We start from the raw sequence: 132838 nt of genomic DNA on the forward strand, positions 1-132838 counted from the left end.
ATGTTTTAGCTTTAGCCTAATGTTAAGAATTAGCCCCTGGGCTGTAAAAACTGACCAGAGACCTCCTTGGATAACCCTGGGCCTAACCTAGACAAGGGCCCTTCTCATTCTAGTTGCCTACTGCTCCAAACTGTGACACATGTGCTTAAAGAAAAAAAATATATATATATATTTTAAATTTTTTTATTTTTATATTTTAATTTTATTGGACTACAGTTGATTTACAATATTGTGTTATTTCAGGTATACAGCAAAGTGATTCAATTATACATACACACATATTCATTTCTTTTTTAGATTCTTTTGTCATGTAGGTTATCACAGAATATTGAGTAGAGTTCCCTGTGCTATATAGTAGGTCCTTGTTGGTTATCTATAAAAATTTTTTTTTCAATTAGATCCTCAGAATTCTCCCTTATAAAATGAAGATAACTTCTTTTCCATTTAGAAAAGACCCTTTACCATTTCTTTTAGGGTAGGTTTAGTATCGATGAACTCTTTATTTCTGCTTCTCTAAGATGTTCTTTCTCTCTCCTTGGGTTCTATTGACAAATGACAGTCTTGCTGGGTAGAGTATCCTAGGTGTTAGTGGTCTCAAGCAGCAGGGAAGGAGGCAAGGGACAGCATGAGAAGGAAATGTCAGCTGGTTGTCACAGAGGGGAAAGAGAATTCAGGCTCCAGGGTTGCTGTTTCTGGAGTGGGCATTCATCTTTAACGCGTATAATGTGCAGACTGTCTGCATTATGATTTTTGAGGGTTTTTTTCTATAATATTGGGGGGAGAGGAAATTTCTTACAAATTAATCTTTAATTCTGTTTTGGTATATTTTTTCTCTCTCTCCTAAAAAGTACAAACAGCATTTTCTTATTCCCATATGAAAAAATCACTCCAAATGTAAGTTGGTGCAGCCACTGTGGAAAACATTGTGGAGGTTCCTCAGAAAACAAAAAAATAGAATTACCATATGATCCAGCAATCCCACTCCTGGACATATATCAAGACAAAACCATAATTCAAAAAGATACACGCACCCCTATGTTCATAGCAGCACTATTCACAATAGCCAAGACATGGAAACAACCTAAATGTCCATTGACAGAAGAATGGATAAAGAAGGTGTGGTACATATATACAATGGAATACTACTCAGCCACAAAAAGAACGAAATAATGCCATTTGCAGCAATATGGATGCAACTAGAGATTATCATACTAAGTTAAGTGAGTCAGAAAGAGAAAGACAAATACCACATGATATCACATGTGGAATCTAAAATATGACACGAATGAACATATCTATGAAACAGAATCACAGACATAGAGAACAGACTGGTAGTTGCCAAGGGGGAGAGTGTTGGAGGAAGGATGGAGTGGGAGGTTGGGTTAGCAGATGTAAGCTTTTATATATAGAATAAATAAACAACAAGGTCCTACTGCATAACACAGGGAACTATATTCAATAGCCTATGATGAACCATAATGGAAAAGGATATAATAAAAAAAATGTATTTTATGTATAACCGAATCACTTTGCCATACAGCAGAAATTAATACAACATTGTAAATCAACTATACTTCAATTTTAAAAAAATGAAAAAAAAGAAAAGAAAAATCACTCCCAGAATTTGATTTCATTTTGTGACCTCCAGTAGCTATTTATGAATGATGTGTGAATCATCTTAAATATTTTTTCTAGAAATGTCATTGGATGTTTCATTTCCAGTTGACAAACAGCTGAAGGATTCTGTGCATACAGCATACTTATTATATGTATTACAGAATTTTATGTCAACCTTTGCATATCAAAAAGAAGTGGACATCTTCGTACTGATACACAACACACTACATGCAAAAAGAATAACCTTATCCGTGAGGAAACAGTAAAACAAAAGGAAGTGTGTGTATGTGTAATTTCATTGTCGTGTTGTTGTTTTCATCATATTTGTCGCTGATCGAGAGACAGAAGGCAGTGTTGGTGGAATTTCCATGTATCTCTCAGTCATCCTTTTTGTGGTCAGACTCTGTAAAGGCCCACAAGTAACAGACACAAAATTTTGCATTCAGTTTCTGGGGCTTATGGATCTACTGAAGTCTATCTATGTCCTAAAGGCCCAAGGTTAAGAACTTCTGCTCTAAGAAATTTCAGAATCTGCCCACAGTGGGGTCATGGTCTCTACTACAATGGATCCAGATTCACTTAATTTATTTGTGTTTGTTGGATTCAATTTGTAGATAAAACTACGTTAATCTCTACCTTGTAAAAGAGGAAAGGCTAGACACCCAGTACCTGAGCTGTTTCCTCCTAAGAAAGACAGTTGAGAGCACACACCTTATGATGTCCATGAATCTGGAAAATAATGTAAGCGAGCAGAAGCCATATTGACGATGTACTCACAAAACAATGTGAACAGTAGCTCTCATGTGTATTTTATTATGTTTGATCATTTTAATCTTCCAAATTGAAAGGAAGCCCCATAATATAAAAATATGCATCTACATAGGCAATTATTGAAAATTTATTTCTATATGACTTGAACATGGGGAGCCTGAAATACACTGCCTTTTCTCTTTAATCCATTGCCATGGGAACAGGGTGATGCTTTCTGCACTGGCCCCTACTTGTGGCCTCTTATAAGTATTTAGGTCTGAAGAGATACAGTTAGAACTAAATAGAATATTTCTGAGAGTATGGATTTTTACTTCCTGCCAAGCATTCTATTCTCATATACCCTTGTGACCCTATGGAAATGGGAATGATGAAAATATTTTCTGGCTTGGAGGTTAATCTATAGTTCACTTTCTCCAATGTACTCCACCAAAGACCAGATGGGATACTAAAATGAACTAGATTCTAACTACAAAGCACCCTTGTAGCCTGAGGCAGGGGAAGGCATTACAAATATGTGTGCTATGTGGAAGTCCCAGCGGGATTTCCACAAAGAGCCTGTCTGAAGGCACATGTCCACTCTGGGAAGCAAACCACTCTGAAATTCCCAATTCACTCTCAGCACTGATCCTGCAGCCTGGGTACGAAGGCCAATTGGAACCATGTGTATGGACTACAGCTCTAGGCAGATTGCTGTGCCCTGGCCACACCGCCTTGTGGTTCTGGTCCCAGAGCCTTCCCAGTTCCATGCTTGCAGGACAAACTCTCTAAAGCCATGGACTTTGCCTTCCAGAAAAAGTGTACCTCTTGTGATGGGGAAACACAAGCTTTGGCATCATTCAGGCCCAGGTTGAATTCTGGGTCTCCTGTGTTTTAGCTATATGATTTGGAGCAAGTGACAATCTCTGGGGTTTATAACCTCATATGTAAAAGGGATAATTACACCTGTCTTGCAGAATATTACAAAGATTAAGAAAATAGAGTAGCAAAGTGGTTAAGCGTTTTAAAGCTCTACATTGTCAGCTTCAGTTTCCTCATCAGCAAAGTGGAAATAAAAAAACACCTACCTAATAGGGTTCCTGGTAAGGATTCAGTGACTTAATATATTAAAAGGGCTTCAGCCAGAGTTTGACATGTATTAAACGCTCAATAAATGTTCATTATTATTGAATGATGCCCCTACAATATTTAGCAGAATGCTGTGGTAAAGTAGGAGCTCAAAAAATGGCAATATTATTATCATTTTATTTCTTCCTAAACATAGTATGAAAGGAAACTGTAATGTTTATTTCCGTGATCCTACAAATTCAATGTTTAGTGTCCTCAAAAGCATCTCGTTTAAAATGTCCTAAAACGTCATATACCATATCCACATCGTCTGTATCAAACTCAAATTTTCTAAGGATATAAAGCATAGGCTGAATTAAACAGATTCAGTGAAAGCTAAAGAAAAGTGCACAAGGGGAGAATGTTGGTCCAAGATAATAGGTATGTGACAGAAGAATTTAGTAATCTCTACCCAAAATACTCTGGTCCTTCTTGAAAATCTCAACAAGAAAAAGAAAATATTTTCAAAAAAGAATCTTTTCTTAGTGGCCAAATGAAAGATTTGTATAGTATTTTACTCAAAACAGCAATTTTTATTCTGCATCGAGGATACTTTAAAGAAGAGAAAGCACAGTTGTGTGCACGGTCATGAAAATGATTCCAGGTGCAACGAGCCCTCAAGATTTATATAACTCAGCTCTTAATTTATTTCCTTTAATCCACACGATATTTCCCGGCTTCTCAATTGTCAGCCACATGTTTCTCAATAAAGACCATGGTGGCACCAAACTTCCAAGTTAGATGCTCTGAGTGCGTTTCTTGAGTGACCAAAATGAAAAGTAGTTACTCTTTTTAATAATTATTTCTCTTGTGATATTTCCAGAGGAAAAAGTCAAAGGTTTAATGCCAAAACTTGTAATTCTGCATAGAACCCGTCAATGGACACAGGGTTACCAGAAAGCCGGATTGGCAAATTCTGATGGTAATGCCAGCACAGAGCAGCCCTGGAATTGATAAGAAACTATCTCACTGGTGTAATGCATGGAGCATGTAATGCATGGGGAGAAGGCAGCTAATTAAAATCGAAGTCCATTGCAATTTCATAATAGAAGCATTCTTTGAAAAGAACTATAATACAGGAATATTAACCAATGGGCAACATGCTCTTATTATCCAAGTAACAAGGGAAAATATAAATCTGTGTAGACAACTGCAAGAACTATAAAACTATAATACAAGTTTTAATGAATGAAAGTTCAAACTCAGTTATTAAAAATCAATCTTTTGAGAGAGAGAAAAAAGCTTTTATCTAGAAGAAGTTCACTTTTACACCTGCCTGCTTGTACTTTACCTGCAAGAACAATTTCTTGCAGCCAATTAAGTAAGCAAAGGTCATTATGCAAACAGAAAAATTTTATTACATTTGTTTAAAAATCATATCCATAAAAAAAAACTATGTAAAATTAAAAGTTCAACCAGAGTGACACTATTAACACTTTCCTCTAAGAGGTCTGAGTAAGAATTCATTAGACTAGAAAGGTAATTTGTGAAAGTTTTATATGAAAAATGCTATAAATCCCCCCTTTTAATATTAAACATTAATTTATTACATCCCCACTTAAAATTAGTGAAATCTATTCTACACCAACAGCTACCATTCAAAATTCCAGGAGAAGCCCTTTTGTTACCTTCCTCGTGGTATTCCAAAGCCTTTGTTAATATAAGGAGCAGTCATTTCTAGTTGTGCAACTTGTGATGAGAATTTATTTTTTAGGATAAACGTCCAAATGAGCAATTTTCACATGCTCTGAGTGTGGTGTTCATGTCGACATCACGGCTTATGAGCAGAGGTTAAATGATAGATAAATCATTTCATGAGCAACATACTTAAAACTCTTTCTACTCTCCATGGCTATCAGTGCCTTGGTGCTGTCTTTATCTTTGCTACAGCCTGTGTTCTTTTTTTTTTTCTTTTTAATATGATTCCCAGCGTTTTGATGTCATATGTTTTGCCTTATTCAGCCATTTGGAGTACAGGTGTGCCACTGTGTTTCTGATGGAGTGTTGCTAGTCCAGAAAGCTCCATTCCAAAACACAACCCCACACATGTAACCCAAACCCGAAGATGAGTCAGCCACGGTGCCTTTGCTCCAGTTCTTAAGAGAACGCCTCACATAGCTCCACAGAATATAGAATTAGTAACACACGCGATAGTTAAGGAATGATCCTGAACTTGAAAAGATCTCCATCTTCCTCTATGAATTTTCTAGGAAGAAATTTGGTTATCAATTCTGTGTGCATTCTACTAGAATTAGAGTCAGCGCTTTCAGATTACAAGAGTCTTTCCTTGGCGAATAAACCCCCATATACGTGCCTTATACCAGCTCCGAAACGGGGACATTCCACAATACTGGTTCAATTATTTTTTCAATAAGAACAAGAAGCTTAAGAGAATTTCTCACCATGGAAATATTCCCTCAAGTGCCGGTCAAGACTCTATGGATCCTGACAAACACGTCACCCAATTCTTATGTCTTTGAAAATGTTTCAGTTTCTTATCACATTAAGGAAACGACCACTTTCCCAAAGCAGGCAGCAACAAAGAGCACAGCCTGGGTTTTAGGTTAATCTGGGTATCATTTTCAAGGCACGCTTTGGAGAGAGCCTTTGAGTGCTCTGTTGGAGGCTTGTCTCTGCCAGTGTTTATTTCTTGTACTGATGCAGTTCAGAGGTGATTAGTGAAAAGGATGCTGAAAGAAAGGGAATAAACGAGTGGACGGGCGTCATAGTCTTTTTGCTCTTGTTCAGAGCCTGCACGGCCGATTCCATGGGGGCAGATTTGGCACTAGGTGGGTGGCTGCCTGACTTCAGATGCTCAGCTGCTCACGCTGCCTGGACACTGACAGACTGTCTCCTCCCTTTGGGACCCCCAGGTGATGAGTCTCTGACCCTTTAAACACGAAGGCTGAGTACCACATGGTGACTCGAAAAAGTGCTATCTCAAGATGCAGGACTTTATGAAGAACATTCGCATGCCGCTTCGCTGCCTGGGGTCGGTTTGTTACATTGTTTTTGTTGGTAGAAACTACCTTCCAGTCTGCATCCTATAATAAAATATAGCCATGGACGAATAGAAGTTTCAAGCTGGGAGAAACTGATAAACCATCTAGCCCACACTTCTTCAAGGATTCAAAAGATAACATGTGGGAAAACATTTTGTAAACTGAAAAACTCTCCCTAAGAAGAATGTATTTTATTTTGAAGATGGGGGCAACCAATGACAAGAGAATTATGTCTTGTCTACTATACTTTAGGCTGATTGATAATGGCATAAGTAATTTTAGCATTTTCATACAAAGTTTTAATGACAAAGTTCATTTAAAGTTTAAAATTAGACCATCGGTTCTGTGACTTCTGTTTTGAATGTATATTTTTGGATGAGGAATTCAGGTCGTTTTCGTGCAAAAAGTCTGTCTTACAAAAATACGTGAAAGGCCAAACAAAGAAGTTGTCAACACAGCCAGAACACTTCTGTAGGGGTGACCATACAATCTGACCTAATGGAAAAAAGTACACGTGAGGAGTGAATTATTTCACAGGACAGACAGAAACACTTTGCCAAGGCATGTTCTTTGGGTCAAAATAAAAGAGTGATATAAACTCTCGTGTAATATTTTAATACCAGGAGTCTTCCCATGCCTTTGTCTAGGGGTATCTGCAATCCAAAAAGCAGAAAGGTGTAGGTGGCTGCCCAGAGATGGGTCATCAGATTTCCATTTTTGACTAGGATCCCTAAACTAACAGAGCCACAGTGGTATGGAGAAGCAAGTTCCAGGCCCTGTTCCCACACAGCATCACACAGGGAGGCACAGGAAAGAGACAGAACTGCCAGACAGGCTCACACCTGGTTGATCTCAGCCGAGGTGCTGGATGCCATGGTGGCCAGGAAGCCAGGTGTTTTTTCACCGCTACACTTTGGGCCCATCAGTGGTGCTCTCAGGTTTGAAGGAGTGAGGGTGAAATAATTGTTCATTGACTTCTGTGGATGTCCCCCAGCACCCACAGCTGTCATGGAACCTGCACGTCCACAGCGAGCAGCTCGAAGAGGCCTGGCTAACAGGTGGAATATGGTGGAGTCACGTCCCTGCTGAGATGTCGGCTGAGCCCACCATCCTGTTTCCTCATCCTCTTTGTCTTTTGTTTTTTTTTTTTGGCCGCGCCTTGAGACTTGTGGGATCTTAGCTCCCCAACCAGGGATGGAACCTGGGCCCTTGGCAGTGAGATCACAGAGTCCTAACCACTGGATCACCAGAGAATTCCCTCCTCATTCTTTTCTATGAATGCCTTCCGGCCCTCTGCACGGACCTCAGGATTCCCTGGCCCAAGCTTTCTCCAGTTCCTCCACTAAAACCCTCTCCCACCTCCGGCACGGTGCCTCTTAGCTGCTCATAATGTGTTGAAGAAGAATCAGGGTATTGATCCACGAAGTGAGAAGTTGAGACTTCAGAGAGAAAAAAGGAAGGAAGTGTAGCAGTGCTGACTTTACTCAAAGCTAAGACATTAAATGCCTTATTAGAATTTGACTCATTTTAGCTTCTTCTTAACCGTGGGCATCAGCAAATTGGGAGGAAATGGGTTAAGAATTTGGAGTGATTTTCATGTTATTAACTAAAAGTGACACGTAAGACGATCTTGAACAGCGAGATTAAAATCCAGGGCACTTCAGTGACATCCCAAGCCCAGAAGGTGCCAGATGTCCATCCACCCTCTTGTGTTTCAGTACCAGGCCCCCTTTTATTTGTTTTCTTTTACAAAGTGGTGATACTGGGAACGGGGATGTATAGTGTCGTTTATCCAAGTAGCCCTGTCAAAGCTCTTGATGACGACTGTCAACACATCAACCACCCCCGCCTCCCTGGTTAGAGGCTGTCTCCTATTCACCAGGCCCAAATCTGGCAAACCCAGGAATCCAGTGGCAGAACTGAAACAGACTTCATTTCTCAACTCCGCCTGGGGGGAGAATTTCCACCCACCCTGACTCCCGTGATCCTCTTCCATTCCCATAATGGAGGGAAAAGACTGCATTCAATTCCTCCAATATCATAATGGGAAATTTAAAACAAATATCCACTTTGATAGCTTAAATTTGGTCCTGATTTATCTTCTAAGCTAATAAGAGGGATGAAAACTGGTTATAACGTTGAGCGTGAATCTCTCATGTCTAGAGAGGGAATCTCTCTCTCTCAGTGTGGTGCTTAGGATAAACATACATTCACATACTGTTTGTTATACTTCAAAAATTAAGAAAAAAAAGTTCAGTGCAGGGAAAATTTTTCTAGCTGTATTTAGAGAGTGACCTGAGATGTGGGAAAGTTGTCTATTGCTTATGTTATTTTTTTCACCCACTTTTGAATTCTTTGAGGCTACATTTCCCCTGAGTTAAGCAGAGATTGCCACCCACCTTGGCTCTTCCTGCCTCTGCCCCAACAGAACCTCTTTGTTGTTTTATCTAATCAGATTCAGAGGCCCTGCTATGGTTGGCTCGCTTGGATTTTTCAAGGAGGTTATATTTCTTATTTCCCAGGCTTCAGAAGAACTAAAAATAACTGGGTGAAAAATCTGAAAGGCAAAGCTGCTCTATCTGCCAGCATTATAAGGAGATAGGATCCGGCTCAACCAGAAGAGAGCATATCTCTGTCCGTCTGGGATGATTAAAGCAAACTGGTATCTGATACCAGTTTGGTAGCTACAGACTCTGGTTGTTTGAATGCTCATATTCAATAGGCTTATATTTTTCTTATTTGTCAGTTAACATTATTCATGTGAACACTCTGCTTCTGTGTAAAACTGAAATTGCCGTTGAGTCATGCTTGGCCTTCACCTTTCTGTATCTAATATTGAAAAAAAAATTAAAAAAAAAAACAGCTAGTGGAGCAAATTTAAAATAGCACTGATGGAAAGTGTTCCGAGTGGCCACTGTCACCATTAGTCCACTTCCAGCCACCTTCTACATTGTAGTCTCATGCTGCTTCTTTTACCACTCCCTGTCGAATCTCATCCAGAAACCTGAATAGTGTGTAGCCCTAAGGCTCATTATGAAGGATTTGCTAATCAAGACAAGCAGTCCTCTTTTCAGGAGGCTGTGCTGGCAGAAACATCCACCTCTGTGTTTTTGAAAGACGGATTATGCCCATGAAACACGGGTGAGAGAACATCTGTCACACGTGAAAGATAAAATATATCTGGCTTTGCCTTTTCATGTGTTATTTTTCAGAGCCATAAAACATTAAGAGACTAAGTCAGGGGAAAAAGTTCAAAAAAGGAGTTTGTACCATTAACTCTGCTAGGGCGTAAGAGGAGATATAGGATTTCAGTTTTGAACTTACAAATATGTGAAACTAGAGATTATGAAAATAAATATTTAGCCATATTCCTAGTTGTCTTTTTGTAAAGGTTAACGGTTTCATACTGAACTAAAAGCAAACGAACAGTGGTGAATTAAGAACTTTGTTCAAACTGCTTTCTTTGCCATGTTCACAGTGATAATCTCGCCTGACAAAGCTAGGCAATAAAAAAAGTTAGACTCTCCAAGATAACACTGAAAAGTGACATTGTTATCAGAAAGCATTTACGTACGACATGGAAATTTTAATAAATAATCCATCTTAAGTGTATATAATAGCATATAAATGAGTTCAATCATCAGATTTGCCAAATTGTTTCCTATAGCTGAGCTAAGTCCCAATTGATAAGTCAGAATAATAAAACTGACTTAAATGGGTTGTAGGGGAGTGATGAGTAGGACCCGAAGCATATGGGAACAGGATTATTCCCAATGTCTTTTGCGTTTTCCATACTGGATCACAAAAATGGTCGGCGGAGAATCTGGGTTCTCTGTGTGGTTTTTGCAAACCTTTTTCTACTTCTGACTCTATTTAAGCTCTATTCAGGGCAAGAACATCACTACCCTATTCACAGCTCTTCTCCAGAGCTTATCAGTCACTGGTGCTCACAAAATATTTGTTGAATAAATAAATGAAGGAATGAATGTTTGAACAGCCTGGGTAGAATTGGTCTCTTTTGGGATGATAGATTTTAAATGGGAAATACAGTGTAAGAAACACAAAACTTTTTGTTAGTGTTGATGATAACATTTTCTTTTCCCTCTCACTCTAAAATTATTTTCCAATCTGAAACTTTGCAAATAAAGAAGTAGAAAATTTAAGCCATTATCTGCAAAACGGAAGGCTTCTTTTACTAGCTATTCCATGCAAAGTTTTGTTTAAGAGGAAGGAAGGATGAGTGGATGCGCAAGGAGCAGGAAATCTCTGAGGAATTTTGTGTCTGTTATAAAGGGACGAAGAGAAGAGAATATGGTACAAAAAGGCTACAAGCAGCTGACAAAACGCTATTTAAAAAAAATGAAAACCGTCAATATCTGCATTATTTTGCCTTGTCCAGTAGCCCTAGTGCTTATTTTCATCCCCAAAGCTTGTTTTGCTGGAAAATGCTTTTAAATCATCACATTTTGTTTCAACCCTGCTAGGCATTTGGAGGCAAAAGGCACCAACACTTTTGCACAATATTTCCATAGGTCTACCCTTGCTCACAGATTATAAGCTGGGAATATCATGACAATATCTACGCAGTTCAAGCCATTTTGAAATGGGATGTTGTACATACAAAGTTTTAAAAAATACATATCTCCATAGTAAAGAAAAGACATAGTTCCCCATATACGTTAAATGACTTCACATACTCAATGTCTCTCTCATCTGTGTATAAGCACACATCTCTTCTGTAATACATATGTGCACGCATATAGGAGAAGTCGGTTTTGAATGAAAAAGTCAAAGAGAACAAAGTGGAATCCCACTTCAAAGGGCGTATGATAAGTACGCCCCTGTTAAATGTCTAGAAAAAGAGATCAGACCCATTTCTCTTAATTATTTGCCAAGCGCCTAGCAGAGCCAAATATATTACCAACACTATCTTGTATTTTAACAGCCCTGAGAAATAAGTATTACTGTTATTCCCATCTTACTGATAGAAAAAAGAATTCTCAAGGAGGTGAAGTAACTTAAAGCCCAGGCCACGCAGCTCTAAATAGCTTAAATGAGGAGGCCTCGTTCTACTGACAAAGCCATTGCTCTTTCCAAAACAGTCTAGTTGTTTGTTAGCTGTGTTCCATGGGTAGCCGGGCATTTTTGACTGGATACTGATGGTTTCGATACCATCCCACTCTCCCCACACACATTCACACCTATGCATACACACACAAGCGCACACCTTGACAAACATATGTTTGACTTCATTTATTTGCTTTTTTTTTTTTTTTTTTTTAATGAGGGTGAGAGACAGTAAAAGAAGTTTTAGATGGATGGGATGGGATGGTTATCTGTTCTCATCTGGATCAGTAGACTGGATTTTTTAAAAAGGCAGTAGCTCTAAGCAGATGGAAATGTTCAGATGTGCTTTGGGTTGTGGAGAAAGGTATGTCAGAGCATGAGAGAGAAGACCCTTATGCCCCTCTGTTGGACACCCCACACTGTTCTGGGGCCCAGCTTAGGGAGCTTGGGGAATGCCCTGAGACAGTGCCCCTGGGGTGGACATTCGTGATTTCCTGGTAGCAGTGGCAGGTACAACTCCCCACCTGGCACTGCCAGCAGCTACCAGAGGTAACAGGAGCCGGGGAGGCAAAAGAGAAACAAGGCAAACCCACTGGGGAGTACAAGTAAGGAACTGGGGGACACTTTGGAGAGAGGCTGTGGATCTATGGTTACAGACCCGCATATGTCTACATACAGATGTCCATTATACCTGGAGCCTTGGGATTCTCAGGAGGGGCCTCAAGGCCCATCTTGGGAATTGAGGAGGAGACCCAACAGGTGGGACTTCTGGCCTCTATGCCTATTTCAGCCAGAGCCTCTCTATTTTCTAATGTTTTATAAACTGGTATTCCACACAATATGTCATTTGAAAAAATACTCTGCTGTTTTAAACATGTAAATTACAAATCTAAACCATAGTACCTCTCTTTTTTCCAATTAAAATTGAGTTTGATTTCCCTTCCGCAAGTTATCCAACAAAATGACAGGAAATGGATGCAAGAGAGAGTGGTTGCTGTTGATATTCCAAGCATATTTTCTTGAGGCAGCTCTTTACTTACCTATAACTCTCAAAGGTACTTCATCTACTCTGAACACCTAAAAGTCATCCATATCATTCCATCCCTCACTTCTCTGCTCAGATTCAGTTTCTACATATGCGACTGCCTACTGGATATCTCCAACTGCACCTTACATTCCATAATTCAACATATATCCAGCCCTCTTTAGCTTACCTAGTCAATGGCCCCAGCACCTATGTACCCATCCATTCATCCAAGTTAGAAGCCTCAAAGCCATCATCAACTTCTCCCTCCACCTGACTCCGCAAGTCGGGAAACCAATACATTTAGCTTCTGGAAAATCTCTCAAATTCTCTTTCCCTCTGTCTTCTTCACTGCCCCTTTCTTTTAAAGCCCTTATTATCTCTCACCTGACCATCACAATAGTCTTCTACCTGGACTCCTTGTCTCCATCCTTCCTACCAATCTCGAGACAGACAACAGAACTATCTTTTTAAAATACAAATATGGTCATAACATTCCCTGTTTTAAAGGCTTCGATGTGAAAAAAAATATTTGGCATGACATATGAGACCCTTCACACTCTACCCTAACTTCTTAACTCAAACACGAGCGCTATTGACCTAAACAGGGTCATTTAGTTGCAAGAATTATGGCCAATAAAACAGGAAAGGAATTTATTACAGGATACATTGAGGAGCTCACAGAAATTTTGGAAGGGTTGAAGAACCAAATTCAGAAAAGGCAGAAAGAAAGGGAGGCAAAGCAGGAAAACCACAGCCCAAAGCAAACTACACAACCAAGAGAGGAGAGACCACCACTACTGCCAGCACAGAACAGGGGTCCTGGGCTTTGAACCTCCACTGCAGCTCTCTCTAGACGCTGGGCGTGGCACTGCCCCACAGCCACTGCCTCTGGAACCTGGAACCCCAGTGATGCTGTTAAGACCAGAATGATTCTCCATGCAATGTGTTTTTCTGCTTCGGTTGCTCCATCCGACTGGCAGCGCCTAAGTTAGCTATCCGTTCCTTGCCAAGAAAGGCGGAAGTGGGAAAGGCTGCAAAAGCAAGAGGCAGATTTTTCAGTGTCATAGGGAGAGGCTGGCCACAAAGAGTGGAATCAGATGCTAGACAACAAAAAAATCGACAGAAGTACAATCCATGCTTCAGCTAGTTGCACTGTGCAACCTTCTCCAAAGGAGACCTGCTCCTTCTGCCTCTTTAAAAATGCTGTTCTCAATGTTTGAAAAGATGATTTCCTGTTTTCTAATAAGGGAGCACCTATCTACCCCTGGTCTAATGTCACCTCCTCTGAGAAGCACTGGCTGGTGTCTTCAGGCAGAGCTGGAGTTTCTTTTGTTTGTGGTCATCACACTTAATTGGAGCACTTCTCACAGGGTGTTGTCATTATTATGTCATTTCACAATTCACATTATTATGTCATTTCACAATTCAATGTCCCATCTCAACAGTGAGTTCCTCATGGCAGGGACTGTGTCTTGATGTCTGTGCCTTCAGAGCCAGGCATTGTGCCTGGGACGAAATATGTTCTCAGTAAAGTTTGTTGAATAATTGTTGTGGCTCCCCTAAGGAGAATGTTTTGGAGTCTATGCGTGATCCCTAGGAGACACTGGCCTTGACTGCCAATAGTAGAGGCACCATCTTCCCCTTGCCGAGAAACCGACAGTTCCCAGAACTTTACAAGACAATTGCAAGCTGGAAGGCACTCCTGGCATGAACATTGCCTGTCAGCCTCATAATCAGCACTTCTCAACTCAGTTCTCAGCTCTAACATTCATTACGGTGTGGTTTTTGGCCTAATACTAAGGTTACAGCTGTACCAAAACTTATATGCAGTTGTTTTATTGCCTAAACGAGTTATAATCTGGGTAGTATAGAAACTGTGAAAAGTTTTCTGTTATTTCATAGGTGAAGGGTAAAGTAATTTCAAAAGTAATCAAATCCTGTTGGGTAGGACTCATACACACTAAAATTTATATTGTCTTCCCTCTGTTATAAAGACTGTAAAGAAACCATTTTCTCTGCCTAGATTTCAGATTTCAAATGAGATAAAATTCTTTTAATTTTTTTTTTTTTAAAGAAGGCATTGGGTCTTTTTTTCTAGTTGCGGTGAGCGGGGGCTACTCTTCCTTGTGGTGCACGGGCTTCTCATTGTGGTGGCTTCTCTTGCTGCAGAGCACGGGCTCTAGGCGCGAGGGCTCAGTAGTTGTGACTCACGGGCTCTAGAGCGCAGGCTCAGTAGTTGTGGTGCACGGGCTTAGTTGCTCCATGGCAAGTGGGATCTTCCTGGACCAGGGCTTGAACCCGTGTCCCCAACATTGGCAGGAGGATTCTAAACCACTGTGCCACCAGGGAAGCCCTCTTTTAACTCTTTAATGTTGCACAGTATGTCAGTATAACGATATAAGATTTGATAAATTTCAGCATATAGTATAACTATTAAATTTCTAAAGGCAATAAACTTCATACTAAGTATTAAATTTTTTGATCAATAATATAACTAGAAGATAACATATTCTTCATACTATTAATATTATCTGAAAGGTAACAGAAAGCATTTGTGAATAACGTACATTTTTTTTAGGAATGAGATATTCTACTTGGTATCCACTTAGATGATGGCCTGAAAGTAACATGTTTCTTCAACAAGCTGAATGTCATTTATCAGCTGAATGTCTCTTGGAGGAACAGAGAACTATTGTTCTTCAGGCATTTGAGAGATAGTGGTCAAAAACCATGGTAATTATTCCACCAACATGCACCATTTTCCTTTGCCAAAAGGAAATTAACCTAAATAGCTAACTGGAAAAAGAAATGATACCATAGTTGAAATGGGAAAATTGTGTGAGGAATAAGTATACATAAATTCGGAGGGAATGTAATTATTCTCTTGTCGTGAGACTGGGTGAGATACTGTTTTCACACATCTGTAAACTTATTTTTTTCATTTCACAGCTTATGGCTTTCATCAGTGTGCTTGGGAAGATTTGACACTCCAGCAGTCCTCTGAAATTTATTTTGATAGAATTTCTTGACCTTGGTTTTTGAGAACCTTTTTATTCCCAATGATCTTGCTTGGGTTCTGTCATAATATGTTGGGCCAATGTAGGTGTGAGCAGTATTCTTATGAAACTGTTAACATGTATTGTTTGTCCTTTCCCTACCTCTGTCTATAAACTGCATTTGCTTCTTTACCCTGGGGTCCCGTCTTTGGTCCAGGACGCCAAGAAATCAAATAATACGCGAGTCTCCAGCTTTAAGAGCAAATGCTTAGATTCACCGTGACCTAGATAAACAACAATGGTAGGAGGAAATCTGTTACAAGTCTCAACCCTCATACCCACCAGTCCTAGTTTAATATTTATTTATTTTGCTATTAGAGCATTATTAATTTGGACCCCTTGCACAACATGAAATCTTTATTACAAACATACAATAACTTACTTTATTTTCATTTAAACTATAAATACCCTTAAAAGTTTACTGATTGTTCAGTCTCCTGTGGATTTTTTAAAATATAAAACTCTCACATTAGGAACTGCTCATGGAAGAGGCATAAACATGGGAAATGCAACCATGTTTACAGTAACTTCTCAGAAAATTAAAGCTTTGATTGTTTTTTTAATGAAAAATGTATTTTTAAATATAAATTAAACAGGAACTTTAATTTTATCTGATCATTTTTCTTACCAAAAAATCTCAATCAAAACATTCACAAAATATAAACAAGAGTAATGCATACTTGCATGTTTCTTATTTTACTTTGTACTTCCCCTCTTTTTGCAAACTTGAAAAAAAAAAGACTACACTTCCAATACAGATAATTAGAAAAATATAATAAAATACCTAGAAAATTAATCAAATATGTCCCCCAGCCCAGACAACTTTCATGAATGGCCTATGCATATTTTCTGTGAGGTTATATGTGTATGTATTTAACAAAATTCAAATTATAAGTTCTAAATTTGATATTTGAAATACTATCCTATCCTCCGATTTCAGTCTTTAAAGATTAGAGAACTTTTCAAAATGTAAAAAGAAATGGAAAAGAAAATAGTCTTTTGTTCTTGAAGAGTTGCCAGAACTGAAAATGTAAAACAAATTCAGCTTAGTAGTATATTCTAGCTGTGTTACCCAGACTTTAAATGACTGTTGATCTGAGCCAAAAATATATACTTCTCTTCTAATGTCAGATGCTACCTTCTCAGTAGCCTACCCGTAATTGGTTTTCACTCCATTTCCTGCTCACCCTGCCAGCCCTGCCTCTCTACCCCTGTGATTCACCAGCCTTTGGCTGTGCTGCATAGGGCTGGGAGTCCTCGACCGTCCAGTTTCATCCTCCTTGATGGTAGATGTCTTGTCCATTTGTCTGCCATGTTGCCGGATGTTTGGGTTCAAACAAAGTGTATTTGTGATGGTGACATTTCCAAGGTCTATACAGGGTCTACCTCCACAGTTAAAATCATATCTGGGCGGGCTTCCCTGGTGGCGCAGTGGTTGAGAGTCCACCTGCCGATGCAGGGGACACGGGTTCATGTCCCGGTCGGGGAAGATCCCACATGCCGCGGAGCGGCTGGGCCTGTGAGCCATGGCCACTGAGCCTGTGCGTCCAGAGCCTGTGCTCCGCAACAGGAGAGGCCACAACAGTGAGAGGCCCATATACTTCAAAAAAAAAAAAAAAATCATATCTGGGACTCTCATGAGAGGCCTTCCCCCCTAGTCAGCCTAGGGCCTCTTCTTAGATTTACACACAAAGTATGTTTTTGTGAATATGTGACTTTATTTCTTCTTTATTTCTTGCAGTGTCCGTGTTACATATTTTGAAATAAAAAAACTCAATTTCAACTAAAATGAACTCAAATGTGTCTCCTTTTGAAATAGTATCAAGAAATCAGAAACAACCTTGAAATGGTCATCATCTCATGAGTTTTACTCTTTTTTGTTTTCAAGAAAAATAAAGCATTAGCACCCCTCTTCCCAGTGGAGAAAAAGGAAGGGGAGCATATATGCTGCATCTTTACCGATGTATTAGAAAATAGCTTCTCAGAGTAGGTGAACAGCCTAAATGCATTTACAGTAAGTCCCCTACCTATGAACCTTCAAGTCGTGAACTTTCAAAGATGTGAACATGCCCCTATATGCCAGCTCTCGTACTGTACTGCTGTACTTTTCAAGGTACTGTACTGTAAGATTAAAAATGTTTTCTGTATTTTGTGTTTGTTTGTTTTTTATGTATTATTTGTGTGAAAAGTATTATAAACCTATTACAGTACAGTACTCTATAGCTGATTGTGTTAGTTGGGTACCTAGGCTAACGTTGTAGGACTTAACGAACAAATTGGACTTATGAATGTGCTCTCGGAACAGAACTTGTTCGTATGTAGGTGACTTACTGTATTTTTATAAGAGGAAGGAAATAAAACTGCTGAAGTTACTTTAACTTTTTATGTTAACTAATGAGAAAAATGTGGCAGAAAATAGCAAAGCTTATTCAGACTTTTCAAAGACATTGGGACCGGGTACCTTATTCCAAAGGTCATCACCAATGGTCATCCTCACTCTAAGGACTCTGAGGGACCCTCTTATGGAGCAGTAAGCAATTAGTCCAGGTTTTTCATTTATTCCAAGTCTCTCAGAATTAAGACACAAAACGAAAGAATTTTTCCACTGATGCAATATTTATCCAGATTAAGAGAAGCAACTTATTCATCCACTTACTAGACCCTGGGAGGGTACAGAACATGTGGGATGACTCTTAGCAACTGCTGAGCTGATAGAAGAGATTTTGCAGTTCCCACATCTCTCATTGTGCCTGGACATTTGGTTTTCATTGCTCTCTCTGAAATTAGAGAAAGTAATAATGGATCACGACATTTACAGTGTAATTGTAATTACTCCTACCTAGAAATAATGTGCTTACCCATGCTCAGGCCAAAGGACAGTCTCTCTGTCTAATACACAAAAGTGGGCTAGAAGGGTGGGGGGGGCAGCATTACCTCCATACATATGACAGTCATTTTAGAAAAGTTTTAAGTTACAACTTAAACCATTAGACAATAGAATGGAACCAGGAGACAATAAATCCAATAGTTTCAACAACTAGCTATTCTACACCTACTTGTGCAAAACATTGGTATGATACAAAAATTCGTAACACAACAGCCACCCTCAATGAATTTATGATCTGGTAGGAGAAAGAGAAAGAGCAAGTATTCAATAAGTAAGTAAATAAATATTTTAAAACACAAATAACTTTTCTACTAGAAATATAAGCAAAGCGGAACTATTATTTCCAACTTGAAGTATCAGAAGGTCACTGAAGGCTTGAGTGTGAGCATGAAATAAAGCTAAATTGGATGTTCTTTTCCTCCATATGCAGTTTTCCCAAAGTTAAATGGATTCCTTTAATAAGGTAGTGGTGTTATAGAACTAATGCTATTCTCAATATAGTTGATTATGGAATATGGAACAATGCAGATGGTGGGTTATTCAGGATTTGTCTTCCTTTGGCTTTCACCATGAGAACCAGTTCATTGCTCATAAAACTCCTGCAGAAAGCAAACAAGGGAGGGGATGGAGATGAAATTCATTTTGGAACTTGTTAGAAGCATTGGTGAAAGGTTTGGTGGAATTGTAGAAACAGACTCTTTATATATATTCTTTCTTTCACAGAAACCTTGTGAGATTTATATGGTGACCAGAAAGTGGTACGTGTGCTTTGGCTTTCTGGACAAAGGAGTTCTTCAAAGAAGGACTTCGAGAAAAAAATCAAAAATTTCCCCCATTTCATATCAAATATTGTTATATTTTTCCTCTTAAGATTGATTATATAACCCAAACAAACAAGAAACATAGTAAAATATTTTTCAACTAACAGAACACATCAGTATTCACACAAGTAGCAGAATCTATTTTCATGTTAAAATTGATGGATGCTAAATTTAATAATGAAGCAGGTGTGAGCATCAAAAAAAACCTAAAAACAAAAAAATTTTTTAAACCCAAAGAATGACTTTAAAATAATTATTATTACCAAGAAAGGAGTGTGAGTTAAAATAATAAAATCTGCGGTGAATATTTCTGAAGCTCCAGGTTCTAATCGGCCTCCCCCGGCCACCACACACAGATGGTCATCGTATATAAAGATGATTTCAGATATAAGCAGCATGGAGGCTTCCAGAATTTGAGAGCCACTGGAAGATCAGAGATGAAACCCAGTAAGATAGAACTGACTCAAAAAAGAGGACAAAAATGAGGGGAGGAACAATTGTATGGACACTAGTTAAGACTAAAGTTTGGTTGTTTAAACAAATAATTCACAAAAATGAATTCCTCTGTTAGTCACAGACTTGTAGTTTTATTACTTTTAAGGCTTTTTGATGGTTCTGATGCCTCTGGGGCTCCAAGAGACAAATGAAAAATGTCTTTTTATACACTAGGTTGGAAAAACGGAACAAATAATAATGGTGATAATCATAGGTATCAAATCATCGTTGACCGCATACACCGTACGATGTGCTTCATGCAAAACAACATGACAGTTAACGTGCATTGAGCATTATGACGTACAATCACTGATGAAAATTTTTATATGTTTTAACTCATTTATTCCCCACAATGCTATGGTGTAGATTCTATTGTTGTATTTGTTGGATGAATGAGGAATTTGGGATGGATGGTGTCATGCTTTAATCTAAATTTCTTGTGTAAGTCAAATACAATTTCTCTCAACCAGGATTTTGATTGTCCAATGTCAACTCATGTGCCACAGTAGTTTTTAGTCCCCATTTTTTAATAGTGGTAAAATACACATGAAATTTACCATCTTAACCATTTGAAGTGTACAGTTCAGTAGTAAGTACATGAATATTGTTGTACAACCTTCAGAACCCTTCAAATCTTGCAAAACTGAAATCCCATACCCATGAAATAATCCACGGACCCACCATTTTACATTCTGTCTGTATGAACTTGTCTACTCTAGATATTTCATAGAAATGGATTCACACAGTATTTGTCTTTTTGTGATTCACTTATTTCATGTGCCACAGAATTTTTGAAAACATATAAAACTATGCCAATGCAAAAATATTAACAATCATTTTACAAGAAGGTTTTTCATTATTATTACTCCCCAAAAAGGGCAATGACAACTGATGACTTGTGTGTTTTATAATGCCAATGAAACTTATTTTAACTTATTGGTTTTTTGCATTTCTAATAGAGCAAGAAAGGTTATAGGGACTTCCCTGGTGGTCCAGTGGTTAAGACTCCACGCTTCCAATGCAAGGGGCACAGGTTCAATCCCTGGTCGGGGAACTAAGATACCACAGGCTGTTCAGCGCCACCAAAAAAAAAAAAAAAGATCCATCCACCTCACTACAAATAACTCAATTTCGTTTCTTTTTATGGCTGGGTAATATTCCATTGTATATATGTGCCACATCTTTTTTATCCATTCATCTGTCCATCACACTTAGGTTGCTTCCATGTCCTGGCTATTGTAAATAGAGCTGCAATGAACATTGTGGTACATGATTCTTTTTGAATTATGGTTTTCTCAGGGTATAGAGTCTGTCATACAGAGTGAAGTAAGTCAGAAAGAGAAGAACAAATACCGTATGCTAACACATATATATGGAATCTAAAAAACAAACAAAAAAATGATCATGAAGAACCTAGGGGCAAGATGGGAATAAAGACGCAGACCTACTAGAGAATGGACTTGAGGACATGGGGAGGGGGAAGGGTAAGACGGGACAAAGTGAGAGAGTGGCATGGACATGTATACACTACCAAATGTAAAATAGATAGCTAGTGGGAAGCAGCCGCATAGCACAGGGAGATCAGCTCGGTGCTTTGTGACCACCTAGAGGGGTGGGATAGGGAGGGTGGGAGGGAGGGAGACACAAGAAGGAAGAGATATGGGGATATATGTATATGTATAACTGATTCACTTTGTTATAAAGCAGAAACTAACACACCATTGTAAAGCAGTTATACTCCAATAAAGATGCTAAAAAAAAAACAGACAAACAAACAAAAAGAAACATTTTAAATCAACGTGTGCTACCTATGACAGACAAAACACATATCGATAGTAGATATTTAAAATAAAATTTATTAGCACTAAGATATTTGATACATTTTGCATTGTCAGTTTCTCAGGTGAAAAGTTTGTGAGACACACTTTACTATGCTTTATGAAGTAGATGCTATGTGCACTAAGAAATGTATTCCTTAACACTTCTAAGTTTTAATTTTATTTCCTTTCTTTTTTTAATAAGTGGAATACTTTTTGTCAAGTATAGACCCCACAAACCAGATGAGATTAAAAATTATATATTCCCAAGACAAGTAGTCACCAACATTTTGCATTTAAAATTTTATTCTTAAACTAAAAATTGAGACCACCGAAGGCAAATAGAGCCTCCTGTTTTTGTAACCTAGTGGATAATTTTATTGTTAAAAAATATTTTTCTTCCTTCAGAAACGACATTAAGTAGATTGTGGTTTTTTCTTTGTAAAAAGCCTCCTAAGAATGTTACAGGTCAGATTTCAAACTTAAGTTTTTTTCAACAAAGCTCAAATTTTCTGTTCAACATTGTTCTTTCATGACCTCTGATGGTGAAAATGTAAACTGACATTACAAATACTAACAGAAATAATACCACAAATTCCATTTACCTTTTAGTGAAGATCCTTTCCCTTCTTTTCATATTTATTTACTTTGAGAATGTAATGGTATCAATTATTCAACAATACAGAAAGAGTGTTAGACAATTTCCTACCACTTCAAAGCATAAGAAAACCCTCTTATTCAGTCTATAAATCTCTGAATGCATGTGTGCATAGAAAGAACATTTTAATGATATAAAAACTTACTACTGTGACTACTAGCTCTCAAATGGAAATGGAATAAAGTTTCGATAAAATTGAAACAATTATTTTAATTTACAAAATCATCACTCTTCCTAAATCTCTGTATATATGAATAAGGCAGCATAATTGCATATTAAGACCTGAATTATTTGGACTTATTTATTACTTCAAGTTCATTAATAAGATTACTGTCTAGACCTGAGCTCCTCCCTAAAAAGCTTCTACACAGGTAATTTATCTGGCAATATGACCCCAGAGAGCAGGAATAATGAACAGGGGAATAAAAAGAGGAAAGAAGGAAGAGCTGAAATAAGGATGCATTATCAAAATGATTATGGCCAACCTATGCCGGATTCCACAGGCCTTTTAAGAGGCCGCAATGAAATCCATGAAATAAATAGGAGAAGGGAGAATTCCCTGGAGGTCTAGTGGTTAAGACTCTGCACTTCCACTGTAGGGGGCCCAGGTTCGATCCCTGATTGGGGAACTAATCCTGTAAGTTGAGTGGCACAGCCAAAAAAAGAAAGAAAGAAAAAAAAAGGACAAGGATTTTTCAATGGGCTTCCATCCCCCATGGATTTAGTGGCCCTTGGACTTTGACTACCACATACCCACTTGTAGGTTGCACATGTGTGGCACGTCAGTGGGCATTCCACACCTGCACTTGTTGCCAGAAAATGTCCAGGGAAGGAAGCGGAGGCTCACACCTTGGTCAGAGGTGAGGCACTCCCCAGTTGCACCTGCAGAAAGTCTACGAGAACTGATTGTAGAAACTGACTTCAGTTGAATGCAGGGCCAAGAGAATTTTAAGTGATGAACAAAGTGGTCACTGATGCACTAGAACCTTTGCACTACTCAGATTCATGTTTTCTCTCCATTAACTCCTATCTGTCACTGCAAGGTGCTAGCCAGCCACAACTTGTGCAAGAGGGTTTGTGAACTAGCTACCATCCCTGCTGCCACAGCTGGTCCCAAAGCCTTGTTGATAGTCATCAGCTCTCTTCTCCACCAGCGATTCTAAATTTTTCTCACCCGTGGCCAGCATCTCAGCTGATCTAAGGTTGTTTGCCTGGCAGAGGGATCCAGACCTTCTTCCTCTGGGTTGATTTGCTTTGCCTTCATCAGGGAATAGTTGCTGTAAATGCTGATTCACCATTATCACCTGGCACAAAACACCAGGAGATGCTTCAATCAAGCCGATGGCTATTCCTCCCTGCTTCCATCATAGGGCAGTGACCCAGGCTCTTCGCGTCAATAAGGGTAGGTTAGTCTTGCAAATATGCTAACACATGAATTATCTTTTGCTTAATGATCCAGGAACGAGGAGCCCAAAGAGGTGGTAGTTAAGCTCTGTGGAACTCTTTTACTTTGTCCTCTGGTGGCCCTGGTGAACGGCCATAAGGCCCTTTGTGGAAAGATAGGGAGAATGTTTGTAACTATTCTTATGACATTACAGAGTCCTTCCTCAAGGGCACTCACCCTCCCTTTGAACACTTGGTATCTGGGTCTGTTGAAATTAAATAAATCCAGAAATTGGATGAAGGATCTGGATTTTCCATTGTGATAGCTAATGTCAGTATTCCACTCACTAGATCACTTTGTTATACACACACACACACAATCAAGTAATCACTCAATCAGCTGTCCATTGATCTCATCCCTCAAAACACCAGGATTTATTAGCAATTGGCACAAATCCCTGCAGGTCAAGGCACCTGATTGCTACTAAAGACTTCTGCCCATTTCAGTAATCACAACCATCTTGCCTTTGATAGTTTTGTATTGCTACATGGGCTCTGCCATTGAGAAATCTCATAACTGCACTGATACTGGGGAGACTAGTTCCACAACAACATCTCCTGTTAATAACTCTGACCTGTGGAGGACAGACATCACCAAGTTTTTTCACAGATGCTGGCCTCTTCCTCACCAGTGAATTCCTTCTTGCCTTACTGAAGGGAATGTCCTATGAATCCTCCTGGGGAGCAAAGTCAGATGCTAGGTTCTAGATATCACAGATATCTACTCTAACATTCCCATCTCTGTGAGCCTTCTGACATCTTCCTTAGTACTCTGCCAAAGCAATTTTAGCATCTCTACCTCATTTTCCTATTGGCCATTATCACATTCAGGCTTCAAGGAAACATCCCAGCAGTGGACGAGGACCAACGCCAGGTGTTCTCACTAGCATGTTGAACCTCAAGACATGAGTGAGTGTTCCCATGTCAATAACTCCTTATGCAGCCTTATTTTATTCTCCCTACCAGTTCAACACTCTCAAGATTCACTCCTACATGTGTTCCCCTGGTTTCTTTTCGTATATATAACATGGGACCTGCACTTTCTGTAAACTATTTCCTCCCAGAGCAAGGATTATAGTTCTGCGCTCAGAAGATGTCTGAGACCTGACCTGATCACTGGCATGGAGATGGTGAATGGTGGCAGGGCTGGATCCTGAGGAGGACAAGTGTCATCTTGTGAGTTGCCTTCCTCATATGAGGGTCTCTAAGTCTTTGCAGGCTCTTCAGGCAATAGGAGGATGCTCTCTTTTAGCAAAGGGAATGGGACTGCTTCTGCCAGTGAGGAGAGTTCAGGGAAATTGAGAATTCAAGATTCCCAGAATCATTTACCCAAATGTCTCTATTGCTGGTTTCAGGATTTAACTGTTTTCAACCAGGGCCCTAACTCAGGACATCCAAAGAGGCTGTGTCTTCATTCTCCTTTGCACCTATGCTGCAGAAAATGATGATCTCCTCAAATGCTGATAGAGGCCCTTGGCATTTACCATGTGCCTTGAATCGATTTTGGCTGACCTGAGCCAGTCATTTTCCTTATTTCAAAGAATTCAATAAAAATCCAACCATCCTTATAATTACCACTGCCACCATACCATTCAAGTATAACAGTAAGTATATGAGTCAACCCTTCACTTTCCACCTGTACCTACGGCCAACGAACCTCATATAAGAATCGTAGAGCTGTGCTCCATTGGTTATCACCACCCCATTTCCCATTAGCAGTGGGATCTTCATTGCCATCTGACTGTTGAGTTACTCAGTTCCTAAATCCCATCCTAATGGTCCATTTTCCAGGGCTAATCCTGATCTATCTATCTTTCCTAGTGTTTGCCTGAAAGCAGAACATGAGACAGAGCTCTGCATGAGAGTAATTTACTCAGGAGTGGGTTGCCAAGTAGCAGTAGCCATGAACAAGGAGAATGACGTAGAGAAGGATGGAAAGCCAATACCAGAATGTGCTATCAAGTTGGTCTCTGTTGTGAACAACTGGCTCTGGATCACAGAGGACATCGTGATTAGTCTTATGAAACGAGTATCAACACTGTCCAGGGCCAGTAAGGGGAATCGTTTGTTCATCAGCTCCAGCCCCCACTGATCAAGCTTGGGCCTGCAGAGATTAAATCCCCCACTTCTAAGTTGCAAATGTTGAGTGCTGAATGGTTACCCTCAAGGATCAGAGAAGCCCCACGGATCAGAAAGCAAGCAGTTCACACTGCAAGCTCCAGGCAGGCACACGGACGAGCTACACCTGTGTGTAGCTAGTGACAGCCTGAATGGCAGTGGTCCCAGTAGCTGTGGCGAGAGTAAAAAACGAGGCCAAGAAGATCTGAGGCTACTACATATGTGTGAATTAGTGGGAAGGAGGCTGAATTTGCAAAAGGCTTCCTAGTAGGGATGGGTGGAGAAAGCTTCCTAGAGGAAATGAGGGCTAAATTGAAACCTAAACCACCTAAAGGATGAGTAGAAGTCAGCAAGGGTTGATAAAGAGGAGACAGGCCATTTTCAGTGAGAAAGAAGCTTCCTCCATCTTCTCAGAGGTTGAGGTGGCTTCTGATGTTTTCCAACCACACCCTACTTCTTCTACAATAGCAGTGGTCATACAGAATTGCAATTGTCCGATCACTTATCTGCCCCACTAGACCAAAGACTCTGTTAGGGCAGGGATTATGACTGTCTTCGCCCATGGAGCACATATTAGAAACAAAAGTATAAACTTAATTGAATTGTCTTGTAGATTGTAAAGATTAAGTGAAGTAATGCATGCACAGCTCCTAACAACTAAAGTGCTCAGTAAATAGTAGCTTTTAAAAATCTCTATTATTATTCAAATCTTTATCATAGGGCACAGTTCTGGCATGTACACATTTGTATCGCAATAAACACCTGCTGAAAGAAAAGTTCAGGCCGGACATGATGAGGTCCTTAACTATGTCTGCCAGCAGCAACGCTTTCAACTGCTGTCGCTTTTACATTTTGTAACCTAAATGCTGTCCTCTGAAACTCCAACGTGCGTTGTGTTCTTATTTTTTTAGAGGAAGGAATAGCAAAAATAAAATAAAAATCCAAGAAAGTAATTGTAAGATGCCGCTGTAGAATGGGGGGAAAGGAGGGGTAATGGGAAACCATAGCGATGTTCTGATATGGGTAGGACTTGGGGTGTGTCTGTGTATTTTCAATTTCTTGTCCACTAGATGGTGGAACAGAGTCCCTATCCTGGCAACAGAGTTCTTCATAAAAGGTTACAGGTTCTCTCAAAACGCCCACGCAGGGCTTTGCACGTGAAGGAAATCACCCAATAAGTTAATTTTTTTCAAGGCTTCCGCTTGTAAAGCAGAAAGCCGAAACGACACAGGAGGCAACTGTTAGGGAGAGGAGAGAAGGGATGAGAAATGCGGAAAGACAAGGAGCAGGGGAGCTAAACTACATTTCCCAGGAAGCCACGGGCGCACCTGCCACACCCACCACGCCTGTTACGGCGCTCGCGACCCTGTCGTCCATCCACCACCCCAAGGAGCACAGAGAAGGGCACGGAGTCTTCACTGGTGCAGCAGCGGCGGCGGCTCCAACCCGCCAGATCGTCCTGCTGAGCCACGACCACTCCACCCCGCGCTTGTAGAGCCGAAGAGACACTCACCGCTGCCCCTCTGTTCCCGCGAGCCACGTGACCAGCTCGGGTCATGTGACTCCAGAGCCTGGCGGCTGACGTCAGTTACCCTGGCAACTGCTGGGCCCCCCCTCAGACCGTCCGGGAAAGCGGGGAATTCAGAAGCAAAGGTAGGTGAGGCGTGGATACTTGCTTTCCACTCGGTTCAGCGGGGCCCAGACTGTGCTCAGACCCGCTGCTCAGGGCTTTAGTTTCGGGTCACTCCCTTCCTCCACCCTGGCTCCGCTGCGGGCGCGTCTTTGTCTTCCCGCCGACTCCGGAGCCCGCGCTTCCTGGGGCCTGGGACCCTCTGAGTGGGACTCGCATTTGACCCACAATTTGGGGCGAAGACCTTAACCGCCCACACACTGAACTGAACAGAAATGAAAATGAGGGGGAGGAGGTGTTACCGCGCAGGCTGAGCAAAGTATTGACCAGATCTCCACACCTCCCGCCTCCACGAAAGGAAGCTGAGGTCGGAGCTGCCTCATGGAGTTACGGTCCAGAAGCTGACGCAGATCCGAAGTTGGGTTCTTTAGGGAGACTGGGGAGAGTTGAGCATTGCAAGTCACCGTTGCGTAGTTTTTGTTGACCTTCCTTCCGTCCAAGAGAAACATAATTTGTTCTAATTTGCTCCATTAACTTTGTTTTAGGTAGATTCTGAGTCTTAAGGTATTAATCCAGAAATTTGTATCTGGAAACGCCCCCATATCAGGAAACAGTCTATTTTTCAAAACTTTTTAATATGGATTGATAAATAACTAGTTGAATGATAAGATGGCACAAACTCTGTCGTGCGCTTTGCAAAAGGGAAACAGTCTTTTGGATTTGCTAGTTTTTACTTTTTAAAAGTTTCCTTGAGAAGCCCTGGTTTATTTAAGGGATGTTAAATAACACACACACACACACACACACACACACACACACACACACACACGCTAATATGCATAGATTTAGGAAATATTCTCGAGGCCACTTTTTAAAAACTGTATGTTAAGAATGAAAATGTAATTCTCAACTCTAAGTCAAACTGTGAAAGTTGCTTTTTCAAATCAGTTTTATTAATGAATTAAAAATCTCACGTCCAATTTACTGGTCAGTAATTGTGTGTATATGCTAAATCATAAGAGAAATGTCTGAAGTTCAAGGCTGACGGTTTTTATGATGTGATTTGGATTTCCTTAAAGGATGTTTATTATCTCTTGCCATTTAGTGTTTCCAGTGTTGTAAATACTTTGGAATGTTTACTTTGGGAAGGGAAAATTATTGATAATGGCCCACTATTCCAAAGAAGAGCTGGATGAAGAGTTTGAACAGTTCATGAAAGAGGTAAGTTTATATTTTTAAAAGCTATATTGTAAATAGTCCTACAAGAAACTCATTCTTCTAGGATGCAATCAGCCTATCATCAAGCTCTGTCACCTGTTTCCAAAATATATCTATCATCCCTCTAGTTCTCTCCCTTTTCACTGCAGTTTACCTAATCCAGGACACCATCATCTCACTAGGCTACTGCAACAGTTCCCACGTACTGTCCAAGCGTTCCTTCACCACACGGCTGCCAGCGTGGTTTGTGACATAAATCAGACTCTGTTACTCCCAATGGAAAACACTATTGGCCTCCCATCACATACAGAGTAAAATCCAGACTCCTTTCTGTGGCTTACAAAACCCTGGATGATTTTGCTCATGCCCACCTCACTGACTATACACTGCTCTTCCCCCTTTTCCATTCATGCCTTTTTTCTCCTCCAGACACGCCAAGCTCATTTCACATTAGGAGCTTTTACTGTTCCCTCTGCCAATAATGCTGTCTATTCCTCTATCCTTTACCTGGATGGTGAAGATCTCTTTTTAAAATTACCTAAGAGAGGTTTTTTCCTGTTGATCCAGTAAAAAAGTAACTACCAAGTTCCTTCTTATACCATGTACTTAATTTTCCATGTAGCTCATTCTCCATGTAGCTCTTAGAACCATTCATTATTTCACTTGTTTAGCTCTCTTTTCTGCCTCCCTTAAGAATGAATGGTCTTTGACATGACAGCTGTATTTTTTTTATTTAAGTATAGTTCATGTACAATATTATATTAGTTCAAACAGTGATTCAATTTTTATAGATTATACTCCATTTAAAGTTATTATAAAATACTGACTGTACTCCCTGTGCTGCATGATATATACTTGTAGCTTATTTATTTTATTCATAGTAGTTTGTGCATTTTAATCCCTACTCCTACCCCTATTTCGCCCCGCCTCCTTTCTCTCTTCCCACTGGTACCCACTAGTTTGTTGTCTATATCTGGGTCTGTTTTCTGCTTTGTTATATTCATTTGTTTTATTTTTTTAGATTCCACATATAAGTGATAACATACAGTATTTGTTCTTCTCTGACTTATTTCACTAAGCATAGTACCCTCCAGGTCCATCCATGCTGTTTCAAATGACAAAATTTTATTCTTTCTATGGTTAAGTAACATTCCATCATATATCTGTATACCACACCTTCTTTATCCATTCATCTATTGATGAACACTTCCATATCTTTGATAGTGTAAATAATGCTGCTATGAACATTGGGATGCATTTGTCTTTTCCAATTAGTGTTTTTGTGTTCTTAGGATATATACGCAGGAGTGGAATCACTGGATCATATAGTAGTTCTGTTTTTAGTTTTTTGAGGAACCTCCATACTGTTTCCATAGTGGCTGTACCAATTTACATTCCCACCAACGGTGTACAAGGGTTCCATTTTCTCTACATCCTCACCAGCATTTGCTATTTGTAGCCATTCTGACAGGTGTGAGGTGATACCTATTTGGGGTTTTGATTTACATTTCCCTGATGATTAACAATGTTGAGCATCTTTTCATGTGCCTGTTGGCCATGTGTATATCTTGTGCCCATTTTTTAATCAGGTTGGGTTTTTTTGTTTGTTTGTTTTTTGATATTAACCCCTTATTGGTCATATGATATGCAATTGTTTTCTCCCGTACTATAGGTTCTTTTCATTTTATCGATGGTTTCCTTTACTGTGCAAAAGCTTTTAAGTTTGATTAGGTCCCATATGTTTAGTTTTGCTTTTGTTTCCTTTGCCTTAGGAGACAGATCCAAAAAAATATTGCTACAATTTATGTCAGAGTGTTCTGCCTATGTTTTCTTCTAGGAGTTTTATGGTTTCAGGTTTTTGTTTTTTTTTTTGCGGTACGCAGGCCTCTCACTGTTGTGGCCTCTCCCATTGCGGAGCGCAGGCTCAGCGGCCATGACTCACGGGCCCAGCCACTCTGCGGCACGTGGGATCTTCCCAGACCGGGGCACGAACCCGTGTCCCCTGCATCAGCAGGTGGACTCTCAACCACTGCGCCACCAGGGAAGCCCAGGTTCAGGTTTTATACTTAGGTCTTTACTCCATTTTGAGTTTATTTTTGTATTGATATATGGTGTGCGAAAATGTTCTAATTTCATTCTTTTACATGTAGCTATCCAGTTTTCCCAGCACCACTTACTTCAATAAGAGACTGTCTTTTTTCCAATGTAAATTCTTGCCTTCTTTGTTGTAGATTAATTGACCATAAGTGCACGGGTTTATTTCTGGGCTCTCTATTCTGTTCTGTTGATGGATGTGTTGGTTTTTGTGTTGTGATTACTGGAGCTTCCTAGTATAGTCTGAAGTGAGGGAGCTGAAGTCAGGGAGCTTAATAGCTTTAGCTTTGTTCTTTTTTCTCAACATTGCTTTGGCTTTTCAGGGTCTTTAGTTGTTCCGTATAAATTTTAGGATTATTTGTTCTAGTTCTGTGAAAAATGTCGTACATGTTTTGACAGGTATTGCATTAAATCCGTAGCTTGCTTTGGGTAGCATGGACATTTTAACAATATCAATTCTTCCAATCCATGGACACGAGCTATCTTGCCATTTCATTGTATCACCCTCAGTTTCCTTCATCAATGTTTTATAGTTTTCAGACTGAGTTTTTCACCTCCTTGATTAAGTTTATTCCTATGTATTTTATTCTTTTGGATGTGATTTTAAAAAGGATGGTTTTCTTACTCTTTCTGATAGTTCATTATGAGTGTATAGAAAAGCAACAGATTTCTGTATATTAATCTTGTATCCTACAAAGCTGCTGAATCCATTTATTAATTCTGAGAGTTTTTTGGTGAAGACTTTAGGGTTTTCTATAGGTAGTATCATGCCATCTGCAAATACTGACAGCTTTACATCTTCCCTTTCAATTTGGAAGCCTTTTATTTCTTTTCATGTCTGATTGCTCTGACTAGGACTTCCAATACTTTATTAAATAGAAGTGGTGAGAGTGGGCATCCTTATCTTGTTCCCTGATTTTAGAGGAAGCGCTTTCAGTTTTTCACCAATGAATATGATGTTAGCTGTGGGTTTGTCATAAATGACCTTTTTTACGTTGCGATATGTGTTTAGATACCAACTTTGATGAGAGTTTTTGTCATGAATGGATATTGAATTTTGTCAAATGCTTTCTCTGTATTTATTGAGATGATCATGTGACTTGTTAATGTGGTGTATCACATTGATTGACTTGCAAATATTGAACCATCTTTGCATCCCTAGAGTAAGTCCTACTTGATCATGGTGTATGATTCTTTTTATATATTGTTGAATTAAGTTTGTTGAGGATTTCTGCATCTATATTCATCAGAGATATCAGCCTGCAGTTTTCTTTTTTTGTAGTGTCTTTGTCTGTTTCTAATATCAGGATAATGTGACCTTGTAGAATGAATTTGGGAGTGTCCTCTCTTCTGTTTTTTGGAATAGATTGAGAAGGATATTAGCTTTTTATATGTTTGGTGGAATTCTCCTGTGAAGCTATCCTGGACTTCCGTTTGCTGGAAGTTTCTGATTACTAATTTAATTATACTACTAGTGATTGGTCTGTTCACATTGTCTGTGTCTTCCTGATTCAGTTTTGGAAGATTGTATGTTTTTAGAAATTAATCCATTTCTTAGGTTGTCCAATTTGTTGACATGTAACTGTTTGTAGTATTGTCTTATGATTTTATTACCTGTGATATTGGTTGTTAGTTCTCCTCTTTCTTTTTTATTTTGTTTGTTTGGGTCCTCTTTTTTCTTGATGAACCCCTGGCTAAAGGCTTATCAATTTTCTTAATTTTGTGGGGGACTTCCCTGCCTGGTGGAGCAGTGGATAAGACTCCACACTCCCAATGTGGAGGGCTCGGGTTTGATCCCTGTTCAGGGAACTAGATACCACATGCATCCTGCAACTAGGGATTCACATGCCATAACTAGGGAGCCTGCATGCCGTGACTAAGGAGCCTGTGAGCCACAACTAAGGAGCCCATGAGCTGCACCTAAGGAGCTGGCAAGCTGAAACTAAGGAGCCCTGGAGCCACAGCTGAGGAGCCCACGTGCTTCAACTAAGGAGCCTGTGACTACAACTGGGGAGCCTGCCTGCTACAACTAAGATGCCATGCAACCAAAAAAAAAAAAAAAAAAATTCTTTATTATTTCAAAAAACCAGCTCTTGGTTTCATTGATTTTTAAAATTTATTTTATTTTTTTGGTCTCTATTTATTTCCTCTCTGGTAGTTATTATTTCCTTTCTTCTGCTGACTTTGAACTTTGTTCTTCTTTTTCTAATTCCTTTGGATGGTAGGTTATGTTGTTTGTTTGAGATTTTTCTTGTTTCTTAAAGTAGGCCTGTATCACTGTAAACATTCCTCTTAGAACTGCTTTTGCTACATCCCATAATTTCAGAAAGTTGTGTTTTTATTTTCATTTGTCTTAAGGTATTTTCTGATTTCCTCTTTGATTTCTTCATTGACCCATTGTGTTTTTAGTAGCATGTCATTTAGTCTCCACATGTTTGTGTTTTTCCCATTTTTCTTCCTATAATTGATATCTAGTTTATACCATGGTGATCGGAAAAAATGCTTGATATAATTTCTGTCCTCTTAAATTCGTTGAGACTTTTTTGTGGCCTAGAATGTGGTCTGCCCTAGAGAATGTTCTATGTTCACTTGAAAATAATGTGTATTCTGCTGGTTTTGGATGGAATATCCTGTAGATATCTATTAGTCCATCTGGTCTAATTTGTCATTTAAGGCCAGTGTTACCTTACTGATTTTCTGTCTGGATGATCTGTCCATCTGTCCAATTGGGTATTAACATTCCCTACTACTTTTGTATTATTGCCAGTTTCTCCATTTATAGCTGTTAACATTTGCTTTATATATTTAGATGCTCCTATATTAGTTGCATATATTTTAATGAATGTTATATCCTCTTTTGTATTGATCCCTGTATCATTATACAATGCCCTACTTGCCTTTTGTTATAGACTTTGTTTTAAAGTCTGTTTCGTCTGATATGAGTATTGCTACCCCAGCTGTCTTGTTTCCATTTGCATGAAATAACTTCTTCTAGCCCCTCACTTTCAGTCTGTGTGTGTCTTTATCTCTGGAGCGAGCCTCTTATAAGCAGCATATAGATGGGTCTTGTTTTTTTGTCCAATCAGCCACCCTATGTCTTTTGAGTGGAGCATTTAGTCCATTCACATTTAAAGCAATTATTGATAGGTATGTTCGTACTGCCATTTTGTTACTCTTTTCTGGTTTTTGTACTTATTCTCTGTTCTTTTCTCCTTCTTTTTGTTTCTTCCCCTGTGATTTGATGATTTTCTTTAGTGGTATGCTTGTGCTCCTTTCTCTCCAGTTTTTGTGTGTCCATTATTGGGTTTGTATTTCTGGTTACCATGGGGTTCATATATGTTGATCTATGGTTATATCCACTTGTTTTAAACTTGTTTCATTTAAGTTCAAACACATTCTAAAAGTTCTACATTTTTTTCTCCCTTCCCCAACATTTTGTGTTTTTGTGTCATATTTTACATCTTCATGTTTATCCCTTACCTTTTTATTATAGTTACAGCTGATTATACAGTTTTTGTCTTTGAATCTTTGTACTAGCTTATTTAAGTGGTTGATCCACAGCCTTTACTATATATTTGTCATTATTAGTGGGGTTTTTCTTTTCCTATACATGTCTACTTCTTGTTGTAGCATTTTCTTTTCCACTGAGAGAAGACCCTTTAACATTTCCTTTAGGGTCAATTTAGTATTGATGAACTCTTCTAGTCTTTGCTTGTTTGAGAAGTTTTTCATCTGTCCTTTAATTCCAAATTATAATTTTGGTGGTAGAGTATCCTAGGTTTTAGGTTTTTCCCTTTTGCACCTTAAATATATCATGCCGTTCCCTTCTGGCCTGCAAAGTTTCTGCAGAAAAATCAGCTGATAGCTTTTGGGGGGTGGGGTTCACTTGTATGCGACTCTTTGTTTTTCTCTTGCTGCCTTTAGAATAATCTCTTTAACTTTTAACATTTTAATAACACTTTAATCGTGATATGTCTTGGTGTGGGTCTATTTGGATTCATTTTATTTGGGACTCTCTGTGCCTCCTGTACCTGGATATCTGATTACTTACTCAGGTTCAAGAAGTTTTCAGCCATAATTTCATCAAATAAATTTTCAACTCCTTTCTCTCTGAGTTCTCCATCTGGGACACCTATAATATGAATGTTGGTACACTTGATGGTATCTCAGAGTTCCCTTAAATTGTTTTCATTTTTTAAATGTGTTTTTTTTTCATGTCTGATTGGGTGATTTCCATTATTCTGTCTTCCAGATCACTTATGCATTCTTCTGTATCACCTAGTCTGCTGTTAATTCGTTCTAGTGTGTTTTTCATTACAGTTGTATTCTTCACTTCTGGCTGGTTCTTTTATATTTTCTAATTTCTTGTTAAAATACTCACTGTGTTCATCTATTCCTTTTTCAGCATTCTTATTAGTAATGCTTTGAACTTCTTATCTGGTAAATTATTTATCTCTGTTTCATTAGTTGTTTTTCTTGTTCTTTTGTTTGAAACAAGTTCTTCTGTCCTCTCATTTTGTTTAACTTTCTCTGTCTCTATGAAATTAAGTGAAACAGTTACCTATCCCCATCTTGAAGGGGTGCCCCTTTGTGGGAGTGTCCCTGTGCAGTCTGCACGTGCCTGGTGGCTTTGATGGGAGAGCTGGATCTGACGTAAGCAGGAGCTGTGTCTTTCTCCAGGGTGTGCTGGCAGCTATCACTTTGGTAAGAGGTGGGACTGGAGACAAAGGGGCTCAAGGCAGAGCCAGGTGTGAGCCAGGGCTTCTCCTCACTCAGTGGCCAACACCACCCTATAAGGGGTGGGAGTGAGTCCCAAGGTGCTGGAGCAGAAGCCCTGAGGGTTGGGTCCCAGCTGGTTCTGTTCCCTATAAGCATGTACTCTTTCCTCTCCTAGCATTGTCACATTGTCATCTTTGCCCCAGAGAGGAGTAGTGCTGGAGCAAGAGGGGCTGGAGTAGGGGTTTGGCTTGGGCCAGGCCTTGTGCCAGGGTGGTCATAGGAAACCAGCCAGAGTCCCGTGCAGTTTCATTCTGCTGCTTCCACCTTGTTTCGGGAGTAAGGAAATATGTGCACACTCTTCACGAGCAGAGTCTCGGTTTCTTACAGCCCCACTGTCGGTCCCACTGGTTTTATAACCAGCTATGGGGACTCATCTTCCCAGTGGCAGACCCCAGGGCTGTGGCCCCCAATATGTGGTTCTAGCCACCTACTCCCCAGAGTGGGTTTCCAAGCCTTTTAATCCCCTTCCTTTTCTGTGTCCCTTCCCTGGGGAACAGGTCCTGACCTGATCACTTTTCTTCCCTTCCTACCCGATTCCATATGTCTTTCTTACAGCTTGTTCTACTTAACGTAACAATTTCAAGGTTCATTTATGTTGTCATATCTATCAGTACCTCATTCCTTTTTTTAATAGCTGAATAATATTCCATCGTATGGATTTACCACATTTTGTTTACCTACTTATCAGCTGATGGACATTTGAGTTCTTTCCACTTTCTAGCAATTATGAATAGTGCCGCTATGACAATTGTATATAAGTTTTTGTGTGGTTGTATGTTTTCACTTCTCTTGTGTGTATACCTAGGAGTGGGAATGCTGGGTCATATGGTAGCTCTATGTTTAACCTTTGGAGGAACTGTCAGGCTGTTTCCTAAACGGCTGTGCCATTTTACTCTCACCAGAAGTGTATTAGTAATATTAGGGTTCCAGTTTCTCCATATCCTCACGAGCACTGTTGTTAACTGAGCGGCCAGCTGTTTTGTTTTGTTTCGTGTTTAATGATAGTAGCCTAGAAAGCAGTGTGGAAGATTGTCAGAAGTGAGAATACCTACTATGTATTAGACAGTAGGATGGGCATTCTCTGTTTCTTTGCTGATCTTTGCCACAGCCCTGCAAGGTCAGTGTCGCCATGCTTGTTTTATATATGTATAAACTGAAAAGAGGCGTAATTTTCCCTAAGCAACAGAACTAGCTTAATTTGAAGTTAAAAGTTTGAACTCAGATCTGTCTGCCTCCAAAAACTTATAGTCCTTCTTTCACACTTTTATGTAGCCATGGGTTTAGGAGGAAAAAACTGAATCTGAGGCAGATTGTCAGAGTTTGGTAAACAGCGAGAGATAGAAAGAGAGAAATGGAACATTTCAGCGTGACAGTGAAGTATAAGACTGTGTGGAAGGTGATGCAACTAAAATTCAGATGGAGTAAAGAATACTCTTTCTTTTCTCCTCCCCTCATCCTGCCTGGTGGTCAAGGAAGACAGTGAGTTCTTTTCGAAGATTTAAAAATGGCATTCTTACAAGTCACTGGGGTAGAGTTGTTTGGTTGGCAGGTGGAAATGTGTGTGTAGTCATCTCAGAAGTTTAAGAAGTGCCCCAGGTACCAATGTCCTAGTTGGGGGACCATATAGAGTATTTGAAAGTGGACAGGCCTTAGTTAGAGAAACCCAAGTTTGAATCCCAGCTCTGTATCACTTACTGATAGTCGCAACCTGGACAAGTTGCTTAACTTCTCTGAGCTTACTTCCCCGTCAGTAAATCTCTGCTGGATTATTTAAAGACTAAAATAACCTGAGTATAGATCCTGACATAGAGCAGGCAAGTAATTAATAAATGTTGATTTCTTCTCCAGAAAAAGTGTGTAGAATAAGGATAAAAAGGACCAAGAGCAGAGTCCTGGGGAAGTCTTGTGTTAAAGAAGCAGAAGGGCCAAGAGCTATTAGAGTTGGTTAGGAAAGGTCACAGAGGTGAAGTATAACCTGGAGGAGGTGGTGCTATGAGGTCAAAGGGCGAGATTTGCCCGAAGTGAGAGTTGGTCACCATGTCAAACTCCATGGTATGATCAGGGAGGTGACTGGCAGTCATCCTTTATTTGTGGCATGTAGGAGGCCTGTGGTGACTGAGGAGAGCTGTTTTGGATGGGGACCAGATTTTAAGGGGTTTAACAGTGACCTGGAGAAGTTAGAATGTACATAAAGGAAAGATGATAGATAGAATGAAAGGGAGGTAGGAGTAAGGAACTTTGCCTGTTTGCTTTGTTTTGTTTGTTTGTTTTGGTTTTTTTAAGTAGGGTAGACTTAAGTGTTCATTCTTTTTTTTTTTTTTTTTTGCGGTACATGGGCCTCTCACTGTTGTGGCCTCTTCCGTTGCGGAGCACAGGCTCCGGACGCGCAGGCTCAGCGGCCATGGCTCACGGGCCCAGCCGCTCCGCGGCATGCGGGATCTTCCCGGACTGGGGCACGAACCCGTGTCCCCTGCATTGGCAGGCGGACTCTCAACCACTGCGCCACCAGGGAAGCCCAAGTGTTCATTCTTATACTATACAATTATGCCAGGTGCTGTGCTAGGCCCTGGGGATGCAGTGATGAGCAAGTTTATAACCTGAGGGAAGGAGGGCAAGGAGATTGCAGAGGGAGTGAGGTGCAGAGATGCATTAGGATAACCCAGCAAGCGAGAACTTGGTGAGGCGGGAGGTGGCCCCTCTGCAGGTTCTCCTGGGAGTGGAGGAAAGAATTGCTCTTCTGAGAGAGGAAAGCAGTGTCTTAACGGGTGAGTTTAGTGGTGGAGTGAGGGGAAGGAGAAGGAAGGTGGATTTTGACCTAAGGTCTTTTTTTTCTCTGTGAAGAGAGAGCCCGAGTTATTGGCTGAGAGTAAGGGTGGTAGATCGGGGTTAGAGTAGGGGTTTAGGATTGTAGTAAGATTTGAACCTGAAGAGTAGAAAAGGACAAATAAAAGTTTATTAAAGTTTATTAATCATTGTGACAAATGCAAATTTCTCTGGTAAACACCTCACGCTCAGTTCTTCCTGGTCTTAGAATTTTGTGTTCTTCTAGAGTGATGCTAGGTGATTTTGCACAATCATTATTTATTCTTAGACCCGAGATAGTGTCTAAAAAAGGATTATATCCTTTTATTCCTTCCTGATTAGGTTTCTTGATCAAGTTTTTTATTTCTTTGTTTTTATTGTTGATGTTTTTCTCCTTGTTTCGTCTGCTTGTTTAGTTCTGGGTATGAAATCAGTGTTCAGAGATGTATTCTTGATGTTTAAGTTATTTTGACCCCATAAGTCTAGAAATATATGAATTTATACATAATTGCTGAGAATGTTTAGGTGATAACTGAAATATCAGAGAACAAAGAAACATTTTCAGTAATAAATCTGGGATTCTTGAATTTAAAATTCACTAGCTTGTATATGATTTAGCTTTCAGATGATTCTTTTGAAAATTCAAATAAAACACCTAGACAACCTAAAGAAGTGAAGAAGAATGATACAGTGCCATGGTGGATAACTGAAGATGAATTTGAAGATGGTGGTAAATATTGCTGATTTTTAATTTTAAGTTATTTGACCACAGGGGGGCAGTCAAGACTTTTTTTTTTTTTTTTTTAAACCCCACATTTGTTCGTTTATTTTTGGCTGTGTTGGGTCTTCGTTTCTGTGCGAGGGCTTTCTCTAGTTGTGGCAAGCGGGGACCACTCTTCATCGCGGTGCACGGGCCTCTCACTATTGTGGCCTCTCTTGTTGCAGAGCACAGGCTCCATACGTGCAGGCTCAGTAGTTGTGGCTCACGGGCCTAGTTGCTCCGCGGCATGTGGGATCTTCCCAGACCAGGGCTCGAACCCATGTCCCCTGCATTAGCAGGCAGATTCTCAACCACTGCGCCACCAGGGAAGCCCAGACAAGACTTTTAATTCTGGATTTTCTTACCATGCTTTTAATAAATATATAAGGAAAATAATACTAATAGTGTGAATTTTTGAAGTTTGACTTGATTTTCATATTACTTTATGATACATTTTTTATATAATAGGGAATCTGTGTTTCTGCATTATCAGATTATTTTACATTGAAATAATTTATCGTTCCTCAATTTAAGCTGGTGAATAATGTTAGGTATATTTATATATTATCATGTTTAATGGTAAATTGATTTAAAGTGATTTAATAAAATATTCTGACAATGTATTAATGTCACTGCATTGGGAAGATTTTAACAAATCTATAGATTTTGGTATTGCTCTCTGTTAATGACAGTAGAAAAAAATAATTTTATTACCTTAATAGTAAATAACTCATTATTGATCCTGTCTAGCACATGCGTATATCTTTTTTGGAACTATTCCTACTCACATCTTTACAAATAGAAAATTACTCTCTGGGTGTTTTCTTCAGTATAGCTACTATATATGATACTGCTGTATTCGCAAGGATCCTCAGACTACCTCTGTTAAGTACCTATGTTCACAATATTTGTTTATCACTAAGCACCATTTTATGAACTGATAGGATTTCTATATCTCTTCTTTTTCCTTGTGCTCCTTGACCCTCAACAGTAAATAATAAATGTGTTTAATAAATGTTACTGTGAATTTGATAGTCACTTCTCTGTTCTTCTTAATACTTTACAGTAAGGAATTGCCTTATTGAAAAGTACAGTGTGTTTTCATAAATCCATAAACGACGCACAGTGCTAAAGTTTGCATGTGAAGAATTATGTTTTAGAATCTTTCCCCCTATTGATGCTTGAAAAGGATATTATATGATTAAGTACTATTGAAATAATTGACAATGATTTGTGACTTTTTTAGCATTAAAATCTTTATCTAGAAAGTAATGAATCAGAGATGGAGTATGCAAACTCACCCTAAAGGGAAAGAATAGGTCCTAGACCAACACTTAAATGTAACCTGACTAAAGATACTAAATTGTTTTTAAAAAGAATGTATCGGGGGCTTCCCTGGTGGCGCAGTGGTTGAGAGTCCGCCTGCCGATGCAGGGGATGCGGGTTTGTGCCCCGGTCCGGGAGGATCCCGCATGCCGCGGAGCGGCTGGGCCCGTGGGCCATGGCCGCTGGGCCTGCGCGTCCGGAGCCTGTGCTCTGCGGCGGGAGAGACCACAGCAGTGAGAGGCCTGCGTGCCGCAAAAAAAAAAAAAAAAAAGAAGAAGAAAAGAATGTATCAATCAGAGTGGATTTGATTAGTAAAGGATGCAAAGGATACTTAGGAAGGAGACTTTGACAGTGTCCATTTAAACACAGCGGAAGAAGGTTCCTCTGCTTAGGGGTATAACCTGGTCCCTGGTTCAGTCACAAATGTTTATTGAGTTCATGTTATGTTCTGAGTACTTGGCACTAGTATGCAAAAACTAAATATGATTCCTGCCATCAAGAGTATAGAAGCTTCTAAGGGAGAATTGAACACCCCTTTTGAGAGGAATGCATTCCCAATCTTACATAGATGCCATTAAACATCAACATTGAGCTTCTTCAACCTTATAATTTTGCTTTCTCTTTCAGTTGCCATAAGGACAATATGTTCTGTCTAGTTAGTGAAACCGTCTAATTCTCCTACTGGTTATACTCTTCATTATAAATTACTGAATTGGATCTTGGTTTCAGTTATATTAGTCTCAAATGAGGTTGGTTAGTGTGGGTCACATCCCTGAGTCCATCTTCAGAGCCGGGCTGAGACCCTGGACAGATGCCCCGACGGCACCCTGACCTTGGCGTGTATGTTTTCATTTGAAGTGCCTATAGATATATCTCCTGATTTTCTCCAGCTGTTACTGGATCAGTTAAAACCATTATTCACACAGAGCCATAAAATAATTTGTTTCTAAAGCCTCTCCAATAGGATGCTAAGTAGGAAATTGAAATCACAATTTGTAACTTCTCAATAAGGCTTCCTTCTAAGCAAAAGTGGTATTTTTCTAATCTTATTATTTGTATCATATAATATAGTTATTTTTTCCCATATATCAGTTTTTTACAACAAATATATACTGCTAGGATAAAGAAATTTTGATATTGTATAATTTTTCCAGTGTTTTCTAGTGCTTTTAGAATGAAGAGCAAAACCCTACCCCCGGCCTATGTAGATGAGAGTGGTCTGACCGTTGACTCCTGCCCTGGGATTACTTCCCCAAGTGGCATGGTATACTGTATTAAGTACTTGTGCTTCAAAATCATTTTTAAAAAATCTCGTCTCATTATGCAAGTTGTTGAAATATTCCACTTAATAAGATGCACTGCAGTCAAATAGAATTATAATTTTTGTTTTGTGAATTTTGGGTCTGGTGGATTTTTATTTCATAGACCAGATTTATTTCATAGCTACGGTCTACTAGTATAACTAATATAACAGTACAACTAGTCTAAGCTAGTATAACAGTGCTACTGTGTTGGCATAGTAGTCAAAACAATTCTCTTAACATAAATATCCAACTATATTAAATCCCATCCCAGGACTACTTGGAACAAATGTAAGCTATTTGAAAACAAAGAAGACTCCTCAGCCTATTATGGAAGTAGAAGAGGAATCTGCTGAAAGGATTCAGTTTCTTAAGAGCAGTGGAACCTCTATCTTAAGTATTGACAGCTTAGAGGCCAATGGTAAGAATTGTGAGGGATGTGAGTTGACAGGTTAATTACTATGCTTATAATCAGGACTTTTAGGAAAGTTAACTCATAACTATCTTGGAGCTTCCTTTACTGAAGCGTGTAGACAGATTTAATATCTTCCTAGAAGGTTTAGAATTATACCCCTGGAGAAGCTTCATAGCCTTACGTATTATAATGAATTTAAAGCTATATTTGAGTAAGAGATTAAGTGAAATATGTTTCAAATTTTTTGAAGTCTGACTATGTAATGTCAATAAATGCATCATTAAAATTAATTTTTTCAAAATTCTATGTGTTAATGAAATATATTTGTGCTTTCCATTTAGAGATAGTAGTTCCTGAGCTCAATCAGAGCATTCTTGGATTGGGATTGGACACATTAGCAGAGCAAGAGGAAAAAGAGCAATTTTTTGCCAGGCTTGAGAAAGGCTTCACATCTTCCATTGATTACTCCAGATTAAATAAAGAATTGGATTCTAATGACTCCACACATTTTAAAGCTTTACATAGGTAATGTAAATACAATATAAACTAATCACTGAGTGATTTTTGTGTCTTTATATTTTTGAAAGGCTGGTAGATGTATGGAATTGAAGGGGTAAACATATATAACAGGCAAAATTTAAATCTTAGTTTTAATTCTATTTTCTCTTCATTATTTTGGTCAGGGGTAGCTTACGTGTGTGTGTGTAGAATATGATTTATATATACATATATATATATAGGCTGGAAAATGTTGATGTGTATTTGAGAACCTCTAGAGATCTGAAATTTCATGCATGAGGTACTTTTGAAATGAATAGCACATTGCCAAATATACCTAACTAGGAAGGTAATTTATTAAGTGATTTTCCAGAGGTAAGATCAGTAAGAGAGTCCAGCCTGGTAGCTATTATAAACTCAGGGGAAACAGGAACAAAAAGGGAAGGAGGAACCAGGGAGCAAAGACCGATTTGGTTTGTGTCCTCCCTTTGTGTATGGTTGACCCTAATGATTATTAGGGGACCTCATTTATCCTGGAAATTCTACTAATTGACTAAGCTGGTGCCTTGTAAGTGCCGCAGACCTTTGGCATTCTCAAGACTTCTTTGAAACCTTATATCTTTAATTTCCTCAGTTTCAGTTTTCCATTTAATTTTTTAAGTTATAAATGGAAGCCAGATTACAATTTTAAGATTTTAAGAACATCAAACTATATTTAAATTAAGGGTCAGGAGACTCATAGCCTCTGGTCATTAGAGTGCCTGGTCTCCTCAAGATGCTTATTTTCTTGGACAGCGGACAAAGCAGTGACCCTTATGAACTGTGTCTGAGATTTTTACCCTACTTGCAAGCTGACAAGTCAGCCTGCCAGTTTTATGAATGCTGACAATAGACACAAGATTCCTGGGTCAGAAACAAATGGACTTTATTTCTCATCACAAAAGCAGGACCTGAGGGTCACGTTTATTTGCCTTAGTTTCCCATGCCCCACAAGGTTCACGGGGTCCATGATGGCTGTTTGCCAGTGCAATGGGTTGCTTTACAGGAGAGGGTCACTGAGCTTGGGGAATCTTTGCTTTAGAGTAAGCGGAAACAAGCCTGCTTTGGGGGCAGAAACATTGCCTCATCTCTCAAAGTTACTCAGTGCACACAACCCTGAGAAATGACCTAGGAAGGGGAGGGTCTGTGCCTTGCGTTCTTGGCATACCCAGCAAGAACACCTAGGGACCATCAGGGCCCATGGTGGTTGCCTGTCCTAACAGTGACACAGATTAAACATACACAGGTTTGCTGGCCACAAGTTTTTGCCCCTTTGCAATATTTCTTAACATTTCTTTGTTGTTAACGATATTCTTAACTACTGGTATTTCTACGCAAGAACAGCCTAGTCAGAGTGCAGTAGTGTATTGAGTATGCAATGGTATTTTCTGCTAATTAGAGTTTATAGTTTCTTGATCTGCTAATGATCTCACTAAAGCCATGGTTGGGGGACTGAAAAAGGTAGAACTGATTCTTTGGTTTGAAGGAAGGCAGTATATGAACTAATATATCCAATATAATTAAAAGTAGCTCTCGTCACCTTGCTGAGTATTTACTGGCTCAAGGCTCTCTCTTTCAGCTTCCATTTCAGGATGAAATTGCTTCTTAGCATGTAAATGCTGATTCTGGCGGTTTTTTTCTGGTCTCCACATAGACTTCACTGATTCTTACAGCTTGTGGTCAGTTCCTAATCTTTAGCGTAGAAAGGCTGGCTGGGCCCTGAGAAATGTAAATGCACATATTTATGTATAAAATTGTGTATATTTGTGTATAAAATTAAGAAAATGGCATTTTCCCCCCTTTGTATTACTTTGGCAACTACAATTAGTCTTAGATCCTTTATTTTCAAAACATTTCCCTCATAGCTTCCAGATTTTTAGCTTTTGCTAGAACAAAAGTACTTGAGAAGAAATATGTAATGTTAGAGGTTTTTAAAAATATACACAAAATATTGCATGGTAATGTATTATTAACATGTAATACTAAATTAAGTAAATATTTTTCCAGTAATCAAGCTAATGTGGAACTGACTGAAGATAAACATGAGGATGAATCAAAACATGAAGAACTGGCAGGTAATTTCAATGGTTCTAAAATTTACAGTATTTGAAAAGATAATATAGCTTTTAATAAAGATATTGATAAGAGAAAAATAAAAGGAAAATCATATTATCTTGGAAAGAGCTTGAACAGGTAGAGTGAGTTGCCTACAGCACAATTAGAGCTACTAAGAAATTGTTGTAAGTGCAGGACTGCTTCATTTGTTGGGAGTGGGTAGTGGACCCATTTGGAAGACAGAAAAAGGACTTTTGTGCTAGGACCAGAAGAATGTGTGCAGTCAGGACAAATACCTCCAAAGCATGGTGAGGGAGGTGTGTCTTTTTCCATCGTTTGACTTTTAATGTGTCTGTGTTTCTATATTTTAAATGGTTTTCTTTTGGTAGCGTATAGCTGAGTTCTGCTTTTATAGCCAATCTGACAGTCTCAGACTTTTAATTGAAATGTTTCTACCCTTTGCAAAAATATATTCATTGGTATGGTTATTTACTGTTTTGCCATTCATTTTTTTTATCTTCCCATCTTTTTTTGGTTATTGCTTTTGTGCTACATTTTATTGGATTGAGTATTTATACCATTCCGTCTTAACCCTTCTTTTGGGTTGTTAGTTGTACTTCTTTGCTGTATTTTTTTCTTAGTTGCCCTGTGATTCACAATATGCATCTTTATCTTACTAGAGTCTACTTTCAAATAACATTATACCACATTACATGAATCTTAACAGTAAACTTCCCCCAACCTTTTTGCTATTTTTGGCATACATTTTTCTTCTACATGTCTTAAAAACCCCACAATACAGCAGTATTATTACTATTATCATTATTATTATTGCTTTTAACAATCTGTTAATCATTTTAAAAAAATTTTAAGGAAGGTAAAAAAATGTATACGTATGTAAAAATTTATATTTATCCATGTATTTACCGTTCCCAATGACTTGTATTTCTTTGCATAGATTTGAGTTTCTTTTTTTTTAACTTTTTATTTTGAAATGAATTTTAAAAGTTTATTTTAAAATTAAGATATAATCGACATATATAACATACTAATTTCAGGTGTACAACATAATGATTTAATATCTATACATTGTGAAATGAGCACCATAATAAGTCTAGTTAACATCTGTCACTTTACATAATTACAAAAAAATTATTTTTTCTTGTGATGAGAACTTTTAAGACTTCTTCTCTTACCAACTTCCAAATAGTTGCTATCTAGTATTATTTTGAGTTTCTATCTAGTATTATTTTTGTTCAGCATGAAAAACCTCCTGAACTTTTCTTGCAGTGCAGGTCTACTAGGGATAATTTCTCTGAGGTTTTGTTTATCTGAAAGTATATTTTGCCTTTGTTTTTGAAGAACACTTTTGCTTGATATAAAATTGTAGGTAGTTTTTATTTCTTTAAGCACTTTAATGATTTCATTCTATTGTCCTCTGACATTATTTCTCATGAGCAGTCAGTGGTAATTCCTGTTATTGTGATTTTGTATATATATTGTCTTCTTTTCCCTCTGTTTTCAAATTTTTCTCTTTAGGCCAGTTTTGTGGCAATTTGATGAGGATGATCTTGGTGTACTTTTCTTGTATTTATCCTGTTTGTTTCTTGTATTTATCCTGTTTGGAGCTGGTTCAGCATCAATTGATTTGTGAATTCATAGTTTCCATCAAAATCAAAAAATGTTTTTGCCACTAATTATTCAAATATCATTTCTGCCACCCCTTGCTTTCTGATCCTAATTACAAGTATGTTAGAAAGTTAAATTTTGTCCCACAGGTCACTAAGACTATTTCATTTTTTAAACCTTTTCTCCTCTCTGCTTCAGTTTTTATTGCAGTGTCTTAAGTTCACTGATTTTTTTTCTTCTTTTCTTTAATGTTTTGTTAATTCATTGAATGATCCTTTTTTCCTTTGACTCTAGAAGTTTCTTTTGGATTTGTTTTTTCATCTCTTTAGTATGTTTCCAAGTCCCCAACATTGAGTATATTCTGCTGATCCCAGTATTTGTTCATTTCTGGGTCTCGTTCTGTTGGCTGCTGCTTCTCCTAGTTGTGGTCACTTTTTCCTCCTTGTAATTCTAGTAATTTTTTAACTGAGTGTTGAATATATTATAGATTTTTTACATTGTTGAGTGTCTGGATCTTGTTTTCTTCTTTTAAGGAGTATTGAGCTTTGTTCTGGCAGATAGCTTGATCCTTTCAAGCCTTTTCTTCTGCTTTGTTAGGAGACGTCAAGAGGATCCTTACTTAGTCTAGCAGAGTTTGACCCTGCTACTCACGCACAGCCCTCCTGAGATTTCCACTGAATGCCCCTACTGGACAATGAGGATTTTTTCCACTTAAGCTGGTTAGAGCTTCAGAATCTCCTTACCCTGTGCGAACTCTGGGAACTGTCTGTCTAGCCTGCAGCTTCCCAGTTATTCTCTGCTCCAGCTGCACATACATGACTCAGTATTCAGGAAAGACTCCAGGAAAGATTCAGAAATCTACTCCATGTAGATTTCTAGTGCTCTATTTCTGCATCAGTACCTTCTCTCTTTATCACTCCCCTGCAGCTTCTAATCACCTTGTCTTTTCTGTACTCTTATCTCTGTATCCTTAACACAGTGAGACCTTCCTGATCTCCTCCTCCCTGCTCAGCGCTCTAGGATGTACATACCTTCTAGTGAACGTAGGGCTCAGCTCACTTGTTATCTTTCTTGGGAATCATATTTTTGTGCTATCGATTGTCCAGTGTCTGAAAACAATTGTTTCATATATTTTGTCCATTTTATTCATTATTTACAAAGTCCTTGATATCCAAGATGGTAGAGGAGAAAGTCCTCTAGATTGCATCATACTTAAATTAAAATTCACAGCCAAATTTTCCAACAGAGAATGAAAAATGTCTAAAATGTATCTTTTAGATCTTTTACATTGAGAATTGTTTACCTATTTTCTGTTTACGCAAATAATCTTTTCAAAGTTACAAGGGTATGGAATATAATAGTAGAAACATATAACATGTGTAACATCTTCCTGTCAAAAGGTCAGAACGATAAAAATTAATATTCTCATTGTTTCCCAAACAGTGTGAAAGAGCTGGATATTATTGTCTCTGATATTTTTCATATGAGAACCACCTTTTCAATTGGGTTTTATTCTTTCATTTTTATATAAACTTAATTTCCCTTGGTGTTTCTTTCAGAAGTCTCTGATATGCTGTTTTCCTTTCTGTTATTTCTTGTCCTGTCTCATTTCTCTCTGTGACTACCAGTGGCATTTCCTTCTTGCTTCAAACCTAGTTTAATCATGACAAATTCATGAGGAGGAGGTTGGTCTTTTATATGTTGGACAATAGTATTTGCCTACAGACTATTCAGTTAGTAAGTGCAACTAACAAAATGTAGTTTTGAAAAATGCACATTAGATTAGGACTTTTCTTAATCAGAAATAATATTTGGCTTTATTAACTTTCAATTCAGATTAAGTGCAACACAAGCTATAATAATACTAACAAAGATAATTACTACTGCTAAACATAATGGCTAACACTGATATATACTACATATTATATAACACTTTAACTGTTAATCTCCTCAGCAACCCTCTGAAATAAGTACTATTATCATCCCTACTTTACAGATGGGAAAAATGAGGCAAAGAGAGTTTGTGACCTGCTTTTGGTTCTATAGCTGAAAACAGTAGAACCAGGAATTGAATCCAAGTCTTCTGGCTCCTGGTCATGCTCTAAGCACTATGCCACACTACCCAAACTGTTTCTTATACTGCTTCTTTGCAGTGACACAAACGCTGCATCCCCCTCCATTGATTTCACATAGTTCCCAAATCCCAAGTAGTTGTCTGAGTTCATTGTCATACCCTCCCTTGTCTCCTCTCTCCTTGTTTATCATCTTTACTTAAGAAAGACTAATCACTGAGGTACTTAAAATTCAGTGATTCCCACTAGAATATTAGGATCTTAATCATCTGATATTGGTCCTAGCATCTAGAATTTGTCTAACACAAGGTAATTTCTCAGTAACTGTTTTGTGAATTGAATTATGTCTACTGATATTTAGAAAATCCCAGGCAGTGTTCTTTCTTATATAGAAGAGAAGGAAAGGTGTGCTTCTTGTCCTCAGAATGTAGATATTGATGTAGTTAACCAACTCACCTAGCTTATCTACCTAAGTCACAATACCCATGCTGTTCCACCATTGTATTCCTTATGAACTAACATGGAGATGTTTCTGTAACTAGATCTCACAGAAAGCACCTCTATTTAACTTAATTATTTTCAGACTTCCATTTTTAATCACATTCAAGTTGTCCCCTCTCTTCTAAGAGAAGACTGAAGGATGGCCATTCCAGAAGCAGACACTCTTGTACCTCGTGCAGTCTTTCTCCCATCAGGCCATCCTGTCTCTGAATGTGATCTGACTTTTGAAATACAAATAAGATTATGAATGATCAGTTCCACTCTGAAAAGGCTATTCCTGTTCTATAGCCCACAAATCTCAGTCAGTCCTTTGATTTAATGGCTGTAAACAACGAATTAAAAATTGATGAAGAGATCCTGGCCAGATAGTGCCTGCCCACCTTTGGCATAAGTAGCTTGATGGCATCATATTAACATGGACACACCTTTCCCTTCTGCTACAAAGCCATTGAGATATAATGTGGGACTTTAGCTGAGAAGTGCCCAGGATTAGGAAACAGTGGAGGGCTTCCCTGGTGGCGCAGTGGTTGAGAGTCCGCCTGCCGATGCAGGGGACACGGGTTCGTGCCCCGGTCCGGGAAGATCCCACATGCCGCGGAGAGACTGGGCCCGTGAGCCATGGCCGCTGAGCCTGCGCGTCCGGAGCCTGTGCTCCGCAATGGGAGAGGCCACAACTGTGAGAGGCCCGCGTACCGCAAAAAAAAAAAAAAAAAAAAAAAAAGAAACAGTGGAGGTCATATAAGGCTAGTATTTACCTGAGGGAGGGGTCAGAGATAGAGCTTTCATAAGAACTGCTTAAGGGTTACAGAAGAGATACCTATAAAGACAAAAAAAATCAACTTAAATAAATAAGCAAAATCCAACCTTTTGTTTAAGAGTGTCAGAATTTCACAAAAGTGCTCCCTTTTATAAGTAAGCAATTTTGAGATTTTTGTCTTTAAAAAATCAAGTAATTGAAGTTTTTTTTATAGATATAAAATTTCTTGAACAGCTCTAGAAATTTTCAGTTGGTTAATTATACAAAATATTAAAAATGTAAAACTGATAACTGTTTGAAAGTACAAAAATAAAATTCAAGTCTTACGAATTGAATTCTCTTTAAATCTTTGCCCAAAAAAGTATGTTCTTCAAGGTATCTTTATGTTAACGTTTAAATAAATTACTCTTATGCAGACTTCTTTTGGAAATCAGTAATATTTTCATGGAATTTGACTTTTTTGACAGTATGATCCTTGTATTTTTAAAACTATTTTCTTTAGAAAATTATAGTGATGATTTTGAAGATGAGGATATTGATGTACCTTTGACTCCTAAAGAAGAGACTAATTCCAAAGAAAATTCCAAATCAGAAAAAATAAATGTACCTAAACAGGTATGTATCAATTATATGTTTGACAGTTTGGAAACTTCTTTCATCACCTTAGCTGACTGTTGCTGTATAAAGAGCTCAAAATACAGAGTTCTTTATAGTCTAGCTCGTTGTAAAGTTATAGGTCTCTTAATACTCAGACGTTTTCTTAACTCAGGTGTAAATTTAAATCTTAATGAAATACACGGCAGTTGATGATTTTCTGAAAGATTTCTTTTGGCAAGTTTCCTTAAGCTTTAGAAATTGAAAACTTCATTAAAATCTCAAATCTAATTTTTAAACAGGTATATTAAACTATACTTTCCTTTGGTAGGTCTTGTCCTTGTGAAGTGCAATACATAGCTGCCTCAGTATTTATGCTAATAGTGACATTACTGCCTGAAACTTACTGGGCTAAGATTGTAAACTAAACTATTCCATTCACATTAAGTGTTGTTGTACTCTAATTCTCTTGTTTCTCAGTTCTTACCAAGAATTGGCTACCAAGACTGGCTAAGGGTACTACTCCATATTGCCTGCCAGACAGAACTTATCCTTGAAGCTACCTAATAGTAACCAGTAGGATAATTACTATATGTTATATTGGTTTTGATCTGGATACAGTCTCTTTTGCAACTGTATGTTAGGACTAGATGTTTTGAACATATTTGAAACCATAGACTCTAAATAAAATCAGGGATCACTTTCTGGGTATTAAGAAATACTCTTATTTTTTAATTTACCTAGTACTTTTCCTTGGTATCATTATGTCACTCAGTTTGTGGGAGAAAAGAATATGACCTTAGAAATACATGAAGGTTAAAGCGATCTGATAATTATGCTTAGAAAGTTAATGGGATTCATACTTGGAATATGGCAATTACAATACTTTGTATTACAGTAATTTCTACTAGAAAAATAAATAGATCAGTAGAGGGCACAATAGTTTGGTATATTAAGAAAGTATAGTCTGTATAAAAAAGTGTCCACCTAAATGTGGAAGCCTATTAGAGAGCCATCTGAGTAAGGGTCAAAACAGGAAGGAATGAAAGCTCTGCTCTTATGGGTGGATCCTATACACTGCCTATCCAAGTGGAGAATACAGGTGACACAACTAGAAAACTTACTCTAAGGGAACCTATAATTTTGACAAATTTCAACTATCTTGCCATTTGATGGCCTGCCTTTTTTGAAGATTTTGTCTCAAAATGTAGATGAAATGATGAGTGCAACTTATATTTGATCATTAATTTTGATCAATAGGGAAAATGGTGATATTATAATAGCAGGAATCTTACGTGAACTAGCCATGTTATCTTGGAGTTCGAAAAGTAGGAGAATTTCTGAGCAAGGTGGATGAACAAGTGGCATTGAGATACTTTAAACAAGGCTTATAAAGGCCTGAATTAATTGCTGGTAATCACCAAGGTTCTGAAGAGACTTCTAGACATTCTCTCACAGCTACATTCTCTAGTCTTATAGAATTGTCGGTGAATGAGTGTGATGAAAGAAATCTAGAAAGCACGTTTCTTGATCTTTTCATCATGGAGTAAAGCACTGGCTTTCAAATTTTGTTATTCTTCTGCATTGCAGTCATTTCGTGTAACTTCAGTTTCAAATCATGTAACTATTTTTTTTTAATTTAGGAAGAAGAGAAAACTGGCATGCTGGCTAATGGTAAATATATATATTCATAAATTTTCATTGGCGAAAAATTGGTCTGTTCAGAATTACATCTAAATAATTCTGAATAAATTACTATTTTTGTTTTTAAATATTTTCTGATGAATTAAACTTTACACATTTTCTCAATAATACGTTCCTTATGCCTACCTTAAATTTTTCCCGTTGTATTTAAGAGTACTTATTTTTTAAAAGCCCAGCATGCCTTTATGGATAAATTGTACCAGACATTCAAAGATGTATTGATATCAGTCCTTGTTAAACTCTTCCAAAAAATACAGGAAGAGGAAATTTTTGCAGACTCATTCTGTAAGGCCAGCATCACCTTGATACCAAAACCAGACAAATATTCCTTAGGAAAACTACAGAAAAGCAATTCTATTTACAGTGACATCAAAAAGAATATAATGCTTAGGAATAAATTTTATCAACAAGGTAAATTATGCTTAAAACTATAAAACATTGAGGAAAGAAGTTGAAAACACACAGATAAGTGGAAAGATATTCTGTGCTCATGGATTGGAAGAATTAATACTGTTAAAACATTCATACTACCCAAAGTGGCCTACAGATTGAGTGAAATCCCTATCAAATTCCAATGATATTTTTCACAGAAATAGAAAAAACAATCCTAAAATTTGTATGGAACCACAAAAGACCTCACATAGCCAAAGCAAACTTGAGAAAGAGCAAAGCATGGAGGCATCACACTCCTTGATTTCAAAATGTATTACAAAGCTATAGTGACCAAAGCAGTATGGTACTGGCATAAAAACAGACATATAAAACCAATGAAGCAAAAACAAAAGCAATGAAACAGAATAGCCCAGAAATAAATCCATACATCTGTGTCACCTGATCTTCAACAAGGGTGCCAAGAATATACAATGAGGAAAGATAGTCTCTTCAATACATTGTGTTCAGAAAACTAGACATCCACGTGCAGAAGAATGAAATTGGATCCTTATCTCACACCACATACAAAAATCAACTCAAAATGGATCAAAGACTTAAATATAAGACCAGAAACTGCAAAACTATGAGAAGAAAATATAGGGAAAAGGCTTCTTGATGTTGCACTAGGCAATAATTTTTTGGATATGACCCCAAAAGCACAGACAACAAAAGCAAAAATAGATAAATGGTATTACATTAAACTAAAAAAAGTTTCTGCATAGCAATGGAAACAACAGAGTGAAAAGGCAACCTATAAAGTGGGACAGAATATTTGTAAACCATGTATCTGGTAAAGGGTTAATATCCAAAATATGCAAAAAACTCATGCAACTCAGTAACAACAACAACAAAAAATTAAAAGTGAGCAGAGGACCCAGATAGACATTTCTCAAAAGAAGATATATAAATGGGCAAACAGGTATATGGAAAGATACTGAAGTTCACTAATCATCGGGGAAATGCAGATCAAAACCACAATGAGATATCACCTCACACCTGTTAGAATGACTGTTACCAGAAAGAGGAAAAAATAAGTTTTGGCGAGGATGTGGAGAAAAGGGAACTCTAGTGCACTGTTGGTAGGGATGTAAATTGGCACAGCCCTTATGGAAAACAGTATAGAAGTTGCTGAAAAAAATTAAAAGTGGAACTACCTTATTATTCAGAATCCCACTTCTAGATATATATCTGGAAGAGATATCTGTACTCCCATGTTTATTGCAGCATTATTCACAGTAGCCAAGGTATGGATACAACCTAAATATCCATCAACAGACAAATGAATAAAGAAGATGTAGTATATATAATATTACACATGTATATGTAATATGTATTTACATGCGTAATATTTCGCTTTAAAAATAGAAAGAAATCCTGCCATTTGCAACAACATGGATGAATGTGGAGGACATTTACATGAAGTGAAATAAGCCACATGAAGAAAGACATACTGCATATTCTCACATATGTGGAATCTAAAAATGTCAGTCTCCTAGAAACAGAGTAGAATGTTGGTTACCAGAGGCTGGGGTTGGGGGATATAGGAAGATGTTGGTTAAGGGGTACAAAGTTTCAGTTATGCGAGATAAATAATGCACAACAATGTGACTATAGTTAATGTTGTATACTACTTGAAACTTGCTGAGAGGGGAGATACTAGGTGTTCTCACCACATACACAAAAAAGGGTAAATGGATATGTTAATTATCTTGATTTTGGTGATTATTTCACAATGTATGTTTATCAAATCAACAAGTCATAGATCTCAAATATATACAATTTTTAATTGGCGATTATACGTCAATAAAATTGGAGGAAGAAAAAATTTTTTGTTATTTTTTGCAGACCTTTTGCCTTTTACATATAAACATAAATTAGACTTGTATATAAGCGTAGATATGTGTTGACGTAAGCCTACTCTGTTGTATATAAGAATAAAATGCTTCTTTTAGATCTATGATTATGTATTCTTTATATGTAAACATTTATCTTTGTTTTTATACAGATTGCATACAATTTAAATATTTTGTTTATGGAACCATACAAGCTTCTCTATATTCCTAATATTTTTTTCTTTTATGTTATTGCAGTAGTGCTGCTTGATTCATTAGACTCTGTTGCAGAGGTCAACCTTGATGACCAGGAGAGAGCAACAACTAATCCAGAAGCACTGCCAGATATGACTGATAATGAAATGACAGGAACAGGTAAGAGGGACAAAGTAGCTGTTCTCTAAATATGTAATATTCTATGACTAATTGACTTCATTTCTAGGAAAATGTATGTGATATAATATATGTCATAGTTATATCAATAAAATGTTACATTTTTTATTGAAGTATAGTTGATTTACAGTGTTATATTGTGTCACTGCTATATTCACTGAATACAGCAGTGATTAAATTGTGTGTGTGTGTGTGTGTATACACATACACACGTATGTGTGTATATAACTTTTTCAGATTCATTTCCATTATAGGTTATTACAAGATCTGAATATAGTTCTCTGTGCTATACAGAAGGTCCTTGTTATTTGTCTATTTTACATACAGTAGTGTGTATCTGTTAATCCCAAACTCCTAATTTATCCCTCTCCCCCCTTTCCCATTTGGTAACCAAAAGTTTGTTTTCTATGTCTGTAAGTCTGTTTCTGGTTTGCTAATAAGTTCATTTGTATCAGTTTTTTAGATTCTCCATATAAGTGGTATCATATGGTATTTGTCTTCTCTTTGTGACTTAATTCACTTAGTATAATAATCTCTAATTTCATCTGTACTGCTGCAAATGATGTTATTTTATTCTTTTTTTGGCTGAGTAGTATTCCATTGTGTGTGTGTGTGTGTGTGTGTGTGTGTGTGTGTATGTGTATACCTCTTCTTTATCCATTCATCTGTTGGTGGACACTTAGGTTGCTTCCATGTTTTGACTATTGTAAGTAGTGCTGCTATGAACATTGGGGTGCATGTGTCTTTTTGAGTTAGAGTTTTCATCTTTTCCAGATATATGCCCAGGAATGGGATTGCTGGATCATATGGTAACTCTATTTTTAGTTTTTTAGCAACCTCTCTGCTGTTCTCCATAGTGGCTGGACCAGCTTACATTCCCACCAACAGTGTAGGAGGGTTCCCTTTTCTCCACACCCTCTCCAGCACTTATTATTTGTAGGCTTTTTGATGATGGCCTCATTTTAGTTTTGACTTGCCTTTCTCTAATTAGCAATATTGTGCATCTTTTCATGTGCCTTTTGGCCATCTGTATGGCTTCTTTGGAGAAATGTCTGTTTAGGTCTTCTGCCCATTTTTGATTGTGTTGTTTGTTTTTTTGATATTCAGCTGTATGAACTGTTTGTATATTTTGGAAATTAAGCCCTTGTCAGTTGCATCATTTGCAGATATTTTCTCCCATTCTGTGGGTTGCTTTTAGTTTTGTTTATGGTTTCCTTTGTGTACAAAAGCTTATAAGTTTGATTTGGTCCCATTTGCTTATTTTTGCTTTTATTTCTTTTGCCTTGAGAGCCTGACCTAAGAAAACATTGCTGTGATTTATATCAGAGAATGTTTTGCCTATGTTCTCTTCTAGGAGTTTTAAGGTGTCATGTCTTATAAGTCTTTAAGCCATTTTGAGTTTATTTTTGTTTATGGTGTGAGGGTGTGTTCTAACTTCATTGATTTACATGAGGCTGTCCAGCTTTCCCAATACCACTTGCTGAAGAGACTGTTGTTTTCTCCATTGTATATTCTTGCCTCCTTTATTGAAGATTAATTGAACATAGGTGTGCGGATTTATTTCTGGGCTCTCTGTTCTGTTCCACTGATCCATATGTCTGTTTTTATGCCAATACCATGTTGTTTTGGTTACTGTAGTTTTGTAGTATTGTCTGAAGTCTGGAAGGTATGCCTTCAGTTTTGTTTTTTTCCATCAGATTTGCTTTGGCAACTCTGAGCCTGTTGTGTTTCCATATAAATTTTAGGATTATTTGTTCTAGTTCTGTGAAAATGTCATGGGTAATTTGATAGGGATCACATTAAATGTATAAATTGCTTTCAGTTACTAGTATGGCCATTTTAACAATATTATTTCTTCCAGTCCAAGAACATGAGAGAGCTTTCCATTTCTTTGAATCATCTTTAATTTCCTTCATCAATGTTTTATAGTTCTCAGCATATAAGTCTTTCACTTCCTTGGTAAGATTTATTCCTAGGTATTTTTTTAATACATTTTTAAAACAGATTGTTTTTTCATTTTCTCTTTCTGATATTTCATTGTTAGTGTAAAGAAATGCAACAGATTTCTGTATACTAATCTTGTATCCTGCTACCTTGCTGAATTCATTTATTAATTCTAATAGTTTTGGTGTGGAGTCTTTAGGGTTTTCTATATAGAGTATCATGTTATCTGCCTGTAATGACAGTTTTATCTCTTTCCTTCCAATTTGGATCCCTTTTCTTTCTTTTTCTTGTCTGATTGATGTGGCTAGGACTTCCAAAACTATGTTGAATAGAAGAGGTGAGAGTGAGCATCCTTATCGTGTTCAGATTTCAGTGGGAAGGCTTTCAGCTTTTCACTGTTGAGTATTATGTTGGCTGTGGGTTTGTCATAAATAGCTTTTATTATGTTGAGATATGTTGCCTCTGTACCCACTTTGGTGAGAGTTTTTATCCTGAATGGATGTGGAGTTTTATCAAATGTTTTTTCTGCAGCAGTTGAGATGATCATATCATTTGTCTTTTCTTTTGTTGATGTGGTATATCACATTGCTTGATTTGCATATGTTGAACCATCCTTGTGACCCTGGGGTGAATCCAACTTGATCATGGTGTCTGATTCTTTTTATGTATTGTTGGATTCGGTTTGCTAATATTTTGTTGAGGATTTTCGCATCTATATTCATCAAAGATACTGGCCTCTAATTTTCCTTTTTGGTAGTGTCTTTGTCTGGTTTTGGAATCAGTGATGGTGGCATCATAGAATGACTATGGGAGTGTTTCCTCCTCTTCAGTCTTTTAGAAGATCTTGAGAAGGATCAGTATAAGTTCTTTTTTGTATGTTTGGTAGAATTCCCTAGTGAAGGCATCCAGTCCTGGACTTTTGTTTGCAGGGAGTTTTTTTTGTTTTGGTTTGGTTTTTCGTTTGTTTTTTTTTTTTGCAGTACACGGGCCTCTCACTGTTGTGGCCTCTCCTGTTGCGGAGCACAGGCTCCAGACGCGCAGGCTCAGTGGGCATGTCTCACGGGCCCAGCCGCTCCATGGCATGTGGGATCTTCCCGGACCGGGGCACAAACCCGTGTCCCCTGCATCAGCAGGTGGACTCTCAACCACTGCGCCACCAGGGAAGCCTGGGAGTTTTTTTATTACAAATTTTATTTCAGTTCTAGTGATTGGTCTGATCAAATTATCTATTTATTCTTGATTCAGTTTTGGTGGACTGTGTCAACAATAAAATTTTCAGTCTCATATTTGCTACTATATTTAACAACTTAAATAATCTGAACTTGCTAATTGTGACACATAATGCTAGTAGGCTGAGTAAAGTGTGTTTTAAGATATATACTTGTTAATAAATGAATGAATGCTGTTGTTACAAAGTATAGTACTGTAGATGAATATTGACTCATTTTCTGCACCCCACCCCCCTGAGTGTTCCATTAAATTTGCCATGCGTCAGAGAATTGAGACTTCGGTCTTGTGCGTTTCCATAGTTCCCTCTGTGTAGGCAAAAGCTAGATCGCATCCTAAAATTCTGAAATGTCTAGGACCATCTAGACTTGACTAAAGGTTGTAAAGACCTTTAAGATAGTGCCTTTTCAAACTTTTTTTAAAGCAGTGGAACTCTTACCTCTAAATGGAATCTTAGGTAGTACCTCTATATAGATAAAAAATGTATTTTATCAGTATAAATATAAATGTTTACGTATGTGACATTTACTTATAAAGTTAGTGAGAGTAGTAATGGTCCTTTGAAATTCTTAAAATTAAAAGTTCTAGATATTTGTTACATTCTTATATCATCAGACTTCCGATATGTTTGTATATTTTGTTTTTGTTGTATAATATGAACGTTTTCTTGGTTTACCAGATAAACAAGTGCAAATGGGAACTTTTCAACTTGCTTTTTTGCAAGTCTCAGTTGACCAGTATGGTCAACTAAACCAACCCAGACACTTGGAAAAAAAGAACAATAGAAATGATAAATCACTAACCAACTCTGAACATCTGCTTGCATTTTATTTTTATTTCTTATTTTTTTTCTACTTTTCTATGGAAGTATAATATACTTGTATAATAATTCACCTATCATCATAGCTTGATGAATTTTCAAATACTGAACACATCCATGTAACCAGCAACCAGATGAGAAAACCAAACATGATCAAAACCACAAAGTCCACTCAGATCTTTTATTTCTAGTCAGTGCCGTTCCAAGAGTCACCACTATCTTGTTTCATCCACTTCCATTTTAAAACGTAAAAAAAATTAGAACAGAATTTTTCCATCAAGACATGTTACTCATTTACTTGTTACTACCCAAGTGAATATTCCGCGATGCTGAAAGCATGTGCTGAGCACATGTTCCTCATTCTTACTGCTGTTTTTATTTAAGTACTTGTCACATATGTGCTGTGATGGTCAATCCACTTGCACTTCTTTCAGTAAGCAGATATGGATTCTTTTAAAAGACCAGTGTAGAGCTACAGCTTTTCTAATCAGTGATGCATAGTAGAGGGTTCTTTTATGTACAGGATGGCCAGAGAAACTTTATTCTAAGATACACATGGAAACAAAGCCAGAGGCAAGAGTTATCACTCTGATGCTCTTTACAGTTACATAAATGGCACATTTGAGTGTGCAGATTATTTTTTATTACAGTTTTTGTGTTTTAAAATGAAATTTCAGTCAAATGTCTGTGGAACCCGTGATTTTCTCTGAAAACTGTTTTGTAACACTCAGTATGAAAACCGCTGCTGTAGGTTATAAGAAAAACTCAGAAATAAAAAATGTATTGCTGGAAGCAAAAATTCTATTAAGATGATCCAGGTCAGTTATATAAAGCTAAATTTTCTTGGTCTTATTTCTTAAATGTTCTTGACTCTGAAATAATTTGGTAAGTCAATTACTAGAAGAGTGTAAGTATAATCTTATTGTCTTGTGGCCTTGGATTCATATTCCCAGCCTTGCCAGTTACCAGCTGCATGACACTGGACAATTAATGCCTCTAAGCCTGTTTCCTCTTCTTTAAAATGAGCTCTTGTGATGATCAACTGAGTTAGTGCCTAGTATATTGTTAAGATTCAACAAGCAGTGGCAACTGTGTGGTTCTCATCATTATTATTTATATCAACACTCTGTTAAGAGTACAAGTTATAATAAAGAACCTGAAGGCATAGAGTATAAATACCTTTTGGCTGTGAGGTATTGAATTTACCTAGCATTTCAAAAAATACACTTGAAAATTTTCAAATCAGCACCTGAACTTGGTTTAAAAACTGAAAAGATCAGTGGCTTGTTTTTTGTTTACCAGGTGTCTTCCAGTATTAAGCAGGCTCCGTTTAGGTAATATGTTGTCAAAGATGATCTCTTTTTTGATAATACTATTCATGAAACTTGTGCTTTATTGTCTTAAAATGGTTGGTAACTGTAAAATGAGGGCCAGATCTAGCCTTTTGCTTGTTTTCATTTGTCTCAAGGGCAGGTACCATTTTGTGCTGGGCTGCATGACCAGAGCAGTCACAGGAGGACAGTGTGGCTCCACAACGGGACCCTTGCCTCTGCCCAGCAGGATTTGACCCTTTTCAACCTCCTAAAGTGGAAAAAAATAGGGCGTTTTTGACTTGTGGTGATATATAAAATACATGCAGAGAAGTCAGCCCTTTTCTCTATAAAATGCATGAAAAAAGTTAACATATATGACCCTGGAATTATTTTTAACATCAGTTGGGTTAATGACTCAAATTAGGAGAAAAGTGCCTTTCCCTTGCTCTGTTTTCTGAGCAGCCCATGATACCACTCGATCTTCCATTTCTGATTTCTAACTTTTAGGTCGTTGCTTTTCTGCATGTTTGCTCAGCTGTTGCTTTAAGCCAGAGCCTCTTCTTTCTGACACCTCACACGTGTTAAATTTGGTATGAGCATTCAGTGCTGCTGTGCGATTTGCCACTGGGATCATTTCTTTTATACATACTCTGAAGATAATTAAGCATCCTGGTATTTCTGTAGAGGAGACAAAACACCTTGTGCCTTTTCCCTTTCTTCATAAAAATTCATTCTCTCTCTCAGTCATGCTGCTCTGAATCTGACAGGTGGTTTAGGGCAGCGGTCCCCGACCTTTTTGGAACCAGGGACCGGTTTCATGGAAGATAGTTTTTCCATAGGTGGGGGGCGGGGGAGTATGGTTTCGGGATGATTCAAACACATTACATTTGTTGTGCACTTTATTTCTATTATTATTACATTATAGTATATAATGAAATAATTATACAACTCATCATAATGCAGAATCAGTGGGAGCCCTGACCTTGTTTTCCTGCAACTAGATGGTCCCATCTGGGGGTGATGGTAGACAGTGACACCCAAAGTGTGTTGCTTACGTCCAGCCTACTCTGTAATCTCATTTTGGTTGCTGTCCGGTAGTGGACAGCTAATGTCGCCGCTGATCTGACAGGAGGCGGAGCTCAGGCGGTAATGCCAGCGATGGGGAGCGGCTATAAATACAGATGAAACTTCACTCACCCGCCTGCTGCTCACCTCCTGCTGTGTGGCCCGGTTCCTAACAGGCCATGCACGGCATGGCCCGGGGGTTGGGGACCATTAGGCTTAGCTTAGCAGGCAAGGTCTTTTTCCTCAAGTCCTACTGAATATCCCTGCCGCTAAAACTGTCAGTGATTCTGATCTCACGGTATCCTCCACTTTTTTGTTTTTAATGTATTTAATCAAATCTATTCCTTTATTGGGCATGCTCCAAATAACAGTGGTGACCTGAAGCAGTAGATAGAAAGATATCCCATTGTGAGGCATCCTTACACAATCATATGTGGCACTTGGCTCCCTCTTATGTTTAGAGTTGAAAGTAGTTCCTCAGAATTTTATACTGTGCAACTTACACATCATATAGAGGAAGAGGAGGCTGTATGTGCTCTTGTAAATATTTTTAGGCATTAATTGATTAGTTCATGGGTATCAAGGGAAAAGGAGACTGGTCACCATATTTCTCTCTTTTTGTTTTTTCCACTCTTCTATAGCATTTTTCTTTTCTCTAATTTTGAAAATTCCACTGTTAGTAGTGAAGAGTACAAAATTAGTAAGAAAATACTCATAAAAGTCTTAGATCATTGTTGTCATTAGATCCTTTGAATTATTTCCTCTAGAGTGTATTCATCAGTTGGTGGGAAGAGGAGGAGGTTAATAGGGAAGGAAGAGTGAACAGTGACATCACGTCTCCTATTTTGGATGACTGGGTGACTGATCATACCACAGCCAGAATAGCAGGTACTAGTAGCAGAACAGATGTTGTTGGGGAATATAATTAATTCACTCGAGGATGTATTAGATATGATTTGCTTATAGAATAGTCTCCTTGTCAGGAAGTTTAATGTTCAAAAAAGAGATAAAGACAAAAGACATAGATTTGGGAGTCACGTGCACATGGGCAGTTATTAAGTGAAGGGTCTTGATGAAGTTATCCACTCCACTACCACCGCCCCCCCCCCAGAAAAAAAGAGAAGTTTTAAAAAGAGATGGAGGAGCCCTGAGATGAGTCATTTACCATACAAGATGGAAAAGCAGCCGTCAGAGCAGTGGGAAGAACAAGAAGGCGCTATGCAGAGGAAACAGTCCCCAGGAAAATGGCAGGGTCACACGTCTCACAGGGTGAAGAAAATTTTTAAAAGTTGAAGAAAATTAAAGGCTGGGGTTGGCTACTAGGAAATCACTTTCTATTATAGCAGCTTTGGCAGGCTGTTGGAACATATTGGTTTGCAAAGCTAGAGGATTGAATTTCAATTGAAGAAATGCAGAGTACAAGATGCTTGGTGGCCCCATGAGGCAGAGAGAGAGAGAAGAGAGACAGAATCCTTGAAAAATTGTGTCAATTTGAGAAATTTAGGAATAGTTTTATCCAATGCAGAGAGGTCGATTAAGGGTAGTAGGAAGAGACGATAACTAGTAGAGTCATATTTTACAGTTAGCACGTCAGGACACATCTCAGCCCGCTACAGGAGTTGCTGAGCCTGCTGTGGTTCATGCTGGTAGGCTGTGGCCATGCATGACCCAGGTTTGTATTTCACTCTATTTTGATCATGTCAGTATTGTCCTATAGGCTTGTACACCATTCCTAATAGATTAAGGGACAATGTTAGTGTTCCATATTTCTTAGGTATTTGTGTGAATATACTAGAGATTACATTTAATTCAACAGGTGTTTCTTATGGACAGAGCAGTAGTGACATTGAAGCACTACATCAGGCTTATTGTCATATTGCCCATTCTTTGGGAGATGCAGATGAACAAAGACCTGAGAGTAATGCAGTGGAAAATACCAAGAACTCAGCAAAAGATCATCCTCAAGAAAATGAAGCGTCCTCTAAAAACGTCTCTACCACAGAATCTGGTAAAAGCTTCTTTGTTTGAGACCCTCTCTGGACAGTTTCCAGTGTGGTATAATTTAAATGCAGTTTGCTCTAGTGATTGTTTCTCAGTATCTGAATTTAAAGCGTTTGTTTAAATCTGGGAATCACTGGTTTAGCTATAAAGTTAGAGCTGAACATAGGATGAAATTTCAGTTCCTCCTCTAATATGCCTTGACCGAATTAAGAAATCAGTTGCGTATTTTCACATTTTTTACACTTTTCCATGAACATATACTAAAGTTACTTTTTAAATAGAGAACAGTATTTTGGGATCAACTAAATATATAATTAACGTGTGTATGTGTGTGTGTATTTGTGGATACACCCATACACATATATTTGATGTGTGTACGTATCTATATATAGAAAGAGAGAGAGAGATAAAATATGTAAATATATATCAAATATAAATATCAAAGAAGATTTTCTTATGGGGGAAACTGGGATTATTGTATGTGCTGTTCTGTTAACTACGTCAATCAGAGAAAATGTGATTTTGGTGGTATTAGACACTAAGTTAAGCAATTTACATAAGATTTTTGGTTGCTGTTTTAACTTTTCTCCCCTCTCAGATCTGCCCACAGTAGAGGAGCTGATGAAGCCCATCAGAATAGATTCCTTTGGGGTCAGTGGTTTCGATTTACAACCTCTCAGGTATGACTTTTTTGGAATGGATTGAACAGGTTGTTTGTTTGTTTATTGTTTTGTCACTGGGAACTTTTAGAATCATTTGTTTTACAAAACCATTCCTAATGAATGATTAACGTGTAGCTGGTATGTGTCTACCTGTGAGTCACTCCTGTTTTTTTTTTTTCACATTAGTCTTACTCAATTAGTTTATCAAAATTCTTCTCATGGTAAAATTTAAAAATAAATGCTGCTAAAAAGTTGCTGCCACTAGGTAGGTAGTCTTAAAGCTTTCCACTGAAAAATAAAATCCCTTCAGCTCTAAATAGCTCAGGGACAGTTGATTTGAATGCTGAGAGGGAAATTAATTTTATTCTGTGCTGAGTCATCCATTCACTTCTTTATAAGCCAGTTAGTTTTACACTTAGTCACAGACCAGCTGTTGTCTTTCAGGGTGAGTTCTTGGATCACAAGAAAAATGGGCTTCATGAAAATGTTCCAGCTCTGGTACATTTTAATGACAGCTTGTGGGACATGGCTGTCATTCACCAACACAGAGAAGCATATCACAGTAGCCTCGTCGTAAGGCTGCACTTTGCATTCGTGAAGCACTTAGAGTGTCACACCCGTTATCTCATGAGATCCTCAGAATAAGTAGGTCAGGCATCTTTATCGATGAAACTGAGGTAAACCAACTTAGTGGTGGAGCTCTCACAGGAGCCAGTAATGACGACGATGATGGTGATGATAACAGCCAGCATTTTAATCACATGCTTACCGTGGGCCAGGTACTGTGCAGAGTTCTTTACATACTAGATTTTATTTAATCTTAAAGCACCTCTATGAGGTCTCTTCCATTATTATCCCCATTTCATAGATAAGAAACTGAGCTTAAAGAGGTTAAGTAAATTGTTCAAGATCATGTGGCCATAACCCAGGAATGCACTTGGATTGTCAGGTCTTTGATCTCCATGAAATATTTCTGTGAAAAGCCTGTCATCCATGCATGTATTCATTTGTTCATTTGTGTTACCAACAGACAACTTTTTGAGCCTCCCTTGAACCCCATCCTCATCCTGTAAATCCACTTGCAGTGATTTCTTGGCCTTGTTCCTCCCTTTGTGCTAATTGAGAGAAAATGATGCAGCGTAGCTTACACTAAACCCCGTCGACTTGAATACTAAGCCTAGTATTCTTCCACTGGTCTGCAGTGCTAGTTAGTATTTTTAAAGCGCAGTTATGCTTCCTTACCATTGCTGTTTGGGGCTGTGCTAGTGTTACTGAAGAGATTTTTCACACATCCTGTGTCTTTGTTGGCATAGGTAGCACCATTTTGATAATGTGAGTTCTAAATAAGGATTTTCACATTGTGTTTTAAAAGCTGAGAGCCAAGTGTACTTACATTAAAGGCATAACAATAATTATAGAAATGTCAGTAGTATAAACTTTAGTACACATATCAAAAAACTTTTTAGTAAATTAGGATAAGTAATTCTAGCTGCTGTAACAAAAATATCCTTGAAATTTTAGTAGTTTAACATCATCAAAAATGTATTTCTTGCTCGCATCATAACCCCATGTGTCTCAGTGGAGTTGAGGCGGGACTCTACTCCACATGGTCATTTAGGGACCCAGGCTGCTTCTGTCATCAACACACAGTTTCAAGGTTCTCATGGCCTCATCTAAACAGTCGCTAAGGAGAGAAAAAAGATGGTTTACCATAATTCCTTTTAACTGCCTTAACACAGAAATGTTACATCACTTCAGTCCACATTCTATCGGTAAGAACCAGCACATCTAGCTAACAGAGTCCAAGAGGGCTGGGAAATATGGTTTGCTTCTGTGCCCAGAAAGAAAAGTTAAATGCGTTTGGTAGGCATCTAGCTAGTCTCCACAAGAATCTCCTCTTTTTTTTTTTTTTTTTTTTTTGTGGTACATGGGCCTCTCACTGTTGTGGCCTCTCCCGTTGCGGAGCACAGGCTCCGGACCTGCAGGCTCAGCGGCCATGGCTCACGGGCCCAGCCGCTCCGCGGCATGTGGGATCCTCCCAGATCGGGGCACGAACCCGCGTCCCCTGCATCGGCAGGCAGACTCCCAACCACTGCACCACCAGGGAAGCCCAGAATCTCCTCTTTTAATAGCCAAATATCCATTCTACTTTTATGAATACAAAGACCTACTCAGCCCCTCCTCAAAGCGAACAGCTCAAGTCCCATTCAGGACTCTGTCCATCTGAAAGGCCAGGATTTCCAGGTGAAGCACAGTTCTCTTTATCAGGTTTGAATATAGCTCCTCATTGTCTACTAATCAGTGAATTAAAGAGACAAGTTACATACTTCATTACCCACACCTTCTCATTCAGAAAGGAAAAGTATGAAGAAAATACAGCCATCAGTAATGCAACTTTGAAATCCAGTGAAAGACCTTGTAAAGACCCCCTACCTTGAAGATGGGAATTTTCCTTAATTACGCCATTGTTCTGCTCTTAAGGAGAAACTAGCATATATATGTGTGTGTGTATATATGTGTGTGTGTGTGTATATATATATATATATATATATATAGGGTGTGTGTGTGTGTGTGTATGTATGTATGTAGGTATGTGTATATATATATATATATATATATATATGGTTCCATATAGCTCCTGGTTCCAATCCTTGAAGGATTTGTCTTGTATTTCATCACCATTGGCTTCAACTGAAGGGGGTTTCGGGGGGGAAGCTATGCCCATCTTGGAGGATGCACTGGTTTCTCTGTCCACTTTCTGCCTACAGGTGGTTTTAAGGCTCCCAAACAAGTCTCTAGTCTTTTTTTTTTTTTTTTTAATAGTAGGGTTGTGGTTTCTTTGTAATTAGTTACTTCAGAAAGTTTATTAGGCTTCTGATCTATTTGGTTCCAGTTAGTCCCATGTGCCAGCAACTACACTAAACACTCTTTGCTATACAAAGGTTTTAAATCTGCTTTATGTCTTTGCTTCCTTGTTCTTTTGTTTTGTTTTTTCTCTCTCAATTTAATTGCAGCTGTCTGGATATTATTAGGAACAATAACCTTGTGTTTGAAAATGACACTTATAATGTGATATTTGCCAAGGGACTGAGTCACTCTTTTCAACCACGAAGTCCCATGATGTCTTGCTTTTTCATAGCATTTTTCAGTGCTGAATCTTATTGTTTGAGTTCAGACACAGAGAGTGAACCTAAGAGGCCCTGAGTTTCTCGACTCTGTTTCCTTTGATTTCTTCTTAAAAAAATAGCCCATTCTATCTTGAGCTTATCTTTTTCTCATAATATCTTGTCAAAAGTAGCCAGTAGTAGCTAGCACCTAAAAACTGCCTGTTCTCTCCTACCATTTCCTTAGTACCCCACACTCGGTAGCCATGTGGTCTGCCTTATAAACTGTTATAGGTGACAGTTTAGCAAATGTTTTGTCGCTATAAAACATGGGTTGTCACCTCTCCAGCCTCTACTATCAGTTTCCTTGCCACCCAAAACCCAAGCACTAAGCCACTGCCTCATATTTTAGGTTCTTGTCGCCACAGCACTCACATTCTAAAGGCCAGAACTAGTGAATGGCCCCGTCTAGATTGAAGGCGTTGAGGAAATGTAGTTTAGTTGGTTCACAGCAAGAACAGGGAACAGTTTTGATGAGCGGCTAGCCAGGTTCTGCTACCATTAAGAAGGAAAGAACTATTATATTTTCTGATGATTCCAGCTACTTCTGTTATTTCTAACAATTATCAAGAAGCCAATCTATCTTATATGAAAATGGTAGCTTCTTAAACTTTCCTTTAATCTTATTTTATAAATTACAAAATTAAATGACCTAATTGACCATGATTTAGTAATTTGACAATGACAATATCCATATTTTGGGAGCTCCCATAATATGCTGATATTTAACCACATTTATAACATTTCCTTAAGGGACAGTTTCCATATTTTGAAAATCTAATGGTCTGAAATGTGACATTGCATTTAAGTGTTTTAAACCACAGAGATGATTTTATTTCAAAATCCTAGTGATTTTTCTTGTTTTACTTAAAAATTTTCCTATACTGTGATGAAATTATGCATTTTAATATTTATATTTTATGGCTCATTGATGTAAATTATGGTTACTTACTTGGTTTCTTCTAGAAATGTGTAAAATGTTTTTAACCTGCTACAAATGCATGTTGACTTTATGAGATACTATAGATAAAAGATATATTACAAAAAGGCCACTTAGAAATTCATTTTTAAATTTTTCTTAGACAAAAGCAATCTCAGCCTTGTTTGGTTTGGCTTTCCTTTGAAGTAGGTCTCAGAGTCAACCATGAAGTCCTGTATATTATACTGCATTACAATTATCACCTGAAATTTAAAACAATTATGTGATGCTATGTGAGTATACTCTGTTAACCAGAATTATAAATAATATATTAAACATTAATGACCTAATTTGAATAGTTACAAATATTAGATATATTTAATACTCTCATATATTAATCATGTAAATGTATTTTATATGTATCACGTGTATGTGTATATTAATAAAACTGATATTTGAGGAGTTATATAGGGTTCATTCTCTGTGTCCTGTCTTGTTTTATAGCTATAAGAAACTGGCTGAGAATAAAGAATCTGAATTTGTTAGACCTTTACCCCTTAATATGAACCAAAATGTTATGTCTCAAGAACCACAAACTGTGAACCAATTTTTGGACAGAAATGAAGAGAATGTAGTTTTAGAAAAGGCAACAAATGAAGGTACAGAAACTAACCATCCAAGAGTAAATGCTGTGGAAGAACAAATAGATAAAATGTACCTTGATATTTTGAAGAAAAAAATGTCTGTTGGTCCTTCATTATTACCTCAGGATGACAAAATAAATAAGGTAAGTTTTTGTAATGCAAATTGATTTGACATATTGATAAATGAAGTTATACAAATACTATTGATAAGTATGTACTTCTTAAGCTAGTGGCATTGGTTACATACTAACCTCCACGTAGATCCTGGATATCTGTGAGCAGTCTATAACAACACCCTGTAGTCCCCAAATTTAAAAATAGCACCGTAGCATTAGCTTTCTTCTTGAAGCCATTCTTTATATTTTTCATTTTTTTAGTAAAGGTAGTCCAGAGTTTGAGTAACATAAGAAAATAAAGTGTATTCGTCATTCTAGTGCTTTTCAATCTTTCTAGTAGTTTGTGTTCTGCAAAAGTAGGTGAGTTGACATTTCCTGTAAATGCTATTAGCAGCTCTTAAGAAACCTATATTTCATTGTTCCTTTTTTCTCTGTTCTTGATTTATTCTGATTATATAGGCTCCATGACCACAGTATTCCGTTTTTATTTTACAGTTCTGAGCTATGTGTTTACCATAAACTATCTCCTTGTATCAATAGAATAAGGCAGGGTACTAATAAATTTTTACCTTGAGAAATCTGGAGAAAAAAGAAGCTAAGACTTTTGTCGTTTCAAAACATGTTCTTCCCTGCTCTCCTCCATGTTGATTCTAGTAATTACATGTCTTGCTTTCTGGCAAGCTTATTTTGTTTTATTATTTTGCTTTGTCTTACTCCTGACTTTGAAGATGTGCTTCCAAATACTAAAATTCGGATGAATTAGAGAACTTTAATATAATGATTTGCCTTCTATGAACTATGTTCTTTAGTAATCAGTATGGTTTTGCTATCTGTTAAATCTTATTTGCAACTGTAGTCAAAGTTTAAGTACTAAAGAGCTTGTACTTGTACGCAGACTTTTAGATCTCAACTCAGTTCTGGAGAAGAAGGGGCTGGGATTGGTAAACAGCTACCATACAAGAAGGCCAGAAGTGCACCTCCTCTATTTAAAAGAAAACCCCAGAGTGGATTATATGCATCAGTTAGGAGCTCAGGGTATGGCAAGCCCAGTTCACCCTTCAAGACATTTTCTAATCTTGAAAAGAAAACTTCAAAGGACATTATGAAGAGCAAAAGCTTGAGATCCATTCCTACCTCAAATCAGGCTAGGAAAAAAGGTAATCATATACTCTTTTCATGATAGAATTCTGTACATATAGTGTATTATTTTATTTTCTTTGTTCTCTACTTTCCCTGTTTCCTTCCTCCTTCCATGAACTTTCCTTATTCATAGAAAAAAATTATTCATAAGGTACTGCATTCCGTCTTTGAAAGATTCAATTCAATTGAGTTCAGGAGGTTTTTCGTCATAAGTTCTAGGTTTTCCTGAACGAGACCCAGAAAGTATGGGAAGTGAATATAAAATAGGAGAGTCAAACCCCTCTTCATCTGGTTGGCTATGTAATATCCAAAATATTTGCCAGAGAAGAGCTATGAATTCAAAATGCAAATGGCAACATATAAATGAGGGTCAACCATCTGGGTATTAGTTCAGTATAGACTTGGAGAGTAAGGATGTTTTATAGATCAAAGAATGCATACTTTTATACTCAGTGTCTCTGTTAGTTATTTCCTAATGTAGTTGCTTATCGCTATATTGGCAGAAGGAAAGGGTAATTTTCCTCTTAGAAGCCCATGCAACTAGTAAAAGAAATAGAAATGCTCAAGTCAAACCAACATTTCTGTTGCCTTAAGACTCCAGTGGGGAAGGGAGAGCAGTAGAACCAGAAGCGTTTTGTTCTTTTCTTTGTGATTAAATCAAATAGGTTACCAATTCCATCATTGTTTTCTGGTGATAGTTGTCGGAGGAGAACTAACCTCACTGGAAAATTCACTTCTAGCTTAAAAAGTAGGGAAGTGCCTTTCCCTACTACTGTCCATTCCAGGACCACTTTGTCTATATTTAAAATTCTTTCAGCATTAAAGACTCTCTTCTTCTGTCTGTTTTGGTGTGTCTTCACTGCAGCGATCTGTGTGTGTAAGGTGGAAAGGCTAGGGCTGATCTGTGTGAGAGTGCAGGAGAACAGCAGTGGGGGATGGCTATTCTGGAGAGACAGGAATTGATTGTTGGCTTAATGCAAGCTTCCTTTCCTCCTGTTCTTAACCTACGGACCTCTGACCCCTTTTCCTAAGAAGTCTCTTGTGTTCTCTTACTTTCTCGTTTCTGTGGGACATCTGCTTGTGATGTTGTCATCTACTCATTGTTATTAATAATTAACTGCCCATTGGATCTAGTGCTTAATGTTAAGGAAAAACACTTGGAACATTTCCCAAATTTTAGAATCATCAAGAGGAGTGTGAAAATTTTTCATTAATGTTTTAGGAGTATTCATTCTGTACTTTCGGGATCAAGAAAATGAAATTTTGTTTTTAATATTATTTACTCTATTGTATGTATTTTAGATAAACTAACCACCAACATTTTTGAAGTTTACTTTATCCAGATCCATTCACATAACAAATATTTTTTGAGCACCGACCTTGGTCCAGGCAATATTAGAGGCCCTTGAGATACATTGGTAAACAAAGTAGGCAAAGATATCTCCCCTCCCTCATTTTGTGAAACTTTCATCTGATGAGGAGAGATAAACTTTTAGCAATATGCATAATAAATCAGTAAATGAGGTTATATGCTAAGGAAAACTAAAGGTAGAGCAAGAACGTCAGTGGGGGAGGTCACAGTTTTCAATAAGATAGAGTAGGCCTCCTTGACAGAGAGCCATTTGAACAAAAACTTGGAGGAGGCAAAGGAATTGGCCGTGTGGATAGCTAGGGCAAGCGTATTCCAGAAAAATGAAATGACTAAATAGTGCAAAAGTTCTGAAGTAGGGAGCGATGCCTGGCATGTTCAGGGAACAGCATGGAAGCCCATACGGCGTGGGCAGAGAGAGTAGGAGATGAGACCGGAGAGTCAAGGGAGAGGCACATGTAGGCTTTTCTAGGGCATTTTAAAGACTTAGGCTTTCACTCTTAGTGTGAAAACATGAGCCAATGAAAAGTTTTGAGCATGAGAGTGATTCATCTAATTATCCTTTAGACAGATTTCTTTGGCTGATACCTTATAGACCATATACATACAAACATATACACACACTGTAGAGGACACAGGAAGAAGCTCAGAGCCCAGTTAGAAGGTGATGTTAGGAGTGCAGGCTAGAAGTGATGGGGCTGGAACCAGTGTGGCAGCAGTGGTGGTGATGAGAAGCGGTTGGGTAAGGGTATATTTAGAAGACAGAACCAAGAGTCTAAAAGATCGGTTTGGGGTTGTGAGAGAGGAATCTAGGATGATGGCAACTGGGAGAATGAAGTTACTCTCTCGCTGGGATGGGGAAGGCTGAGGGGGAGTAGATCTGGGGGTGGAGAGAAGACCAAGAGTTCAGCTGTCGAGGTGATAGTTTTGAGGTGTCTGTTCTACACACAAGTAGAGAAAACAAGGAGGCAGCTAGGTAGAAAAGTGTAGAGTTAAGAGGGTGGTGTGGACTGTAGGTTTCAGACGTTAAAGATGAATATTTTTGAAGCCATGTTTGTCTGGGTTTTTTTAATTGAAGTATAGTTGATTTACAATATTGTGTTAGTTTCAGATGTACAGCATAGTGAAATTTTTTTTTGCAGATTATATTCCATTATAGGTGATTACAGGATATTGGGTATAATTCTCTTTGCTGTACAGTGAATACTTGTTGCTTATCAATTCTATGTGTAGTAGTTTGTGTCTGTTAATCCCACACTTCTAGTTTGTCCCTCCCACCCCTCTCTCCCCTTGGTAACGACGAGTTTGTTGTCTATGTCTGTGAGTCTTTCCGTTTTGTATGTATCATTTGTATTATTTTTTAGGTTCCACATAGAAGTTTTATATAGTATTTGTCTTTCTCAGTCTGACTTAACTTCACTAAGCATAATGTTCTCTGCAACTGATGAAGATTATCAAGAGAGCATATCTAGAGAAAAAGGAGCCAGGGCCTGAACCCTGGGCATGCTAACCTTAAGAGGTCAGGCGGAAGAGGAGTCGCCTGCAAAGAAGACAGAGCAAGGTTGCAGGAAACCTGAATATGCGGGGTTCTGAAAGCCAGGTGAAGACAGTGTGTAAAGGAGAATTGATCTGCTCTATCAGTTGCTGCTGAGGGATAAAGAGAGATGGGGACTGACAGCTGGCCTTTGGGTTTAGCAGAAAGGAAGCCATCAGTATTGGACAAGCAGTTTCCGTGGATATGTGGCTGTGAAAGGCAAGCTGAGTGAGAATAGGAGGAGTGGAGTTGGATACTTCGAGCTCTAGATGCCCCTGGAGGAAAGCATGTAAAAGGTAGGAAGAAAAAAATGGGGCAGTAGCTGGCATGGAAGTGGAGTTAGGAGAAGCCTTTTATTTTGCTTTGTTTTGATTTAATGGGAGAAATAATAGTTGTGAATGAATAATAGTATGTTTATGCACTTTGGAAAGATGCAGTGGACAGGCAGAAATGCATGATGGAGGGGAGAATTGCTAGAGCAGTGTCCTTGAGTAGAGGAGCTGTCTTGGGATCCAGTGCACATGGGAAGAGTTGGCTTCAGAGAGGACCATGGACAGTTCGCCTGTGGGCAGGTCGACAGGAAGGGGGGAGATGTGGGTGCAGACTGGTGGGTGGGTAGAAGTGGTGAGAGGTTGCTTCCATTACTCTGAGAAGTAAAGTACAATGTGATGAGGTGGCAGTGAAGTTGGGGCAGGGGTGTTGGAGGAGGGAAGATGTGAAAAGGCAATCCTGGAGGGTTAGACTGCAGCAGGAAGCGTCGGCGTGCAGTTTGTGACCACGAGTGTAAGTTGAGACCAGGCAGGGTGTGTGTGTATTTGTGTATGTGTGTGCACAGCCACATTCTACTGCACGATTGCAGGTGTTGGGTAGTTGTATAGTTGGGGTTGTCAAGAGGCGTGGCTTTTGCCAAATGAGTACAGTGAACTGAGAGAGGAGCAAGAAGGGAGAGACCAAGGTATGTGGAATGTAAGTTGAGTCGTGAAGGAAGAAAAGACATCAGGGGGGTGATACAGCATGACACAGGCAGGACCACAAAGTGAGTCCCAGGGGGTCCCAAGGATGGTGGGAATCCAGGTGGGAGGAAGGATTGATGGAGAGTAAATGCGTTACTGGTGATAGAAAAAGATCTAGAGCGCCAGTGGGAGAGAGCAGCTGGGGCGGAGAGGCACGTATATACAGGGGTTGAAAGGATCTCCTGTGCGTGTATGGAAATTACTGAGAGTGAAGAGAAGTAATGTCATGGGGTGGGAAGGAAACGAGGGGGTTGGTATAGAGGTTGATAGATTAAAGTAATATTCTTATGGATATTTTTCCCTATTTCACAATTTCATAGTGCTTGTGACTACCGAAATAAAAAAGAAACACATCAGTAAAATTCATATTAAAGTACAATGGTAAACTGTGACTGTCTATTTTTATACTGAGCTACTTTTTCTCATTAGACTATCCATTAAGTATGATTTTTTAATCTCTGTCTTTTTATTGGAAAATTTCCCAGAGTGACTTTAGTTTCATTTCCAAAGAACTGGAATTCCTTTGGGGTGGTTGTTACTTGTCACAGGTTGGGTCTTCAAGAAGCAGACCCTGAGGCAAAGATGAGTGTCCAGAAAGTCTAGAGACTGTGCTTGGGATCCACATTGGGTATGATGAAGAAGAAGCCCAATGACTGGGGCTTACGCAGTTAGAAGGCTTCTTTTTTTTCACGTAACCAAGAAACCAGGGCTCGTCAGTTCATAGCTGGTGCAACTGTGCAAGGACCCTTCTTTCCTGCTGCAAAATCCTTAGTCGGTGACTTTTGTCTTCCTTGTCACAAGATGGCTACACAACCTCCAGGCCTGTCAGGAGGAGAGGTGAAAGGTAAAAGGTCCCTGCCTGTTAACTCAGCAGCTTCTTAATCAGAAAAGTAGTCACTTTCTTGGAAGTGCCATGTAGGAAACTTCTGCTTTCATCTTATTGGCCAGAACTTTGATCCTGTGTTTCCTTCCCACCCCTCTGCCCAGTTGCATGGAGTCCAGGGGGATGGGTGTTTCTAACTGGCACACTGCTGCCCAGGGCAAAATTAGGTTTCTGTTATTAGGGAGGAAAGGGAGATTGGCAGCTGGTGGTGTCTTCCTTTTTATTCTAAATTAATTTTCTTGGGCTATTGCCTCTTATATTTTTATCTTTAGACTGATACGTTTACTGTCACAGAAGGAATAATTGCTCATTCTTTAAATTTAAAAAACACAGAGAAGTAAAAAGAAAGCAATAATTAGCCAGGAACAACTGAGGTCACACTGGGTGAGCCTCTTTCCATGCTTCTTGTATGTATGTCCTTGTCCAGGTCGAAGGAAGCGGGGATGGGAGCTGGAAGGAAGGAGACAGGCAGGACAAACAGACAAAGCATTTTATAAGAACAGATCACACTTCATAAGTTCTTTTTAAATAAAATATTAGATTGAGTTTTACTTAAATCTGTAAGACGAGAAAGAAACTTCATCCTAAGAAATACTACATCTCAAAAGATCCCTTTAAGAAAATAGACTGTGGAAACCTCTGAAAGGTTGGCAAAACCATGTTGTTGTTTTTACCTACATTTTGTACATTATCTGTTTTCTCTTCTATGAAGTATGAGGTAGTAAAACCCCCAGTCACATGCCTGCTACCCATTTTTGTTGGATTTATTTTTACTTGTTCAGGATATATTTAGTTTATTCGCTCCAGCGACTGTAATTCTCCTCAGCTTTTGAATGAGGGTCTTGGTTCTGGCTATGAAAGGGCCAGAATGCTTTTCACCAGTCCCTTATCCATCGCTTCTCCATTCTGGAATTATTTTGATTGGTTTCTTATTGGACTGAATTTTCTTAATCCATTGTTTTTTCAAGAAGGGTTCATGGGTTCCAAATTCTGCAGTGTTTTTTCACGTTTGAATTTTATATCCAAGCAAATTTTCTTTCGGGTATAAAGGGAAAAGATACTGTCCATGTACTATTATTGAAAATAATTACTTAGAGAAACCAAAGTTAAGAATCCAGGGAGGGAGAATTGTGGTATAAAAGCACTGGCTGACTGCAGCTTGAGCAAGAACCACCTCTCTTGGCCACCACATCCTAGGGAGAATCACAATGCTAGCAGAATCACACCCCATTCGTTGGCCATGTTGATGCACCTCCAGTGACTTGGAAGGATTGATGCCTGCTTCTACAGTGATTCAAACAGTTCCTTTATGAACACTTTAAGACATTTCTTGAGAAAAACCTTCCACGTCAAACAATCCAATTAAATATGATTAGTACTCTATAAGGAAAATCCTGCGTGCCCGGAAAAGATTAGAAGGAAATCTCGGGCTGAGGTACTACTGGGGACGTGTTTCTTCTTTTGACTTTCCTGTATTTTCCAAATCTTTTAATGACCGTGTATTTCACTTTAATGAAAAAGTAAACTCTGCATTTGAAAAGTTAGCATCTTGAAAAAATTATATTAAAAATATAAATTTCAAATGCTTCATTTACATCTAAAGCAATCAAATAAATATTTACTCAGTGTGCAATTCAGAATCTGTAATAATTGAACATGGGCCTCAAGACCTCTCTAGGTATTTCCCTTAAATGTTTATTTTTATTATTAACTGAATAACTTACTGGCCTTAGAATTATTTCGACTGTTTGAGGATTTACGAGGTACCTTTTAAAAGCTGAAAATCTCACCAGAATAGATATACATTAATCACATTTTTTCTAATTTAATAAACAGGGTATTATAGCAGTATTATCATTTTGTTTTTTAATCAGATTTAAACTACTTGTTATAAAGTTTCCATGTAATCTATATTATTCCAGTGATACTATATCTTGATATACGTTACTTATAAAAAATGTGCTCTGAAAGCACACTTAATCTGAAGTAAAATGCTTCATAAAGTTATCAGCTGCTCTTTGATTCATTGTTTAGATATTTTTATTTGTTACTGCTGTGAACATTTGACAGAATAATTATTGAAAAATAATAAAACCTGAAATTATCCCAATCTACATTCTCCTCACGTTTATTCAGCTCCAGCTGTCATTTGACGTGAATCTTGTGTCATTACCCTTCTGTGTCAAATTGAGCAGAATGTTGATTACGGGCAGGAGTTCGGAGTGCAGTGGAACAGCTGCGTTGCAGGCGTCAGCCTGCTTCATGATCCGCGTTTGTCTTAGTGTTCTCATTGTGTTAGTACTTATTGTTACATAATTGCTGAATACACACTCAACTTAGTTTGTATTTGTGGTGCTCTTATCCATTGCTTACAATCTTCAGAAATCTTATCTGGAACGAGACTCATCAGGCCTGCAGCTTTGGGTAAAGCAGCACCCCAAACGGAAAGTTGCCTGGCTACTCCTAAGGAGTCTGGAGGCCCTACAGAAGCAGATTCCTGTGCTCAGGTTCAGAATGTAGGTACTGAATTTCAAAATAATATTCATAATGTTTTTATGTTATGTAATTATATATTGAAAGTAAATTATAAATAATGAAATCTATGTAATTTCTTTTATGTTGACTGATATTCTTGTCACACAAGAATTTATTGATCTTCTTATACAGTAGAACATTGTTCACCGTGCCATTTTTATTCTTTGTGGGTTTTTTTCCCCTAACCACCTGTGTTCAAACCTAATATTATAACTCTACATAATGAAGTAATGCTTTTCCTTTAAAGGATTCTTCAGGATACCATGGTGGGAACAAGGAGACAGAATTGATTATGTTTAAAAGAGTTCAGGAAGCAGAGGAAAAATGGAGGGGTGCCCAAGCCCTAATTGAGCAAATTAAAGTCACATTCTCAGAAAAGGAGAGAGAGCTGGAAAACAAGGTGGAGGAACTAAAGAGACAACAGGAAAAGGAACTCTTCAGACTGAATCAAGACAATTATATTCTACAAGCCAAGGTACTAGACACATTGTCCTACTTCTCCTTTTATTTAATTAAAAAAGAACTGGTACTCCCCGCTAAATGCATTGTCATTTGCTTGTCCCTGGGGCTGCTTCACTTGATATATTTGCTGTATAAAACATGAACATGGTTCCTGAGAGTGCCTCCTTACAGAAGAGCCTACATGGAACCCCTGGGGGGGGGGGGGAATTGAAATTGAAATTGGCTCATTTTGATAGTTTTCTTGTTAGCAGTCCTTTCTGAAAACAAATCCTTTGGTTCACTGTGACCTTCACGGAAGACAGAGTTTCAGAAAGAAAGCTATGGAAGGTCTAGATTCAGAAAGTGACACTGTGTAGCATTTCTGAGTTACTTCCATCATCAGAACTACCAGCACGAAGCACACTGAAGTGGTTTAACTGTAGTTGGTGTTGTGATCATTCCACTGTGGTTATAAGGCAGTCTTAGGTTTATGTACCTCGAATTTTCTGTTATTCTCCCTCACTGCTCACTGTATTATTTCCTTCTCCAAATAAAACAATACCTGCATGTTCTCAAAGTTAAGTGGCTTTGAAGACTCAAACAAAAAACAAAGGTGGTTGCATTTTGGAGAAACAGCTGATCCTGTCACTGAAGAAAAATTGAAGCAAATCCAAAAAGAAATACAAGAACAAGAGACACTTCTTCAAGGATATCAACAGGTATGGCTCTTCACATAGTTTGTCTTGAGATTCTTTGATTATAAAAATAAGGCATTTAAAAATATTTGTGTCCATTTAACAGGTAATGGGAATTCTGGCAATGCGAGGAAGTAATAATTTGACTAGTCTGTACATTTCTCATGGGCAGAATTAAAGTGGTTAAGGGCATGGGCTCTGGATTCAAAAAATCTGGTTTTAGACTTTGCTTCACTACCTGCTGTGCAGCCTTAGGCAGATCATTTCACCTCTCAGCCAGTTTCCTCATCTGTGAAGTGGGAATGAGGATAATAGTACCTGTCTCATAAGGTGGTTGTGAAATTAAAATAAGACAGTACGGATCAACCACTTCGTGCCTTCCACACAGTAACCGGTTACTGCCTGTTGCCTGTTACTAATTGTAATAGCCATATTTCCTTAGAAACTGTCCTCTTTTTCTTTAATTTTCTATAATTTTTTCAGTAGATAATATTGGCTAGTTTTGATATTATATTGAGAAATATAAATCTGAAATCAATTGCCAGTGCCCTGAGAGTGAAAAACAGTTGAATTAAATGGGAGAAAATGAGTGTGTCCTGTAGAAGCCATACATTTGTTCTCTGGGATGATGGAGCGTTGGTGGTGTTGACCTGACAGTCAGCCAGGGCAGGTTTGGTGATCCCCAGAATGAGACTTGTCTTAGTTTCTTTCCCATCACTCCTTTTTCTTAACTTCCCTCCCCTTCTTCTTCTGTCTCATTACCTTTTTCTTTTGTGACAACAATAGCCTAAGCATCCAGCCTACCGATAACCAGCATTTTCATTCCAGGGACATCCAGAGAAAGCATCACCACGTCAGAGACTACAGCTTTTGCTGTAAATGAAATTGTACTGATTTTGCAGGACACCCCACCATAGAGTTAGTGAGAACCGTCCAAAAACCCTTCCTGCCATTCTGAGCTTGCTGTTTAGGACATGGGTTTTAAGGAGGACTTCACAGACCTATGAGTATGCCAACCACCCACTCTCACAAAGATAATACAAAATTTATGTGTCTGTGTATGTATGTATTTTTCGGAGTTTCATTAATTCTGCAGATAATCAAGCACAGACTGTGTGCCAGGCACTAGGCCAGACGTGGTGAGACAGTTCATAGTTTTCATTAGATCCTCAAAGGTCCGTGGTTTTCATCAGATTCTTGATTTTAAAGAGGTTACTAAGCCAGAGCATCTAAGCACAGATGGGTACTTTCTCCCCCTGATCTCACCGTTTGAGTCCCCCTTCAGCTCAAGTCAGGTGCTGTACTGGGTCTAGTCTCTGCTCTGCTCTGTCCTGATCTTCCACAAACACCCAGTCTCTAACTTCCTGCTCACAGAAAGTTCCAGAAACAAACATGGATACCCACCGTGGGTATATCCAATTACCTCACGGCAGAAAGATGGGCCAAAAATAGGAAAAAAGAAGGTGCAAACAGTCCCACTGGCCTTTCCATCCCTGGTGCCTGAAGTCAGTATGTGGTTATTCCTGCAGTCTCTCCCCCATTTACTCCTGTGAAATGCGGTACATTATACTGACAGGCTCTTTGGCTTTGGGAATTTTTTTGCAACCTTTTTTTCAAGTAAGCGTTTTGAGCATTTTAGAAAGAATTGTTTTCAGGTAACAGATTTTCTTCTGAGACAAATCAAAGAGTTTGAAAAAGATTTTGCTTACTCAAAAACTGAAGAAATTTAAAAGCTATTAAAAATGTTTAAAGGATGTATCTTTTAGAAGCAGATACACTTATGTAAGCACTACTGATTTTTAACTAAAACATAATTTCCCGTGTATAAAAAGGAAAACGAAAAATTGTATAATCAAGTGAAAGATCTCCAAGAACAAAACAAGAAAAATGAGGAGCGAATGTTCAAGGAAAACCAGAGTTTATTCAGCGAGTTAGCTGCCTTAAAGTAAGTCCTTTTAAAATTCTTAAAATCAAATATACTTGGACTATTTCTAAGCATTTTATTGTTATAGTAATAAAACATTTAGGATACTTAGAAATTTTAAAAAATTGTACACTGATTTACAGTTCTGTAACTTTTGTATTTTTAATATTCAGTGGATTTTCTCTTGATACTAGATGACTAGTACATACTTTCAGTATTTTCAGTATATTCGTATCTGAGTTTGACATCTGTTTCAGGAAATTGAATATTCCTTTTAAGCCTGAGATACTTGGGTAATACATCTTAGGAATAATGCTGTTAGTAATAATAGTAAAGAGAAAATACAGTATTATTTACTGTCTTAGGTCAGGTTCCATACAAGTAGAGCGTGAGGTGGGGATCCTTGTGGAGGTGATTTCCCGGAGGGTTAGTCTCAGGAGATGGGGAGCCAGAGAAGCGAGATGGGGACGGGTAGCAGGAGGGGAGGCAAGTAAGAATGTGGTCTCGGCTGGAGGCTGGCTTCATTCTGCTCTCGCCAGGAGGCTCAGGAGAACACATTGCATTGCAGAGTTGGCCCCTACTTGAGGCACGTGGGGGGCAGCCTTTTGTACCCCCAAGGCAGCCAGTCCCTGGCTGAGGTGGGCCCCAGGGAGCGAGTGGGGGTATCCTCTGGGCCAGGGGTCAGGGGTTGCTATTTGGCAAGGGCATTTCTCCAGAGAAGGAGAACCTGCGAGTTATTACAACCAGCGCTCACCGTGGCAGGCTGACGGGGCACCAGCACCCACTTAAGAATCAATCATACTTCAGACTGTACGGCCTTTGGGATGTTATCACATCCGTCTTTAACACACTAAGTGAAAGAGCTGAACCAACACATGTGGGCAAGCTAGGGTACTGTCTTCTTTTGGGAAATGACTGCCAGCTATGCATTATTTCACCTAAACACCTAAAACCTCAGATAGGACCGCTGTCAGAAGAAATTTCTTTGGCTCTGAATGCTTTATTTATTTACATACTTCTTCCATTTTTTTTGTAAGGTAACTTAGGGCATGTGAGGCAGGGCTGCTGTTAGCTCACACTCATCTTTCTTGCAAAATAGAAAAAAGCATATCTTGTAGCAGACAAAGCTGGGAAGGACACAGGTTGGCTAGTGAGGGCACTTTTGTGTAAATTAGGAAGGGGAAAATGCCCCTTTCTCCTGGTAAGTGTGACCCCAAGCCAAGGCTGATAATCTGCACAGTTCTGAGGCATGAAGGCATTTACATCTGCTTTCTTCCCAGATGCTTCAATAAAGTATTTTAAAATTTCATATCTGATAATGTTTCCTGGCTTTTTTTTTTTTTTTTTTTTTTTGCGGTATGCGGGCCTCTCACTGCTGTGGCCTCTCCCGTTGTGGAGCACAGGCTCCGGACGCGCAGGCTCAGCAGCCATGGCTCATGGGCCCAGCTGCTCCGCGGCATGTGGGATCCTCCCAGACCGGGGCACGAACCCATGTCCCCTGCATTGGCAGGCGGACTCTCAACCACTGCGCCACCAGGGAAGCCCTGTTGCCTGGCTTTTAAGAGAGAAGATCTATTCCAGGATCCAAACCTGAAGCTCTGAATGAATTTTCACAATGGAATAAATGGTTTCTTTAGAAAGTAGGGTTAGGTGATCATATGTGTACTCCTAAACTTGTATAATATCTCTGGAAAAAAACAGAAAAATTGATTCTAAGGTACCAGTAGTAGACTGTGTTTGTTTTTGTTTGTTAGTTTCCACGGGTATGATTGGCAGTTTGTGTTTCTCAGGAGTCTAGAATGATGTGACAAGGAGTACAGAACACCACAGGGGAAATGCAGCAAGTCTTTCCGGGAGATTGATTTTTTTTTTTTTTCTGAGAATTGGCAGGAAATATTTTTATATTACAAATAAACCAGTACTCTTAGGGTTTTGGTTCTTTTAGATTATACATAAAAATTTCACATGAAGTATACTTCTCTTTTAGTATTTTAGTATTGTAATCTTTAGTTTAAATAAACTTTCTCTTCAGTGACTCACATAGTTTCAACATGCAAAGTGTTTTTAATTTTTAAGAATTGAATATTTTGTATTGAAAGGAGTACCTTTTAAAAAATATATTTTTTTTTATTTTCAAAATAAATCAGAGAACAGATGCATAAAAGTCGTTTCCTGTCTCAAGTAGTTGAAGATTCAGAGCCCACCAGAAACGAGAATTTTACAGATCTGTTAGCAGAACTACGGGTGGCACAGGTAAGTTGCATAAGGATTTTAACCATTAGCAATAGGAAAGATTGTTATAAAAATCTCTACATGTGTAAAAAAAAAATCTGCTTTTGTAATTTATGAAAAAATAAACTGCTTATAAATTTCATACCAATTAAAAATTAGGAAATATCTAAGGTTAGCACTGGGACACATGTGACCTTACTATAGAGGAGACAATGTGATGCTGGCTTTAGATGGCATCCTCTTTATAATCCAACCCCTCATCAGGCATTTTTCATGTGGAGCCATGGTTGGACGCATAACCTTATTTAGGGCATGTATACCTAACTTCAAATTCCTCATTGGAAATGTACGCCTAAAATAGGAAAATAATTTGAAGATAATCATTCACCTTAAAAAGTTAGCTGGCTTTTCCTCTGTCTTCCCAAGCGGACTGTGCAGTTCCAGGGGCCAGAGGCTATATCTGCAAATATGTGTGTCTGATATGCCTAACACAGAGGTGAAATGCAATAGCTACTGTATAACTTTTTTCTTTATTTGTATTGAATTGTTATAAAGAATCTGGCCTAGAATTTTCTAAAGCAGTATTTATCAATAGGAGAAGTTTGGGGATTTAGGGCAGATTAATTCTGTCTTAAGCAGAACAGTTCTAGGCATTGCATGATTTTTATCACTCCTGTCGCCAGGAACTATGCTCATAGCACCCACCAGTCGCTGCAACACTCAAAAGCACTGCCACGTTTCCAGACATCTCCTGTGGGAGGGCAGTCAACTCTCCCCACTCCCTCCCATTAAGAACCACAGCACTAAACTAAAAAGTCCTTCCAATCTATTTGAATGATTATGTAAATTAGAAAAATTCCGATTACATATCACTTTTTAAATAGAAATTTATTATATAAAGTTAGGTTATATAGCACTTTAAACATGCCTTAGTTCAATAATTGATGCTTAACAGACTTGTATGTAAAATACATCTTCAAATATGAATCCATTAGAGAACTTTCTTAAGATGCATGTATGTACAGAATGATTAGATAGGTAGGTAGATAAGTAGAAAGAAGGAATAAATGATTGGACACCCGCACTTATCAGTGGGCCTCAAAAACTAGCAAGTTAGGAGAGCAATTAACATTGCTGAAGTTTATGAAGACTTGGGAAAACATGGTAAGGTTTCAAGCACAGCATTAGCTTCATTTGAAGGCTGTTATTAGTGACCTTTTAAAAGTGCTACTTTGAACACACTTTTTTCTGACAAACGGGAAACTAAAACTGCCACTGAAATCACTGGAAAGTGCTGGCTAAAATATAAGAAACATCTTGTAAATGCATAACCCAGCTCTCAAGAAAGTAAGGGGAATCTCCAGGGGTCAGAAATGAACAGGGATACAAACCTAGCAGTAAACATTGCTCCTAGGCTACCAGTTCAGTAACCACGAGCCTTGAGCTTTAACAGCAAAGTAGAGATAGGACCCCAGGATTTCAAAGGGCCACATCCTTCAGTAAAACAGTGGTCCGTGAAAAAATCCACCCACCTTCAGAAGGGGCTGAGATATCAAGAAAGCTTATCTGTCTTAACTTGATTTCTATATAGAGAGGGGGAAAAAATCTCTGCTCAGTGTCTTACTAGTTGTTCAGTATAAATGTCATCCCTACTGCCTTCATTGTTGTTTTAGTATTTGAATTGACACTACTTTTCAAGGTTTGGTCATACTCAAACTGGAAAAGGAAAATAGCATAAAAGGTGGTCCTGAGTTAGTGATCATCTTAAGTGTGTCTTAAGAAACACATGCAAAACACTCTTAGGGGTATCCATCCTTAACCCAGCTCACATGGTATTCCTTCAGATAAAATCCTGCTGACGGTACGCCCAGAATGCAGAATTAGAAAACCCAGGGAAACAACCCACCGTGAGCAGGCATGGGATGGTTTAATAAACAGCAGGATTAGAACCCCAATCAAATTACTGAGTAGACTATGAAATAAATAGACTTTAAATGATTTAATATACAAAATAAGTGAGAAATTCAGTGTGAGGAAAGAACAAAACAGACTAGGCAAATTCAGAGAAAAATAAACAGAATAAGTAGAAAAATTAAATAGATCATACATAACTAAGAAGAAATTGGTAAACTAGAAGATAGGTCTAAGGAGCTTAGAGTGAAACACAAAAAATAGAGAAATGAAAAATATCAGAGATGTGAGATACTCTAGTATGTAATTAAATTTTTTTTAAAGTCATGGCTAAGAATTGTCTAGAAATTAATAAAAGAGATGAATTCTCAAATTCAGGAAATACAGTGAGTCCTACTCAGGACACATAATTTAAAATCTACATCTAAACCCATCATGGTGAAAGTACCAAAGGCAGGGAACACCTTAAAAGAAATCAGAAAGGGACTTCCCTGGTGGCGCAGCAGTTAAAAATCCACCTGCCACTGCCGAGGACATGGGTTCTATCCCTGGTCCGGGAAGATCCCACATGCTGTGGAACAGCTAAGCCAGTGCGCCACAACTACTGAAGCCCACGCGCCTAGAGCCCATGTTCTGCAACAAGAGAAGCCACCGTAAGGAGAAGCGGGTGCACTGCAACGAAGAGTAGCTCCTTCTCGCTGCAACTAGAGAAAGCCTGCACGCAGCAATGAAGACCCAACGCAGCCAAAAAAAAAAAAAGATTAAAAAATAAAATCAAAAAAAGAAGAAGTGTTAAAGATAAAAATTACTTAGGGTTGTGTTTATTTGTGCAAATATTGAAAGATGGAATGTCATGCGTTAATTTTCATTCACTTTGGTTTTCTGAGTTTAAATAGTTTAAGAGCAAAAAATTCATACTGAGATAAATCTGTAATACAATATTCCTATCAAACCTACTTATGTATAGTCTAATTTGTACCTTAAAAATTAATACCAATTAGTGTAGTCTTAAAATGTGAATTGTTGTTTTGTAAACTATGGATGGACACATACTAAAAGCGAAGGTCCTGAGCCCTGTCCTTCTAGATTCCCAGGGTGGAGAGGAGGATGAGGCTGACTGCAGTTCGGCCAGTCAGTCAGGCAATCATCCTGGAGTTGGAAAAACAACTACGTAAACAAGACAGACATGGGCCTTGCTCACTAGGAACCTATATTCTACCAGGGAAGACAGATAATAAGTGAACAAGAAATAGTTAAAAATAGAGGTAAGTTCTTTGAGGAAAATAAGAATAGAGACTAATGGTAGGCAGGGCAGGGGTAAGGCAGCTGTCAGCCGTCTGGGCAAGGAGGTGCTCTCTGAGAAAGTGGTGCCTGCATCGAGAATGGAGGAGAAGCAGCAGCTCACTGTGCAAAGACCGAGCCCTCCAGCCAGGGGCAAGCACAGGCCAAGTCAGGGTTGGGCTTGGTACCTTCCAGATACAGGGGCACCTGAGGCAGAAGTGGGTGAGTAAGGACAAAAGTGATGGAAGAAAAGATCGGAGAGACAGGCAGAGGCCTCTGAGTGTCCACACAGTAGGTTCTTGTAGAAATTCAATGCTCTCCTGAAAAGACACCCACAGAAGATCGCACAGAAGATTAAACAATGAAATGATACAGCTAGAACCACGATTATTCAAGTCCTTATGAATGGCTTTATTTTCTTCATAAGACTGTATTTTAGATTCTAAGGTAGGGTGATAGAAAGTTTCTAAGAATTTTCATTTTGAAAGTAAAATATACCAACTGTGCCCCAGGAGTTTGTTCAGCAGGTATGAGTTCAGCTCAGTATACATTTACTGAGTACCTGCCATGTGCTTGGTGCCGTAAAGCAAGCAGTAAAATCAGTCTTGGTCCCCAAAGAGCTCTCAGCCTAACGAAGAGAAAACGCTTGTACGCAAATAAGTGTTGTATGAAACAAAGCAGTAAATGCTGTGCTAGAGGTACACTGAAAGTTTGTGGTAATGCCGGGGCAGGTATTATCAGGAATAGCCTCGTTTGCACTATGCTCTGAAGGATAAGTATGACTTTGGCAAGGCGAGGAATGAGGGCAGTTGAGAGAGTGCGGCATGTGAACACATTGAGAATTTAACTTTTTAAAAAATGTGCCAAGCATTTTTTTGCATTTGTGATATAGGGATGAGCAAAGTAAAGTTCTGCTTTCAAGTAAACGTCTATGTCAGGCGGTGATGAGTGTGTGAGAAGAAAAAATAGCAGCACCCCTGGGGGCCAGGATGAGGGTTGCCGTTTTAGAATGATCAGGGAAGGCCTTCCTGGGGCCTCGTTTGAACAGAAATCCTGATAAAGTGAAGGAACGAACCACCTGGCTGTGTGAGGGCAGAGGAGACAGTAAGTGCAAAAACACCGTGGGGTTGGAACGTGCTGGGCAGGTTCAGAGAACAGCCAGGAGGTCTCTGCAGCTGGCATGGAACGCGAGGGGGAGATTTGCAGGAGATGCGTCCGAGGAGCGGGCACGACTGGGTTCTGTGACACTGAAGGTCATGGTAAGAACTGTCGGCTTCCCCCAAGAGGGGTGGGAGCCACCAGAGAGCTTCAGACAGAAGACTGACATTAACTGACTCTTGAAGACAGTTCCTCTGGCTACTGTGAGGAGAAAAGACTAGGTGCTGAGAGTGGAAGAGGCAGACTGGTTAGAAGGGTATTGGAGTAACCGAGGAGAAGTGAGAACGGCAGAGTGGAAGGGCTTGGAAGCTGTGTTGAGTTACGTGATTAGAACTGATTCTAGTAGGCTCTGGGGAGCTCGTGATCGTTTGGAGGGGAATGGTGATGAGATCAAGCTAAAATTTAGAAAAATAATTAGCAGTGTTTATGATGACGTGGGTGAAGGAGACTCTACCACAATTTATTGTGGTTGGAAATAATTTGCTTTTGTATTTTTATGAATATCAAGAAAGAAAAAAACAGTTTATTGGAAGACATCAGAAGACTGAAGCAGGACAAACAGGCTCTTGAAGTAGACTTGGAAAAAGTGAAGAAAGAGAGAGACCAAGCCAAAGACCAGATTGCTTATGCCACAGGTAGAAGTCTGAGCTGAAACGGTTTACCTTTATACTCCTAACTGTTCTAATCTTGAGTTAAGTAATAGCAATTGGATAGTACAATTAAAATGCTATTCCTTGAAGTGTATTGTAATTTTAGAAACTTTAAAAAATTAGTTAATAGGTATGTGCCTTTGATTGGTTTTAGCAGCAATAATTGCGAGACCAAAGAAAGTCACAGATTGTTTTGAATTCATGGCATTGTAAGCTTAGTTGTTTACAGTCATCCCAGCTAAACTGTGACTTTCCAGGGCACGGTCTCCCTTTTTGTACCTGGGTCTGAAACATAAGCTCTCAAATATTTACCAAATGAACAAATGTTTGTAGAAACTATGTTTGTAGAAACACAAGGATGGATATGGTATACCCCACCAGGGAAAACACAGGAGAGTAAGATAAGAACGCAGAAGGAGAGTAAGATAAAGTTTAATATTAAAAAAATTAGAAATAAACATGAGGGTGCTAATAAGGGTTTCAGGGAGGAATGGCATTTGAGGGTCCTGACAGATGGAGAGATTCAGGAGTAAACGAATGGAGGGGGCCGCTCAAGGGTGTTTCATTAGCGTGTTTTTGGATACACCTGGATTGCGGCTTAGGACGGCAGAACACAGGGCTAGAAAGGTTCATCAGAGAACCCCTTGTTTGCCAAAGCAAGGCTCTTTCCTCTGTGATACTATGATCTTCAGTGTAAGATGTGTATAGTAAAATCCACTTATTGTTTGTAAGAAATTTACTTTCTTCATCTGTAAAATAGAATAACAACAATAGTTCCCATCATATGTTTGTTGTATTAAATAAAGTCTTACATGGGAAGCGCTCTCTAATGTTTGCCATTGTTACTTTTTAATATAATTATAGGAATTCTTCATTTTTATTATCTCCTGAATCCAACATTTATTTTCATAGAAAAGACTTTACTTTTATAATGAAAGTCAGTGGGAAAACAAGTGATTTATCAAAAATTTCTATATGCCAGCTTTGCTACAAGTTTGAGGATTTGGACTCTGAACACAGTCTTCATCCTCCTTTACTAATACACTAAACTAGACACAGATTTACGTACATTAGTTGTTTTGGGCCTCTTTATTTTTTTCTTAATGCTTTCATTTGAGAGACATTGGTTTTCATTTAAAATCTTTCAATGTAGTTTATTTCCATATTTTGAAAAGTTACAATGGAGTTATTGTATTACTTTATCTTATAGGTGAAAAATTATATGAAATAAAAATTTTAGAAGAAACACATAAACAAGAAATAAGTCGCCTGCAAAAAAGATTACAGTGGTACGCCGAAAATCAGGAACTTCTGGATAAAGATGCAGTTCGGCTTAAAGAAGCAAATGAAGAAATTGAGAAGCTGAAACTTGAGGTAATGATCATTTCAGAATGTATTTCTATAGATGAACTCTATTATCTTCAACACTCCTTCATAGCTTTGTGTCATCAAATCAGTATACTCGAAATTCTGTTCATTAAAATGGCCAGTTTGACTTTGGTTTGTGTTTATTTGTGTAGTCTATTTTAGATTAGCCTGAGAATACAGTCAGCCATCTGTATCCATAAGTTCCCTATCCAGCAGACTCAACCAACTGTGGATTGAAAATATTTGGAAGAAAAACAGAGTTTCAAAAAGCAGAACTTGAATTTGCTGTTCACTGGCAGCTATTTTCATAGCATTTATTACATTGTTTTAGGTATTATAAGTAATCTAGAGATGATTTAAAGTATCTGGGAGTTACAGGCAAATACTACACCATTTTATACAAGGGACTTGAGCATCCCTGGGGCTTCGGCATGCCCGGATATTAGTATCTGCAGGGGTCTGGGAACCGGTGCCCCACGGTTACCAAGGGGCAACTGTAAATCCAAGCTCCTTAGCACAGCCTGTGAGGTCCCCATGTGGTCTGAACCCTGCCTGTCTCTCCAGCCCCATCCATACTGCACTCCCCGGTCACTCTCCTCCCAACCACACGGGCCTCCCTGTGGTTCTTGAACATGCCGAGCTCGTTCCACTTGTTGCTTTGGCCTAGAGTGCTCTGACCTAGCTTCTTCCTGTGTCTCACTCCTTGTTCAAGTCTCAGCTCCGATTTCTACTTCCCAGAAAGATCTTCCTGACCTCTTAATCTAATGTAGCTACCAGTCTCACCTCCTCTGACTCTTCTCATTCCTTGAGTTTATTTTCTTCATAGTACTTGTCACTCTCTGAAGTTATTTAATTTACTTAATGATTTTGTTTATTAGCTTTTCAACTGTCTCCTTCCATTAAGATCTAAGCACCATGAAAGCAGGGACCTGGCTTGTCTTGTTTGCTCTCCATATCTCCAGCGCAGTGCCCTATCTGGGATCTAATAAGTGAATTAATGAACTGCCATTACGCTTCCCTCTTGGTGTTTCTCTGCTGTGTTTTAAATATGCTTCTTAACATGGTCTTTCCTTATTGGTAGGTTGAGAAACTGAAAGCTGAATCTGGAAATCCATCCATCCAGCAGAAGATACGTTTAAAAGAAAAAGCAACTGATGCCAAAAAAATTCAGGATCTAGAGCGACAAGTACGTGTTCAGGGTAAATTTTCATTAAGATATTTTATATACAGAGCATTTTTGTTTTCTCTTTTGTTTCCGGAGTTCCTACAAGATGTAGTCAACCTGGAAATTTTGGGGTTTATTCATTCATTTTAATACAGGACTGCCTCTGCATTAAACTTTGAATACAGTATTTAAAGTAACAATAAAAACACAGTAAACAACATCATTTTATGTACTCTGTGGCTTTCTGCATAAAGAATTTTTAAGAGTAGTGTGTCTCATTAGGTGGTAGACCTATTGAAAGGTTATTTGCATCCCAGCTCTATTTGACATCCAGGAAGAAGGAAACAGAACTTTGCCACTCTGGGTGTAGAGCTAGGATCCCTTCTCCTGATCACCTGTAGAGCTAGGACCCCTGAAACCAGGTGAGAGAGGAGGGCACAGAAGGAGACCCTCCAGTTGGGAACATGTTAGTAGCGCTAGGGAAGTCCAGCAGAAGACCCTGGAAACCGAACATCCCCTCCCAGAGAGCTGGCCATAATTTTCAGCTCTGGCTCACTGGTTAGGCTTAGAAATACTCATTTCATGGTCATTGTGGCTGGAAGACTTTTTTCAAAACCCATGTAGTAACACTTACTAGGATAAAGGTTTTTTTTCATTGAAATAGTTGTTTTGTAGGCTGGAATATTAATTGTACTTTATGTTTTTAAAGCCTTCTATAACGTAGTATTTGTATTCATAACTAAATATTAAAACAAAATTAGAATTTCCAGTCCTGTTCATAAGAGAACATGATCCTGTAGTCAAGTCATGACCCTTAGACATACAGATATTATTCCATCACAAACCTGAGACTGTGAGGTCATCACTGGGCTGCATATCATCCCAGTTTTATGAGAAGAAGGAAAACTAAGCAAAAAATTAACTTTGTTACTTTACAGGACCTGCTATATTAAAAGGTATGATTTGGTAGTTTGGTTTAGTGGCCAGGAAAGGAACAGGACTGAAGTGGTTTGAAGAGCGAGAAATATTCTGAAATAACTATAGTCTAGGTCGCTTGGCTTTTTTTTTTTTTTTTTCCCAGTGCCTAAGACTAAGATTAGCCTATGTAGAAGAAGCTATCCAGAATTGTGAGAGAGGAAAGAACAAAGGAACCACTTCTCCACTAGATGATTTTATTCTAAGAGAATAATGTAGAAGTGAACGTATGAGAGTAAAGAGATTTTGAAATTTCTTTGAAACGGTGATCCATATGGATCAGAAATGTAACGTTATATCAAAGTAACCTCCCTCTTTTACTAACACTTTCATAAAAAATTTATTGGTTTACTGTCTTAGATTATATCTTTCTAAAATATTGTTAATATTTTGTATAGTTTGCTCACATACATTTCAGATCTTGTTCTGTTCCCTTGAACAGAACATTTCTATCCTAATGATTTTAAATCTTAATACATATTTTATAATCAACGTATATCACAATATATTCAGAATCAGTTTGAGCCATATTCTGAAATAGATTAATTGTAGAATAAAACATCTTTTTTTCTAAATAGCACATAAGTAAAAGTGGGGCTAATTTATATGCATGTTATAGTGAAAATTTACAATTATGTGTGTTCATTCATGCTTTTATTTAATGGAATATTCCATAGTTTAATTTCCAGTGAGATTTAAAAAACAACAACAAGAAGAGCCACACTGGTATCAGAGACCAAAGAATAAATTAAAAAGCAAAATGAAAGAAGATAGAAATAAAATTAATTTTCTGCCAAAAATGTAGTATACTTTGCAAAATATCAAAGTCAGATTGAAAATATTGTTTAGCATTTTTAATTAATATGTTAATTGTAAATATGTTAAAACAAATTCATTTTAAAAAATCTAGTCTCTTTTTAATATACATTGTGTGTGTGTGTGTGTGTGTGTGTGTGTGTGTGTGTGTGATATATATACCTTTATATGCTTACATCTAATCTAGATTTTTAATACCAGGGGAAGCAAAATGAAAAAGTTTATAGATGAAATGATCCATTTTTGTATCTGGATGTATTCCACTTTATGGTATATCTATGAATGTGCAAGCAGTCTTCAGGAATGGAAATATTTGCTGTTAACTTTGCAAACGATGTGACCCTTAAGTACGTACTAGGAACAATATTCAGTCTATAAACAGGATTTTGAGCAACCCATCTTGCCTTAGGAAAGGTAGTTTTTGGGACCAGATCATATATACTAAAAACCATTATCAGGCCCTCACCACATGCTGGGCACTCGGCTAAGCACTTCACCAAGATAAATGTCATCTGATCCTCAAATATATGAACACCATGAAATCAGTATTGTTACCTCCCCATTTTACCGATGAGGCGAAAGAGATATATAGATTGAGGAGTTGACACGCTGCTAACACAGTCTTAACTCCAGACACGCTCTAACCTCTGCACTAGACCACCTCTTAGGTGCTATTTTATTTATTTTATTGCATACTCGGGGGTTAGAAGACTGTTCAACGAAGTTTTAGTCTCTTACTCTATGTTTTTCAAAGGTATCTTAACATAACACCTTAAACAAAAGCAGGTATACACACGTATGTGTATATAATATCAAGCTCTAATTTCTGTGGACCCAGGTGCAGTTTCTCCTTACAGAAGGACTGTGTAGTATGTTATTGTTTTTAATAGACTAAATGAAAAGTTGTTTTTATGAGGACTTCATTAAATGTCATCTAATCTTCTTTGCTTCCTGATTGAAAGAAGTCATTTTAAAGTAGATTAAACTTTATTTGGAGGAGGACTGGGGTAGCGGGGAGATGGTTGCAGGTAGGGGCAGGCACTTAGGAAGCTGTATGTTTATTATAAAAACTTTGCACATTCATGTGCAGATAAGTAATTTTTCAATCAGTAGACAGTATAAACACTTATCTGAGGGGTGTCTAGAAAAAAGGGAGGGGGAAAGAGCTTTGTCCTCACAAAGATTGGTTGTTACTAGTATAATAGGAAGACCGAAGATCTATTTCAAATAAACATAAGAGGATTTCTGTAAATTAACCAGTATTAGATTAGACATTATACTATAGTGTGTTTTAATCAGGATATAAAATTTGAAATTAATTTGTGCTGCTGTGCATTTGATTCAGTCTTGAGATGTGATATGAACATCTCTTTGAAACCTAGACATGACTGATAGAGCATAATCTAAATTTTTACATTAAGCTGCTTAATTTTAATATATTTGTGACCTTAACATGCATACAAAAATATTTTAATAGGTTAAGGAAATGGAAGGAATTCTAAAGAGACGATATCCCAATTCTTTGCCTGCTTTAATATTGGCTGCATCAGCAGCTGGTGATACAGTGGATAGAAATACAGTGGAGTTTATGGAAAAAAGGATAAAAAAACTAGAAGCTGATCTGGAGGGCAAAGATGAAGAAGCAAAGAAAAGCCTTCGGACCATGGAACAGCAGTTTCAGAAAATGAAGGTACGTGCCGGGTAGCCATGGAGATGGGGCTCAGAGGTGTACCATGGGGGCTGGGGGCTTCTTAGAATGAGACCGAAGAGTATGTCTTTGGAGGGCAGAGACCAAATAGAGGAATGAATTCCAACCCCACCCCCCTTTTAATCTATCTAAAGGTACCTAACTTTTTCCTTTTTCCAGTCCCTATCCCACCCCCCTCTCCTGCCCCTGCTCACTTCCAGCCACTTCCTCCTTTCATTTCTGATTCCCAGTGCACACCAAGCATTTCAGTTGCCTTCGCATGTGCTCTTCCTACTTCCAAAATACCCCTGCTTCCACGTATCCCCAAATTTACACACATCCCTCAAAGCTGAACTTGAATGTGCTCCCTCTGTGCCATCTTCCCTCCTCCCTTCCCTCAGGCCTCCAGACACACCCAGGTGCCCCTCTGCGCCGTGTTCGTAGGCCCATTATCGCAGTTATCATAGGACATTGAAATTTGCCATGTCACTCAGCTCACTGGGCTGTGGACTGAAGGCAGGAACTGAGTTTATCTCTAGGATCTGGCACAGTGCCTGGCATGCAGTTGTAGCGCAGTAAATACATTCAGTGATTGAATGAACAAAGCTCTTTCATGCCTCCCCCCACAGAGTAGACTGTTAGGTTATTTTGTTAATAATAATAAAGCTCCAATATGCAAATTCTAAGCTGACTTATTACTCCTATGAGATTTCTAAATTGATGTTAGAAGGTTGAAAATGTGCTACTTCTTACAGATATCAGTAACCCCAACTGCTTTCCCTATTTATTCTCAGGGAGTATAGTGTGTCAGTTTGCATAGAGGAGGGTACACAATAATAGGTTTGCTTGTGAGGTTAAAGTAAGTTTTGGTGTATAAAAACTTGCAACGTTATGAAGCAACATATAATTAGGAAATTACATAACATATATTGAGAATATATAATGGTATGCCCTTCAAAGATAGGACTTCAACACATTTGCCTGACTCAAGGAACATGGGCTTGGAGGCATCAGAATATATGGTGAGTCCCTGAATGAAGGAAAAGGCAGGACCTGGGAGAGTGCAGGGCTTCGGTAACTAATGAAACGTTTAGCAGTGGTTTGTCGTTACATGGATTCTTTTCTACAGATTCAGTATGAGCAGAGACTGGATGAGCAGGAACAGCTGCTTGCCTGCAAGTTGAAGGAGGCGTCCCAGAACCAATATGACAGCTCCTCCAGAGTTAAAGCACTAGAGAAGGAACTGGATGACGTTAAGGAAGCCCATCAAATCACTGTAGGAAATCTTGAAGCTGAAATAGATGTTCTTAAACATCAGAATGCTGAATGGGAGCTCAAGAAAGATGATAAGGATGATCAAGATTTCCAGTCTATAGAATTCCAGGTGGAACAGGCTCATTCTAAAGCTAAACTGGTCAGACTCAACGAGGAGCTGGCCGCAAAGGGGAGAGAGATACAGGACCTTTCACAGACTGTGGAGAGGCTTCAGAAGGAGAGGAGAAAGATGCTCTCTAATCAGCACTCTAAGGCTAGGGAGGAAATGACTGCCAAAAGGGTGAAGAAACATGTTCTGCACCCGGGTAAAAGAAATGCTAACTCCTCTGGAACCCTGGAGGGCAAGCTTTACCAACCACATACTTTTACTGATTCCGATATTTCAGAGGTTGTACAAGAAAACTGCAGATTGAAAAATGAACTGGAGAGATTAACTGTGGAGAGGAATGAGCTGAAGATGAAATCTGAAGTAGCAGTGAACCAATTTGAAAACTCCATGAAAAGGTAAAAATGTGACTTCGTCAGTATATGGAGACATAAAAAGATAAAAATTTAAAAATCATAGATGTATTTCCCCTGGATAATTAGCTTGACCCTGAACTAAGTTCATTACCAAATTTTAAGAACCTATATTACATTGCTAAGCACAGATCTGTTTCAGAGTTGGATCTTCTACCCATCGGAAGCTCAGATTCTATTGAACTTGAATCTTCATGTCAACCCAGTTCTTGGGCCGAGCAGTCTTACCTTTCTGCACTTATCCAAATGGTGTTGATAAGCTGACCCACTGGGCCTTCCTGCAAATGAATACCATCGTTTATGGTTGCTGTAGGCAGATAGCTATCAGAAAACAGCTCTTAGTGAAACTAGTTGACGTTCTAAGAGGAAAAGGTCCTCTTCCAAAATAACTCTTCAGATTAGTCTTGTGATTACATCTCTTCATGCCTTGAAGAACTTCTGTACTCATCCCTTTCCTACTCAGAATCTCCAAGTACCATCTCCTGTCTCTTTCCTCTGAGCCTTCTTACATGCTCAGATCTTTTTCACCCGATCAAACCAAGTTCTGGTCCTCTGCCTTTCAGTAGCAGTTTTCCACAAGTAGCCTCTCCTTTTATTTCCCCCTGACTTCCTCTAAGCGTGGCTCTCATCCTCACACTCTTTTGAACCTGGTCTCTCAATAGCCTTTCTCAGCCAGTGGAGTTTTCTCCATCCTCATTTTCTGTGACGTTGTTGACTACACTGCCTTTTCTGAAAGGGTTTCCTCCTTAACGTCCATGACTTGGCACTCTGACTAAAGCTCCTTTTCTGCTCCTTTTGACAGACTCCTGACTCCTTTTCCTTCTCCCTCCTCAAAAATCTGACTTTCTACCAAAGTTCAGGTTTTGGCTTTCTCTTTGTTCTCTGCTTTTTCTCCCTTGCTAAACTCATCTGTTCTCTATGGCTTCTGTGAACCACGACTCCTAGATTTACTTTTCAAGGCTTGTTCTCTTCCCTGAGCTCAGGTGTTAAATCTAAAAATGTGTTGGATTATTCCTCTTGGAATCAGTAGTATCACAGATTTTCTCTTTTTTTTAACCATAAACTGGCTCCACCTCCCAACTTCCCCATCTCTGTCTATGACCATATTTTCAGTTGCCAGGCCCAGCTTTACCACCTTTATTCCTTGGGTTGACAGTCTATGGGGTGCTTCCTTATAAGTATTAATTTTGCTTTTTTCCTTTTTATAGTGTGGTCTACTTGGTTTACTAGACAGTTTTCCCACCCCACTCTCCCTGATTTCAGTTTCCGTCTCCCCCAGTCATCTAGCTTAAAAACCATTAGAATTCTTTAAGTACTCCTGTATCTGAGTCACTCTGTTCTCCAGTGGCTCCCAACTTCCTAAAGTATCAAGACTGACTTTCTCTACCTGGCATCTCAAGTCCCATCACCATTCTGATCCTGCGCCATCAGAGTAGTGTTACTTGCCAAATTTCTTTCCTGCCTTTTGCTCACTCATGTTTCATTTTCTAGGAAAAATATTACCTAGAACTTCTTAGAAATTTCTTGCTCCCATCTTCAACTCCTGTATAACTTATGTACCAAGAAGCACTAATTATACACCACCTAATAGCTCCTTGAGAACTGATGTATGATTATACTTCTTTTGCAACCTGTAGGCAATAATAGGTTTGATTATGAAGTTTAAAATAAGGTTTGGGGCGCACAGAACATGTGTAGTTTAATGTTTGTGAAGCAACATATGAATTGTGAAGTTATATAACATACATTGAGAATAGGTAACGTCATGCCCTTCAGAGATTAGGATTTCAGTACATTTGACTGACTTACGGAACCCAGAGTTAGAAGCATCAGAATACGTAATGAGTGCCTGAGTGAAGGAAGAGGTAGGACCTGGGAGAGTGCAGGGCTTCTGCCAGAGAATGAGGATAGGAAGCACCTAACGAAATGCTTATCGACTGCTTAGCAGCCGCATCTAATTGAGTCATCGTGGCAGTCAGACTGCTTCCAAATTGAAACCTTGTTTCTTTAGTCCTGAATATGATAGTAGTAATGAAGCTGTTTGGAAAGAATCATATTCTTTCCTAGAAATAATTTAAAATTCAGGTTCTCCTATAAATGTTCCTATACATAATTGTTTTAGTATTGTTAATCTGTTTTTCAGACAGCTCTGGGCCTGAGAAGTGAAAAGTGTTTCCTAGGCCCAGATTTAGGCTGCTTTTTACTATAGTTCAGTTATATCACGGGTGCTTTAGATTTTTATGCTTTTCCGAGGGTCCTAATCACACTGTTTCCATGAAGAAATGTAGTCAAGTAAGCAACTGATATGTTTGTAGTTTGGGGATTGCCATATTAATAAGTATCAACAGTGATTTACTAAATATCTGCTTTCAGTAAAATTGTCATTTTTTAATTTTCCAATAAGGGGAAATGTTTATAAGAAATGTATCAGCTTTTTGGTATAACTTTACCGTTTACTGAACTGCCACTGAATGCATAAATTTTGTCATAGAGACAAACGAGTAGTCTCAGGTTCAAGTAGTCTCAGGTTCAGACTACCCTATGTCCTAAGAATTACCGTAAAGATCATTGTATTCTTGCAACCAGCAGCCAGCCCTGGAGTCATATGCATGGACCAAAAACTGGTGAGTGTTGCCTAGAAACAAAGCATTGGAGAGTTTAAATAATTAGGGCAAGAAATCTGAGTTTATCTTAAAAGATAAAATGACAACCTCTTTGCCTTAAATCCAAACAGAACATTTAGAACCTTTGTTTCTCTCAGAAAGTGCCCCAGGCTGGGGGGTGTCCAGCTCTGCAGCTTACTGATCTGGGACCCTAGATACATCACTCTTTCCTACAGTCAAGTTTGCCTTTATACAATTGAGTAAATAAGAGCAGTCTCATGGAGTGGTTGTAAGAACTCATAGGCAGTAATGTATAAAGCACCAAGCACAGTACAGTAGATATTGGTGCCTTCTCTCCCTTTGCTTCTTTAATTTCCAGGCTTCTTACACTATTTTTGTGCTGACTCTGAATTAGAGGTTGAAGAGCCACTTTTATGTGTGGTGTTCTTTCATTTGCTCTAAAGGTTCAAGGAAGAAACTGCAGCACACATCACATCCCTCAAAGCATCTCATGAGAGGGAAGTAGAGAAACTCCTTTGCCAAAACGCAGTCGAAAATTCTTCTTCTAAGGTAGCCGAACTAAATCGTAAAATAGCAACTCAAGAGGTAGGTGACTTTAATGAACTTTGAGTGTAATGCGATTTTTTTTTTCAAGACTGTTGACAAAGTATCTGGAAATATTTTAACTTCAATTCTTGAGGTTGGTGATAAGAAAGTGACAGTAATTTCCCATTCCTTTTTTTTAATAGAAGACAACACTCTTACCATATATGTGTTTCACTATTCTACTTTACAGTTATACCTTTAAGTAAGTGTTTTTGCAATTTTGTCCCTATATTTCTCAAATATATCTTCCTGTAAGTAGGTTGTAATAGATGGTTGAGGGATACATCCAATGTGATGGGGACCTTGTACTTAAACCTGAATGCTGAACCACCTCCTTCCACCCCAAGTCCCAGCTGCCAAGTCACTCTTCTTTCCCCATGACCTGTTGTTCATTAGATAATGTTTTGTGGTCATTCAGCCACTGGGGATAAAATAATGAACAGACACATGTACACAACTACAGCCATTATGAAGCATAGTCTTCTGAGAATTTTTACAGGGCACGGTGACAGCTCATCTGCATTTCCTCAAGTGTGTCTTCCTTCTTGGATAGTATGTTTGTCAACTTGGAATAGTTATAAATATCTACTGTGTGGCCCATCTTCTGTGGTTTTTGCCAGTTGAAAAAACAGCATTAAAATAGAATTTGCAACTTACTTTCAAATGGTGTAGCCAAGAAAAAAAGAAAAGAAAGCAAATATGGCAAAATGTTAGCAGTCGGTAATTCAAATTGAAGAATAGATGAATGTTCATTGTGCTCTTCATCTTTCTGTAGGTTTTAATACCAAACTGAGGGGGGAAAACTTCAAGAAATAATTATCTCAATGATCACCTCTCCCACCTATAATTATTTAATAGGATTTTAATTAAAAACAAGTCCGTCAGTTGGGGAAGTTTGAGTGTGGACAAGACAGGAGATATGAAATTACTGCAAATTTTCTTAGGTGTAAAAATGTTATTGTGGATTTGTAAGAAAATGCGTGTTGAAATATTTGGTGTATCTAAGGGTGAGATGTAATGAGGTCAGTAATTTAATTTCAGATAGCTCAGAAATAAAGAACTTTGACTGTTTTAATACTTGACTGAAAAAGATTTAAAGTGCTTTTTTGAAGTAACCATTATACAGCGTTGCAGAGAGCTTCTCTAGCTTTCTTACCCCCAAAGGAATGGGGTATCAGTGGGCGGCAAACATAATATCAAGTGATTATATGATAAGGAGAGGTCTGGGAGGGATGGGGAAAGTAGTGTCATTAGGCCATAGTGCCATAAGTATCAATATGTAATTTTCCCAGAGTTCTAAGTGTAATATTTTAAATTGAGAGTTAAATGAAGTCAGCATAGTCCGATTGTAGAAACAGTAAAAGTAAATCATTAGAGAAAAGAAACATGAATTTTTCCTGTTTTTGCAGCTTCTTGATGGAAGTATTTACTTACGTACTTCAGTTTCTTTGTCTAGAAATGAGACTTTTCACAGATGTTAGGTTTTATTATTTAGTCACTAGCTCTTTAATAAAAACTATCTTAATTACAAAGTATAAAGATAATATTGGCCACTTTCTTCAAAATGTTTAAACTTTATAGAAGTTGATTTTAAGTGGTATTTTTCAGATCTTCAAAAGAAAAGTATTAGAGATAAAGAAGCCAAGTAGTTACATAGTTATTAATTTATGTGTGTGGTGTTATATATTTAACTTTGAAAGAAACAAAATGATGAATTTATTCAATGAGTTTAATTTATTCAATGAATTTAATTTCTGTGGCAATGATGTTAGATTTTGGCAATTATAAAATATTAGGATCCTTTTTATTTTTTAATACAAACAAGTCATTAGTTCACTTTCATTTTTCAAATAATGTTCAAGGAAAAGCTTTATTAACTCAGTACTTCTAACATAATTTCCTAGGTACTTATAAAACATTTCCAAAATCAAGTTAACGAGCTGCAGGGTAAACAAGAGTCTCTTGTAGTTTCTCACGTTCGAGAAGAAATCCTACAGAAGGAGGTAAGAAATAACCAAAATATTCTGCTAATATAAGCTTTTCTTAACCATTTCAATCATATTCATATTTCTGTATAATTCTTTAAATTTAAATGTACAGAGATAACCCAGAAATATCTATCACATCAAGAAAATATTAATAAAAGCCAGCTTTCCCCAGATGAAGCTCAAATGTTAGTTGATTAAGTTATTTATATGTTTGTATTTGTCATTGAGATTTTCTGGGCAGTAGGGAAATGGGGCGAGTTTGGTTTGGCTGTTTGGAGTTTTTAGGAGGTAAAATTGGATGGTTAAGGCCATTTCTGCATTAAGTACTAAGACTATTTAATTTGGTTAAGAAATAGGTAAAGAAATTATGACAGTGATGCTGGATCACTAAGAAGAAAACCATTATTGGAAATAGATCTTTCTAGAAACTCACCTTTTTTTTTTTTTTTTGCGGTACGCGGGCCTCTCACTGATGTGGCCTCTCCCATTGCGGAGCACAGGCTCCGGACGCGCAGGCTCGGCGGCCATGGCTCACGGGCCCAGCCGCTCCGCGGCATGTGGGATCTTCCCGGACCGGGGCACGAACCCGTGTCCCATGCATCGGCAGGCGGACTGTCAATCGCTGCGCCACCAGGGAAGCCCCAAAACTCACCATTTTTATTACTCTGAGATTCTTTTGATTCTAGGACGTATGAAAAACCAGATAAGCTGTGTATTCTGTTTGAAGCATATACATCATTTTTTTGTTATTCAAGGACTTATTAAATCACATGATAAAAGCAAAACATACAACTAATTGCATTATGGAAAGATTAATATAAAAATACTCCACAATTATGCAACTATCTGTTTTAAAAATCTTGTTCTAGGAGTTGAAAGGCTATATAGTTCAGCACCGTGCATTCTTTTCAGTGTTTAAGAGGTACATAAACTTTGTTGTATAAGCAGTAAATGTACAGAACCTCACAGACCTCAAGTAAAATTTTTAGGAAGACAGTAAAAGGAAGTATGTGTTCATGTTTGCAAGATAAAGAGCAAGGTCAATTTTGGTCAAGTTACAGTGTTCTTAGTTTGAGAATAGCTAAATATTTTGAAAATAGAAAAGCTATAACACATGATTTTCAAGCCTATTTACTGGAAAACTAAGTAAAGCACTCCGTCTCTTGAATAAAGCTAATGACAGTCTGCCTTTTGATATGAACCATATTTATCATAGCTGTTTTACCAGGGCTAATTTATTCCCTCTCTGGTGCCCTGTGTGTTATGAGGCATTCCGTCTCAGGCCAGTGGGAATATAAACCATTCCCAGCCCGTATGAGCTCCAAGAATCGTTCAGGCTACTGTTTGCACTGGCTTCGAAACCGCCTCTGGACAACAGACTAGGCAGTTACAGAGCTTATCTTGTTTGTTTCCTTTCTCTCATGAATTACAGCCCTGCAGTGCTATTAGCCAGTTTTGGAAAATAGTTGTTTCGTATATTGTCTGTTTTTTTCTGGTTAAGAAATCCCTGTTGCTTACTCCACCATGGCCTCAGGTGAAAGCATAATAAACAGTGGTGAATTCTGTTTTATGACTGCTTTATTTTTCTTCTAATTTATTTATTTTTATTTTTGGCTGCATTGGGTCTTCCTTGCTGTGCACGGTCTTTCTCTAGTTGTGGTGAGCAGGGGCTACTCTTCCTTGTGGTGCTCAGGCGTCTCATTGTGGTGGCTTCTCTTGTTTCGGAGCACAGGGTCTAGGCGCACGGGCTTCGGTAGTTATGGCACGCGGGCTCTAGAGCACAGGCTCAGTACTTGTGGCGCACAGGGGTAGTTGCTCCGCGGCATGTGGGATCTTCCCGGACCAGGGACTGTACCCTTGTCCCCTGCACTGGCAGGCGGATTCTTAACCACTGCACCACCAGGGAAGTCCGTGACTGCTTGTTTTTAAAGTAATTTTATAGAGCTACAAGAACACTGAGTGATTTCAAATTTTTCAGCATAGCTCAAGTTAGCTATTAGAGATTTTTAGTTCTCTTTGATGGTGTCATACTTAACCTGATTTTTTTTGATCCTTGATTCCTGCATTGGTTATCTGTGCATTCGAGTAATTGGTGTCCTCTTCCAGACTTTGCAGGTTTGCTACGGCAGAGACAGTTCTTTACCAGTCAGCTCAGCTTGGGTTTCTGGATGTGTCTGCTGGTCACATCCTTGGGCTTGCTTTCATGGTCTATTTTTGGGCAAGGCCACTGCCTGAGTTCTGAAGTTGGAGGAAGAGGGATGCCACTAGCTGAGTACAGTTGGACAGGATTCCTGGTTTGGTTCCCTACCCAAGTGAAGCTGTTGCCTAGCCTGTATCCAGAGTGCCAACTGTGGTTTATTCACTGTATGACTCTAAATGTTTACTTGAACCTACATTTTATAATAGAGGAGTCAAAATAGTAATAATAGTTACTGTTTATTAAGTGTTTACTAGGCACTGAGGTGTTCTATGTGGTTCTCACAATAACCCAAAAGAGTAGGTACTACTATTCCCATTTTATAGATGAAGAAACTGATGCTAAGTAAAATGAAATAGCTTACCTGAGGTCACCAAGCAGAATATAGAAATGGAAGCATTAGGACTCAGGGCCTCTGGCTCCAGGTCCAGCTCTCAGTTACTTTTTTTTTTTTTTAATTAATTTATTTAGTTTTGGCTACGTTGGGTCTTTGTTGCCACATGCAGGCTCTCTCTAGTTCTAGTGAGGGGGGGCTACGCTTCATTGCAGTGTGCGGGCTTCTCATTGCAGTGGCTTCTCTTGTTGCGGAGCACGGGTTCTAGGCATGCAGGGTCAGTAGTTGTGGCTCGCGAGCTTAGTTGCTCCGTGGCATGTGGGATCTTCCCAGACCAGGGCTCAAACCCGTGTCCCCTACATTAGCAGGTGGATTCTTAACCACTGCGCCACCAGGGAAGTCCCATCAGTTACTTTTTTACGAATCCCCTATCAACGGACATTCAGGTTGTTACCAGTTTTTTTCTATAGCATTCAAGTAGCAGGAAGCATTTTTGATCATACATCTTTGCCTGTGCATCCAGTTGCCTCCAATGGATTAATTCACTAAAATATAAGAATTTTTTAAAAGTAAAGGTTCAACCTTAATTTATACTCTTAAAGGTGCTTTTAAGTAGGTACAGATGAAGGGACGTTGTCTCTATTCTTTGTCTAGAACCAAACTTCTGAATTTAGGTAGTTTACAAATGAATGTTTAGCCTCTGAAAGGTGACTCCGTTGATTTATTCATGGATAATTGTTAAACACCTACTCTCTGCTGTGCATGGCTCTAGGTGCTAGGAATACTGAGGAGAACAAAGTTAGACAAAAATCCCTGCTCTCATGGAGCTTACGTTTTATTTGGGGAATCAGTAAACAAATGTAACTTTTGATAAATCAGATCAACTGAGACAACATCTGTTAAGTACTTAGCCTAGCACATGATACTGCCATAACTCACTAGTGCCTGTCCTTTAAGAGTCAGTTCAGCCACAGCTGCCTCAGGTTGAGAATCCTGCAGCCCACCTCTCCTTCAGGTTCAGGACTCCCTCACTTACCACCTCACTGCTTCTTGGGCGTCTCTCCATGGCAGCACATCATGTTAGAATTCTCATTCTCTCAAGTGTGCCTTCCACTAGACCAGAACTTCCCAGCTGGTGGATCTGGAATGGGTTACCTGTGGTCACAAGATGATGATGGCTGGAAAGGTCGTCTAATGACAAACTCAGTCATTTTTCAATTATTAAAAACTTTATAGAAGATGAAGTGATATTTGACCATTACAAGTATGACAATGCCTCTGACAACTTTCTTAGTTCAGTATCATTTTTTTTGTTTTGTTTCGATGGGGGGGGGGGTTGTTTGGTTTTTTGTTTTGTTTTACAATTTTTAGCAATCATAGTTTTGACATACTGCCCAGCACCCATCACCACAGCATGGTATGTAGGGCATCTCCCCAACCTTTCTGCAAATCATCCTAATTAAGGTCTGCTTATTTCTTTGGTCACTGATGATATCAAGGATGTCCCACACTTAAAATTTTTAGATTTGCCTCTGATTTAATTTGCTTGTATTTTCACATTTTTTAAACTAACTTCAGAAGAGTATATGGGTTCTTTTTTTTTTTTGTATTAGTGTTATTAAGTACTTGGGTGTTTCCATGTAAAGCATAATTGAATTGTTAATTTTATCCATTTTCATTTGCTTGTTAATTATTTTGCCTTTTGATATTAACAGTTGGCAAAGTTATCATAATTTTATGGTATAAACAAAATGCAATTAATTTTTTTTATGAAGTCCAATGTAAAGATCCCTCATGTCACCTCCATTTCACTCCCTGGTGCCATAAACGTTTTACCATTTTTTCTGGGTCATGATATGAAAAAGGAGGTACTGCACCAGACTGTCATCTCCATGAGGACAGCGACTGTGTCTTTCATCTCTGCATCCTCAGTACCTAAGAGCCAGCACAGAAAGAGTTCAGTACTTCCTTATCTCTGTTTTCTATGCATACATTCACATGTGGAATGAATTAAGTGACAAAGTGATACGAACCAGAAGATAATTACAAATAGAATTATAGGGAGTTGACAAAAGAGGATCCATATTTATTGAACTCTTTCTGTGTATTGGGTGCTTTAAATGTATTATTTAATCCCAACAGTAATCACACTATTAACAAATACTTTGTAACAAGGCTGAATACATCAAAGAAAGTGCCCAACTTCATTTTCTGCACCACAACCAGCCTGGCATACGTGGGAGGGAGAAAGTGGTCCAATCATCTGGAACCTTTTGGAATGTGAGGTCACTTCAGAACAAGGATGAGCCTTTACTTTCTGGACCAAGGGAATGAAAGCTATTATTTTAACAACTCCAGATACCTTTGATGTTAACAAAAAGCCTCTTATCTAGAGAAATTTTATACAAAGAATATGCAGTGACTGTTCTTACTTCTTATGACTGCCTGTTAAAAATGAATTATTTCCTTGTTATCATAATTTCCCATTTATTTCATATCTCAATTTTAGATTACAAAACTCTTGGAAGAATTGAGAGAAGCCAAAGAAAACCATACACCAGAGATGAAACATTTCATGGTCTTAGAAAAGAAAATTAAACAGATGGAAATGAGACATGAGCAAAGAGAGCAGGAGCTTCAACAGGTGAAGTAGTAAATCACTTTTACATATTTGTACAGTTCTTCACATTTAAGTACCTCCCGTTTGCTATCGTTTTGTCATCCCTAGCAAATTACTTAAAAAGTATTTCCATTGTATATTGATTTTACTAAAAATAAATGTATAGCTTTTAAGAGAAAATAAGACTTTAATTCTTAATACCTGAAGATTGGTTTGCCTTATATCTACAGAAATAGAGTAACAGCTTTTGTATTCTGTTCTTTATTGTTGATGGATGCCTGAAAGTTAGGCATTTTACCTTGGGAACAGGGCTCTTGGGAACCGTGTTCCATATTTAAGTCATTTCAATAAACGTTAGTAAGAAACAGGCTTATATTAAAATGCGATCACTTAAAATCTTATTTGCCTAGCACTAGTAACATTGGGGTTAAACAGATAAATTAACAGAAATTAAAATGGGCAGAAGGGCTTGATGTGTTTTTAGGCACTAGCCTTGGTCTTGATATTTAGCTTTGCTTGAACAGTGTATTAGTCTGCTTGGACTGCCACAACAAAATATCATAAACTGAGTGGCTTAAAAAACAGAAATCTTCTCACAGCTCTGGAGGCTAAAATTTACAATCAAGGTTTCCAACTGGTTCAGTTTCTGGTGAGAGCTCTTTCTGACTTGCAGATGAACTTTTTTCTCCATGTGTGCTCTGTGGGGTGGAGAGGGGGAGTAGAGAGAGAAAGAGCTCTCTAATGCCTCTTCTTATGAGGACACTAATCCAGTCTAACTGGGGCTCCACCCTTATGACTTATGACGAGATGGACTTTATAACATATATAATATATAGTATCCAAAAGGAACAAAATACATTTTCGAGCACACATTCTTCTCAAGCACACGTGTAAAATTCTCCAGGATAGATCATATATTAGGCCACAAAACAAGTCTTAATAAATTTAAGAGGAGATTAAAATCAATCATCAAGCATCTTCCCTGACCACAGTGGAATGAAACTGAGAATCAGTTGCAAGAAGAAAACTAGAAAATTCACAAATATGTGGAGTTAAATCACATGCTGCTAAACAACCCACAGCTTAAAGAAGAAATCAAAAGATAAATTTAAAAATATCTTGAGACAATTGAAAATGGAAACACAGCATACCAAAATTTATAGGATGCAGCAAATCAGTCCTGAGAGGGAAGATAATTGCAATAAATGCCTACATCAAGAAACAAGCCAAAGACAAAGAAAATTTTTAAAACAGCAACAGAAAAGCAATGTGTCACATACAAGGGAACCCCCATTAGAGGATATGTAGATTTCTCAGTGGGGAGTTTGCAGGTGAGGAGACAATGGATTGATACATTCAAAATACTGAAAGAAAAGACTGTCAATCAAGAATACTATAGCTGGCAAAGCTCGCCTTCAGAAACAAATTAAAAATCGTCAGGGAGTTCATCACCACTAGACCTGCCTTACAAGACTCCTAAAGGGAATTCATCAAATGGAAATAAAAAGATGCTAATTAACATCATAAAAATATATGAATGTAGTTGAAAAACTCACTGGTAATGCTAAATATATAGTCAAAGTCAGATTCTGTAATATTGTAATGGTGGTGAATAATTCTCTTACAATTCTAGTATAAAAGTTGAAAAAGCAAATGTATTAAAAATAACCATAACTACATTAGTTATTGCACACAGTATTAAAATATGTAAATTGTAACATCAATAACCTAAAATTGAGGTGGGAAGCAGTAAAAGTGTCAAGTTTAGTATGCAATTGAAGTTTTTATCAACTTAAAATAGGATGTTATAAATATATCACATTTTATGTAGGCCTCACATTAACCACAAAGGAAAAAATCCTGTAATAGTTATCCAAAAGATGCTAAAGGAGTCAAAGCATACCACAACAAATCATTAATTCACAAAAGTAGACTGGAAATGTAAGACGCAAGGATCTACAAGACAGAAAACAACAAAATAACAATAGTAAATTCTTATCAATAATTCTCTTTAATTTAAATGGATTAAATTTTTCATTCAAAACAGTAGAATTGCTGAATGGATGAACAACAAGATCCAAACAGTATGCTACCTACAAGAGACACACTTTAGCTTTAAAAACACATGTAGACTGAGAATGAAGAGATGGAAAAAGACATTTCAAGCAAATGGTAACCAAAAGAAAGCAGGAGTAGCTGTAGCTATATCAGATAAAATAGAGTTTAAGCTAAAAATCACCAAAAGAGACAGTGAAGGTAATTATATAATGATAGAGGGCTCAATCCATCAGTACGATATAACATGTAAATATTTATGCATCCTACATCAGAGCACCTAAATATATAAAACAAACACTAACAGAACTAAAAGTAGAAACAAACAGCAATACAGTAATAGTTGGGGACTTTAATATTCCACTCTCAACAATGGATATTTCATCCAGAAAATCAATAAGGAAACAGCAGGGTTTGAGTGATACTATAGAAAAAATAGATCTAACAGATATATACAATACCTCCCCCCCCCCAACAACAGCAGAATATACATTCTTATCAAGCACACAAGGAACACTTTCTAGGATAGATCACATGTTAGGCCACAAAACAATTATTGGTAAACTTAAGAAGACTGAAATCATAGCAAGTATCTTTTCTGACCTAAATGATGTGAAACTAAATATCAACAGGAGGAAAACTGGAAATGTGACATATACATAGAAACTAAACAGCACACTCCTAAATAAACAATGGACCAGAGAAGAAATTGAAAGAAAAAAAAAGTATCTTGAGATAAATGAAACGTGAAACACAACATACCAGAACTAATGCCGTGCAGCAAAAGCATTTCTAAGACGGAAGGTTATAGAAATAAATGCATGTTTCAAGAAAAAAGGTATCAAATTTTAAAACCTAGCTTTATACCTCAAGGGACTAGAAAAAGAACAAACTAAGCCCGAAGTTAAAAGAAGGAAGGAAGTAAAGATTAGAGCAGAAATAAAGAATAGAAAAGATGAACAGAACAAAGAGTTGGTTGTATTAAAAGATAAACAAAATTGACAAACCTTTACCTAGACTGAGGTAAGAAAAAGGGAGAGAACTCAAAATTATAAATGAAAGAGGGGACATTACAAATAATACCACAGAAGTACAACAGATCATAGGAGACTACTATAAAAATTAAATGCCGGGCTTCCCTGGTGGTGCAGTGGTTGAGAGTCTGCCTGCCGATGCAGGGGACACGGGTCCGTGCCTTGGTCCGGGAAGATGCCACATGCCGTGGAGCGGCTGGGCCCGTGAGCCATGGCAGCTGAGCCTGCGCGTCCGGAGCCTGTGCTCCACAACGGGAGAGGCCAGAACAGTGAGAGGCCCGCGTACCGCAAAAAAAAAAAAAAAAAAATGCCCACGAACTGAACAACTTAGAGGAAATTGATAAATTGCTAGAAAGATACCATCTATTAAGACTGAATCATTAAGAAATAGAAAATCCTGAAAAGAGCATGCTAGTAAGGAGATGGTATCAGTAATCAAAAGTCTCCCAACAAAGAAAATTCCAGGAACAGATGGCTTTACAGGTAAATTCTATCAAATTTTTAAAGAATTAATGTCAGTCCTTCTCAAACTTCCAAAAAATAGAAGAGGAAGGAATACTCTCAAACTTATTTTACAGGCCAGCATTACCCTGATAACAAAGCCAGATAAGGACACTACAAGAAAATAAAACAATAGACCAGTTTCCCTGATGAATATAGATGCAACAATTCTCAAAAACAAACAAAAAAATAGAGACCCGCAACCAGGCAGCAGGCACTGCCCCCTGTCCTGGGAGTGCACGGGCTGCAGCCACCCCTAGGAGACCCCTGAGCAGGCACCAAGGGCTGCCCCCACTGTCCAAGAAGCACACAAGGGGCCGTGCATGCGCACCCCACATCAAGGGGATAATGGCCAGCATGCACTGAGGAAAGAGGCAGCAAGCGTCCAAACTAAAGACAGCCCCTCAATTCTGGACACGGTGGCAGAGTAGAAGGACTTGAGCTCACTTCCTCTCACAAAAACACCAAAATCATAACTAACTGCTGAACAACCATCAACAAAAAAGACTGGAACGTATCATAAAGATGTTTTCACATCCAAAGACAAAGAAGAAGCCACAACGAGACAGGAGGAGGGGCACTTTCATGACATAATAAAATCCCATACATACCAAGTGGATAACCCACAAACTGGAAGATAATTATTATCACAGAGGTTCTCCCACAGGAGTGAGAGTTCTGAGCCCCACGTCAGTCTCCCAAGCCTGAGGGTCTGGCATTGGGAGGAGGAACCCCCAGAGCATTTGGCTTTGAAGGCCAGTGGGACGTGACTGCGGGAGCTCCACAGGACTGGGTGAAACAGACTGCACTCTTGGAGGGTGCACACAAGTTTTCCCAGCACAAAGCAGTAACTCCATAGAATCCTGGGCTAGACCTACCTGTGGGTCTTGTAGAGTCTCCTGGGGAGGCAGGGGTTGGCTGTGGCTCACTGGGGGGCAAGGACACTGGTGGCAGAGGCCCCAGGAACACTGATCAGCATGAGCTATCCCAGGGGTTGCCATTTTGGCACCAATTCCTGGCCCTAGCCAACACGCCACAGCCTGCAGGCTCCAGTGCTGAAATACCTCAGGGCAAAAAAAAACAGCAGATAGGAGCTTAGCCCCACCCATCAGCAGACAGGCTGCCTAAAGCCACACTGAGCTCACAGCCACCTCTAAACGAACAACTTGACGTGGCCCTGCCCACCAGAGGGACAAGATTGAGCTCCACCCACAAGTAGGCAGTCACCAGTCCCTCCCAGCAGGAAGCCTGCACAAGCCCCTGGACCAGCCTCACCCACCAGGGGCAGACACCCAAAGCAAGAGGAACTACGATCCTGCAACCTGCAGAAAGGAGACCATAAACACAGAAAGTTACGCAAAATGAGATGACAGAGAAATATGTTCCAGACAAAGGAACAAGATAAATCACAAGAACAACTAAGTGAAGTGGAGATAGGCAATCTACCTGAAAAAGAATTCAGAGTAATGATAGTAAACATGATCCAAGATCTCAGAAAAAGAATGGTGGCACAGACCGAGAAGATACAAGAAATGTTTAACAAAGAGCTAGAAGATTTAAAGAACAAACAGAGATGAACAGTACAATAAGTGAAATGAAAAAATACACTAGTAGGAATCAATAGCAGAATAAATGAGGGAGAAGAACAAATAAGTGAGCTGGAAGACAGGATGGTGGAAATCACTGCTGTGGAACAGAATAAAGAAAGAAGAATGAAAAGAAATGAGGACAGTGTCAGAGACCTCTGGCACAACATTAAACACACCAACATTTGCATTATAGGGGTCTCAGAAGGAGGAGAGAGAGAGAAAGGACCTGAGAAAAGAGATTATAGCCAAAAACGTCCCTAACATGAGAAAGGAAACACTCAAGTCCAGGAAGTAGAGTCCCATGCAGGATAAGCCCAAGGAGGAACACACCAAGACACATATTAATCAAACTGACAAAAATTAAAGACAATGAAAAATTATTAAAAGCAACAAGGGAAAAGCAACAAATAACATACAAGGGAACTCCCATAAGGTTATCAGCTGATTTTTCAGCAGAAACTCTGCAGGCCACAAGGGAGTGGCACTATATATATATATATATATATATTTTTTTTTTTTTTGGCGGTACGCCGGCCTCCCACTGCTGTGGCTCCTCCTGCCGCGGAGTACAGGCTCCGGACGCACAGGCCCAGCAGCCATGGCTCACGGGCCCAGCCGCTCTGCGGCACGTGGGATCCTCCTGGACCAGGGCACGAACCCGTGTCCCCTGCATCAGCAGGCGGACTCCCAACCACTGCGCCACCAGGGAAGCCCGGGAGTGGCACTATATATTTAAAGTGATGAAAGGGAGAAACCTACAACCAAGAATACTCTACCCAGCAGGGCTCTCATTTAGAGTCAACAGAGAAATCAAAAGTTTTACAGACAAGCAAAAGCTAAGAGAATTCAGCACCACCAAACCAGCTTTACAACAAATACTAAAGGAACTTATCTAGGCAGAAAAGAAAAGGCCCCAACTAGAGACAAGAAAATTACGAATGGGAAAGCTCACCAGTAAAGGCAAATATAAGTAAAGGTAGGAAATCATCCACACACAAATATGATATCAGAACCAGCAGTTGTTGAGAAGAGGAGAGTACAAATTCAGGATATTAGAAATGTATTTGCAATTAAGAGACCAGCAACTTAAAACAATCTTGTATATATATAGACTGCGATATCAAAACCTCATAGTAACCGCAAACCAAAAGTCTACAAAAGAAATTGAAGATGACTAAACCCGTTGGAAAGATATACCATGTTCTTGGATTGGAAGAATCAATACTGTCAAAACAACTATACTACCCAAGGTAATCTACAGATTCATTGCAATCCCTGTCAAATAAACGCATTATCAAAATGCGTTTTTCACAGAACTAGAACGAAAACTTTTAAAATTTGTATGGAAACAAAAAAGACCTCAAATAGCCAAAACAATCTTGAGAAAGAAGAACAGAGCTAGCGGAATCATGCTCCCTGACTTCAGACTATACAACAAAGCCAGTCATCAAAACAATGTGGTACTGGCACAAAAACAGACATAGATCAATGGAACAGGATGGAGAGCCCAGAAATAAGCCCACACACATGTGGTCAATTAATCTATGACAACGGAGGCAAGAATATACAATGGAGAAAAGAAAGTCTCTTCAATAAGTGGTGCTGGGAAAACCGGACAGCTACATGTAAAAGAATGAAATTAGAACATTCTCTAACACCATATACAAAAATAAACTCAAAATGAATTAAAGACCAGATACTATAAACCTCTTAGAGGAAAACATAGGCAGAACACTCTTTGACATGAATTGCAGCAATGCCTTTTTGAATCTGTTTCCTAGAATAATGGAAATAAAAACAAACGTAAACAAATAGGACCTGATTAAACTTAAAAGCTTTTGCACAGCCAAGGAAACCATAAACTAAACAAAAAGACAACCCACAGAATGGGAGAAAATATTTGCAAACGAAGTGACTGGCAAGGGATTAATCTCCAAAATATACAAACAGGTTATGCAGGTCTATATCAAAAAAACCCAACAACCCAATAAAAAAAAACGGACAGAAGATCTAAATAGACAAAGAAGACATACAGATGGCCAAAAAGCACATGAAAATATGCTCAACATGAGAAATGTCAATCAAAACCACAATGAGGTATCACCTCACACCAGTCAGAAAGGCCATCATCAAAAAGTCTATGAACAATAAATGCTGGGGAGGGTGTGGAGAAAAGGGGACAGGACCCTCCTACACTGTTGGTGGGAATGTAAATTGGTACAACCACTCTGGAGAACAGTATGGAGGTTCCTTAAAAAACTAAAGATAGAGTTATCATAATGACCCAGCAATCCCACTGCTGGGCATATATCCAGAGGAAACTAATTTGAAAAGATACATGCAGCCCAGTGTTCATAGCAGCACTATTTACAATAGCCAAGACATGGAAGCAACCTTAATCTCCATTGACAGCGGAATGGATAAAGAAGTCGTGGCATATATATATATATATATATATATATATATATATATATATATATATATATAGTGGAATATTACTTAGCCATAAAAAAGAACAAAATAATACCATTTGTAGCAACATGGATGGACCTAGAGATTATCAGACTAAGTGAAATGAGTCAGACAAAGACAAATATCATATATCACTCATGTGGAATCTAATTTTTTTTTAAAAAATGATACAAATGAACTTACTTACAAAACAGAAACAGACTCACAGATTTCAAAAAACAAACTTATGGTTACCAAAGGGGAAATGTGTTGGGGAGGGATAAATTAGGAGTTTGGGATTAACATATATACACTACTATATATAGAATAGATAACAACAAGGACCTACTGTATAGCACAGGGAATGCTACTCAATATTCTATAATAACCTATATGGGAAAAGAATCTGAAAAAAAAGAATATATGTATAAATATATAAATGAATCACTTTGCTGTACACCTGAAACTAACACAACATTGTAAATCAACTATACTCCAATAAAGTTAAAAAAATAAAAAAGGAACAGTGAAGTCAAAAGGCTGCTCTAGCAGCACATATAGTGAAACGTTTGCATCTTCTGGAGAGACTTATTTCCTAGATTAACAGTACAGATGCTTGTAAGAAGCTACAGGGTAATGTTTTTTGGTTTTGTGGGTTTTTTTCAGAATTGAAATTACAGAACAAATTTAATGCTTGTAGCACTTGTGAAAGGGACCTTTTAAACCTGTGTTTTTCCTTTCTATTTGGAAGCTGCTCTCAGCTCTGAGTTCTATTATAGTGAATATGAGGGGAAGCCTTCATGACCCACCTACAGCAAGGCATACTTATACTACCAGTATTACCACTGTCAGTGTATAGAAGATGACCGTATCAGGATATAATTATTTCCAAAAAGGCATATATTCCTTGTTTAAAAAAAAATTAGCAAACCAAATTCAACAGCACATTAAAAGGATCATACACCATGATCAAGTGAGATTCATTCCTGGGATGCTTTAGCGTATGCAGATCAATAAATGTGATACACCACATTAACTGAAAGATAAAAATCGTATGATCATCTCAATCAGTGTAGAAAGAACATTTGACAATATTAAACACTCATTCATGGTAAAAAAAAAAATAAGTCTTAACAGATTAGGTATAAAATGAATGTACCTCAACATAATAAAGTCCATAGATAACAAGACCACAGCTAACATCATACTCAGTGGTGAGAGACTGGAAGCTTTTCTGCTAAGATCAGGAACAAGAAGAATGCTCACTCTCACCACTTTTATTCAGCATAGTACTAGAAGCCTTAGCCAGAGCAATCAGTCGAGGAAAATAAAGGCATTAGAATTGGAAAGGGTGAAATAAAATTGTCTCTGTGAATGACATTATTTTATATAGAGAAAATCCTAAAGACTCCACCTAAAAACCGCTGGTCAACAAATACAGTAAAGTTGCAGGATACCAAAATCAGTATACAAAAATCAGTAATGTTTCTATACTAGCAACAAATTATCTGAAAAATAAAACAATTCTATTTACAATAATATCAAAAACAATAAAATACTTGGAAATAAATGTATCTAAGGAGATAAAAGATCTGTACAGTGATAACTATAAGACATTGATAAAAGAAATTGAAGAAGACACAAATAGAAAGGTATTCAATGTTCATGGATTAGAAGAATTGATATTGTTAAAATGTCCAAAGCCATCTATAGATTCACTACAATCCCTGTCAAGATTCCAATGGCATTTTTTACAGTAATAGAAAAAACAATCTGAAATTTGTATGGAACCACAAAAGACCACAAATAGCCAAAGTAATCCTAAGAAAGAAGAACAAAGCTGGAAGCGTCTCATTTCCTAATTTCAGACTATATTATACAAATATATAACTGTAGTAATCAAAACAGTATGGTCCTGGCCTTAAAAATAGACACATAGACCAATGGAATCACATCAAGAACCCAGAAATAAATCCATGCATACATATTTGATAAGGGAGCCAAGAATACTCTTTGGACAAAAGACAGTTTCTTCTATAAATGGTTGTGGGAAAATTTGATATTCACATGCAAAAGACTGAAACTAGACCGTTACCTTACACCACACACAAATATTAATCCTAAATGGATTACAGAAGTAAGACCAGAAACCATAAAATTCCGAGAATAAAATATAGGGGGAACATTCCCTGACATGTCTTGGCATACATCCTTTGTGGATATGACACCTGAAACACAAGCAGTGAAATAAACAGATGGGACTACATCAAACTAAAAAAGCCTGCACAACCAAAGAAATAATTAACATGATGAAAAGGCAACCTGTGAAGTGGGAGAAAACATTTGTAAACCACACATCTGATAAGGAGCGAATATCCAAAATATTCAAGGGACTCACACAACTCAAGAGCAAACAAACAAACAAAAAAAAATGGGCAAAGGACCTGAATATACGTTATTATAAAGAAGATATTTAAATGGCCAACAGCTACATCAAAAGGTGTTCAACATCACTAATCATTAGGGAAATGCAAGTCAAACCCACAGTGAGCTATATCAAAAAGAAGGGCTATTATCAAAAACACAGAAGTAACAAGTATTGATGAGGATGTGGAGAAAAAGGAACCCATGTGCACTGTTGGTGGGACTGTAAATTGGTGCAGCCAGTGCTCATTGAAGCATTATTTACATCAGCCAAGACATGGAAATAATGTTAAGTGTCCATCAGTGGGTGAATGGGTAAAGAAAATGTGATATATATACATACAATGGAATGGTATTCAGCCATTAAGGAAAAAAAAAAAAAGGAAACCCTGCCACTCGCAACAACATAGATGGACCTTGAGGGCTTTATGTTAAGTCAGACAGAGAAATACAGATTCTATGTAATCTTACGTGTGTACTCTAAACAACCCCAAACACGCTGAAACAAAGATCAGATTGGCAGTTGCCAGAGGCAGGGTGCGGGGGAATTGGGGGAATTGGGGGAAGGTGGTCAGAAGGTTAAAACTTCCAGTACAAGATTTTGAAACTTACGTGAGGTGACAGATGTTAACTTAACTGTGGTATTCATTTCACAGCCTTTACATATGTCATGTCACTACAGTGTATACCTTAAACTTATACAGTGTTATGTTAGTTATGGTTAAATGCCGAATTTCAATATATAATAGACATCCAAAATTTTCAAAGTTTAAAACTTAGAATTGAAAATTCATACAGCATTTTGTATTCCACTTAACTCAAGCACGTGTTTATACAGTACTTCTGAAATTCTTTCATTTTAGAATTATGAAGTTACTCTGTAGCCAGGTAGAATTATAAACAAAAATTTTATTGGGCTTCCCTGATGGCACAGTGGTTAAGAATCCGCCTGCCAATGCAGGGGACATGGGTTCGAGCCCTGGTCTGGGAAGATCCCACATGCCGCGGAGCAACTAAGCCCATGCGCCACAACTACTGTGCCTGCGCTCTAAAGCCTGCAAGCCACAACTACCGAGCCCACATGCCGCAACTAGAGAAAGCCTGCGCACCGCAACGAAGACCCAATGCAGCAAAAAATTACATTAAATTTTTTAAAAAATTCTTAAAAAAAAACAAAAACAGCATTTGGGGGATGTTTGGATTCATTCCAAGGTATTGGATGTTTTAAATGGTACCCTTCCCCCCTCCCCCCACCATGGCTTAAAAGAAAAAGACTAAACTCCATAACTCCCTATCAGAATTAGATACTAAAATTCCCACTTACTCTTTACTTACAAGCCTGTTTATTGACCCAGCAGGGCCCGTTAGGTAATGCTCCCCTCCCTCTGCCTCCCTCCCCTCTGATATATAGGTCACAGGTTTACCGTCATCAGCATCGTCCCACTTGAGCTCTTTGAGGCTATTAGAGGTTCTTCACCCACACTATGAACTCTAAAAGTAATTCGGCATTTTTTAATTTGCAGATAATACAGCAGACACACCAAGTAGTAGAAACCGAGCAAAACAAAGAAATTGAGAAATGGAAAAGACTTGCACAGTTGAAGAATCGTGAGCTGGACAAGTTCCGCACGGAGTTAGACTCGATTTTGGATGTTCTCCGAGAGCTGCACCGGCAGGGGTTGGTCATGCCAGTTGCTTTGGCAGAAGAAGTGAAGGCACCAGAGCATTACTAGAAACTCGCATTTCATGTGCCCTCACAGAAAGGCCTGAAGATGGACGGTGGATGGGGTCTCTGTCAGAAGGATGCTTTTGAAAAAAGTGTTAACAGTATGTTGCCAGAACACAAAAGCAACATTTCAAAATAAATTACCCTTTACCGATTAGGAGGGGAAAAAAAAAGAGCAGCATTAATGGTGTATTTTACTGAAAATCATTAACCAGTCACATTTTAAATGATTTATGGACAAGCCCCTTTTTGTCAGGTGACTAGGACTAGTGAGATTTATTGCAAAAGGTCTCACTTTCGCGCTAGATATGCAAAGAAGACAAAGTTGCAAATACCTTGCCGTCATTGACTAAGTGTGTATTCTTAATTCCTGGCCAGAAGGACAGCTCCTCTTTCCCACGGAGACCCAGAGGAATGTGAGCGCAGAGGCTCGGACAAGCACTAGAGTAGTGGCGCTTCCGTGATCACTCTGAGAGTTGTAACTTCTGTACAAGTAGATGGGGAGTGAACTCTCGTGTTCTCCCAGATTTCCACTCCTACCTCTAGGTGCCTCATTTTGCACCTGATATAAAAGTGCAAAATATATTTCACAAGTAATAGGGGAATTTGATTTATTCACTGTTTTAAATCTTTCATGCTACATGTCTTAAATGTCAGTCCCTTTTTTGTAACTTTAAGGTTATAAACAGAATATAACATTTTTACTTCATTTAAAAAGTAAATATATGTTCACTAGAAAAAATTTAAAACATGCATAAAGGTAGCCAGATTATTCTTTTGTTTTACAATTTCATTTCCAAAAGCAGATAGTGGGCATACAAGATAACTGGTAAGTTAAAGCTGCAGCGACTTTGTTTTCACATGTTCTGGCCCAGTGCTGTCCAGTAGAAGGATCGTGCGAGCCACATGTGATTTTAAATTTTCTAGTAGCCACATTTAAAAAGATAAAAAGAAACAAATGAAGTTAATTTTGGTAATTTATGTAATATATCTAAAATAACAATATAAAAATTGGGTTCTTACATTCTTTTTTTCATACTAAGTCCCCCAAATCTGGCAAGTTTTCCATTTATAGCACATCTCAGTTTGGACCAGCACATTCCAAGTGCTCAGTAACTACATGCCAGCAAGTGCAGTTCTAGAATAATCATTACAAAGTGAAATGCTTTATAAAGGACAGTTGAAATAAATCTTAGTGAAATTATAGGTAGCAAATGTGAAATGTGGAAATTAAAGGAATGCAATTAATGTCCAGAATTTTTAATGTCCTTTTCCTAAGAGGGTAGAAAGCATTAATTATAGTTTGTTGTTTTTTATGTGAAAGAATTTTAAGTTATAAACTATTTTGTTATTATTTGAGTGTGCTTTTGTCGGTTTTTTTATTTGCAAACCTGCTCAATTATAACTACACCCCGCCCCCGTTTGTTTTTTTTGACTATCCATGGGCCGTTCATTCTAAGCACAAACACAGCTGATTCTGAAACACAAGAAGTACAGACACTAGATTATCACTTACAGAGAAAGTACATCCTACATTGATGAGGACTCCATATTCTGTTTTGGAATAAGCTGTGCACATGGCACAGCTTCAGTTTTACTTACAGAGTAAAGGTCCATACGTACTATCAGAACTATTAGTTACAACTAGAAACCTTGGGGGCCATACCCCATCCCTTAGTTATTGCACTGAGGGTCTAGGATGAGAACACAGAAGGTGGACACATTTAGGCCATCTTGAAAAGGAAAGCTTTTATGAAGATTCAGACTCCAGAAATTATCAGTCCTCTTCTACCACTTCCATCTCCCTCACAATGTCGTAGGACACCTGCACCCACAGGCCTTCCCTTCAGGAACCTGGTCAAGATACATGGTTGCTGCTCTCACCGCTGCTTTTGTGCAGAGATTTCTGATTGGATCTATTGTGAGCCCACAGCATTCCATAACTAGTATCTACCCATCAACCCTCAGAAATCCAGGCTTTAGTATTAGGGTCCCATTCTATATTAGAAAAACCCTAAATTTGTGACTAAATGCCAAGAAGATGGAAACATCTATTCCTCTTTCCCACTCACACTTCCTAAGGGCTCTAACTGGGTAGGTCTAATATCTGCTGGCGTGTTATATAACAAGTAAACTTACTTGGAATTGGACACTTTGTAGTTACATAACTATTCAATGGCCTCCTACTTTGAAGAGCCCCTTAGCAATGGTTGGAATAGTGAAGTTTGAAAGTTTTCTAATCCAAGTTGCGGATAATTCTACTTTAGTATTTGAACCTGTTAATTGTAGCCTTTTTCAGTTTCTATCGAAGAGTCTTCAATGAAAAGCACATGTATTCCTTCTCAGCACCTGTCCAGCTTGGTAAGGGACTAGTTCCTAGCATAAATTAACCTATTTCCTTCCCTCTAAACCAAAGTAAGTCCAGTTTTCTCTCCAGGTTTGCTGAAAGCTTCCATCACCACTACTTAAATAGTGCAAACGGGGAAACATTTTTTCCCACCAACACCTACTCTCTAGGATTGTTGTAAGAAATCAGTTTGAAGGGCAGTATTAATCTCAGAGGAAAGGGGGAGAGGCACCAAGTTCCATTAGTAGAATAAAATGGGTTGTTAGTAAATTCAGTAACAAAGAGACGAGACTTTGTGGAAAAGGGGACAAAAAACGGGGGGGGGGGGTGCGATAATTGTACCAGGTGTGCATCCTTGGAGCACAAAAGCGAAGAGGCAGGAACACGGCAGGAGTCTGGTCCAGTGCAGCTAGTCTCAGTAAGCTTGGCCCGCTCTTGAACTCCTGGTGGCCTGCCAGTGGTCCCCACCTTAGGGTATTGATATTACAATGAGAAAGTCCTGATGCAGAGGACAGATCATAGAACTGTACGTGGTCTGTGTTAACTCCTTGGAGAAGGATCTAGAAGCTACTTGGGGGAAGGATTTGTGAGGCAGGCAAAAGTGAAGTCATTAGAGAAGGACTGTTGACAAAAGGGTTAAATTGAGCCTGCTCATTGGAGAAGCCTGAGTGGAATGAAGCCTCTTGGTTTTTTCTCCCACCGGATCCAGGCAGTGTCAGCGATCAAAGATATTTGCATGCCCATGTCTTACCTGTTTTGCTCATTATCAAGGCCACGTGCAAGGAACCCTAATGAGATCAGGCAGGTGCTCACTCCCCTGGCTTGGGATCAGAGCCTTCATAGCAGCCTAGTCCCTCATACACAGCAGGGGCTTAATAAATTTATCACCTTCTCTTGTCCTTTCACCTCCATCTGCATACAACCCTCTGCTCCCTCCAATCCCCAGAGATCACATCTACTCTCATACTCATGGTACAGCCACCACTACCAGCAGGGTAACATTGGGTCTGATCCCTACCTTTCATTTCTCCTGAGTGCCAGCCCTTGTTCCTAATTCCTGCCAGAATTACCCACTGTTCTCATAAAAGTCTGCATGTTTGAAACCAGCTGCCCACTCCCCTGAGTTGCAGCATTCTCCAATGAGTTCCAAGCTCTAAGGCATTCTTGACCCTTTTCGTCAATCTGGGATGCTGTAACAAATTACCATAGATTGGGTGGCTTAGACAAGGAATTCTGGAGGCTGAGAAGTCTGAGATCAAGGTTATCTGGGTGGGGGTTTGCTTCCTGGCTGTCTCCTCATTGTATTCTCACATGGCAGAGAGGAGAGAGAAGCAAGATCTCTTGGGACCTTTACAAAGGCACTAATCCCATTCGGGAGGGCTCTACTCTCACAACCGCATTGAAACCTAATTTCCTCCCAGAGGCCCCGCCTCTTAATACCATCACACTGGGGAATAGGTTTCAACAGATGAATTTTGAGGGGACACAAACATTCAGTCCATACATTGAGTAACTTTTCCCAACATGGAGTCATCAAACCTGTAGCCAATTTCTTCAGAATAATGCTTATATCAATGTCCTTTTCCATTCCCATGTCCACCACCACTGAAGCCCTGTCACCATTTTACTCCTTATTTTTCTGGTAGAAGTTTAATTGATTCCTCTGCTCCAGTGTTCTCCTCACTCCAAATAGTCCGCCAAACAGCACTGCCAGCTCTGCTTGAGCATTTCCCCTTCCCACTTCACTCTGTTGTTTTTTAGGTGTAAATGTCAGAAGCCTTACCCCAGCCTCCCTCTCCAGCAGACTTCTAATCTCTTACCCAAATCCTCCCTATGTTACTACTATTTGTACTACCGTAATAAATTTCCACAAACTTAATGGCTTAAACCAGCACAGATTTATCACCTTACAGTTCTGGAGGTCAGAGGTCCAACACAGTTCTCACCGGGCTAAAAGCAGGGTGCGTTCCTTCTGGAGGCTCTAGGAGAGAATGTTTCCTTGCCGTTTCTACCCGTATCCCTCGGCTTTTGCCCTCCGCTTCATCTTCACCGCCAGCAAGCTTGCATCTCTCTGAACGTTCTGCGGTTACATCCCCTTCTGACTCTAAAAGCAGCTGGGAAGCGTTCTCTTTTAAGGACCCATGTGATTAGATTGGGCCCACCTGGATAATCCAGGCTACTCTTCCCATGGCCTCCTCTCAGGATCCTCTTTTCCCATCACACTCAGGTATTACGTTGATGTGACGCTCACCTTGGGTAATGTTTCCTCTTGTGAGCAATGTAAGAGTTGAGACACTTAAGAATAGCTTTCTTGTTTTTCTCCCTTAGTCTTTCCACATTCGTTACACCTGGTGAGATTATATGACTTCTGTTTATTTGCAGCCGAACACTGATCTTTTTTAAAGGATCACGTGTTTAAAAGGCTAATAGACAAGTTATTAGAAGGTATAAATCCTCTTAGATTTTTGTCCTAAAATATCTGTAGTCCCTTTTGCCATGTACAGGAACATTTTCACAGCTGGCCACCTTGTGGAGGAGGGAGGGGCCTCATTTTGCCCACCATACTCCCCTCATTCACATCAATGTGCAGATCTTCTAACCGAGCCACCTATACTCCCACCTCTGCTCACTTCCTCCTCCTTTCCACTGGCCATCTCACTCCCACCACTTCCTTTGTTCACACCCATATCAGGATTTCATGATCAAATCTTCTCTAAGTGGAACTTGTATCCTGCGTCTCATGTCTGATCACTGTTCTCATTACATATGCACACAATCACACACATACATCCCCTACCCATCTCTTTATTTTCCTAGAATCTCCTAGAGGAATCAGTTCCATCATGATGATGATGATGATATTGACAATGATTGCAGGGGCCTCTCAAGGACTCTGATAAGGAGGGAATCATTTTAAGGCTGCCACAGAAACAGGCTTAACTGCTATAGTGTTTAATGGAATCAACTAATAATTCAGCATTTTAAAAAATTTTTATATCACTGTATTTAAGATCTTAATGTGAATTTTCTTTAGCCACTAACCAAGATTTTACTTTAGGACAAAACTCTAAGAGGATTTCTATCTTCCAACTAATCGTCTGCTAGCCTTTTAAACACGTGATCCTTTAAAAAATGATTAGTGCTGGGCGGCGTATAAACAGGGGCCATATGATCTCACCAGATGTAACGAATGTGGAAAGACTAAGGAAGAAAACAAAAAGCCATTCTTAAGTGTCTTGTACCTTACATTGCTCACAGGAGAAAACATTACCCAAGGTAAGTGACACATCAACGTAAGGCCTGAGCGTGATGGGAAAGCTGATTTCCGCGATCATACAGTTATGCCGCTAATTTGTTAGGTGCTAAAACAATTTCCTCATTGTACTTGTTCCTAATAAGTATGGAACAGTTTAGTCTCTACAAAAAGCAGGCTAAACATTTTCCCCTGCTGCCGGATCTCTGGGTTGAATGTCCGCATAAGAAGGACATGTAGTCCCTTTTGCCATGTACAGGAACATTTTCACAGCTGGCCACCTTGTGGAGGAGGGAGGGGCCTCATTCATACAGAAACTCTTCCTGAGAAATAATAAGCTTTTAGAGGGCATAACTGCTGTTGCCCCAGTGGAGGGCTAGAGTAGGGTTGGAGGGAACCATTAGAAATACAGTAGGTCTGAGTTGAGGTACTGCTGCCCTGACAGCCAAAGATATCATTGATATCTTTAAGGATAGACATTTTCCCAAAAGTTCAATGAGTGAGGGAGTATGTGAACAATAAGTAGATTGTTAAGACACAGCTGCATGTAGTTAGCACCACAAGTCAATTATACTGTGTTTTGATATTTGGAAAATAAGTATCCCATTTTTCTTTGAAAGCGCAGTAGTAGTCATAGAAATGATAAAGAAAGAGCCATCTTGGAGATAAACAATAGAATAAGCAATTCTAAATCTGTTGGATTCCTTGACAATATGCAGGAAATGAGCTGTTAATGCAGGGCTTACACCTGCAACGTATAAAACTAGTTTTTTCAGCAGACAAAGGGAACAAAGTCAAGATTCCTGATCTTGAAAGGTTTACTATATGGCAGGAAAGATCAGAAAAGTACATCTAGCCAAATATGAATAAATGCAATAAAAGTATTATGAAGTGTGAATGGAGCACAGAAGAAAGAAATTCCTTTCACCTGGGTTCTGGAGAGCCTTTTCTGGAAAAGAGATGGCCAAAGAAATGGGTGGAATTTGGGCAGAACAGGATGTAAGGAAGTGAATTTAAAAACTGATTCTAAAATTCATATAAAAATGCAAAGGACCCCAAGTACCCAGAACAACTTTGAATAAGAAAAATGAAGTTGGAGGACTTACACTATCTGATTTTAAGACTTTTTGAAGCTACAGTAATCTAGAAGTATGATAGTGGTGTAAAACTGGCAAATAAAACAATGGAACAGAATAGAATGTCCAGAACTAAACCAACACATATACGGACAACTGATTTTTCAATAACGGTGCAAAGGCAAATCAGTGGAGAAAGGATCTCTTCAACAAATAGTGCTGGAAAAATTAGATATCCATATGCAAAAAAAAAAAATGAACTTTGCTCCATACCTCACAGCATACACAAAAATTAACTCAGAATGGATTATAGATCTAAATAGGAAATCTAAAACTGTAAAACTTCTAGAAAAAAATGCATCAGATTAAACATTTATGACTTGGGTTTGGCAAATATTTCTTTGCTATAATACCAAAAGTATGATCCACTTAAAAGAGAAATTGATATACTGAACTTTATCAAAATGAAGACAGTCTTCAAAACTCTTCAAAAACATTGTTAAGCAAATGAAAAGACAAGCCATAGAAACTATTTGCAGATCATATATCTGATAAAGAATTTATATCCAGAATAAAGGACTCCCAAAACTCAATAATAAAGCAAACTCCCCAATATGACAATGAGCCAGACTTGAAAACACACCTCACAAAGATATCCAGATGGATGATAAGCATATGAAAAGATGCTGAATGCCATTAGTCATTAGTGAAGTGCAATCGGAAACCACAATGAGATACTACTGCACACATACTAGAATGAATAAAATTAAAAAGACTGACCTTACATAGCATTGGCAAGGAAGTAGAGCAATAAGAATTCATAGACACTGTGAGGAATTTACAGTAATACACTTATTTTAGAAAACTGTTAAGCAGTTTCTTTAAAAAGGTAAACACCTTACCGAAAAAAAAAAAAAAAAAAGGTAAACACCTATCTACCATATGACCCAGACATTCCTCTTCTAGGTGCTTTAGAAAATAAAAGCATGTGTCCATACGAAGAATTGTAACCAAATATTCATTGCAGTTTTATTTATAGTAGCCAAGATTGTAAATAACCCAAAGATCCATCAGCAAGTAAACGGATAAACAAATTAGGGTTTAAACAAGTAGGGTCTAAACACTACTCACAATGAACTACTCAGCAATAACTCAGCACTAAACACTACTCAGCAAAAAAATAATAAACTATTAATACACACAACATGGATGAATCTCAAAATAATTATGCTGAATGAAAGAAGTCAGACAAAATAGAATAGATACTGCATGAATCCATTCATACAAGTATCTCGAAAATGCAAAGCAATATACGGTGATAGAAAGCAGATCAATGGTTCCAGGGGAAGAGATGGGGAGGGAGGGATTACAAAAGGGCAGGAGAAAACTTTTGTGGGTGATGGGTGTGTTCATTGTCTTGACTGTGGTGATGGTTTCTTGGAGAAACACTTAGGTCAAATGTATTAAATTGTATACTTTAAAAGTGTTAAAAATTATTTTGCCAAGTATACCCCAAAACTATTTTAAGAAAAAGCAATTCAGTCCTGACCCACCTCAATGCCTCACTGGAGTGAGATGATAGCCCCTCATTCTGTCTGCCTAACAGGAAGGGGCAGGGGAATTTCTCTCATGGAAGATAACATACGTAGCATCAATGGATTTTTCACTCACAATGTCTGCCAAGTAATAAGAAATTTCTAGACATGAAAAGTGTCAAGACTGCATGACTGATAATATGAGAATAAGAAACATTAGACAACAGATGCAAACCCACAGATGATGTGAAGAGTTAAAAATAAAGACTATACAATAATTACCTTTAATATATTAAAGAAAATAGAGGAAATTATGGGAAAATAGATGACAGTATAAAGATGTTCACCAGAGAAATACACTGGCATCTATTTTTAAGAAAAATCAAACTGATACTCTAGAACTGAAGCTTTCAGTTCTGGAAAACATGGTGAATTGAGCTGATTTGGATCTCTTTTAAGTAAAACTTTTAGTAATGCTGGATAAAATACAACAACAACTAAAATAATATAGGGCTAGCTATGAAGGAGAGAGAAGTTCCCAGGTAACATATAAAGAGGACACTTAAAGCCAGAATGGCAAGTTTGTAAGCTGATGCCACAACACTCTGGAGGGAAGGGGTTTTAATCTGCAGTGAATAGGGCTATAATGTCTATTTAGAAAAAATAGAGTTCATACCAGATGTAGAGACTTCCTTTATAGAAACCTCCCTCATAAAAGTTATTGGATGAGCTGCCCCTTCATTGAAAGGGAGACTGAATGAACTACACACACACACACACACACACACACACACAGGAAAGGGATGAAGAAACTGGTGCTTCCAGGGTCTCTAGGAAAAAAGTCTCCCATAAAAAATCTAAACTCCAAGCCCACGTTTCATGTGGATATGGAATCCAAATGTATACTCTATTTATGATTCAGGAATTCCCAAGCAAAAAACATAACCATTCCAGATTGATCAAATTACTTGGGTCCTTAGGATAAGCAATACAAAATTGTTCTCTAGGGAAACTTTTATAAAGCAGAATGTATGGGACAATCATAGGAAAAAATAATGCTTGCTGGAGAGCTCACACTACAGTACACATGCATACATGCACACACACACACACACACACACACACACACACAAGACAAAAACTAGAAGTAAATAACTGGCCATGAGGGAGAAGTAGCTTACCCCAACAACCAGGATGATTAGTATTCTGGAGCCTAAAATTATGAAACAATCTAAAAGAGAGCATAAAAGAAATATGAATGAGTCATTAAAAAAATAAAATAAATCATAGAAAACATGAAAAATCAGGACATCATAAAAAAAGATCAATTTTTTAAAAGAACTAAACAGAACTTCTGTAAATGAAATATATATAACATCTGATATATAAAATGCAATGGTTATTGCAGAATATTGAGTGGAGTTCCCTGTACTACACAGTAGGTCCTTGTGGCTTATCTATTATATATCTAGTAGTGTGCATATGTTAATCCCAAACTCCTAATTTATCCCTCTCCCCACCTTTCCCCTTTGGTAACCATAAGTTTGTTTTCTATGTCTGTGAGTCTGTTTTGTAAATTTGTAAAGTTCTTTTTTATCATTTTTTTTAGATTCAACATACAAGCGATATCATATGATATTTGTCATTCTCTGTCTGACTTACTTCACTTAGTACGATAATCTCTAGGTCCATCTATGTTGCTACAAATGGCATTATTTCATTCTTTTTTATGGCAGAGTACTATTCCATTGTATATATGTACCACGTCTTCTTTACCCATTCCTCTGTTGATGGATATTTAGGTTGCTTCCATGTCTTGGCTACTGTAAATAGTGCTGCAGTGAACATTGGGGTGCATGTATATTTTCAAATTATTTTTTTTCTGGATATATGCCCAGGAGTTGGATTGCTGGATCATATGGTAGTTCTATTTTTAGTTTTTTAAGGAACATCCATACTGTTCTCCATAGTGGCTGCACCAATTTACATTCCCACCAACAGTGTAGGAGAGTTCCTTTTTCACCACACCCTCTCCAGAATTATTGTTTGTAGACTTTTTAATGATGGCCATTCTGACGGGTGTGAGGTGATACCTCATTGTAGCTTTGATTTGCATTTCTCTAATAATTAGTGTTGTTGAGCATCTTTTCATGTGCTTTTTGGCCATCTGTATATTTCTTTAGAGAAATGTCTATTTAGGTCTTCTGCCAATTTTTGATTGGGTCATTTGTTTTTTTGATATTGAGCTGCATGAGCTGTTTGTGTATTTTGTAATAACCTATATGGGGAAAGAATCTGAAAAAGAATGGATATATGTATATGCATAACTGAATCACTTTGCTGTATTCCTGAAACCAACACAACACTGTAAATCAACTATACTCCAATATAAAATAAAAATTAAATTAAAAAATAAATAAAATACACTAATAATAAAACAATTCACAGGGTGGGTTAAACAACATTTTAACTTGCAATATCTAGTAAGTTCATTAAAATTCAAGGGTAATCTCTAAAATAATTGTTTAAAAAGAGAATAAAAATAAAGGGGCCAAAATAAAGCCTTCAGAGTAGGCCAGTCACTATTCTAAAAGTTCTTTATATATTTCATCACTTAAGGCTCACAAGCTTTGAGGTGGATAGTATCCCTTTTTATATATGAAGGAAGTGAATCTCAGAGAGATTAGGTATCCTGGTGAAGACTGCACAGTTAGCAAGTGATGGAACCAAGCCCAGACAGGCTATCTCTAGACCCCATGCTCTTAACCACAGCTGCAAGGTATAAAGCAGGAAAGGAGAAAAGCAAAGTAAATAGAAATCACAAAATAAAATGCTAGAAATAAAACATCATTGGCAATCACAGTATATTTAGATGAAATAAACTCACAAATTAAAATTTATAAATTTCATTTGTTAATCTGAAACAAAGCAAAATTTAAACTTAAAACAGATTGAAAGTTTAAAAGAATAACAGAGAGAGGTCAAAAGTTAGAGATAGAACAAAAGATATACCAGAGGAATATTAACCAACAGAACGGGAATCATTCAAGCCTTCCCCACATTCACTATTTACTTGACACCCAGCTTGATTGGCCATTTACTGGTTCTGTGCCCGAGCAAATACTGAATTTCCCAGAGCCTTAGTTCTCTGACCTGTAAATACAAGAAACAGTCTCTCCCTCCATCCAGCCAATTTTTATTGACCACTGACTGTGTTCCAGGCACTGGTCAAGCCACTTGGGACCTATCAGTGAACAAAATAAAGATCCCTGTCCTTGCAGAATTTATATTCTAGTAGAAGGAGCAGAAAATAAACAACAGACAGAATAGTCACGTGAACTGTAGAGTATGACAGGTGATAAGCGCTGTAGAGAAAGAGCAATAGAATATGGTCTGGGAAATGGGGGTGCCGGGGCAGAGGTAAGGGAAATGCAGTCCCCAGTTTACAGTGAGATGGCCAGAGTTGGCCTCATTAAGAACATCGAGAAGGGGGTATTTGTTGCTAGGGCTTCTGTAACAAAGAACCACAAACTGGGTGCCTTAAACAACAGAAATTTATTGTCTCACAGTTCTGGAGGCTGCAATCTGCGATCAAGGTGTCAGCAGTGTTGGTTCCTTCTGAGGACTGGAATCGACACGGGGAGGGAGAATCTGTTCCAGGTTCTCTCTCCTTGGCTTGTAGATGGCCATCTTCTCTCTACATCTTCCCATCCATCATCTCCCTTCTATGCATGTCTCTGTGTCCACATTTCCCCTTTTTATAAGGATACAAGTCCTATTGGATTAGGGCCCACCCTAATGAACTCATCTTAACCAGTTACATCTGCAACAATCCTATTTCCCAATAAGATCACATTCTGAAGTATTGGGGGTTGGGACTTCAGCATATGAATTTGGCGGTGGGGGAGACACGATCTGACCCACAACAAAAGGCATTTGAGGAAAGACTTGAAATAAGTGAGGGAGGAGCCATGTGAATATCTAGGGCAAGAGTGTTCCAGACAGAGAGACCGGCCAGGGCAAGAGCCCTATGGGTACATGTCTGCTGTCTTCACGGGACAGCAGGGAGGCCATTGTGTCTGGAGCAGAGTGAGCCGGGGTGGGGGGACAGGAGATGAGATCAGCCGAGGGGGTGGGGGGAGGAAAGCTTTGAGGTTATTGCAAGGACTCCAGCTTCTTCACTGAGTGAAATGAGAAGCCATTGCAGGATTTTGAGCAGAGAAATATCCTGACTTAACTCCTATTTAAAAGGATTCTTTAAGCCTCTGTGTTGAGAGTTCTCACTGTAAGTTTACAAAAAATTAACTTAACACAGAGGCCACTTAGTGCCCAATAAATGTCACCTGTTATTGTTTATAAGGGTGCTGGTGGTGTCCTACCCAGATTTTACTATCCAGTGTGTTATTCCCAGCTGCTGGGGATGCTGGCCTACTAGTGCCTCCTTCTCTAGACAATTGCCCTTTGGTCAAAGTAGAAGTTGCCTTACCCTGACTGGCTTGGTTTACCAAAGGTCATGCCCCTGCCTCAAGAAAGAATGACTCTGTGATGCAATTTACGCCTCTTGTCTGATGGAATGAGCACATGTGACATATTGAGGAGACTCACAATGTTCTTGAGAATGTTATACCAGCAGAAACACTGCCAACTTGGGGACAGAGACAGAACAAGAGGAAAGAAGGCTGGCAGACTCCCCCAAATTTTACATTCAGGGAACAGGTTGATAAACTACTCAGTTACAAATACATTCTACCCTTCAAGAAAAAGGAAGGACAATTTCAAGGGTAGAGCTGCAGGCCCAGAGGGCAGCCATGTGCCACAGAAGATTATTTACGGGCCTTGCAACCTAATGGAATTAGCACGGTTGAATTCTGAAATTGCTTGGAACTGGTGACTCCTTTCTCCTTTCCAGTTTCTCCCTTTTTGGACAGGAATGTCTAGAACTGGTAACCTATGCTTGTCCCACCATTGCATTTTATGAACAGATAACTTGTTTCTAGTTTTACTGGTCCACAGATGGAGAATTTTTCCCCAGGATGGATCATACAAAGGGTCTCACCCATACCTGACTTAGATGAATAAGGTGATGTCATTTGGGACTTCTGAGCTGATACTATTTTGACTATATATTGGACTTTGATTTCATGGTGTAATATTTGAGACTTTGAAGGATGTTGGGATAAGATGGATGTATTTTGCATGTGGGATGGACATGAATCTTTGGGGCCAAAGAGAAGAATGTGGTAGGATAATTCACGTCCCCCCCCAAAAAAATGTCCTTTCCTAATCCCTAAAACCTGTGCATATGTTACCTTGTATGGCAAAAGGGACTTTGCAGGTGTGATTAAGTTAAGGATCTTGAGATGGGAGATTACTGTAGATAATCCAATGTTATCACAAATGTCCTTATAGGAGAGAAGCAGGATGGTCAGAGACAGAGATGTAAAGTGGAAGCAGAGGTGACAGTGATACAGGGCCTTGAGCCAAGGAGTGTGAGCAGCCTCTGGAAGCTGAAAAAGGCAAGAAAATGGATCTTTCCCTAGAGCCTCTGTATGGAACACAGCCCTGATGACACCTTGATTTTAGCCCACTGACACTGATCTTAGACTTCTGCACTCTAGAACTGTAAGAGAATAAATGTAGGTTGCTTTAAGCCACTGAGTTTGTGGTCCTTTGTTACAACAGCAACAGGAAATGATTCAGGAACCAATGAACATGTTGCATGTGTTGCCTGCTGTGTGGTCATAAAGTTCTTTGTATCTGACCCAGGAGTCTTGTGTCTTCTGCCAGCTTCCACAGAACTGTGTCATGCTAACTTGCTAGCTTTCGAAAGGGGTCAAATCTTAGACCTTTCATAGTTCTTGACATTTAATTAACAAAAATGATGGTATCATCATGGGTATTTTTCTATCTTTTGAATATCCTTCAGTCTTCTAATAAATCTATTTCTAAATAAGATACCACTTAAATAGTTTTGAATCTTAATAATAAATAACCCATGGTTTAAATTGTTACTTAAGTTATTAATAATATTTGCATTAGTAAAAGTTATTAAAATCAACATTTTAATGAATGAAAATAGCAAGTTTAATGAAAATAGCAAGTTTCTTTTTGCAAGACTGTGTGTTAACTACAAGAAATGTTCCATGCTTTGTCCTACTGTTTAGTGTTAGATTCTTAAAGAATAATATTTTCCTCAAAAGACATTATGGGAAAGGGGTTTCTTTTGGTGGAATAATTCCTAAATGAAATCTGGTGCATGACTCAGACCACTGGGATCCTAGAGATGATAGAAATTGAGACACTATAAACATGGAATCATTTTTAAATGAAATTGGATGTGAAAGCAAAGAAGCTGAGAAAATTCTGGTGCAGTATATGGATTTATTTTTCAGCTTAAGCAAGACAGGTGGTAAACAAATCCATAATGAAAATGCCACCCAGAGATTAGCAGCTGGCCATGCATGCAGCGTGACTGTGCAAAACCAAGTCGTTTCCAAAACAGTGTGCAGGTTTGATTCCTTCACGAAATTAACTCTGGGTTGCCCCAGGCCACCTTGAATATCTGTTGATGGGGTATTTATAACCCATTCACCATTCCAGCTCAAAGCCCACACACTAGCCACATGACCATCACTGCCACATCTGCCAGGTAAACAGACAGCCTAGCAAATAGCACTCTTCTTGTTCACTAGCCAATGGCACAGTAGTGTGACCAGACACAGTTACACCAACACAGAGACACAGGGGGCACCTCCCCTCACCCAGCTGACAACCTTCCATACATTTCTGGGGACAGGATTGTCCTACAATGTACCATGCATTGGTACTCATCCCAGGAGAGGAGGGGCAGGGCTGTCTCCAGGTTTGAGCGTGGGTGGCTGTAGGGTCTCAGAACTGCTGTTTCAGCACAAGCAATAGAAATGCTAGCCACAGTGACCACGAGAAACGAGACTCCTGACGTCCCGGTAGATGCTCAGGCCCCTGACAAAAGCTGGGCTCAGTTAAGGGTTGAGTGGGAGTTGCAGACCTGGGGGATGCTACAACAAGAGCTAAGAGGCAGCGCCCTGGTTTCTACTGCTTTGGGTATATCCAGCCTCATCCGAATACAAAACAATAAATTCACAAAATATTAGAACTGGAATGGATCATCTACCACAGACCTTACAGTTAAAAAGGTGGCAGCCCAGAGAGGCAAAGCAACTTGCTGAAGGTAGAGCATGGTAGTGGCAGGTAGGAATGCAATATGCCAAACCCCATTCAAGAACACTGACACTGAATACGTGGCCAAGTTTTTCAATGACAAGGAGGATGAGACAGTGTAAATACTCGGTTCCTCAAA

General features: G+C 38.5%; 1 protein-coding gene across 1 annotated transcript; it reads left to right on the top strand.

Moving 5' to 3' along the window:
• The first annotated feature begins 27501 nt into the window (after positions 1-27501).
• On the top strand, positions 27502-118606 carry CEP162 (centrosomal protein 162). Its single transcript, XM_060030271.1, has 27 exons — positions 27502-27536; positions 28619-28734; positions 39025-39136; positions 42068-42214; positions 42550-42733; positions 44753-44820; positions 50262-50374; positions 51997-52027; positions 54580-54696; positions 62900-63091; positions 63683-63764; positions 68334-68616; positions 69485-69746; positions 76911-77044; positions 77311-77538; positions 78083-78223; positions 80032-80144; positions 82271-82376; positions 87214-87340; positions 88566-88729; positions 89805-89909; positions 93157-93369; positions 94496-95145; positions 98228-98369; positions 100274-100372; positions 105398-105532; positions 117086-118606. The coding sequence occupies exons 2-27, from the start codon at positions 28678-28680 to the stop codon at positions 117293-117295; spliced, it is 4215 nt and encodes a 1404-aa protein (XP_059886254.1). The 5' UTR covers positions 27502-27536; positions 28619-28677; the 3' UTR covers positions 117296-118606.
• Positions 118607-132838: the final 14232 nt, after the last annotated feature.

The sequence above is a fragment of the Delphinus delphis genome, chromosome 14, assembly GCF_949987515.2.
Source record: "Delphinus delphis chromosome 14, mDelDel1.2, whole genome shotgun sequence".
Lineage (NCBI taxonomy): Eukaryota > Metazoa > Chordata > Mammalia > Artiodactyla > Delphinidae > Delphinus > Delphinus delphis.

What these genes read in the sequence shown, in the direction of transcription:
- CEP162 (XM_060030271.1), top strand. Translation starts at nt 28,678, where the DNA reads ATGGCCCACTATTCCAAAGAAGAGCTGGATGAAGAGTTTGAACAGTTC. An exon ending in AGATGAATTTGAAGATGGTG is followed by an intron (nt 39,137 to 42,067) that starts GTAAATATTGCT and finishes ATCCCATCCCAG; the next exon opens with GACTACTTGGAACAAATGTA. An exon ending in AAGAAATCCTACAGAAGGAG is followed by an intron (nt 100,373 to 105,397) that starts GTAAGAAATAAC and finishes TCTCAATTTTAG; the next exon opens with ATTACAAAACTCTTGGAAGA.